Source organism: Patagioenas fasciata, chromosome 5, assembly GCF_037038585.1.
Source record: "Patagioenas fasciata isolate bPatFas1 chromosome 5, bPatFas1.hap1, whole genome shotgun sequence".
NCBI lineage: Eukaryota > Metazoa > Chordata > Aves > Columbiformes > Columbidae > Patagioenas > Patagioenas fasciata.
Window position 1 is genome coordinate 49543395 of NC_092524.1, and position 144179 is coordinate 49687573.

The following is a 144179-nucleotide window of genomic DNA, read 5'->3' on the forward strand; positions in this document are numbered from 1 at the left end:
TGTTCAAATTTCTTCCTAAATACCCTTTGAAATATTTAAAAATGTTTTTAATTAGGTCTTTTTGCCCCCATGACAATGTTCTTGCCATGAGTTGCCTGCAACACACTCCCACACTCTTCCTGTGTCCTTAGGAGTTAGCACACCTTTCAGCTGGCCTTTTGCCACACTCCTTGGTTCTGGCTTAGCCAGTCTCACACACTCAGTGTGAACTTTACATTTCTTTCCCCCTCCATGTTCCTGCCTGTTGCATGTATATCTCAAATATTTTTCTACACAGCTGCTGTGGCCACTCTTCCTCATTTGACACTGTGTAACAGGTGGTTGGTTCTGTCCTCTGCTCTCCAGATCCTCCTGGCACTGGTGGTCCTGGTGGAGGAAGAGAGCTGTGATGCCTGCAGCTCCCTTGGGAAAGCGCACACCCTCCTGCTGCATACAGCTTTGTCCTCCCCACCACAGCATGACTCCATATACAGATTTATTCCAAATGCATCACCCAGGGCGTGGAGGAACATGCCAGGAGTAAAGTAAGTCTAAATTTCAACCGAGCCCCATGCACCAGTGCATTTGGGGTGGCTGCGACTTTGGATCCTTACCCTGCAACTGCTGAGGGAAGTGTTTTATATGCCTGCAAAAATGCGCAGGCTGGAAAGCTGTGTCTCAGGATTACCTTTTGTGAAGAGTTGTTGCTCTAATAACTGCTTCTTTCTTTTACTGTCATCTTGGGATGATTCTTGTTTCTCGAGGGACTACCTGGTGTTTGGACACAAAGGTGATTTTTTGGTTTAAGTTGCCTGTTTTTCAGTGGGCATATGAGTGTGTGTAAATGTGGTGCATGTGTCTATTTATTCTCTACTTTACCAGAGTATGTGGCATTGGAAAGGGCCAGAAACATTTTTCTTCTTTTAAAAGGCAAAATGTGATAGAAAGGTCAGCACTGGAAGAATATGTTCCCTTCATTAGCCTTATTTCATGGTGTCTGCATGGTCACTTTGGGAGCCAGAATTAATTGTTGGATATTGTTCTGTGCATTTTAATATCAGGGTGAATGTTTTGATATGTGGAACTTGTAGAAATCATAAAACCTAATGATGCTAAAAAAAAAAAGCCCAATTTCCAACAACCTCATTACATACCAAGCCAACAGAATGAACAAACATATGCGTAGAATAAACATAGAATAATGCCTAGAAATGCACTGGCATTCAGAACAAAGCAGAATACAGTTCAAAGAAAGAAGATTGCTGGAGCTCTTGGAACTTACTTTAAAAATACAAAGCCAAGAAAACATACAGCTAAAAAGTAAAAAGCAGGCTAAAACCATCAGATACTTCAGAAGAAGACTATACCACTCCTTTGCTAATATTAAATACCAGGTTTGTTAGTTTGAGAATCTATATTTTCTTCATTATGCACAGAGAAGTAGCAGGTTGAACAGTGAGCAAAGACTCTTTCTTTTGTTGCAATTAGCTTTCATTTTCATGTATTCGTGCACTGCCACCATTACTTTTGGCTTTTTATGTACCAAAAATGTCTGGTAGTCAGAGAAGAATATTCCTACAAGCTCTGTGGGATCCTGTGCCTTTTACAGAATCGAGGTACAGCAGATACTGTGATCTTGGAAACCCAGGAGCAGCGATCACAGTCCTGGAGGTCACTGAGAGCTGGAAGCTGCTGCCTCTTGTGCGAGCAAGATGTGTGTGTCAGCAGCACCTTCCTCTGTGTGAGGATGCTGGTTTCTGTCAGGCTCCCAGCAGCTGCCTAGTGTGGCACTGGGAGGGCTGCAGAGGCACTGCCTTTCACAAAGGCTGGAGAGAACAAATCAGGTGATCACCGGCATTTTGCCTCTCCAAGAGGCAGGCATGTATAATCATGAAGCCCACAGGATAGTTGCAAGAGTGTAAAATCATTGGCTTGTAGCATGTATGAGAAGCAAAGTTTCCTGCTGAAGCTTTGCACCTATTCCAAGTGTGTTATTGCATTCATTTCTTAGAATTTATGCTTTTCTATTCTGACTGTTCCATAATATGCAAAGAGGCCTCTGCACTTCCACTGTCTGATTAGAAGTGAACTGAGTAGCATCAGAATTTTTAAGATGAGTAACAACATGAGAAGAACTTAAAGCCAATATCATTACTCATGTTAAATGACTGAAATACTTCTTTGGTCTTCAGGATTGTCTGCTGACTCCCCTTTGGGAATTAGTTACCTGCAGACATGGAGCAGGGACAATGCATCTGCTGCTTCAGAGAAAGGAAACAGCTTGGGATGTCCCTATTCTTGTTCTCAGCTTTGATGTCCAGATCAGAGGCATTAATGGGTTGCTATGGCCTGTAAGTAGATAAGGTCTTGGCCTTATTTGTGTCTCTTAAAAACTGTTTCAGTGGAGTATTAAGAAATAAGATTACTTTTATATGATTGGTTATTTAGAGGCACTTCTGTACATGCAAATTAAATCTATTATTTTGGCCAGTTCTCTGTGCTGTGGTTCAGTGGGTCTCACTGGAGGATGTTGCTCCTCACGGTGTGAAATAGGGCTGGTCTTTAGCAATGGTGTGATGTCTCTGGCCTCTGTGTTGTTGCTGTGATAGGTTATCGAGGGAAATCAACCTGAAGGACATACAGGAACATGAATCTGAAGTAAAGCCCAGTTTCTTTTCTGGTTTTCTCCCCCCCTCTAATTTCCCCCCCCCCTTTCCCTGAGTGCAGCTCTCCAAACCTCTACGCTTGTCAGGAGAACTGGGGCAGAGACAAACTTCTGAGTGATCTGAGTGAGGACTGAAACTAGTTTTGTTATTGATTAAATATGGTTCATATAAGAAATGATTCTTCAGCATGGATTATTTGTGTCTGGGAGAAGGTCAGTAGAGACTATAAAGCAATGCATTAAGAAGACTGTATGCCATCCTGTTTAGAAAAGCTTGGATGGCTGATGACACCATCTGGTTTTGGCTACATAAAGGAATGGAAAATTTTTCTATGGCTGTCAGCTCACACACAGACTTTTCAACATTCTTCTGCTAAAAAGAAAAAAAAAAAGCAACATTTTGGCTTTGTGATGTGTTTTTTTTTGTTTTGTTTGTTTGTTTGTTTTTGTTTTTTTGTTTAGTGTTGTGTTTTTTGCCTCCTCATTTCAGGGCAGAATGTTTTAGCATCTCCTGTTACTTGAATATACAGCATGATCTCTCATTGGGATGCCTGGTCATAGTATACCTGACCAGACACTCAGATTCAATATTTTGGTCTCACTGGCACACTCTAATAAATGTGGAAGCTGAACTGTTCCTAAGAGAGAAGTATTTCTTGAACACCTGAAGAACTGTTCTTGTTATAGAGGGATTTATTTAGTACTTCCTCTGCAACTTCTTATGTGAGCTTGGATAATTTCTTCAGCCTTTTTGCCCTTCACTTTCTGTTTATAAAATTAGCATGGCTAATTTGTCTGCTAGGATGTGGATGAGCAAATACCAGTGATGCTGCTGGGAATCTTCTGGCATTAACTGAGCTCCAAAATATGATGCTAAACAGTTTTTCCTTGCTTTTTTCCTTCCTTGTATTTTTAAATTTTAAGATCTCCCGGGATTCTCTCTTACCATATAAATACTCGATATAGTAGATCTCCAGCTTGATTAGATCCCTAGGGATTGTACTGATAACAAGACGTTAATATATTGCAAGGAAAGGAGAGGAAGATTCAAAAGTCCCTCTGTGTTTGTTTATGATGTGAGCTGTCTATTAAACTTTCCCACACACACACCCAAACCCTGACATGCACACACCTAACATTCTGCTCTTGACAAGTCTCTGGCTCTCCTGTTGCTGTCACTCAGAGTTTTGTCACTGACTCCTGGCACAGCTGGAGCAAGGTCTGCCTGGGCATGGGGAGAGGAGCGTGTGGCACCACAGACTCTGCCTCGTCTCTCATTATATTTTTTTTCACCTCAGCCCCAGAGAAAAGGTTCCCTCACAAGCCCTTTGCTCACAGGAGGCACCTCAGTTGCCAGCTCTTAACGCTTACATGAAGAGGAGATTTGTTGATGTGAAATACGTGCAAAATTCGGCAGACATTATAAAATATTGAACAAATCTACATGAGAAAGACAGGCATACAGAATTTCCCTCTATTTCTCACTTCCTTAGTTCTCCCTCTGTGTTTTTGGCTCATCTTGTTTCCGGGTAACACAATGGTATTTACTGATTTTACAACATTATTTATGTTTTCAGATCTTACTTTGGAGGAATTGCTATTGATGCTTGGATTTAATTAGCATGGGACTTGGTAACAGCTTAATAAAAATTCAATTACAAACCGTTCATTGTTCCTTGGGAAACATTAAGATCTATTATCAATATCTCCAAAAGGGATTAGTTTAAAACTGACACTTTTCAGAATTAAACTGGGAAACTGGTTTGTTTATTTTTAGGGTGTAATTATGTTGAGTAGGTTTTTAACTTGAATTCAACTGCCTCAATTCAGAGCCATATTTCCATTATATACCATTACGCATATATTGATATGCATACTCTAAAAGAAACCCAGTATTCTTTCCTGGAATCCAGTGAGTGACTGTGAATGATGAATTATGTTTCCAGAAGGGTTGTAAACAAGAAGGTAAATGGGAGCTCAAATTGATTTTTATAATCGAATTTCAGTAAAAATATGGAATGATGGTAATTCATTCTGTGCCATGGCGAATTTAATTCCTGCTGTAAGAATAGGAATTACAATAATCTTGTTTTGTTGGGAGTATCTGAAAGGATGAATTTGTTCTTATGTAAATATCATAAAACTTTCAAATTGAGGGTCATTACCTAGATGTGCTACTATGTGCCTCCTACCTGGTTACGCCTTTTCAGAGCCCTACCTTGGTTTTGACTGTACCTGGAGTCATTACTGCCTTTGTAATATCTAAAGTTGACACAGATGTTTAAAGTATATTTGCAAAACTTTCCTCAAATGTTTATCTTCCTTCTCTCATCCATGCCTTCCAGTTAGGTTTTAAAACTAGAGATTCTTTTACCTTCATCCCTGTTGTCTTTTTTTCCGTGTTTTTTGCTGGTGGAAGCAAACAACTGAATGCTTTCTGTTTATTTATTTTTTTCTTTCTTAGTGGCATTTCAAGACTTAACCCTCTGAAAAGCTTTACTATCAAATAAGGGTATAGAAAAGTGATAACAAAGCAACAAAACAAAGTCTGAATGCTATTTAATCTGTGGCATTCAGCCACAAATAGGAGTGCAAGAAAAATGTTGGATGGGGAGGAAGGATAAAAATAATGAAATTCCATTGAAGCACATTTTGTTAGTTTTTGGTGGAAAACTGGGGCAGGAAATTTTCTCTTTTGAGGACATGAGAATGTTTGGGGAATTTTTAACGTAAATACTTGGCTCTTCCCCCATCCTCTTATAATTTGGGACTCCAGGTTATGTTTTAGCCTTTTCAGAACCTCAAGGAAAGATACGACAGAGCCCTAAAGGCTTTTGTCTATTGCTTAATATATAGGAATTGCTGGTCTGCTTGCAAAACCCATCTCTTCTGTTAAACTAGTGAATCTCGTGAGCAAGGGAGTTCATATATGAAGTTTTAACACATGGGGACACAGAGAGAACTTATTTAGCTTGCCAGAGTCCAGCTCTGCTGTGTGGGATGATGTGCTCTGACAGCAGTTTGTCATTGGAAGCAACTGCTTACCATACCCACTACCACAGACAGCAAAAATATGAAGAGCAGTGCCAGCAGGTTTCTGGGCACTCTGTCTTCCTGACATTACTCATTGAATAAAGCATATTTTCTCACAATTGGTCAATTACTGCTGTTAACAAATGGATTATTATCACATTAACCTGCATTAAAAGAGAGTCTTGTCTGCTAACTGCTGGAGAGAAGCAGTTTCTCAAGCATGATAGATTTCAGTAATCATGTTAGGTAGTGACAGGTACAATTTTCTGTACTGGAAAAATGGGGAGGATTTTCAGAGATCTGATTGTGACAGGTATCTGGCAGTACTTGTGGCAGGCCCAGGCATATACATGTGGCATTATTCTTTATTCAAAGTTGTCTGTTGCTCACAGGGCTTTCTGGAGTATTGTTGGACAAAAAAATTGTTGTTAATGGACGAATGAAAAGGTTGATCTGAGAGCTTTAGGAACTGATGGCTGTTTCCTGAAGATTACACATACTCAAGTCTTCTCAAGATCCATGTTGAGAAGTTTTATCTCAGTCTGGATGGGATTTGGAGAGTGGGAGGCTATATTTGATGTCATACTTGCTGCTTAATAATAATATTTAGTATTTGGAAATGATTCAGGATTCTTGAGCAACTGCCAAGTTACAGTGCTCACTGAAGAGAATCAAGGTACCAAAACAGGGAGACAGACAAAGAACCACTTGGCCAGACACCATCCGGTACCTCAGAAGCTGTTGTTGATATTTCTAATCAAACCACATCTTCTTCATTTTCCCTGTTGACAACTCCATTAATTCTGAAGTGGGTGACAAGGCCAGTGTCTGTGAGGATGAGGTCCTAGTGTATACTTCATGGTGTGGAGAGCAAGGAGAACAAACCAAGACAATTCAAAGCTCCCCTGAATACTGTAGTGACAGACGAGGTATGGCAAGAAGAATTCCTGCCCCCAAACCATACTTGCTTTAAACACTACTTTCAGTGATGTGCCTTTGTGGTGTGGGGAGAGCCTCACACCAGACGTGCTGCTCTGCATGCACCCGTGTGGAAATGTGCACTAGCTGATATGCAAGAACAGAGAGTAGTTCTTGCAGAAGAGGAGTAAGAATGAAGTCTGTGTTTTCCATTGCCCTATCCCAGAAATACGCTTAGTTATAAAAGTCAAGCTCTACACTTCATGATGCAATGAGAATTGGGACTGTGAGTGTAGCACAGGTCACGAAAATTAGTACCCAAAGCCAGCTGAAGGTTCCCAGTTGCTTTTGCAGGGCTGGTGAGCAGTGAGTATGTTACCTCCTTTTCAGCACTCCAGAAAGAAAGTTCAAATCCATTCCCATCTAGTTGGTGAAGTAAGTAACAATAATATAAGAGAGAGAGATGATCTATAGCGTTCATTTTAATAACATTTCCCTTCTCTCAAGAGGATTTTTTGAGTCTGTGAAAGAGTCAAGATACTATGCAAATAGTTTAAAAAGTAGCATTCTCATGAATATAAAATATTTTCCTAGATGCTGAAGGGTCATTGTGAGGCCAAGGACAGTAGTCTGTGATGTTCTTCATCAGACTACACTGTGCCATTTGGGTTGCTTGGGTGCTGTGTCAAGGCTTTGATCTGCTGATTGCATCAGTACAAGGGAAGAACTCCCCATATTTTACCTCCACTTTATGCATTTATGTATTCCTGGCAGAAAATAGATTGTAGAATTTTAAGAGTGCTCAAATATCTTCAGATGACAAGCTCAAGGATTTTGCCTCCTTAATAATTCATGTGCCTTTAAAACTCCCAGAGGTATCCCCATGCCATAGGTTTCTGTAGGTAATGGTGTTTACATTAATATTTACTGAGTGGAGTATTTTTCACCTGCCTCTCTGTGTTGCTCTGGATGGTACTTAGCAACTGTTCCTCCCTAGTCTAGGCTGCTTCTCTTGTTAAACTTAATCTCAATGAAAGACAAACCCTACCTCATTAATACTAAGCATGACCTTCCTGCTAATTACAAGCCTTAGCAAAGGGTTAAGTGTCATGCTATTTTACTTCTATAGCTGGCTATAGTTTTTTTCGTTGGACTCATTAGCACTAACTGCCTTTGAAAATGCCTTTCAGTTAATATAATTTTCACATATTTTTTCACCCTCCAATTAAGTTGGAAAGGGTCATGATCAGGAAAAATTGTTGTGCAATGGGAATTGTGGAATTGGGAACCACCAAATAAATCAGCACAGCTTATTTCCCAGTAAAGACTATTTGTATTAAATTTCAATTTAATTAAATTAATTGTTCAACTAGGTAAGAATTTTACAGAGCTCAATGTTGTTATTAAGTGGTGTTTCTGCTGTATGTAGAAGGTATGGAATATGCAAACACATGGGCACTCTTTCACGTTTTAAGTGACAGCTGCAGCTGGTGCTGGGTGAAATTGTTTAGAAGGTGAGAGGACAACGGAAAATAATTTTGAAATAATTTTCAGGGGCTTCAGGACTTTGATTTTGCACATTTCTGGACCTGGAATATTCTGCCACGAACACACAATTCTAAGAACCCTCAATATGGGGATGGCCATGATGGCCTGAAACCCTTTCTGAATATGGTTATTCCAAAGAGTTTCTGCATTCCTCTCCATACTTACCTTGCATGGTTATACATCCCTGTTTTTCTCTGTGCTAACACACAGAGAAGATCGACTTACGTTGAAAAAACATTCCCTAAGAGATGACTGTAGATAGAGGGTGAATACTCTTTTTAACAGCATAGTGAAACAGTGAGAGGCCTCTCGCAGCCTTTCTGTGCAGCAACTCAACTGTGATAGGATGGAGGAAATGGAGAAACAGTATTATGTCAGTGGGTGGAGGGAGATATTAATATTAATACAGGAAAGAGGTGCCTGGATCCTGAAATAGTGGGCTGACGTGCCAGCCCCAAAATGCGAATCTTGATTTACTGCAGCAAATTAAGATTCTTAGTATCGTGAATCCTCATGGAAATTCATCTCATAAAAAACACACTGTTTTTTATTCTCTAGAAAGCCTTAGGGATTTGAGGCCTCTAGAAATTGAAGCTTTAAGAAAAGCATCAAATACCAATAGATGCATGATGCAGTAATAAGACAGTAAAAGTGCAAGATACAAAACAACTTTTCTTCCAACTGCATTACAAGCTAGTCTTATCATAACACAGATTATTTTAAATATATTTTGCTTCTTTTAAGGGGAATACTTCATTTTTTTGGGTTATCTGTCACAGTTGTATCTTTCAGGATGTCCTGATTTCAGCTGTGATAGAGTTAATTTTCTTCCTACTGTATAGTGCTGTGTTTTGGATTTCATATGAGAATAATGTTGATGACACACTGATGTTTAAGCAGTCAAGGACTTTTCAGCTTCTCATAGGGGCCTGCCAACGAGAAGGTGGGGAGTGCATAAATGGTTGGAAGGGGACACAGCCAAGACAACTGAACCCAACTGGCCAAAGGGATATTCCATACCATATGACATCATGCTCAGCATATGAAGCTGGGGAAAGAAGAAGGAAGGGAATGGACATTCAGAGTGATGGAGTTTGTCTTCCCACGTAACTCTTACATGTGATGCAGCCCTGCTGTCCTGGAGAGAGCTGAACACCTGCCTGCTGATGGGAAGTAGTGAATGAATTCTTTGTTTTGCTTTGCTTGCATATGAGACTTTTGCTTTACCTATTAAACTGTCTTCATCTCAACCCATGAGTTTTCTCATTTTTACCCTTCTCATTCTTGCTCACATCCCATGTCAGGGAGAGTGAGCAAGCAGCTGCGTGGTGCTTAGTTGCTGGGTGGGTTTAAACCACTATAAGGATTTGGGTTTCTAGCAAGAGAATAATGTTCTTGAAATCATTACAGGGAATCTCTTACCTCATTGGAAAAAAAAAGGTGAAGACAATGTATTTATACTACGGTCTAGAAAAAAATGAAGTTTTTCTTTTTCTACTTTGTGGAATTCTTGACTCATCAGAGAAAATGTTGACAGATAATGCTCTTTGATCACTTCTGGATGAGGCTCAGTATAACTTAATGCATGTATCTTGTATTGTAAATGAGATCAACACATTGAATGGGGACGAAATAAAGACTGAAACTGTTAATTTATCTGACCAGGACATCAGGCATCAAAGACTGGGACACAACTTCTAGAAAACATTTTTTGACATCATCTCACCTGTTTGAGTCAGTACATAATCCAGTGGAAAAGGATCATACACACAAGTCAGTGTCATTCGAGATCTACAGATGGCAGCTGCTGGGAGAAACTAAGCCTGGCTAAGGAAACTCTTGGAGACACTTGTGATACTGACTGGGTTTTTGTGGTTTCTGCCTTTAATCAGTTTGTTTTTCTCTTGAGGTTTGCAGTCTCCATTTCTTCCTGCAGATTACATCGTCTGAACACACTAGATTCCTATAGACCTCACTGCTAACGTGAATGTGCTTAATACTGCTTACTGAAGAGAGAAAGATCTCCCCCAGTGTTGGCTGAGGTTACTTACCCCATGCCCGCTTGGCGGGAAGGATACGTGGAACAGAAATCTGCAAGTCACGTTCTCCCAGTACTAAGGAGCCTTATTTCTAAGGAGATTTTTTTATAGAGCTGCTTAGAGATCTACAGCATTTCCCCAGCCACAGACAATGACTCAAGCAGAGCTGCCTTAACAGAAAAATATTTGTAATAATCCACATGTAGTGGTTTCCTTTCACAAGGAATAATGAGCAAGAATTCAGTGCAACTCTTTATAACAGCCATGAGAGGGGCTTCTTTGACCACTATGGCAGTTTGGGATATAAGTCAATCCAGTTAATGTTCCAGAAAACAGATAATAAGGATTTCAAGGGTGCTGTCACCGAATCATTGAAGTTAGCAGACGATCATCAGTCTCAATTTCACTGTACTCTGAGTGGTGAGTAGTGTGAAGTCTTCTAGTGGGAGGGACCCAAACTGCTCAGCTGCACACCACAGCCCCTCAGCTGCAGAAATACCCTTGCGGTTACAGGTCAGAACCTGCTCTTTGAGAACAGGTGAATTTGTGTTCTTCCAAACATTCAAATTTCATGTTTCTGTGGTGTTTGATAGAAACATCTGTCCCACCTTGGGTTCTGGTGGCTCTAATGAGGAACACAGCAAATGTAGTATTGATTCCAGTTTAGTCCTTTCCCTGCTTACACTCAAGTAAGAGAAACACTAAATCTCTAGCATATGTGCAACTGTAAACTGATTTCTATACAACAACTAGTTATTAATTCCTTATATTTGGACATATATTTTAAAATACGTCTAAGGGGGCACTGAAAGAAGGTTGTTTGCATGATGAGAGGCTCCTCATCACAGGACTGAGATGGGCAGTCACTGCATTTGGCCCAGGCTGGATGTGAGGGAGCACCTGCCCACTTGATGGTACATCAGTTGGGAAGCTGTTGAGAAGTTAGTGTGGAGCAATGTGAGAGAGGTGAGGCACACCTGAACAAGGGCAAAGAGCAGGTGCTTGGGTCTTTGAAGTCCCATCACAAAATGGTTGTCATATATTAGCTCTATTGTAAACTTAGGCATTTTTTCTGGTACTCCTATCAATTTCTAATTGTTCCAGAACCTCTCTGTTTTGAAGATAAGAATGTCTGTATTTGTTGCTGGCTTGTATGTATTTTTATTAGGTTTTTGTTTTTGTTTTTTAGCATAAATAATTAATTTCACTCCTCTTTATATTTACAGAGAGCAGTCATACCCTCCATCAGCCCACACTTTGCTTTGGCAAACAGTTACCGTTTCTTAAAATAACTGCTCATTTCCCTTCAGGAACACTCTTTGTTCCAGTTTAAATTATTTTTTCTTGAACAAGAATGAGTAGAATCACATTATTCTGCTGTTGGCTTGTACAATGCAATTGTATACCATTCAGTTTCACTGGAAATACTTTGCCTTGTACATATCCTGAAACTAAGTTTGTTATCCTCAGAGTCACATTTCTTGATATCTACAGTGATCAGTGATGAGCTAACACTTCCTGACTGTTGTACTTTTTTGTTTGTTTGTTTGTTTGTAAGTGATGATTCCCCATTTCATAGCAAATTTGTAGTTCTGGTACAGAGCCTGGAAGCACATCTCCGTTCAATGCTTTTGGAACCTAAAACCACCAAGGTTTTTCTAGGTTTAAAAAAAACCCCAACAACTTTAGTCTTACGGTTCAGAACCACATCATATCTTCTTCACGGTAAGTGCTAATTTTTCATGAGATCATATAGAATGCTTTCCTTAAGTCTGATGGATTAGATTTTACCTAATATCCCTAGAAAATCAGTCACCTTAACAAATATGATTCCACTATCCTTCACTGTGTTTTATATTTACCAGTATTCATTCTTTCATATTTTTGCTGATCGGGCCTTGTAGTTGCCAGTATCACTTTCCCCCATCTATTAAATTAAGCCACCACATTTCTGATTCTTGACTTGCATGTCTCTGCCTCTCATTTGACATGAACCGAATTTGTTTATTCATATCACTGTTTGTTGCGTTGGTGCCCTCTCCATCTTTTCTGAACAGCCCATCCTATTCACTGAAATGTCTGGTCATGCTTACTGTGCTTTTATGTTTTCCTTAATGTTTATAACCATCCAGTTTCATGTCCAACATCAGGACTTGCAGTTCTTCCTTCCCGATGTTGCCTTTATTCTTTGTGATCAATCCCACAGCTGTTTGACTTGGTTCTGCATTTTATATTGTCACACACTAATGGTGTCACCTGCCTGGGCACTGCTCCCATCTGGCATCCTTCTGGCCCTTGCTCATCTCTGTGCAAAAAGCCATTGAGCTAATTAAGGACCCAGACCTTCAACTGATCTTCTGCAGAGCCTTTCTTCTCTGCATGTTCAGTTAAAATGAATACGCTATTCAGAGAATCTCTCACCCTTTATGTTTAAAAGTTTCTGAAGTAGATAAGTTTCTCTGATTCCTTCATGGCTCATTTCTGTGAGTAATTCTTGCTCTGAAGCTTATTCACAGTCAGTGGGTTCATGTGTGTTGTGTTCAGATGCCCAAAGGATTCGTCTATGATTTAGGTGACTTTGTGTTTTTATCCCTTATATTGGTAGCAGAAACCGAATTTCAGTGCAAATACTAGTGATGGTAAATTATAATTTTAATTTGAAGTAGTTCATGATAGTGATTAGAAATAGCTGCTTTCATAACTACATCTGATAGGAAACTTATTCATGGCAATATTTCCAAATGATAGGAATGATGGAAAGAAATTAATGTAAAAATTGAAATAGTATGTCTGGATTATTTTTCTTTTGGATTTTTTTTTCTATTTCTAATTAATGAAGATAAGAGATCAGCACTGAGAACCATATACTTCTACTCTTGGCTTCAAAACCTTCTGGAAAGCAATGTGTGTGTGTGTGTGTGAAATAAATGGAAAACTACTATCTTTAAAGTAACATATGGTAATATTTTGCCAAACAAATCTATGCAAATACTACCAATCCCAGTCTACTCCAGAAATGCAGAATTGCTGACAAAACACCCTGTCTTTGGCTCAGAAAACACAGAATACTGTTCAGGAAGGTAAAGTTGATAATAATGGAAAGGGTTGTGGTAGAGAGCAAAGGGATTGTATGTACCTGCAAGAATGCTGCAAGTACATGGACAAGACAAACAGTACTGGGTCTTTCATTTTTTTGTGCTTGATGTAGCCCTGCATTTCTTTGCAGAGAGCCATTGGGCTTTGCAAGCAGTTAAGCAAATTCTGCCCTTGATTGTTTTCCTCCGTTCATTTCAGTGAGGGAGCAGTGATGGAGTCAAGTCTTAAAATCACTTCACCCGAAGTGTAGCCAAACAGCAGGCAGGACAGAATGACTGATCCACATGTGTGCTGACCAACCCTCTGCCTACCCCTAAATCTCTTAAACCACCTCTTTCATTAGGATAAAATATGGGATGATATTATAATAATATCTCGCTGGTTCTTGGCATTGTTGTTTTTTAATCTGAGTTCTTGTATTGTAAAGACCAGAATTGCAATGATTTGAACCATGTTAACTTTTTAAAAAACAAGAAGGCTGATAATACAATATAGTGGCTAAAATTTTAAAGCAAATGTGACAGGAGAAAGGCTCCTACTTTCTCAATTACTAAGTAACTGTACTTGTCTCCATGGGAACTGCATTTCAGCTCCACAGTCTAGGGTTGCTGCTGTATGTTTCTCTGCTGCTATGTGTTATTCCCTACTGTTATTCAGAACAGAAAACAGGTGATGTAGAAATCTTCCTCACTCTTCACAACCATTATTCCTTGAACAAACTTGTGCTTGAGTGTTGGTAAGCCTGTAAAACCGAAGTTGTATTTCCCTCAAACTTTCTTTCTCTCTCAACCTACACTAGTCCCCAAAATCGCCATCCATAATAATCTGAATTTCCCACAGTTCTTTTCAGCTGAAGCTTTAGGATCAGAATGAGAGCAGACTTGAGCTGAGTATAAGACTTATGTCTCCATGATATTACAGGGACCTCGGTTAACAGGTTGCACTCGTGTTGTAGCTTATTCCTCTTCTGAGAGGGGAAAACTGGGTTCAGGCAGTGTGTTTCTAGACTATTTCATTCACAAATGTTTACAGTCTTGGACAGATATTTAAATGACTAAAGTAGCAGCATACTGAAGCAAGAGCAAAGTGGACAATTCCCTAGTGCACAGAAAGCAGCTGTGCTTAAAAGCTGTCAGCCAGCAAATCCTTTTGCTTTGTGCAAAACTGTGTATTTCCATCAATTTACTCTGCCCTGGCCCACTCAAATGAAAGTTTCTCTGCCGTTCTGTTGCCATCTCGATTTTGTATCCTCAAGTGAAAGCCAGCATTGATGCGGATGTGTCCAGATAAACAGCAATTGCACCTTTATTTATGTGAAATACATCGATCTTTTGCTTTGGTGGAAATGCCTTGCAATAGAATTTGACATATGATGCCAAGCACCCTGAAAAAGTTACTGTGCTCCAATTAATTATCTTGTGTTTCTCTTGTTCAGTTTCAGCCTTTTAGCTCTGATAAAGCTATTAGTTTTGTTGCTTTATCGCTTCTATTATAGCACAAGACATTCCAGGTCATGACTTGGACCCATGAGCATATGAGGATTGCCCAGCAATTCATTTCTGATCAGATAAACACTGAAGGGTTCAAATGTGTATCCAAGTGCATCCAAAAGTCTTTGGAGGAGAAATCTCATTAGAACAGACTTTCCTTTGAGCTTCTTGTCATCCCTGGCTGGCTTTGAAACAGGAAACTGAACAGAAACAACCTCATTCATGGCTTTGTTTTCAAGTATGCTTTTTTTTCCCAATATTTCCATTTGTAGCTCAGAGTGAAACTAGGTAGCAGAATAATACAGAAGTTCATGAGAAAATAACCTAATTTTCTGGAGAAAATCAAACAGTAGAGCTAGTCCAAGCACTGATCAAAATGTTATGCTGGTGCTTGATCATTACCTGACTCAATGCATCTTTTTTCTTGTCCTGTTGTCATGGTGTTTGTAAGTGATGATTAGCCAGTGAAGAACTTGTTCTTAATGACAAACGTAGCAATTTCCAGTTTCTAAATTAATGCACCAAATGTATTTGTAATAAAAATATTTAATATTTTTCTGCTTTTATTATTTATCTATTTTAGTTTCATGAATTAGCTGTAAATTGTCAGATGATGCTTTTTAACTCCTTCAGCCCTTTGAATAGTCTGAGTGTTCACGAGTAAATGTGAAGTTTCCTCTCTGAATACTAGCAGCAAGTGATGAAATTCACTTTGCACAGTAAAAGTAGTTGCATGAATGTTTGTGGAAGCAAACCACAAAATTAAATGAGAAAAACACCTGCAGCAGCATTACAGGATTAATTCTATATTTCCTACAAGTCAACAAGTTCTTCTTGCTTATACATCCATCTTATTTTTATTTTACAGTAAACACTTAAAATGTTGCTGAAGCATAAACAGCAGGGACCACAGCCATTCCTTTTTATGCTGTTTTCAACTCAATCTGTTAACCCGTTTGTTTATTCGTCAGAATATTTACACTGATCCACATTTCTCCCAAACTTCCATTTGGAACTTGCTGTCTAAAGCTTTTTGATGAAATCTCATAAGCTTATTTAGACTTCCGTCAATTCATGTGTTCATTTCCCTTTTTAACCTCATCAGAAAAGTTGTATTTGTCATTAAATTTATGTATGAATATAACTTGCTTACTTGGTACAATTTAAAGACAAAAATCCTTGGATATCAGAAGAAATTCTTGAACCAGTTAACAATCTTAAAAGATAAATCAATATTTTTAGATACAGTTCACAAGACACTTATGCAATTTTATTTAACTTCACAATATTCTCTGAAGTTCTAGGAAAATATAGACAAAAATGGACTTTTTTTTTTTTTTAATTTTTATTTTTTGCAAGCAACAGCAAAAAAAGAAGTGTTTTGCAAGCTTTCTGGAAATGGTTTGAGGAGAGGACTTGGTCACCCATGGCTGCAAACTGGAGATTAGCTCCCTGAAATCTCATATCCAACAGCACTCGTTCTGCACAGCAAAGAGACAACCAAAGCTGAGGCCCAAAGTGCAGCTACACAAATGATTCCTAATGAAAGCCCCAGCAAAACAGACCCATCTCTGCCATCAGCCTTCTCATTTAGGAGCTGATATAATTTGTCCTCCTTCTCATCTGCTGCCCCTCATTATCTGGGTGGCCTGATGTGCCACATTACACCCTTGGCAGATGTATTCCCTTTCACTCCTCAGATCAGAGCTGTTTCTTTTGATTTGCTTTCTGACTCTCTGACATTTGCAGAGATGTGCCAGTGCATCTGAGCCCAAAAACAAGAAGGTAGAAAACACATGAAGTTCCTTTTGCCTTTAATCTCTTCAGCCTTTGTAGTCAGACAAGATTTCTATTACATTGGTCTTTCTTTTCCTCTTCTGCCTCTTTTTTTTAAAATTCTGCTTTCATTTACCTTGATGTTATTAAAGTTGCTCAGCTCTTTCTTGAGTCCTGCCAGCGGAGTTCTTAGCAAGTCTTCTCATGCTGTGATTCTCTTATGTAAAACATTCTTTAGCACTTTGTCGCTCCAGTTCCTCTGAGCTGTATTCCTGTTACATCAAGATGCACTTGATTGAAGCTGGGGATGCAATTTTAAAACACTGCTGAAAATAATTATTTTGTTCAAACCCAGGTGTGTCTTCGAAATATGTTGTAGTCTCATTACTCCATCTCAAAGTTATCTTTTGTCAGTCTATGGTACAGAGATTGCTTTCTGTCCCCTATGTTGTCGTAATGAACTAGCAGATTATGATTCCTGCCTTTTTCTGCTTTGGTCTAAAAGCTGGCTAAATAAGTCTGAGGTTATTCTGTACTTGTGGCTTGAGCCTAAAATAAAGCCTTACATTATTACGTCAAACTAACAGAGATTATCAGCAGACAATTACTCTACCAGTCATCTCTCTATGCATTAAACATCTGTGTTTATACAAAGTCCTGACTTCTGATGTTTCATCTATGTAGTTTGATCCATGATTAGTATCTGTGTAGGTGTAACCACACCTACATGCAGTTCATGCTCATAACATTTGTTTCCAGGAGGACAAGAGAGTCTAAATGGAATAATTTCATTGAGGCAGTCATGATAACAGTCCTGATAGACATGTTTTTGCTTCTACGAAAAGTCAGGCCATGAAGGGCAGGCAGCTTACAAGCTGTGACAGTGCCACCTCTCAGAGGTTTCTGGGCAGAACAAAGCAGTTAACTGAGATCCAGAGAACAGAACTACATCTCTTCCTATCCTGTCAGATGCTGTTCTTCTCAGCACTTAATACGCTGGGTAAAACACCCAGGGCAGTTGCAGCATCCGAAAATCTCCTTTTGGCCACTATAATCAGGAAATTTATGTTACGCAAATTTTAATCTGACTTTTCTTTCCCCTGCAATTACTGAATCCATGCATGTCATATACCAGGATTTTAAAGTTGTAAGTGAGTTTTATTTGTTGATAGATTGTCAATTGCATTTGGTGGGGGGTGTAAAATGAGCAACTTATATGCTGCTTACAGAGGGGTCCCAAGCATTGTTTATCGTTAACTGGATCTTACAATGCAAAGCAACTCATTTTTCAACTGTCAGTGCTTTGGTGTGTACCTTGACTCTATAGAAACTCTGTTGGGAGGTGAAGAAAATTTTCAGTAAATGCTTAAGTAAAAATGAAGTCACAAGAACCAGTGTTTGCTGAGCAGTTCTGAAAGTCATATGATTTATTTAAAGGATGCTATTAGTCTGTTAGGTTTCAGCTGGACAACCAGTCTCTTCTGTCATGATCTGGGCTTGAGCTTGGACAACAAAGAGCCTGACTAACCCAAAAAAATGAGAACTGGTCTGTAAATCTGCTGGGTGTTTTGCTGCATCCAAACAGGTGTAAGATTTAACCCATCTGTTGCTTTGGTCTGCTTATTGCTTGCATACGTGAGCTGGGCAGCCTTCTCTGATTCCTGGTTCTGACTCTTGCTCCTCTTTTTGAGCAGCCATTTGGAGTTTGCATTCTCTGCTCTTGCAGAGAGTCCTGACCAGTAAACCTGGGCTTCCTGCAAAACAGCCTTTGTGGCTATATTTGATTCCTTATTTTTCTGACTTAAAACAATGTTATCACCTTGCCTTTCAACTTCGTATCCACCGTAACTTCTCAGTTCCTCACCTTGCTTTTATACAGTGTTGATATAGCCTTGTCTCCCAGCCTGGTGGCTACAACCTGATCCCGAGCACTGGAACCCGCTCTCTGCAGGATCCCCTCAGTAGTTTGAATGATTTAAACATGTTCCTGCACACTTACAGTTCTGAGCTGCAGAGCTCAAAGATTAAAAAAAAAAAAAAAAAGAAGAAAGAAAGAAAGAGGACTATTCGATGTTGTGCAGTGATTTTTCACCACGGCCCTTGTAAGCACAATTTTCTGATTCTGCCTTTCCCAGAACAGCCAAAGTCTACTTTTCCAAGCCTGAATGACTCAGGGTGCTTAATTAAGAGGTTAGGTTTTCAAATAGGTTTAAGAAAGAGTTCTCCTTTGCCTCAACTAAAACAATCAAATAGGATAGTCACCTAGCAAAAAGCTGTTCAGAAGCATTGACAACAGAAGCTATCCACTTCACTGGGGTGGGAGGATGGGGTGGGGAGAGAAGGAATCAAAAATTCTGAATACAAGTAAAACTGTTACGCGAGAAAGGAGGCAAATTTGAAGATGAAATATTATTTCAGAAGGAGAATGTACAGCTTTCACAATAAAGGGAAGTAATTATAGTTGTCTGGCTAACTTTTCATTTCTGAGACATCATCTTGATGATATGTTTTGGTAAATGGGTTGGCATTACAAGTTGTTTTTTGATGTGAATAAATGTTTCTCTTTGCCAAGGCAACAATACAGCCCTCTTCAGTACCCTCACAAAAATAATCATCTGAAAGTCATTGGGGGCAGGTAGCTGAGTTATCTTACTGCTTTATTCTTTATATTTGGCAGTAATGACTGGAGACATGGATTTACTGGATAGTCTAGAGAATATTTTTCCTGGTTTTATGTCTGCCTGTTCATCACCTGCATTGCTTAATGTGTCACAAGACTTGTGAAGAGTAGAAAGCACCAGATTGGCATTGTCCATATAATAAAACAATGTTGTGAAGAAATTCTTGGTGCTCAGTCCTCTGAAGAGGAGATGTTATGCTAGTGTTACTTGTGGAGAGAACTGGGAGTTTAACCTGGGAACTGTTTGAACTTAAATAAAATTTTACAAAGTGTCATGGAACAACTAAAAGTTGTTCCTCGTGACCGTTTCAGTCTTGCAGGTGTTGAGGTGGCCAGACAAGGGGTGTTTCAGATCTGAAATCTTTTGCACTGGTGGAAAGATGATGAGGCAGTTAGTGAAAAAATTATTTATAATGTGTGATAGAACATTATCACTTGCCTTTGAAATTCATTGAAGATAAAAGGGATACAGAATATGAGTGTATCTGTTCCCACTAACACAATGAAGGATGATAACTTGAAAGGCGTGTTGTGTGAAAAAAGTAAAGAAATATAAGATAGTTGCATGAACTGCAAGGATGCCACTCTGAAAACGATGTGAATGCAACCAAGTGGCTGCTAATGACAGTACTTCCATGTAATTATTGAAGTCAGAATAAACTGACTAAAGGCCATGTGCACTAACTTCGTACATTTGGCAGTTTCTTCCAAAAGTATTGAAGAAAAAATGGCATGCCCGGATTTGACACAGGAAGACAACCCAGAATGTAAGATTTATAGCATCAGCCACCAAACTCTTATACCAGTACAGCTCTGTATTTCATGTTAGAGGCTTACAGAAAGGAGACAGGAGAGTGAAAAATTGAAAAATAGCTGTATTCTGGGACAAGTATTTTTAATCTTTCCTGTATTAGAAAAAGAATGGGACTATGTCCAAAATGTCTATATTTTGTATAGATTTTTAAAAAGTCCATGATAATATTTCTCGCAAGATGATCTCATGCTGTCATGAAGAAAAGTTAGATCTGTATAATGTTGTTAAGATGGTACAGCTTTATTTGTGGTTCAAGGTGTAGAGAATGACATTTCAATATGTATAGCATTAAGAGAAGTACAAACCAGGTCTAAAGTCTGAGGTTTAGGTCTAGGATCTGAGAAAACTGCCAGTGTTGTGCTTCATCTCTAGTCCACTGGAAACAATCTTCTGTAAAATAAATATATACTACAGAACTATTTAAATAAATATCTGTATTCCTTAAATGTAGAAGGTGTCACTAAAAAGGAGGAAATATGAAGTTCTATTAGAGATATGGAAATATATTAATTGAACCCTCTGCCCCCCACCCCACTCCCCATAATCCAGATAGTTTTCCTTCTGTCTTTTGAATTTAACCTTAAAAATCAACAATATCTTTGTTAATATAGTTGACTGTTCAGCATGTAGCCTGTTAAAATTAAAAAATGGGCAAACAATGCTAAACTGGCTGAACAGAAATGCAGAGAAGGAACAAATTTTATGTGAAGTTTCTCTGCTTGTTTCTGGTCATCCTTCTGTTGAGCTTTGCCTGTCTCCTCTGTGTACAGCATCATTGTGTTAAGTGATGGACATGCTCTTCCTCACAGGATTAGTACACTCTTTCCATTGTGGAATTTCTCTGATTTAACACAGTGACAGTGACAAAGTCCAGATATCTAACAACAGCCAGAACACCTTGTTTTTTTACCCCCATGTGAACCAGAAGCAGCACAGTTCTGTACTGGCAAAAAGGCGTTCAGCTTTGTACTGAACACAGACCCAATGTGATCCCCAGTCAAGTCAATGAAAAGTGGGTTGATAGCAAGTTTTTTATAGCTTGTGGAACTTTTCACTTCCAGCTTCAGTTCTTTAAGAACTCCCTGCTTGTAATTCATGAATGTCGCTGTCAGCATCCCTTTTCCTCTTTATTTCTTACAGATGTTTTTCTAGTTGTTTACACAGTGTTTGCTAGATTACTGGGAGGTGAGAGCCTGGCTTCCCATGGCAGAATTTGGCGATAAGTCATGATCAGATTTGTTGTAACACTAATAGATGCCTATCACAACTATGGTTTTAGAACCAGGAGTAAAAATACGTAGATGAAAGATCTAACTTACATAAATATCCCTTTGGCATTGTTCAGTGCTTTCAGAATAGTAGCTTCAGGTATTTTACAAGAAGTATATGAACTCTTCAAAACGTCACCTTTAAAATTTTAAATGAAGGTTTTTATCTCTGCTAGAAATCAGGACAGGTAATTGAAACTGTTTTGCTAAAGGAACATGGTGGAAAAACATGAGATGATGATAGTTTAGAACTTTTGCGTCTGCTCTTGTATTGAGATTCTAAGGCCATGCCTCTCTGGAAGTCATGGTGCTTTTGACAATGATTTGGACTGGGGAAAACAAGAGGACTGTACTCTGCAGCGAAATGCTCAGAATATCTCAGTATCAGTACACAAATCTTGAGTGAACTGCTACTGTTACTGAAAGCATTTTGTTCTGTGAGACTAGAATATTCACTCTCCCATCATTTAAGGAATCCCTTTTAAAAGTTAAAGGATCGATTGGAACTTTGATTAATTGAAACATCCAGGACACAGATGATTGTCACCTTATTGTGATACAAGCCTCCTACAGTCAAGATTTTTCCAGACTGATTTTGGATACATTACTCAAGTTTTGAGGTACCAGTTTCAGGTACCAAAGGTGGTCCAAGTTCCAGAAAAAAAAAAGCTCAACATTTTGTGATTACAAGGCCCCATTCCAGTGCCTGAACCTGAGAGGGAAAACAGTTGTGTGCATTTCGTAGAGAAATCTCCCTGGTATCTCTTAGACCTCAACAGGGACTTAATAGTCATAAATGCATTTTCCTACCATCTGTTTTGTGCAATATGAAAATGTTGATTATTATAAGAACATGTAATTAACTTCAAATGAATCTTTAAATTACATTCAACTGCAATTAACCTTAACAGAGTTAATCAGCTATGGTTACTTAACATTTATATAATTGTAGGTGTTTCTGCATTAAAATAAACAGTATATTAGTGAAGTTTTAGCTTTCTTCTATCTTTTTTTTTGAAGGTACAGTAGAGATCTAAATGATACAAGGTTATATATCTATTGTGATGATAGATGAATTAGCAACATAACATCTTCATCTTTGGTACTGAATATATTTATTTAGAGTCAATGTAATATTAGAGCAACATAAAAATTTCTCTCTGCCTGGAAATCGTGTGAAGTCTCACCCCAGTGGAGGCAGTGCCTGCTACCTGCTTCCTGGCAAGGTCTTGGGTCAGCAGCTGCTGAATAACCCAGCTGAAGTGCATTGAAGGTTGTAGGGAGTAGTCTCCATGAGAAACAACCTCCTAATAGCACTGCTGGCATGAAAGAGTAGTGTTAGAAACAACCTTCAAACTGGCAAATCTTCGTTTTGTATCCTTTCTCTGCATGTCGCCTTCAGTTTCCTCTGAAGCTAAGAAGTGGACCTAGCATCTCAGACAATGGTATGAAAAAAACTCCTTAGGGGCAATGTGTTAATGTGGTTTTTGCATAGTGCTGCTTCTAAATCTTTTAGTATAGTCCAATACAGTGCTGTTTAACTTCTGGAAAACCATTTTAGTATATCGGCTTCTTGTAGAAGATCCTACCTGGACCACTTAGTCCTTCCTAGAGCATCAAGGACACCTTAAACAGTGAAAGGCCAGTTTTTGTGGGTGTGGTATTCACTGTCATGCTTAGATTTTTAAAAAAGCCTCAACTCTCATTTAGATGACAAATAAGCAATAAAAACTCAGGTAAAACCATACTGCTTTGAATCCCTTAGAGCAAGAAGAATGCAAGCAGGAAACTGCAGTGTTTGGGTACAGAGAAAGAAGTTCTTAGGCTGGAATAGCTGTGGGCTACTTTTATTCAAGGTAGATTGTGCTGTTATGGTCTAGTCTTTAATATTTATGGAGCATTTTGAAGACGAATAGCATAATACACAGCATTGTATTGCTACAGTGATTGGGTCTACTGCTGTGAAATAGTCTTGTATTTTTTAATAAGGGTAGTAACTTGAAAATTATCCATCAGGGATGTAACCAAGCCTGAAAATGAGCAATGTGAATGGTGCTGTTTAAAAAAAGAAAGAAGTCCTCCAAGACAAATAAACACTCAGTGCCAAACCCTTATTTTATTAAATTAGCTCCCTTTGCTCTGTACTTAGTGTTTGTCTTTTTAAATGTCAGTAGTGTATATTATAACTTTAAGAGTTCCCGTTTGTGCCTTCCCTAAAGCTCAGCTGGCTTTCAGTTACTGTCTGACACAATTAAACTGTAGCAAGCATTTTTTGTAAAGTTAGAGTGCATCATTTCCTTTTTCTCAATCTGCTGCTGTCAGTGCAGTTTATAAAAACATAAGTTCTGGTAAGATTTGCATTTCAGATTTTGTGCCTGTAGTCCTTGTCAAGGAGATAGTTGCTTTATACTGGTTACTGGTGAGGCTAAGGCTCCTCACAAAGAAGGAAAAGTGATTTTAGATTCTTGTGTTGTGTATGGTTAACAGGGGGAAAAAAAAAGTGTTATAGTGTGAAAAGTGTGAAGATTACCTATACAATGGGAAAATAAATATACCCTGGAAAGAGAACCTTGAACCGGATTTCCTGCTTGTTGTCCTTTACTCAAAAATAAGCTGAAAGCTGTTGTTTGGTCTGATTTTGACCTAGGTTTCATATTGTCTTGGAGGTTAAATCATATGCAGGGTCTGGAGAGAAGGACACTTCCAATATTTTAGATTCTTTTTATACTTTTGCTTGATTCTGTTTTGTATGACTTCGGAGAAGGTTCCCCAGGCAAAGCTGTTGCCCGGAAATGCACCCTCATCCCTATTTGCAAAAAAGCTCCTCTTGCTCTGATGAAACCCGCAAAGTGATAATAGCTCCATTTAGGACAATTACAGCAAAATACCTTTTAGGAGTCATGAGTTATGTTATGAATGAGGAGGAGATGGTGCAACAAATGCAAATGGAAGACTTAATTCAAGCCAGGTCAAATCCTGCAATCCATAGTACTGTGCAGATGAGGAACAGAGGAACCAGCAAGTGGTTTTTATCACATTTTCTTGACTATTAAAGTTTAGCCTTCCAAATAAATAGCAAGGGCATCTGAAATTCTGCTGCTGGAGGTGGTATAGGCTGTATTTGTGCTTTGGGGCTGAGGTAGACCTTAACTGAGATGTTAAATCAAGGAGAGGTTCAGTCAAATGCTTGAGAATAGGTCTGGTCATTTGGATAAAATGCTTTGGTGCATGAGGAGAAAGCAGTGGGTTTGACTTGGGAGAGTTATTGGCACAGGAAGGGTAAGGAGAGACTTGTGTTCTTGCTGCGTTAAGCAAACTCGACACCAACAGTACTGAAAGAGAAGCATTGTTACACTGCATCCTCCCAGTGGAAGAAGATGTGAGGATGCAGCAGCATTTCAGAGCTGATTTAGGGACTGTGGGACAAACACACCTCAGTGAGTTTAAACAAACACATCTCTGAAGAGTCTATTTGATAGGTGTAAGCACCTTGAGTTTGGAGTGAATCCCTTGTCCACTTCAAACAGATGCTTACGTGGCACAGCTGAGAACATCTACTATTCTGGTCATAGTCAAGGTACACCATTTTGGAAAAGCTTGCCCTAAAGATAAGAGAGCTAAAGGTAGCCTAGGGCGAGAGTAGCACAACTACACAAAAAAGGCCCATTTGAAGTCAGAGACTTAACTGGAAAGTTTTTAATGTAATAAAGTTGTGTAGCATGTTCTTGACAAATATATAAGCAGATGCACAACAAATGTACTGATCTCTTCAGCTAGTTCTGAGTTGCCTTTGTTTGATACATTAAGCTATATGAGTTAGTCATTAATTTTCTAGTACAGATCAAAGTTCACATACAAAATGATGAGGCTTCACAGGAAGCTATAGACACGTGAGAAGCTGACACCCCAGGGTTTATAGGCAAGAGTAAGTCATTAGCAAAGTTTTTAGTAAGCAATATCGTCAGCTAATTAGATCTCTCCTAATTATATTTGCCTAAGAAGAGGGGGAAGGAGTAGAATAAAATAAATAAATAAACACCAATGAAAAAAGGAAGTTAGAAGAGCAATTTTTAAAAGTTGTTAATCGAACCATTAAGTAGTTCATTATCAGGCATCACTGTGATAATAAGCTGCCCTGTGCTAATTGCGTATGTTGAAGCAGCACTAAATGACTTGGAGCCAGTCGTGAACTTTGGGCTTGGGGGAGTGTTCATGGAGGTGTGGAAGTGAGTGTGCATGGAATAGTAATTAAAATTCCTGGGGCCTGGCTTCACTTTAGCCTGGCTCACTGGCTCCATTTCTTTTCTATATTTATCTGCAGAAATATTGATGTCCAACACTTGTCTGTCCATCTATCTGTTTTTGTGACCAGTGCCAGCAGTGCCCCGTGCAGGGTATGGTCACACATGGCATCTGCAGAGAGACACGCAAGCTGTGGTCTCATTTTGCTCCAGAAAGCCCTTTGGTCAGTACATTCCCAGAGCACTGCCACGGTCAGACCTGTCAGGTTTGTCAAATGCTGTTAGACCTTTGGCTGAAAAATGACAGTTCCCTTTCAAGATTATGAGTGGATACTTTCTCACTGCAGATCTTTGACAAAGTGCATGAGCAAAGCAAGGATAAGAGGTGATGCTGCCTCAAGCTGAACTCCGAGATCTGCTATTTATCTGTGTCCCTGTTGCAGGTCACAAGCAAACCTTTTTCTTGAGCACTCGATGTGTGTTGTTGATGTTGCACAGGGTCCTTGTGCTGGAGAAGGTAGAGAAATCACATTAGCTTAAACTGGATTGTTTCTGTCTTTTCTTATGAGAAACACTCATTAAGAGCTAATTGTTAGTACTGTTTTGACAATAGGCTAATGGCTCTCCTTGCTAAGTAGCTCTTCTAGAGCCCAGATATAAAAGTCAGTTGTTCAGCTAAAATGGCTGGATTTTTTCCACTGAATGAAGTGTAAAGAGAAAATTTGTTTCATGTTCGAAAAGATACAGACATAGTTTGTATTTCCTGTGGAGACTCCTTTGATACTGTTCACAGCTATTAAGTTTCTCTGTCTCTTCCCTGTATTTTTGTTATATACTCAGTATTTGTAAGGAAAGCAAGATAAGCTGCATGTCCCTCTGTGTGTGACTCTGTGTGTTAGTAATGAACAAATACAGGACCAAACCTCACGGTGGCACTGGTAGTCTCTGTCCTGCTCACTTTTCCCAATAGGGAAGATTTCTGCTAGACTAAGCCAAGAATGGTTATAGGTTGCTCTTTGACATGGATAACAGTGCCTTCTACTCCTCACCAGCCTACTCTGCTGACCTGCTAAGCTCGATCTGTTTATCTTTAAAAGAGTCCATGACTGCAAGCAGACCTGAGCCTGGCATGTACTGCCCTGAAGGGTTACGACATGGGCTCTTCTGTTAGAGAGAGCAAAACAGCATTGAAAGTTTTAAAAAGAAAAGTGGGGGCTTCATAGGGAAAAAGGTGGAACTTTGTTCTTTGAGCACTGTGTGATCCAATTTTCCATCTGAAAAAATAGGACCTGTCACAGGGCTGCTTAAAGAGTAAATTAATTTATTATAATTGCCTTCTATTCTATAGCCACAGAATTTACTTTTTGTCACACATCCATACTTTTTGGTATCAGATTTTATTAATGCAGTTATATTTCTATTACTTATTAATTGTACATCTGCAAATGAGCAAAGTGGAAATCAGTTCTGCAGAAAGTCTGAAACAGTAGTTTGGAGATATGAGAACTGACCCATTTGTCCCAGTAGGGAAGACTGTGAACTCCGTAATTGCTTTGCCACCACAATATGGTATTTTGTCAAGATCTTTCAGAGCTCAGTGCTTTTGCAGTGCACTTTACCATTTTCAGCCTTCTGGCATTCATTGCTTTAATTTCTGTGTTAGTTCCCTCCCTGTGGCTGAACTCTGACCTCACACTTTTTTCAAAAGAAGCTGAGGGCAGCAGTGTGCTGCATCAGTCTATAGCCTGCGGAGAATGGGGTAGGAATATGTGTAAAGCCCAAGAGTAGGAGAGAACCAGAAGCTCAGGTAGTGATTAGTGATGGTATAATGCCCCAAATCCTGGATTCAGTGTTGAAGATAAGCACCTGAAAATTATATACCAATAAATATGTTCACCTATAAGTGACAGTGGATGTCTTTGCTAGATGAGATGGTGATGTGGCTGAGACATAGAACAAAATTAATTTGGCAACGGAAGTTAAAGGTTTCAGTAAACACAGTTTTGTTTCTCGTTGTGTTAGTGAGTAAAAGTGCCCCAGCTGGCATTAGGAACTGAGATTTTCATTCAGTGGTAGTCTGCAGTGTCATATCTGATGGCAGCAAAAGGGCACCAAGTATGGTGTGGGTGAACAAATCATATATACGGGTATTATTCTCCTTTTTTAAAAAAAAAAGGCAAAATACAAATCAGCTACTTCTTGTTCCTCTCTCCTGTCTCCAGGCTCACTAAATATTCTGATATTTTAGCAGACTTACCCTGGCTCCTAAAATTTGTTTTTATTCTAGTAATTTAGAGTCAGCTAGGGGAGAATTAAGGCAAAATATTAGCATACGTGTTTTGGCAGCCTCTTGCAATGTTCACTGTGACCCCTTCGCCTTTTATCTGAAGTCAAAGGGTTGTTTCTTTCCGGTGAACCACTCCGGCTTTGCAAATGATCTTCCCCTTTACAGTTATCTTTCTTTGTGTATGTGTGGACACGTTGGTCTTTCCTAATGCAAAGAGCACTGAAGCAACCAGAGACTATGCATTCAAGGCTAGAGAGTGGTTGCATACTTCTAATATTAAAAATGAAATCTGTCTGAAGAGCTTGGTCCCAGCCTCCTCACTGCAAAATGGCATGCTTTCGCCTTTGGAAAGGGTAAGTGTTCAGGGGACCATGCATGCAATTAAATATTCTACTCACAGGAAAGACATTAGTAATGTCTTAAGGTCTTGTCATTAATTTGCTTATTTTATTCCCCCCATCTGAACAGGGAGACAAATGTTAAAGTCCCATTTCCCTATATGTGTCTTTCTGTTATATTAGCCTGTTTATCATCTTATTCCAGCAAGATATATATGTGCATTCCTCTCATCCCCTAAATCCAGATGCTCCTGTGAGGTAAGAGGTCAGTATGGTGGCTTTGCACACCATTGCCAGGAGAGATGGTGTCCAGTGGCATTAGTACACAGACATACCTGAACTCATGATTCAGTATGAGATCCTTTAGGTTGACCCTTTATGTTTTCCACTTGACATGCTGCCTGCGTTTTCAGCATCTGCAGCAGGGGACTGTGGATTTTCCCCACGCTCTGAGAAGCCCCTGACCAGGGGTGGCTGGGCTGTCCCCCCTACCTGGGGACCTCTGGTCACTCTGGCTCAGGCACACAGTTACAGGCTCATGGCAGCGGGAAGGTGTCCTGCCTTGTTGCAGTCCCTGAGGGGATGCGGGCTCACAGCGTGGGTGTTACTGACCTGTATTAATACTTCTGGTAGGGACTGGCATAATGACCACCAAGAAAGCGCTCAGGACTGTGCTCCGAAAAGCTCCGTTGGGAATATGGTTGTCTCAAACACAGAGCCTCAGATGGACTTTGCAGAACTACGCTTGGTTATTTGAATTTATTGAATGGTAGTATGCCTCTTGTAATTTGCAGACATGTTAAAGATTAATAAGTGCTTACTAAATACTGAGGGAAGGAAAATGTCTATCTGTTTCTCATCACTTCACCTGGTTGATTCTTTTTTATTCCCTATAACTGCTTACATCATATTTTGGTAGATGGTCCAGCCAAAATACTTTTCACCTAGGGTTAGAAGATGTCCAAAGAACATACACAAATGCAGCACACTGTTTTCAAATATTTTGTAATGCATCATCTTCTTGAAACCTTGACCCAACAATTAACTGTGTATGAAAACTCATTTGCCTATTGAACTGACTCTGTGCCCGTCTTTTTAATTTGGATGGAGTTGTTTCTCCACCCTCAGAAAATGGAAACAGTAAAAATTCTCAAATGGGTATAAATCCTTTAAGAAACTTGATTGTTGTTTTTTTCAGTACTGATGTGATCTGGGCGCTGGACTATATGGAGGAAATGAGGGATTCTGAGTGCAAGAAATCTACAGGTCTGTTCAACCTTTTCCTGGATAAAGAAATATTACACTTCGACAATCCTTTCTTCAATTGCCAGTAAACATATTTCTGTTCCTCCTCTGTAGAACAGGGAAATAGTACATACTTGGCCTGTGTTTTAAAATCAGTATTCTAGGATATACAAATGAATTTGATGCTCCTGAAAATTAAGGGACTCTCAAGATTCAGCGAGAATTTGGTTTACTGTGTAACCATATGTACATAATCCAAAATGACTGGGTTCTCAGCATAAAGCTCTGCAATTTGCCTTATCCCTATGCAATAGTAACTTCTGTGATTTTTTTTTTTTTTTTTTTTTTCATCCAGTTTACCTAAGTTTTTATAGGGTGTCTGTCCCTTTGGTACTTGGATAAGAACACAGAATTCCTGTACTGGCCAGCTGTGGGTGCCCAGGGATGACTATAAGCACTGGGTTAAGCCTGTAGTAATAACTCCCGGGTGCACTGTTCCAGCATCCAATGATATGTGGCTCAAGGACTTCATCAGCTGGAGGTAGTGTCTTTGTACTTATTAAATCATGATGTATTTTAATTCTGGGATTTAGTCCAATTGCCTTCTGAGTTCTTGTAAACACGTAGCAGCTGCCATGCCCTGTGACAGTGAGTTCAACAGCTTAATGATGTGAGGAGAAATCTCCTACTATTTCTTTTGTACCTGCGTTCCGCTTTTTTCCTTTGATTTCTCCTTGGTTTTGTATTAAAAAAGAGTGAACAATGCTTCCGTGTGCATCATCTCCAGGCCCATCAGCCTAATATTGTCAGTACATCTTTTTTCTGACCTGTAACTTCCCTGTTATGTGAGGTTTGTACTGCCTGCACCAGGCTCTCCTCTGCAGTGGGTGCAGCTTCGATGTGCAAGAAGAGTCGATGCTAGCAGAGGGCATCTTCCATGTAAGGATGCTTAGTTATAGTTTGAAATGTATCCCTAGTATATGATGACCAAGCTTCTCTCAAGTAGAACGTGCAAATCATGCCAAGTTGTGCAACTTTTTTATTTTATTGTATTTTAATCTGTGCTTGGAAGAGATATGTGAGACCATTTTGCTGTGACTTACAGCTAAATTACCTAAATGGTAAGTTTAATCTTCAGTTATTTTTATTGCATCGTGTTGTTTAAATAATGAAACTGGCTTAATGGGAGATGCGGTTAATAAACTGAACTTCAAATAAGGGTTGAAATCCTGTAGACTGGGTTTTCTCTCAGTTAATAGTAATACTAGTTCAGTTTCTGAGCTGCATCATAATACAAAGATGACATTTCTATTCAATATTGCAGTGGATATTGAAAGATGACTGATGACGCTAATTTTTCTGGTGCTTCCACTGCATGCCGACTCTTAATTTCTAATTGTTTTAAGATAGACCTCTACCTGTTTGAAATTGGGGTAGCGGGGGGATGGTTGTCCTAGAGTGGTGGGTAGTGAGTGCTGTGAAGGCGAGTGCAGGTCTTTAATTTACTAGATCAAATGAGGGCTTAGGTGTTGCTTTCTGAACTGCCGCATTTTACACTTGGTGTCCATCTGTTCCTATGGCCTGACTCAGAAAGCTTGTTAATCCTGATGACTTTCAATTTACTATTCAATAAGTAACAGGCTTAAGAAGCAAAGTCTGATGGACTTGTTTATTCAGCTCTCAGCCTCCACTGACAGTGCACTTCATTACCTTTGGACAGACCCTGCTCTCCATAGCTCAGGGCTGGCAGGGGCTCACATCGCTCTTCTTACCATTTCAGGTGTAGCACCTGGGTTCCTTAATGGGCTATCACTCAGGCTCCTTAAAGAGACGTTCGATTCTATGCATTTTTATGGCTGACAGCCCAAGACAGGCTTTGATTGCCTGCTGCCTTTCCTGTGGTTGCTTAAATTTGGGCAAACTGGCCATAAAATGCCACCAAATTAGAGAACTAGAACACAATTCTCTGTTACACCACTGCCAGCAATAACAATGCAAAACGTTGTACATCAGTTTCTGTCTGGTGTAGTTTTCATTTTATGTGCTTTTTGCATTGGATCAAAGAACAGGTGTAGAATATGTTCCAGAATCACGTCATGGATAATTCTAATTTGACTTTGTGGCCATTTCCAAAATATGGTTCGTTGGCAGTGGTTCATTAGCAGTGTATGTCCCATTACTGAGGGTGGTGGATTCTGTGTCTGTCCTGATGGGAACTCAAGAGGTCAAATCTATGCAAATTAAGAGAGTATATAAATAAGAACAGAATAATCTTTTTATGAAGTTAACTTTCAGATGTTTCTTTCTGTATTATCTTAAAATATTAAACTGATTTGCCCTGCAAAAGGATTTTTCTCACTACTGATAATTCAGTGTATAGAAAGGAAAATGTTGCATTTTACTAGTTCTAATTTGAATGATAAACAATATCATAAGATTAAAGTAAATAATTGTTTATTAATCTTGTCTACCACAGTGCAAAAATGTTACATTTTTGTTTAAACAAATAGTCTTGTTTCTCTGTTTTTGACTGGATAATAACAAAAATTACAAGGAATTCAACCAAATGCCCCACTCACTGTAGTCCCTGAATGACTGGGTGTCTGTTTAAAAACCCCAGGGTACAAGTGGTTCAGTGTTGAGATGATCATGAGTGTGGCTTCTTCCAGAAGTGCAAGGGAAAGCATGAGAGCGCCAACACATAATCTGTAGAAAAGTTGAATATTTATTGTTCAGAATCAGTGTCCTCAGTGCTGTCCAGATTTCCTCTGGGGAAAGCAGTGTGTGTGCAGAAGTTCTCTGTACTCAGTCTCACATGCTCCAGGCATCCCAGACTAACCATGTACTGGCAGACAGGCCGTATATTGCCTGGATAGATGGACTCTTCATCACAAGAGCAGTAAGTCCAGAGTGTGGTGTAGACCCCACGGCCACTTGTCAGGAAAGCCAGCACTTTGCTGAAATAGGTAAATAGCTTATTACCACTAAAAGCAGTAGTTTGGTGTTTAAAGCAGTCACACTGGCAGAAGTGTTTACCTATTGTTGCTCCTGGGGAGGTGAATGTAAACAAAATAAAATGCTACTTTTTTTTTTTTTTAAATTTTTATTTTGTTTTGTTTTCTGTATCATTTACTTTTCTTTGTGCACCAAAATTAAAGGAAAATGGTTTGTCCATTACCAAAGAAATTAGAACTCTGAATGCAGAAATGTGCAATTTGAGAACCATCCTCTGCTCTCTTTGTTTCATGGAATGACAGGTCACAAAGTTCCTGTATCTTCTTAAGAGTTTAAGAGCTGCTCTTTAGTTTCCACATCCAAAGTAGAGCCACTGAAGCCAGCAGATCAGACTGTGGTGCCATCACTGTCCTGATGACACCTTGTCTTTACATTTCTTCAGTGGCTCCAGGTGAAGTGTCTCTTTGCATCCCTCTCTGTTTTAGGAAGATAGAGGGACTGGAATGAGTGTAGTTATTTAAGACTCCATTGGCAGTGAAGGATGTACAGGATGCAATGCTCAAAAAAGTTGTCACAAGTGAGATCTGCCTTCTCCTCTGTTAGTTATTTGTAACTGTTCAGAATTTGGGGGGCAGGTGGGAGGGGGAAGCATGCCAGGTGCAAGGGCAAATATGTGGATGTGGTACCAAGAAGCCACATTGAGCACATAAGACTGGAAATTTAACTGCAGTTTTAGCTTCTCTAAATGTAGCTCCTTTAATAAGGAACCATTTGATTCTTGTAATCATAATATTTTTTCAGATTCTTTCCTCCTCAGCAGTATTTAGAACAGTCTTTGCTTTCAGTGATGAGATTTTGTTCCAAAAAAGTAGGCTGTAAAATTCTTTTTTGGGTTCTTCTCTTTGAAAGACAGCTACGTGGGATGTGTGTTAGATCACGAGGTAACTGCCAGGAAATGAGATGTTGCTTCTGCTTATTGATCAGCCAAATTGCTGCTTCCTCCCCTCAACACCACGTCCTCAAACACCCCGCACTCATCAACTATTATCATCTGAATCTTTGCACTTTGGTAGAAATATGTGGCACAAGATGTGATGGTGTCATTTACTTTATGTGCAGTAAGCCTCGTGTTATTTAGCCTGGCCTGTGTTTTTTTATGATGGAATATAAAAGACTTGTGTGTAACTTCCCACTAATCCGGTGCTGCTGTTGCCTGCAAGGTGGTATATAGGTTCCTTCAAGCAGACAATAAATACATTGCATGAAAAGAGGCTGAATTGCAGAATCCTCACCTTGCAGTTGATGGCTTGTTGAGGAAACAGGTTCAGGTAACATCCTGACTGGAACACGCAGCACACTTCTCTTGGGACACAGTATACAGCGGTGCAGCACGGTTGTTGGCTTGTCAGCAGTGTGTGTCCATGAGCTTTATTTCCTGCGCTACCCAGAGGCTTGAAGAAAGTAGCTCACTCGATCACTCTCAGTTTTCACAGGCTACACAAATCAGTTGCTTGGCAGCATGTGAAGCCTCTTATGCTGTCCTGCTGGCAGGAACTGAGAAAAAGTTCTGTCATGAAAATGAGGTCTAAAATCTTCAAGAAAAAAGGCTATTGATCTTGTAAATGATGTTTTCACTAAACGTGGCAAGGCACTTGAGCCATATGCCTCTGGTTGGAGTCTGTTTTCTCTATGATTTGTTGGCTTATGGCAGGGAGAGAAGATGGCTCCTCAGCTGCCTTAGAACTGGGGATCAGCCTGGACAGGTGGCTTCCTCAGTGCCAAACATAAGAGGCATTATATGCTGATGAGGAACCCTGTTCGTAGCAACTTGTACCCCTTTAAATAAGTGGAGTCATGTCTGTTATCCCTTCAGCATGAGGTGCAATAGGTGTGGTAGAACATTTTAGGTGATCTGAAGTCTTGCTAGAAATCCTAAAGAAAGTCCCAAAAAGGTATCTGTAGCTGATTTCTCAGATCACTAGTTTGGTAATGTAGGACTGGAGAGATGATATGGGACATCAAGCCCATCCTGTTCTATCCCAAGTAACACAGGTAATGGACATTAAGCTCTGAACAGACCAGTCTCAGATCCTCCCATCTTTTCTTAACATTTTTCATTACACGTAAAACATTCCTTTCAGCACCAAATTTCATTCATTTTTTTCCAGGCTTGAGAGTGCAGTTGAATTTGCAGGTTTGCTCTCTGGCCTGCAGAAGTAACCTTTACTCTCCAGTGACCAACTATGAGATTACAACTGTCAGTGATGCCAGGCAGCTTCCCCAGGGTGTGAAGTTTTAGACACACTGTCAATTGGTAGTAACCGTAGGTTACTATTATTCTGGCCGGGAAGTGAATCAGTGACCTGAAGAAGACAAGCCTGATGCCTTTACCATGGCCAGAAGCCATCCAGGGCTTATTTTCAAACTATGTAAGGAAATTATCTGCACAGTTATTATATTTACATATTAGTGGAGATAATGAGATGCAATGAGTCTCATTTTTTGCTCCCTATTTTCAGTAGTGCAGTTCTGTTGCCCTTGATATACTGTTATGGGAGATCAATGATTAATAGACAGACAGAAAGGGGATGGCTAAAGCTTGCCTCCCTGGGAAGACCAGGAGGTCTAGCCAGCCAACCATTATAAGCTCATTACTACGGCAATGAAAGGATTGATCCCTTAGTATAGCTCCCTCAGAACTTTAACAATTAACCCGCGTGCAATTATATGCTGGCAGTACAAAGAGGCTGCTGATAAATCACGTTTTTATTTCTAAAGGCAAGACAGAAGAGACATATTAATACACTGCAGCATATGGAATTAATATAAATTGGGACCTGATAAAACAAGCTGCTAGAAGCGGTGCTGCCATTGCAAAATTTTAGATAACTTGACAGTAGCAGCCAATTCATTGCGTCTGGGCAGGGACTGGATTCTTCCTGTATCAGGTGATTTGGCTCAGACTAAACATGCATCTTAAGCAGACTACAGAGGGCAACAGAACTGGCTGGCAAAAATGAGGTTAGTGCAGCTTGAAGCAGTGGCCCGAGTAACAAACAGACTGTTGTGAACTGTAGAGTACTAATTACTCCATTGTGTTAGATGCAAACACAAACCAAAATGTAGTTCCTACTCCCGAGTGTTAAGAGTTTATCGTTTTCTAGGCAATAATGTATGACATGATGTATAATAGATTTGGTAAAAGAGAGGTTGTGAGGCAGAAGCATACAGAGCAGGGAGATGTTGTTTCTCTGGCTTTTTTTTTCTGTGTTTCTGTGTGCTGAGCGCACGTCTGCATTGAGATGAGGAGACAAGGGCTGGCTGGCTGAGTCCCATTAATTGCGACTCTGCCTCTCTGGCCAGAGTCTTAAGAAACCTCATTAAATTAAAGGTCTTTGGCCAGAGTTGTTTGCTCCTCCCCAGGGTACTCTTGCAAGATAAACACTGCTTGTGTGAAGGAAATAAACTGCAATTGTAAATCGATACACACACACTGTCTCCAAGAAAGGGCTTTAGTGGCCCCACTCTACCTTGTATGAGGTAGATACCCAAAGCTTTTGCACATTCTTCCTCTGTGTTCTCTTTCAGATTGAGTGACTGCATCTTCTGGAGCTCTCCTCTGTGCATTTCATAGACCCCATAGGGTTCATCATAAGACTATTCAGAAATCAGCCCAGGGAAATTCTGTGTGTTAACCAATTCTTCAGCTTCCAAAAATCTTGAACACTTCCCCATGAACAGAACAACAGGGGGATGTGCACACAAATTTCACATTCCACATGGCCTGCAGGTCTGCCCATGGGGTGCTGGGTGGGTCAGCGCAGGAGTTCAGCAGTATGTGGTACATTCTTCCTTCGAGTCAGCACTGCAGTAGCGCTTCAGCATCGTGTGCAGGGGCTGTGGATTTCTGCATGCCCCTTCAGGTGATTTTAGAAGCACTAGCAACTTCAGGATGGCAAAGCAGTAATAATAGCACTTGTTACTAACTCTGTTTACTGCTAGAAGAGCAGAGTCAGAGTATGTAAGGTTTGTGCAAACCACTTTTTCCAGCTTTTATAAAGATTACTAGCTGGATTCCTAATTCTTTGATAATCCAGCTGCCACTAGATATGCTATGCTGCACTCCAGATATTCCAAACCATTTAGGATAAATGAAATGTAAATTTAGGTGATGTAACATAGGAAAATGTCAGTTTTTCATTCCCAGAATTTTTTTCTAGAACTGTAAAGAGCTGAATGAATAAACACACTGATTTCTTCTTCTTCCCCATTGACTTGTATTTATTTTCCCTTTTGGATATTACACAAAATTGCTAAAACAAACGGGCATTGACCTGTGTGCTTATTTAATTGCATAGCTGTGTGTATTCCTTTGCTTTCCTTATAATAAGCTTATGGAAACCTGGTTACTGTAACTGAATTCTTGCAGTTCATGAACATCAAAAGAACTGACAGCAAAGACTGTCAAATCATCATTTTGATTCCCATTCCCCAAATATATACATATTTTCACTAAAATTTTTAGAAGATGACTACTTAATTTGCATCATAAATGAAAAGTTTTAAAAGTCAGCAGAATCTTAGTTTTCGATGCAACAAAGATAAGTATGCTTAAGACATGAATTCATTTTATTCAGAATGAAAAAATATAGATGAATATAGGACATTTGAGAAGAAAAGTATTCTTCGCCTCACTCTAATGGTTGACCTATTAAAAAAAAGTTCATGAATTTAGGCAAGTTCGTAAGTCTAAAGGAAGTAGTCAAGAGCTGCTGTTGGCCTTTCTCACCATAAGAGTCTCTCCTAGGTTAGCATGAGAGCACGTCCTCTCCTCCTGCCTCAAAACAGCAACTCCCCTGTGCATAGATTCAAGAGCTCAGCTTGATGTTGCTGTGGCAATATGTGCATCCACTCTTAGCAACTGCTTTCTTTTCATTCTCCTTTCATGACCTGAGTTCCTCTTGTGGGAGGGATTGCATATTTTAAAGGCACAGTTTTAAAGCTACGAATTTTTGGAGCATGAGAGAGTGTTTTAGAAGGTGTTGCTATGCGCTTGCCCTAGTTTTACACTTTTCCCTATTCACTTACAGTATCCCTGGAGACATAATACTGAATTAGACTAACCTTTCGTCTGACCAGGATGACTGTTTTGTTTGTTTGTATCTTCATCAGAATATATATCCAATTTTAGGAGTTAGCAACACTCCAGAGATTTCCACAAAGAATGTCTTTTCTTCACAGGGGCTCTTCCTGAACATTCATTGCTGTGTGAAGGGTCTCTTGTGTTACTTTTGCTGTCTGCAGCATAGCAGGCAATGTGACCTCTTTTTTTTTTGATCTTACACTCAAAGGTGCAAGTCATGAGGTCTTTGGGTGCCCTTGGAGAACAGAATGTGAAAGAAGAACTTATGAACTCATTTCTCCTATGTGCACAAAGAGCAGCTCACGTAAACAGAGTCTTTCAGAGTCTGGATTTAAGTTATTGGCATCACTTGATGTTTTTAGGTGACATTTCCAAAGGAAGTGTTGTTGTGCACTTGCTTTAGCTAGTCTCTGAATATTGTTGAGTGTGCTTCTGCCAACCTGGGGATTCATAATCGTCATTCTCCAGAAAACAGCTTTGTTTCAGCCTACATGCAGCATGGTATTTAGTAGTTGCACAGGCTTAGAAAAGTGTTTCCCAAAGACAATGTGGTTTTTAGGCAGAGGAATACCCTGCTCCAGGAAATGGGAAGAACATTTCTGAAAAGAAGCAGCAGGTGCGAAGTACTGACTTAGTTGTGGTGTTTGTTGGTTCCTCAGGGGAGCAACTGAAAAGAGTTTCATAGAAAGCATTCAAAAACCTTCACTGAGGACTGAGATTAATGAGGCTGAGAAATATCAGGGACTACTGTTCCTATGACCATGTTACACCCAGACAGCAGTACCAGCTCCACAGTGTGAGCTCAGTGTGTTCAGAGCTGAGTGACTTACTATACCTTTCCTGAGCATGTGCCCTCTCTCCTGCAGCCATTCCCTGGCACAGGTCCATACAGGGCTGTGCAGATGGGAAGCATTAGGCTATTCTTCTATCCTTGCACCATCATAATTCTCTTTTCCATAGGAGTCTAGTCCAGTACCTGTGACAGAGGTCATGAAGGAGACCAGAACAGGGTGAGGAGACTACAGAGTTTGCTAAGTAGATTTAAAACTGCCCCCTAGTATTTAACAGACTTTTACAAGCTGACTAGTCAAAAAAACACTATAATGTACTGTGCATACAGTGCAGTCAAGGCATAAGCTTAGCAGAAAATTCAATATTACAATATGGTGTGTGCTAAGGGGACCTGAATTACAGGTGCTGTGGGAGCTATAACCATGACTTTCTTGGCTTTGTTTGCATTTTCAATTCTTTTTCTTCATACATCCTTTTGGGGAGAAGAGCCAAAAACCTAAAAGAAAATCTTTTTGCAAAAAAACCATACAGGTGAGAGTGAGCTCTAACAACCTGAGAAGCTGCAGAGACCAGGGAGTCCTTGGACTGAAAAGCAAGATTCCTTCTGCATTTGGGCATGAGTTTATGCTGTGGACTGCCATAATGAGCCTAAAGGCTGCATAATTGTCTAGGATAAATAAAATGCCAAGGTGGTCCTTCAGCACTATTGTTTTTATTCACAATGGAACAATATATTAAAAAAGCCATAAAACCCAATTATTTTCCTTGTCTCTGTCATCAGAGATCTGGACACAGTTGTGTGATTGCTTAAACCTTATCCACCAAAGTAATCCTTGATGAAGTGCAAACCCTCCAATGTTTTCTGCCAAATCATCTGTCTGAAGCAAAAGTGAAGTTCTTTACTCAAAATACTCCATTTCCACCAGAACAAGTTGCTTTCATCCTTTTCTCCTGTAATAGTCATCAGTGCAAGTTTCCATAAGTTTCACCAGTTTATCAATTCTGTGCTCTTCTCGCAGCCCATCAGAACTATCCCTTCTGGTGGTTTCACTTAGCTCGCAAAGAATGGACTTCATACAATGTTGCCAGAGTACCTTATTTAAGCAACTTCTTTAATAGCTGTTACAAAGGTGCCTCCCAAGTTTCCCCTTTGCTTCTGGCTGAAGGATGCTGTGTTAGATGGGAAAGGGAAAGGTGGAAAGAGGCAGGCTGGGCAAGTGCAGTGCAAAATTCCTGTTGCACCCATTGATGGGTCCACAGTGCTGACAGACACCTGTAGGGTGCAGTAAGTGCCTCAGTGATCTGATAACTTACTTCCAGGATGAAAGTGGGTTTACACCCTATAAAAACATCAGCTTAATGTTTAAGAGCTCTGAGCAGAAAATTAAAGTAATATTCAAGCAAAACAATGTTGTAGTGGGCTCCAGTTTAAAATCAGCTGTGACCAGTAGTCCTAAATTTTCAAGAAGACAGAAATTAACCCAGATTTTAAGGGCCATTCTAATATAACTTTCTGGGTTAGTGCCAGAACCTTGCCATATGCTGAAACTGAGGTCGTAGCTCTGTTTCCAGTCAAAGCCATTGATTAACATCCTGCTACATACAAGCCAGAAACCTCCTGGATTTTGTTTTGGTTTAGCATGTTGTCCTGATCACAGTTCCTTTTCCCTCAGTACCACTACCAGCAAATACTTTGCCCAGTACATTTCTGTACTGTAACTTCTTTTTGTTGCTGCTGGTCCGGCCTGGCTATGAGAGTAATTCTTTCCCTGGGCTGAGGCAGGAGTGCTCAGAAGCTGCTGTGCTGGCCCAGCAAAACGTGTGCTGGGTCTCTGCCTTTCCTTCCAGCTAGAGCTGTGGTGCCATCAATATGCTAATTCAAGGCAGCTGAGAGCAGAACTCCCTACCTGCAGCTTTTTAAACTCAAACATTTTTTAATCAGTTTCCTAATTGGGACCTCAGGGACCCCATTATGCTTTAATAATACATTGGACAAAATCTCTCTCTTTTAAAATCCTTAATTATGAGATGCATTTTAAATGAGTTTGATCATGGTGAAAATCTATGTGTTCGAGGCTTTTTTTGGTCTCTTTTTATAAGATTGGCACACAGGAATGCTCTGGAATAAAATATAAAATAATCCTTATGGATTTATTTAAGACTTCACCATTGTATGGATCCAGTCACTACACAATAATAACTTACTTTCAAATTGTTTTCTTTGTCATTGGTTTATTGCTGACTGTAGTGATTGGTACATCTTACCATGGTCAGATTGATCTATGTCCCAGAAAGTTTAAAGGAATGTGTAAGATACGATGTTGGAAGCTTGGAACTGACAATATAGACCAATAATTTGTGTGGCATATATTTAATAGACACTATAGGAGAATAAATCAGTTCATCACAATGCTTCTGTAGGGGATTTCTTCCAAACTTCATCTGGTGATTTGCACTATACTGTCCCTGAGCTTGACGACTGTGAGCTACTGCTGTTTAAGATTGTTATCACATAAAGATAAAAGCCGTTTTCCAGCACATAGGCAGACACAATTGGAAATATCCCACCTTGTAGGAGGAAGCTCATGTATACACAAAACCAAAGATCTCTCTTGTTTACTTGATACATTCCAGTTTACTGACTGTGCAGATTGTAAGTCATCTTTATATTGTTTCTTTGCTTACGAGGTGAAGACAGAATTCCATAACACTTGCGCTAACTTGTGAATTTAGTGGTTAGTCAATCTGCATGCAGTTTCTAAGATACTGATTAAACTCCAAGCTGATATAGTTTTCTTGTGAAGGCTGGGTTAGATTTTTCTAGAGACTGTCTTGTGCTACCTTTTCTTGAGTGCTGATGAGGAACTCACCAATGTTGTCCCCAAGACTTCAATGACTATCTTCATAATTTCATTTTTGGGTGCTCCTTATACCAACTCGTTAGATTGGAAATCACCGTAGTCTAAAAAGCATGTGTTTTCCTTAGTGGCTGTGCATGAGAGGCACAATAAGAGTCCGAAGAGATATCAAGACAGTGTATCTCTTCTTGGTATGTCTGTAGCCTGAGTATGTTCTGTGTTTTCCTATTAAATAATTGCATTATTTGAAAGAGACCAAAGAAAGGATAGTGTTTATCAAGAGACAGAGTGCTTATGGGAGAATTTGCTCCCACTTAGTGTTTGATCTCTGAATTTGTATTTGTTGGCAGCTTCTTGAGATTTTTGAGTTAATACTTACCTCAAAATGTCTCATTTATTAGGTGAATAATAGATATGCTGAGTGATGACAGGGAACCTGAGGTTGTTCCTGTAGAAGCTAGCTGCCAAGAGATGTAGAAAGATTTTGCTTTGGAACTTTATGTGGGACCTGGAGTTTGGTCTTGGGGCAATGTTTCGCTGATGAAGAAATCCAGCATCACTAAGTATTTACCTTTAAGACCTGCATTAAGAGACATGGTGGGAGTCTGTTTATTTCTGCTAGGGCTGCCTTTTCTCCTAGTTTTATGTAGCAACTGGTATGCTCAAATAAGACTGCTTTTGGCATTCATGGTGTTAGAAAAAAAATGCAGACACCTGCAGTAAACAATGCAGTTCTGAGATTACTTGGCTTAGGGGCGTCTCCCCACCACTTTTCTTTGAGCACAGGGGGAGCTGACCTGTGTATTTACTTGAATGTTTAGGATTAGGTGAGGCGAGCTTGGACTTCGGTCTCTGTACAAGATAATGATCTTGGTTTGAAGGAAGAAAGAAATGCACTGATAATAATTCTCCGTGGAATTACTTCTGTCATATATTTGAGCAAAAGAAATACAGTAGAAGGGTTACAGTAACTACTGGCTAGAGGCAGCTGTGCTGCCAGCTAGGACACAAGAGAGTACAGGGGCATCTAGTAAATCTGCTCCAGAAAACTACCTAAGATTGCAGGAATGGTGGCAGTCAAAATCAATATGTGCGTGGTGTTAAATAAATCAGGGCCAAAGAAGAAACGAAGGTATTTCTTCTATCCAGCCAACCCCACTATGTATGTGTGTGTTTGCTCTTTGGCTGCTAACTGGAGGGAACATGCAAAATGATTGTAACCGTGTTGTGAGACCATGGAGAAATCATGTACAGCTGAAAGGAGACCCTGCGAGATGTGTTGTGGAACATGAATATAGCCAGTGTATTTTGAGGGAAGGCAGTTCTAAACCAAGGGTGCAGAAGACTCCTGGGTCCTATTTTACAGAGTTTTAAACACATACTAGGAGGATGATGTGCTGCTGGAAGCCAAGCGAACCAAAATATTATCCAATGAAGAAAAAAGGAGGCATGAGATCTAAAAAGAGCAAGAAACAGATAGTTACAGGGGAAATGCATCACAAAAAAATTCATTTTGATATTTCCTCGCCCAGACAAGGGGATTCCCATTTTCTCTGTTGTCCTAGGACATGCAACGTATCTTGGTATGGCTGGCTTGCAAACTTTATTTTCCTGCTGCAAACACAGGCAAATCGAATATGTATCTCCCTGACACTGCTTGTTCTGCCATCATCCAAGCTGGAAAAGCAGCTTCTGCAAAAGAAGCAGCAGATGTCAAACTGCATGACATATCCTCTTAAAAGAGAAGGCAAGTCCCTCTGTGTGAATAATTGCATAATAAATAAAAGCTCTTCTTTCTCAAAACTGTTGACATTCTGGGTCAAACCTTTCCCTGGTGTAATTCCTCTGTCTTCAGTGAATTTACACGAGAAGAAAAGTGGCCCTCTCTGTTTAGAGTCAGAGGCAACTCTGCCCATGCATTTGTCTCACAGCTTGGAAAATTATTTGCAACCTTGTGTCTGTGTGTATAATATATACACCTGTGCATGTGCACATGCATGTGTGTGTATGCATTAAGAAACTAAACTTCAGTTATATTACAAATTTTAATGCTTCAATTTATCAATTTAAATGCATTCTGATAATCCACCAGGCCCATTTCACTTGCTACAATTTGCCTATTCACTTTTGATTTAAACCTTTTTGCCCCTAACTTGCAGTGAAACATGATTCTCATGGAAATTTTTAGCATTAAAGAACAAAACGCTATAGATGGGGTTTAAGTACCATAATAATAATAGAAGTGACTATAAGCAGCAGTTTCCTCGATGGCTTCTCTACTTTTTCAGTTTCTTCGAGTCATAACTGATGATTAAAATGTTTTTACTTTTCTTTTCCTGTAGCCTAAACACAGCTATGGCAGAAAGAGCTGAATCGTCGATGCCTTGCAGAGATCAGTGTGAAGATCTACTCTGTTGCAGAAAGATTATTGTGGTGATGAGGTGAGAAACAGCAAATACCAACTGGATTGCCAAATGCTGCAGTTGACTATGAAGCATCAGCAAAAGGGGAAATCATAAATTTGACCTCTGACCAGAATCAACTGTCAGCCATTAAAAAAAAAAAAAAAAAAAAAAAAGGAAAAAACCCCAAATGTTGCTTTTCTGGGCTTTTATCTCTGCAGTGGGAGAGCACAAGTATAGGTCTCCAGCACAGTTTGAATTGCCTTTCTTTTCACTAGAATGAAACAGGATGAGACACATGTAAATACACCTTTAAGAAATAAAGACCATCTTACTATTTGCATCAACGGAAAGAGATCAAAATATGTTGAGTGTGAAATAAGAGATGAGTAGGTGAAGAGCTGATGTAGGAGTCTGGGGTATCTCTTGGGTAGAATATAAGGCTGCTGAACAATCTCTCTGGGAAAAGCACATATCCAGCAAAAACATTCCTCTTCAGTGTTCTGATCCACACTTTTTTATTGCCTGAAATGTCAAATTTTACTAATATTGGAATGTTTTTATAGAAAAATGTATCTGAAAGTTTATAGAGAAATATACTGGGAAATTTAAAGCAGATATAATTGTTTTTCACGTAGGCAGTTACACCATGAAAATGACCGTAGCAGGCCATCACTGAAGGCATAAGCTTTTCAATGTATGAGAAAAGAATATTAATCTAAGGAACAAAATGACCAGAAGTTTTCGTAAATACCACCAGTCTCACTAAGTGTTTTGGGGAAGGTTCTTGAAATGTTATCCCTGGGTCCTAAACCCAACAGCCAACATTTGGAGGGGAGGCTGAGGTGAAGGGGGATGAGTAAAGAAATATGTTACTGTGTGTCTTGTTACTGTCCTGCTGTCCTTCTCAGAGCCTGGGACAGTTTTAGATTCCAGCCTTTCACCACACTTGAGGTGAATATCTCATGTGCAACCTTCCTTCAGAGCATCTGGTGCTGGTCAGTGACAGAGACAGGATTCTCAAGTAGCTGGATAAGGTTTTGACAATTTTCAGTTTCTCTGCCAGGCAACTTAAAAAACCATCATATTTGCATTTTATAAAGAAGGTATTTATGTGGGTTTTCTCTTCCGTACCTCTCTGATATCTTTCTGTGCCCTGTAGAGAAACTCTTGCTGAAAGCTATATGCTGCCATAAATGCTGATGTTTCCATAGTCTGCTTTTTACACCTACATATAATTGCAGCTGCCTAATTAGAAGCTGCATTATGGAGGAAGGAAAGTATTAAAAAAACAGCTTTATTTTATGTACTGTAACATGGAAATAAAAGTTCTGAATTTTAAATGAAACAAAATGGTTGAATTAGCACTGTTGGGTGCCACCCTAGAAGAACAGGTGTTAGATGTACTGCAGAAAGGTCTTGAGTGTTCTTCAGGACATCAAGTTCATCTCCACCACCCAATGTGTGCTGAAGCCAACAAGGTTTAGTTGGTCTTTACCGCTCAGACCACTTTTCTCATAAGAAAATGGTGAAAGATTAGAGATTTGATGCGGCAAGACCATCTGCCTTCTCTCTCCCTTCCTATTTTTCAATGGACTCAGCCTGTGATTAGTGATTGTGAATAATATGTTCAATAGGCATTTTCTGTGCTGGAAGTTATCGTGCCACAAGCTAACTTAAAGCACTTCATATGCGAAGTAGCTTTTTTCCCATTGCCATCAGAAAGGTCTGAGTGAGAGCACTGGCAGGCTCCAGGGAATGGGAAAATTTTTTGAAAAGGTTGGTGATAAAACTAGCTTTAATGTTTTTCAGCCACTTGGCTTCATGAGTATCACATCTAACTGCATAGGCTATAAAACAAGACTTAGATGGAAATGAAAGTTTCCCCCATCACTATGTATTATATTTGCTGTAGCATAGCCATTTAAACACTTCATTTAAAGAATGTATGATCTCAAGCTAAATCATAAGGCTTCTGATCTACTTTTTGAGAGTTTTCAGAGATGGCTGCACAAAGAAGGATCTGTGGTTTAGTCAGACCTTACTTTGACTGTAATGGCTATTTTGATCACGAGAAGAATGTTTGGATTTGATCCTGAGTTGGCAGGAGCTGACCCCTCCTGCTTTCCTACCTGGCACTCAATTAGGTTGTATTGTATTACTGCTATTTGAGTTACTAAATATGATCATAGATATAACAGTGGTGAGAACTGAAGCCTTTATTTGCCTTATTGGAGGAGAGATTTTGGGGTCCACTGCCCAGTAAGGCACACTAAGCACACTCTCTCCTTTCCTTGTATCAACCTTAAAAACATTGCACCATCTCCCCTAAAATGAACACACAGCTTGATATAGACAGCAAACATTTGTAAGGCTTCAACATGACAATGCTACTGCTTTAAAAATAATTAAATATTTTTATTGATTTGACAGCAGGAAGAAGCTGACAAGTGGAGGTGGAATATTATTTGTGTTGTCATATTCCATTTCCATTTGTTTGGCTGCTTTTGTGAGGTATGATACATTGGAAAATAAGATAGAGCATCTGTCATCGTTTACCTGAGTGTAAAAAGTTGCATTTACAGTCTTTACAACAAGGCAGTGAATTCTGCTCTGTTGTAATTTTGGACTAAATATAACTTCTACAAGACTCCTTGAGATGATAGTAGAGCAAGATTGCTTAACCAGTCTAAATAGAATGACATAGTGGAATTTCCTCTGCATTCAAAAGTTTATTTTAAGTCCAACACTCTGTACAAATTAGTGCTATTTGAGCATGGTTGCATCAAATACAAATTAAATTGGACAACTGTGTTAAGCTAGTGTAGTCTCATTGGAATTTTTATTGTCTGAGGTATTGGTTAAATAAGATAGCTTCCCAATGTCTGCTGCACAGGGTCATAACAAGATACTAGGGACCTACACGTGAAAAACCTTCACAAACGTGACTTAGAGAAAGTGTTTACTCAGTTGCATCCAACACTTCAGTGGTATCTGAAGATAAGGGAAAGCTCTGCCAAAAAAAAAGTCACTGACATTTTTTGTGCTTGAGTTTCAGATGTTGACTGTTTCATACTTTTAACTTCAGAGTTGTGACCTGCTTTTAACCTAATGTGACAGGAGGTCTGAGCAATGTTAATGACCAACAGAAAAGAAAGGTGAATGATGAGAATCTGAACCTGCAAACCCCTGGTACATGTTTATCTCCAGCAGTCAGAAAGCCCAATTAAAATCGGTGAAACAGAAGCAGTTGTAAACCTAAGCAGATACATGCTTGAGAACCCATGAGATTCCTCTTTCAGTGCATGGAATAATAGACTGTTTTTTGCAGTACAAGTGTTTGTGCACAGACCCAGCTCCCAGGATGAATAGGTCAGTAGTAGAACCGCAAGTCTCGAAAGAAGTGAGAATACTCCTGAAAATCTTTCTCATAATTGCAACAACGGATGCTTTTTCCTCTGAATCCATAATCAGGCTAGAATTAAGGAAATAAGTTTTAATGATTTTGGGCTTTTACATATCTTATTTTAAGGAGGCAGTTGTTCTATCTGGAGTGCATCTCACTTGCTGTGAGTCCTGAGAGCGGGGTGAAAAGTTGGACTTTTAAAAGACCTGGACTTGTTCTTCTCTAGGATGCAGGCTTGTTGGACAGCCTTCTGCAATGCACTTCATTTCCTTTCCACTCCCTCCTCTCACTCTCTTTGATTGACAAAATATAAGTATTTTTTATAAATAGCAAACTGTAGGAGCAAGGCTGCCAGTGCCTTTCAGAATGGGAGAACTCTGGAATGGTATTTCGAATGAAGTGAAGTTCAGATAGATGCTGAGAGGTAAATGGGTTAAGATCACATGACTTCTGCAGCAAAGCAAAGTAGTCACACAGGACTAATGGCCATTTTCAGGTCTGAGGAAGCCACAAATGTTTTTTGGGGAAGTGGTTTATTTAATGTTTATGTCTATTTTTGGCATTTGTTTGAACATACAGTGCACCTTACACTGAAATCATTCAAAGTTTTGGCAGTCTTTATTGACTGAAGGCAGCAATATTGGTTTATAGTATTTGTAAAAGGATCATTGTAGTCATCAATGAATTGCATCCATTTCTGGAGAGAAACACAGCAGGTGCTTCACTGAACACAGCAATTCTAAGCAATAGCATGAGATAAGATGAAGAGTCTGTCATATAGTAGAAGAGCAACAGAAACAATGGTAGTAAATAAGACTTAATATACTGGGGATAGACCTTTATATCTAAGAAAGGCATCATTGTGAAACATTTCAAGTGGTCAGTATACAGCAGCAGACTGCACCTTGTGATCAACCCACTAGTAACTTGGAAGAGTGTGACCTTTCTTGAATTTATGAATTCATAAATTCATTATTCCTGAAACCAATTTCTGTTAGAGATGGCTTTGAAAAAGTCAAAACTAGATACCAGGGGAGAGGCAGAAATAGATCTGTGCTACACCACATTAGTCTTTCTCTTTTTCTCATATTCTTTTATATGTGCATCCAGTTTTATGTAAATGCAGTGGCAAAAACAAGCTGATAAATAAAACAGCAGACACAGAGAAAAAAAAAATCCCATTTGAATATTATGACTCTGTTGGTGCCCTGAATGTTTTGATTGTAGTCCAGTGTAGCAACCGTCTCTTTCACCATGGTTTGAAGTGGAAATCCAAGGGTTTTTGATCGCCCTGAATTGCCCTGTGTGTCATGGTTCCAGAAACACCTGCGAGAATCCCTCTCTGCTGATTTGCCTTTACAATTCACAGTGTTCAATGGCCCTTGTTTTGTTTCATTTCCCATGACAGATGTGATGGTCTAGTGGTTGTACATGGGGTAACAGTGTACAGCACATAAACACAAATCACATATTTTTTCCTGCAACTGTATCTGCCAGATTTTAAGCGGATAAAAATGTCTTTTTTTTTTTTTTCCTATGTAGTGATGAGCACTAATTTCAAATCTCAGATGCAAGCAAAGACAAAAACTCAAACTGTGCAGAAAATGAAATCTACATGGATACTTCCATAGTGATGAAGAACATCTAGTAAAATGTTCAAAAGGCTTTATGTGATACATACTGTAGAGGTACACACTGACTACTCATCAGTATGAACTGGGATAATTTATAGTAGCTGCCTAATTCTGTTGGCAATTTTAACTGAGTAGATGATTCATCTTTGTTTGTTGGTTCATTGCTACATGATATTTTTGTTCTTTATTAAGCATCTGCATTAGTCCTTTGGGATTGCACATATGTAGTTTCTGTCATACAAAAAAGTTATTATCAAGGAATGGCAGAGGACCAGGTTCTGTTCCTTTCTTACCTGTAAATGGGCCTAATAGTGCTTTATCCACCTTAACAATTCAAATTGCATGGCTTCTGGGACATGGTCTCTCACCGCATTTATCGTGCCTCCTGCAATGAAACTTTGGCTCTGAGTTCATGGTCTATGTGCTTCACTAATGTGGCTGAGACACAAATTGCCAGAGGACTGCAGTGTAAGATCCCCCCACCTTCCCTTCTGTGGGCTTTGTCAGGGGACAACCATCTGTGGAGCACTGGGTTAGGAACTCTTCTCTTTTGTGTTACACTTTATTTCTAGAAAAGGCCAAAATTCACTGTTTTTGGGCAGGCTAAAACATTGCTCACTCCTCACATGAGCTGTTCGAAAACAAAGTTTTCACAGACATCTCCCTGAAACACTGTAAAACATTGTGTGCAAAAGAGGTGCAACGGCCTGCAGTCCTCCAGAAACTTTAGATGGAGTGGGCTGTCTTCTGGCCCACTCTGAAGTGGGGGAGAGGCACACTGAATCAGGAACCTAATGAGATGCAAAGCCTGAGCAAGAGACAAAGGCTCTAGGAAAATGAAAATACACTGTCAAAAATGATTTGGAACCTCAGATGACCAGTCAAATTAATTGTTGCTCTTCAAGCAGCCTTTGACAGTATCTGAACGAAGGCCACCTACTCAAGTCAGCTTCCATATCAAGAGTGGAATATTCTGTCAACTGACTTAAAAGGAAACACTCCTCTCCTGAAGGAGACCCTGAAAGAAAAAATACCATCACATACTCTAGCGATTCAATCTATGGGGAATCTGGCTGTTGAAGTGCAGAGCAAATCTGGCCTACAAAGTCTTTTTTTCTCAGGCATGTGTTGGTAGCTCAGCTCCTGGAGGAGATGAGGGAAGAGAGAGTGGCATCCTGGGAATACTTGGATGCTTTGTCAATGTGGACAGCTTTTTGGCTTCAATCACATTGCTGGGGCACAGCATCAGTGCTATTATAACTTAAAGAATCATAGAACCATATAATTGTTTAGGTTGGAAAAGACCTTTAAGGTTGAGTCCAACTGTTAACCTAGCACTGTCAAGTCCACCACTAAACCATGTCCCTAAGTGCCACATCTACACGTATTTTAAATACCTCCTAGGGATGGTGACTCAACTGCTTACCTGGTCAGCCTGTTCCAAGGCTAGATAACCCTTTTGGTGAGAAAATTTTTCTTAATATTTGATCTAAACCTCCTCTGGTGCAACTCGAGGCCATTTTCTCTTGTCCTATCACTTGTTACTGGGGAGAGGAGACCAACACCCTCCATGCTACAACCTCCTTTCAGGTAGTTGCAGAGAGTGATAAGGTCTCCCCTCAGCCTCCTTTTCTCCAGGCTAAACAGCACCAGCTCCCTCAGCTGCTCCTCATAAGTCCTTTTCTCTCTATATATATTTTAGTAGTTCTTTATATCACAGATTTTTGTGTAGAATAATGATGAAGACATGCCTAGATATGACATTCTCCTGGAGTCATAGTACCAGAAATGCTTCTTAGTCATACAGATTGGATTGTATTTTAATCCATGGAGAATGTGCCCACATGGTGTAGTGTAGCTATAGAAGATAAATGGTATAAGGAACAAAAACCTGACTTTGTCACTGTGCTTAGCTAAATCAACTTAAAATTATTCAACTGTGCATTGCAGGTCATGTAATAAAGTCAAGTTAGAGACTACTAAACTGAGCTGACTTAGAGACTGAGAACAGTCTAACGAGCTGTGCAGAGAAGGGGAAAGGCTAATTTATTTTGCTTCTCAGCCCTCTGCAATCTTTGTGTAGATTGGTATTGCTAATGAAGGCTGCTATATAACATTAACAGACATGAAATATGAAGTGGGATCAGGAAGGTCTGGGTCTGATCTTTGCTGCCACCTGCAAAGGAGTGCTGTGAAATTCAGAGGTTATAAAATGCAGCATATCTCTTCCTGGGTTGTAACAAACACAATATAGTTCCACTGCCAACATTTTTTCTCATTTTTTCCATAGCCTGTCTTCTAATACTCATTGTGAAGGTGTGCTTTCCTTCTAGATTTAATTTAGAAACACCTGCAATCATTGAAAGCTCATCTATTCTCTGAGTCTTTGCTGATCAGAATTTAAAGCTGTGATCAGGTGCAGGATTTCCATCACCAGCATTCGAAGCCCTCTGTTTCTAGAACAGGTGAAACACGGGTGAATGAGTTAGGAAACTTGGAATTACCCCCAGGGTCTTTTTCATTCCTTAGCTTTCCTACTGTGCAGGTTGTTTCATCATCCAGTGGGGGCTGAACATAGGCTGTCAGCCATGTCACTTTAATTAATAACCTTTAAGGCCTTGGGAATAGGCTTAGGCCACTGCATGACAGAAAGGTGGATGCAGGAGTGGGTTTCGTTTCCCCTTTGAAAGCAAAAGCATTTCCATTTAAGCTTCCCTCTTGAGAGCATGGACATTTTTTACATTATACCTTTAAAGGTTAAAGCTGTACATGGGTTTTTAATCTTGGCTGTGAGGCTTTCTCCTATCCCTTTCTCTCCTTGGAAATTGTTTTTCCTTTATTGTCCAAAAGTATTTCATATCCTAACACTCCGCCCCCTCCGACGGCAGTGCCATTGCCAGGATGCAGGAGGGGAGCTCAGCTCCCACAGTGCAGGTGGCAGTAGATGGCAGCAGAAATCCACGGCGTGAGCTGAGTGGCAAAATAAGCGATTGGAAACAGAGGGGCTCACAGGAGGCTGGCATTTTAAATATAATCTTTTTTCTTTTTTTTTTTATTCTTTTTTTTTTCTTTCCCTCTGGCACATCTATAGTTCTTATTTTTTCCACCAAATCACCTACATGTTCTTTAACAATTATCTAGAAGGGTTTTTAATTTTATTTGCTGTTATACTTCCACGTGTTGGTGATCAACAAAAACCTTGGCCATGCACCCCTCAAAACATAAACAAGAAGAGAATTTGTGAGGCTCAGATGATTTCTCTGCAATATACAACACTTGTATTTGTTCTTGATTTTCCTAATGCTGCATTCCCCACATACGTGATTACAAACCAAGGGTTTTTCAAATTATTTCTTTGGTTCCTTGTGCTCCTGAAGCTACTGTTCTGTATTAGAGCAGAGAAACCTAGAGGAACTGTTGTTTGTTTGCTTGTTTCCTTTTGAGCACTCCTTTTAGTTTTAATTGCTGTAACTCAGTACTATGGCTTATAATGAAGGGAAGAAGAAATTTTCTTTATTTATACCATGAAGTAGGATCCCACAGAACTAAAGGATGGCCTTTTTGTAATCTTACAAGCTAATACCAGGTTTTGAAGGATGGTCAGTTTGCCCTCTCAAGTGACCACAGTGGCAAGGGATTCAGCCTGAACATGCCAAATGGATGATGTCCTCCAGGACTAGATTAAGGCACTGCTCCAGGGTCCAGGCCTACCTGATGCCTGTGCACATCCCACCAGGCTGGAGCTCACAGTGCCTTTTTTGCCCAGAGGCAATGCAATACTGATTTCTTCACACTCTTCTGTCACTTAAAATACCTGCTCCCAAAAAACAACCTGCAGATTAACAACTTCACAAGTCAGGCATATGCAACAGCTACACAGACAGAGACATTTTCTGGGAGCAGAAGTCTAGAAAGTGTCAGTGTTTAACCTACCAAACACAACAGAAGAGAATTTATTTAGCAAACAATGAGGTAATTGCAAGGCTTGTTGGGCTCTGGGTGTTGTCTGACTCCAGGAAGGCAGGGTTCTCTCTGCTTCATCAAACCAATTCTCTTGCTATGATCACCCTCACTCCACCTGCCTTGTCCAGACAACCCCTTGAAACAGGGCAGTTCCTGGCCTCCAGATGGTGACTCCTGGATCAGTTGCCTCGTACAATCACAGAACTTTGTGGCTGACCTTGCAATCAAAAATAACCTCTCCCTTACAAACTGCCGTTTTGGGGTGTGATCCAATATGTTGTTTAGAGGTTGCATGCATAAAAAGAGAGCTGCATCAATTACTGGCACTCTCATTAAGCTTTAGAAATGTGTGTCTCAGAGAGAAGCAATGAGACTGAAGACAGCACTGATATGCAAAATGGAGACCGTGGGCTTTTAATGATACAGGTAGGGAGCTTGGTATTTCACACAGAAATCATAAATTGCATGTACAGATTTCCTATTCTAGTCATAGAAAGTCTGTGTGTTGATGTAATTTAACTCCTTGTGGATCCACCTGCCACACCACAACCCTCTAAGCACTTTATTCTCCCCTTGTTTTAACCAGTTCACCACAGGCTGCATTAAGCCTAGCACAGACAGCCCAGGCAGACACAAACATCACTAGAAGAGCCATGTAGGTGGTTTTCAAGTGATAACGTCATATGTTGTTGTAACCGGTGTGTTCCTTCTCCTTACTCATGATCAGAAAGAACACTATTTTTGGCACTGGAGGATAATTATGTGCCACCTTGGAAAGCATATTTGAATGCTGAGCTGTGATGTAGAGGAGAAAGAGGAAGCTATGTATGTTTTGCCATTTTTGTGGCATATATTGTATACAAGACCAGAAGTGTTTCCAAGAATTGGATAATAAGCTTAGTGATTGTAACAAGTTCTTAGGTGAAAACAGGCGATGATGTCTTGACTTTTGCTTGACTTCTGTAGTAAAGCAAAGCTAGAGCAAACCCCGTATTTTTACACTATTCACATGACATATAGTCTAAATACATGTAATCTAAAATGACATTAATTCTTCATTAAGATTTCTGCCATCTTGGGTGTTGGAAGTCTGACATCATGGGTTATTTCCAAAAAGTAGCCCCTTTCACAGTTTGAATTGACTGGAATCCAGAACTGAGGAAATCAGTGTCCACACTTTGAAATCTTGGCTCTGGGATAATTTCTCTTGCCTTGGAAAAAATATATAACCAATTCATGGATGGTGATAGACAGAAATGAGAAGGGTAACTCCAGATTGCATTTGATGGTTCCAAAGGTTGACAGGAACCTGGAGTTGTTCAGTCTCTGAATGTTAATGCTAGTTTTGTACTTGGTAGACATCATGGTGCTCAACTGTTACCATTAACAAAGGGTATACAACTTGTCATTTGCAAACTTACGGTGATGAATGAGGGTGCACAGCCTGGTGTAAGTTTATAACACTGTTCACAGCAACTCAGCAGCTGGAAATGCAAATCTCTAGTCTCCTGCCAAGTGGTAAAGCATGCAGGTTGCAGTTAAAAGTTTCCATATTATTAGAAACAACTTTGAAGGAGATTTGAAAGTAATATTAAAAATTAAAAGGAATCTAAAGTATTCCTTAAGGCAGAGCAACCGGCAAATCCTACTGAATTACCCTAAGCACACTGGCTGGACATCTGTCATAATTAGCCACACATCTTCATTATATGAACCATCTCTTACAGGTGAAAACCACTATTAATAGCCACTTTGAAGAAGAAGCTGTGACACATAAAAGTAATATCTGTGAAGGTTGTACTGACCGGCTTGAGTGCAAAGAATGGAATTAACCCTCCAGCAATGAATGTTTCCATCCTGAGACACTACTGCACGTAACTCATCCACAGAATTCTTCATTTACATAATTAAAAAGGTAGCAGCCCCTAGCACTGAGTTTTCTTGCTGCTTAAAAATTTAAGGGAGAAAAAAGGTTAAGAAATGTTTTAAAATACACAAAAAGCCTGGAACATTCCTTGGAGTATCTGAGGTTGGTTCATAGAGGTGTAATACAAACTTGACTATATTGGTATGTCCTAGGAGGCACCTTTAAAAATGATACACACAAGTATAAATGAGAGTGACATAGGGACAGCTGAATCTGTAAAGAAGATGGAAGATAGAGAGTCTGCTGAGATATCAAGAACTGTATAGGGGAAATCTTTGAGATCTGCAGAGGAAAGGCTGAGCTACATTCATTGCAGAAATACAAATAATAAGTTTCTTGTCATAGGTAACCTCTTCCTTTACACAAAGTAGTTGGGTAAAGAATCTCACTTTGTAGCATAGGCAATAGTGGTGCTGATTTTCAGGCATGGAAAGCAGGGCTCAGACCTCAATGTCAGCTAAAACAGTCATCAGCATGATGATTCTGTGGTCTACTTTAGAGCTGGATTTTGGATATTCTTTGTCAAGGAACTGAGAACAGATTAGGATGAGAAGAAATGCGAATATAGCTAAGTGTGCATTTGAAGTGTGTTCAAGCAAACAAGTGAAACATCTGCAAATAAGGAGAGAAAAAAGCATCCATCAGCAAAACAAGCTGGTAAGTAGAGGAAAAAGGGGGAATTGAGGAAGCCAAGCTGAGTTAGGTCTTGCACAGGGCAGCGATGAGTTCTTAAAACATTTCGAGAAAATGAGAAGACAGAAAACAAATTGTTCTTCAGTGAGGTTGAGGATGAGGTACTAGTTTAGATACATCTCAAAACAAACAGAATTATTTGCTACAGTTTTTTGGTAATAATAGTGATGGTGATGTTGATAATAAGGGTACAAAGATTAGTAAGTATGAAGAGGTGAAAGTAGAAAAAATTACAGTGAGTTAAAAACAAAATTCAAGAGCATAAAATGCTTTAGTTGGTAGATTGTAGTAATATGTGCTGAAGACTTAAAGCCTGTGTTTCAAGTTAAATACCAGAAAAGTTAAAAAATTATGTAATTATAAAGGGGGAAGGTACTGTATGAGTAATAGATACAGCCTGTTAGTAAAAATACTAATTGAAAGCATATTAAATACATGTAGAGAAGCAGGAAATGGGTTAAAAGATCTCATACTCTTCTAACCTAGAGGGTTTTTTTTATTTTTGTAACAGAGGGTATGGAGTTCTCCTTATTTTGTTTTATGATGGCAACAGAATTTTAACTGGAGAAGAACCAACATGTTGGGTGTAAATAATTAGCAGATTTCCTCAAAGACTGGTCTTGTAGCAAATCTTGTTTGATATCTAATTAGTAGCTATGGCAAAAGCGTAAGGAGTTTGCTGATGAAACAACATCTATAGGAATATATTAGAGTAACATTTTTAACTAGAATATCCCCAAGATAAGTATATGACCAAAACCAAGAAGAAACATATTGAAGTAAACTCACAGTTAAATATCAGTATCAGCTAAGTTAGCCATGATATTTCTCAGTGTATTTCCAATTGAAGAAGGAAAGCATTAGTGCCATTATAGAAGGTACTGGTGGGGATTTTTATGTGGATGACTGTATAGGTTTCTGACTCCGTCCCCACATTCAGAAAAGATTAAATCAAACTGGAGCAGGGATTGAGAAGTCTGTTATGGCTGAACCAAACAAAAAGAAAAAATATGGTAGATAACACTGGTACTAAACAGCAGATGCTGAAGGAGCCATTTAAGTTTTTGTGCGGGAAATTCAGTGGTTGAGGTTGCTTGGAGACAAATCTTATAGAATATGTGTTCATCTGTAGTCAGGACATTCAAAAGCAGCATCCATTCCTTCTACTTCAAGCTGGGAAGCAATCAGAAATAGTGTAAAACTGAAGAAAACGCTCTGTCATGGCTATGTTGCTGAATAATGGCATGTTCCAGCATGTAACACATTCTGCAGAAATAGATGGTTCAAGGGACTGAGATGCTGGTACCGGAGTTGTGGTACCCTTGACTGGATGAAGACAATTTGTCTGTGTGCAAGATGGGCCTCAACAGCCCCGGGAGGGATTGGTTGTGAACCATATTTGCTTAATAACAGAAATATGGGACTAGGTCTGGAAGCACTCCAAGCAGCTACATTGCTGTAAAAAAAAAAAAAAAAAACAACCAAAAACAAAAACAAAAACAACTGGGTTTTAATTCTTTTCATTATCTGTTATATTGAAAGGCAAAAGACCAAAATTCAGAGGGGCCATGCCAGCTTCGCTGGTTGTTCCTGCAAAGTACTCAGGATGTTTTAAGTGAGCCCACTGTTTGAATCTGGTATCTTAGAAGTATCAGATAAAGCAATGATAGAAAAACATTCATGGGAATGAGGCAAAGATATAAAAACAAGTCCAACGTGGTTCCGTGTCAACATGTGCTGCTCATTCAAACAGGTTGCAGACCATGGAAGCTGAAAATGGGGAGTCGGATGAGAGGAAAATACTATGACATTTAAACTAGATAGACAAAACTGAATTCACAGGAGAATCTTTTTCTCCTGCAGGTAATTATATTTTTCTGAAGTCTTCATTCCTCCCAATGCCTCACTTCCTTGATAATATCTTAATTAGATACAAGGGTAGTATAGCAGCAAAGTAAATTTTGGAGCAGCCAGGTGTGGAGATGGCAAATAGGTCTGCTGAGGTTGCACATGGTGCATGGTGCTCAGTTAGGTTATACCTAAAAGACTTTAAAAAACAGGAATATTCCTATTTCTGCCTTCTGATACTTAAATTTCTACAGTTAGATCCACTAGAACAGGAAGTTTTCGAATTTGCAGAGAGTATAGTATCTGCTTTGGATAGCAACACTCTAAATGGGGAAGACAGAAAAAGGGACCTGATGGGGTCAGTACATGTGAAAAGAAATATTCCTTAATGTCACACAACATAACACAGTGACAGAGTGAAGAATAGAACCCCAAATTTTCCAACCTCTCCTTAATCTCTACAGCAGAAAAGTACCTTCCAAGCTGTGGCGTTTGTCATACTGGTTGCCTGCAAGCCACTTCAGAGTCACACTCGCTAGCTGTGGAGCTGGAAATGACCATGGCTACGACTGACACAGGGAGCTGGGAGCAACCTGCAGCTACCCTGCATCAGGGCGCTTCAGGTCGTCCTATTTAAGCCTTCCTTCCCTGCAGCTCATTCTCTAGAGTGTGTGAAGACAGTAATGTGAAAAGTGAGGGCCTGTGGCTGGACAAGAGAGGTTACTGAAAGCCAAACATTAAGGCATCTTTCACTTAGTCCTATTTATTCCAGTACACTTAATATTTCCCATTAACTGCTGAACAAATGTAATGACTCAGAAATTAATGAAATCTGTGTAAAGTGCATATGGCTTAAGTGGAGGCAGCCTAAAATGCACAGCGTAAAGAGCAGTTCTGCAAGAGACAGAGTGGGATCACCTGGGTAACATTTGTGTTGGATGGCAGTAGATCAGGCACACAGAAACCTCAGGATTTGTGTGTAAAAGCAAACTGCACTTCAGCAGACTGTTCCTTCCTCTAATGTTAAGCGCTCCTCCAGTCACTGTGGGAGGATATTGCACAACAGATGAGGCTTGGAGTAAAGTTAAAAAGACTTCAATAAAATAAGCTATTCCCTTTCTTCTCTTTAAGTGTCTTTAGAGCAACCTGTGTAACTTGGTACAAATTTTCTTTCCAGAGAATTCATTCATTCCTCTAATCACTTCATGGCCAGAAATCTGCTGGTAAGGCTGTTATGAGTAAAGGAGATTCAGCCCTCGAGATCAAAGAGTTTAGTTACTGCTAAGCGAGGAAGTAAGATTGTGGATTTTGGGTTTTACATTAATGATTATTGTAGATTATGACATTACTTTCAGCTAAGTACTCCCAATCTGTATTTTTCTCAAGTGTATAACTTGTACACTGTTATCCAAGTTCAGTGAATTATCCTAGCTGTCCTGTAGTCTTTGGCTGTGTGCATGACAAAAGACCTTTTAATCAGGATCCTTTCACTGACTTGTTACAAAGCCCAGACAAGACACAAATCTGCCAAAATCTTATGAGATAGATAAATTATTGCCTGCTCAGACCAAAAATGTGTAGTCATGTGTCCTCTGTAATGAAGCCTGTGCTAAGCAAGAGATTTATTTTCCTCAGCTATGCTGAATGACTGGAAATGCAGTGCCTGCACTTGAGGCACAGTGTTGGTGTGGCATGGCTGGTTCAGGCTAAAAGCTGACTGTGGTAAATGGATGGCAGGAGCACCGTATTTCTTAACACCCCTTTAACGTAGCTACACTGACCATGGTGTGTCATTAAATCATGAGCATTAAGTAACTATTAAGTATGTTTTGCTGCAAAATGCCCTCACTACCATCCACTGTTGGAGCTGCTGGATGATTTGGGTGAAATCTGAATGATCTGTGTAGTGCAAGACCTGGGTTCATGATCCTGCTATGTTGGGTGTTTTCTGGTGCATTGAGAAGGCACTGGAGTTCTTGTAAAAGGAGATGAACAATCTCTGATTTTTGCCACCCTTCAAATTCTTGGCTGCCTGTGCCATCTTCATGTTGTGTTGTCTCCCTGTTTGATACTGGTTCATAAGGTACTGGACCATGACAGAAATAGGAATGACACAAACATCAGGATAGGATAGGTCATTTCCACTGAAATAACTCGCATTTGGCTGAGGATTTCTCCCTAGCTGAATGAGGAGGGATTAGAAGACTTGGTAACGCTCATTGTTTTCACTTCAAAACCAATGAGAAACAGGGAATTTCTAGAACTAAGGGACAATCCACTAAAAACTACCAGCTTTTTCATCAGAGTTCCCTGGGAGGAGCAGCCTCTTCTAGGAGTCAACCCTTCTTCAGCACTCATTGTCTGCAATGCAGTCTTGATGCTTCCTTTTTCTGTCTTTGAGGCTTTGTAACTGTCTGAATACATCAGTACCCAGCACTGATGCTGTGTTGTAGCATATTATGAAGTTTACTGAATGTCTCCTCCACATGTCTGTGATAAAGGGAAGCTTTATTGCTTCATCTCATGAGTAAGCAACTGAGTTATAGAGGTTAACACTATGGCTGGACTGGGAGTTGAACTTTCATCTACTGAGTTTCAGATCCAGGGAATTAAAAATTCATTCTGGCCCTGACAGTACTTTCTAGGTTAGCAGGAAGGAAAAAGAAAAAAAAAAAGCAAACCAACAACAAACCTGCACCTAAAATAGAGTAAGACTTTGCATGACAGTGTAGGTTGTGAAATTCTCTTCTCACCCTCCATGAAAAAGCTGTAGTTAGGCACTGTGCAGTGTCTAAATGCCTTTTGTTTGCCGTTTTGTGGTTACAAAAACAGATGACTTATGTCAGATCAATAATCTTATATCCTTGAGGTTTTTACATCCCATCTAATCTCCATGTAATGAATTATACACTGTACTTGCACTAGGGGTTTGAGTTTCATTATTCTTATTAAGATGTCATTTCCATAGCTGCTTCATTCATTTTCATTTTGAAAAGGTCTGTACTGAAACTTTGGTGGCTTTGCTAACCAATTACAATGATGTTTTTCAATTATGCTACAAACAGAAGACTCTAGCAGCTAATATTTAGAGTGTAAAACGTTGATCTTTCATTTGGCCTGACACTTGACATGTGCAAGCATCCTCTGGTACTATTGTTATTCTGAAACATTTATAGAGTGGGATCAAATTGCACACATTTTAGACACATAGAAAGAGACATGTTACCTGCCTCAAGGAGCTTGTATTTTAAGATAAGGCAAGACAAATATAAGATAAGACACTTAACAACAGATCAGTTCAAAAAGAGTCTGGGGAAGGAGAGAGAGAAGCAGGTTGGGAGATGAGCTCCAAAATGATGTTTTAAATGTGTGGCAGCATGTGAGAAACTCAACAGTCTCAGTGGGAAGTGAAATCAGGTGCAAGAATTAGGACTTTTGACTGGAAGCGAGTGATACACGGAGAGTTGCACTTTGCAACAAACTCATTGCAAAGCCCTTCAGATGCTACTGTCAGTATAATTTTCATGGGAAGTGACAAGTAGCTACATCTGTCTAAAGACAGGCACATTGTGGTGAAAAGCTCTTCTCTCCCCAGCCTTGCCAAGGCATTAAGCCAGAGCTTCTTTCACCATCCTTGCTTCTAAGCAAATTTTCCTCCCACTAACAGCTGCATTGGTTGTGCATCACAGGGACAAGTCCAGCAGGAGCTAAGAGAAGTCAATACTGAGCTGATTTCTGATTGCAGCTCATGACTTGATCATGTTCACATAGACCCAGAAAGTGTGGATCCCTGCAGTTAGCCCCCCTTTTTACTGGATAAAGGAAGGCAGGAGGCAAGATCAATGCTTTCTGATTCATTAGGTCTTTTGTGACAGTAGTGTTACTAGTTTGAAGAATGAAATGGAGAGACAGACAAGAGTCAGCATGAGATCCATGACCTTTGTGAGTCCTTGGGATGAATCTGTCTTCTCTTGATGCAGGTTTTTAGATGAACAGCTCACCCAGGTGAACCATCCAACCACATCTTTGTTTGAAGAGTGCCACAGATGTGACTGACAGTTAAAAGGCACAAGATGAGAACTGTATCCTCAGGAGCTTGGAAGCCATTGTTTCACTGAAGCTTTCTGCTAAGAAGTGACACATCCCTAAGGAAAATTAACTCTATTATCTTCCATTAATTTGACGTGAGAGTATGACCTTTGTCTCAATTAAATAGGATCTGGGCAAAGAGATGCTGCAGAAGACTCAGCAATGATTGCACAGTCACAGCAGCTCTGCCCTACTTATTCCACCTGCTCTCTTAAGATCTGAAACCTTCACACACCATGGAAAGAAATGCAAAGTTTGGACTTAAAGATTTCAGATAACTTTATGAACATTAGTAGTTTATGCTAAATGCCTTCTACTGCTGAAGCTTGCAGTGAGACTTATTATACATTAAAGCTTATAGTGACAGGGCAAATAGTACAATATGGCTCCATCATCTCATATTGTACTGGTCATGTAACAGTGCTTTGGTCACTGTGGAGACTGTGACTTGATGGCTCTTTCATTTGGGCCGAGACAGCCCTCAGAAATGGTGTGGCTCAAACTTATGAATTATAAACTGATTGATCAAAGCAAGGGCAAAAGCATAAGTGGATTTGTTAGCTACAAATCTGTGAAAGACAATCTGCCCTTCCATGCATTAATCATCTGCTGTTAGATTACTTTCAGTGATTATTTTGCTAACCAAAAACAGGGGAAGGAGAGGAAAGATGGGCAGCTTTCCCACAGTGAACATACAGGCAGCATGCTATACGGATGAACAAAAATACAGGTGGTAGTGACAAATGCACACACCAGATAGTTCCTTAACTAGATCCTGATTATCAGGCCAAATGAAATGGCTGGTGTCACTGTATGCCAGAGCTGCATGTTGAGTCTAGTGAGGCAGTGAAATTATAAAACCTACCATGACAGTGAGAAAGGAATTTAGATAACAGCTATGACTTAGAAGATCTGCTTTCAAGTCTCTTTTAGCAGCTTCGTTAGGCAAATTACTATATACCTTTGCACCTGGCCTACCTGTGAAGTGCAGATAAAGTTTGTAGTGATAGTAGTTGTATTAGAGATTGAGAGACCCTCAAATGCTATGTTTGCTAAAGGTTCACAAAACAGGGTCTGTTGCACCTGGGTCAGAGAACAAAAGCCATTTCAAGTACTTCAGAAGCTATAGGACATTTGCATTTCCCAGGTATAAAACCTTTTCAGAAAATAGTCATCACCTACACCTTATCTATCTCTGTTTTTATGATTGTGAGATAGATGCCATGGGCCAGTAGATTTTTGGTTGCATGACATGCACATCACCAAGAAAACCTGTAACAAAACCTGTTGTTTTCCCATGCTGAACTAGACCTCGAAGCTGTTCTTAATGTTATTTTAGCTCTGGGATAGGACTTTTTGTTTGTGACGGATTCTTTCTTTAGTTAAAAAAAACCCCTTCTGTGGTGCCTCCTTAAAGCCATGGAAGAATCTAAAGTCTTACATCATGATTTTTAATTAACATAATTGAGCAGACTGATGAACCCTTAACGCAGTATGAAGAATGAATTCTTTGTAACAGAGATTATAAACTAGTCCTTTGAAAAGCATTTATTTGAAAGAAAAACCTAGAGGTGCTAAAGACACAAATATATGGATCATGTAATGAAACTTAACTTCTGTGATAAAATAAGATGAAAACATGCATTTGTCTTTTTGTAATTGTTTCCTGTATGTGTAGGTATTAGGTACATCAAATTAAATTTAAAAAGCTGTATACTTTGTAGCCACGTAGTAGAAGCATAGAATTAAACTGTGAATGTGAATCTGCATGGAGATTATTCCCATGCCTAAAAGTCCCGTTTTAGTTCACGTTTCCACAAGCCACCGCAAGTTGACGCGTTACAACAAGTGAAAAGGGGAGAGTACGAGCACTTTTTGTTCAGACCCCAATTGAATGAAATGCTGAGCAATCTGGTCTGATTTCAGTGTTAACCTTGCCTAGATCAGGAGGCTGGACTGGAGACCTCCTGATGGCCCTTCCCACCAGGGGGATTCTGCGAGTTATGGAAGAGGGGATCTATTGTAATGATGCCTCTTCAGGCAAAGACACACACATGTGCATGCACACAAGAAATGCAGGCCATAGCTGTGTCTTAGGGCATAGTCTTGTGAGCCTGAAGTTTCAAAATGGTATAAAACAAAGAAACAGACCAAAAAAACCCACAAAAACATGCAATGTGTCACAAGAAGGAAAAAAAAAATTCTCTGTATCCGAGTTTGGAGCATGTGGAGAATCATGAGACAACAGCTTCTATCTATTAATATTAATTTTTGGGGAATGGTCAGCTATTACTACTTCTGTCACAAATATATTGAGATTACAGCTATAGATGAAGGTTTTTTCTTCTACCGGAGATTCTGCAGCCTGTGATTTTGTAAGTCTCTGTTCTCTTTTAAAATAACATTACATTTCCAGTCCTTGGCTGGAAGAAAAAAACCTAGATGATTCTTCTGCATTTTGGTACAACACAGAAATATCATTTAAATATAGGGCCGTATACTTTGAGAAATGTATTTGCTATTCCAAAGATGGAAAAAAGCTGTGAGTTTCATAATAAAATATGTTTGCAGAGCTGATGGGGAATGGTGGTCATCTCCACCATCAGTTCACATACCGTTTCTGGGACTTTTCACATTTTCACACTGCACTGTGACTTGATTGAAAGTAACCTTCCTGCTGCAGAATAGCAAAACTCTTTGAAATTTCCCTGTTTTCTTCTGTCTGAAAATCCCACAAATTGGCTTCTGCAAGCCTGGAGAACTGGTTATAACTACTTTTACAATTACATTTATATGTGTTCAGATAGAAAAATTGTACCTTCCCTAATCAGTGCTTATATCTTGCTTTAAGGCAAGATATTCTCCAACAGTAGAATACTGGAATCCTTAAGTAATTCATGAGGCAAGGTAAGATTGCCTTCAGCACTACTACACTTAATACTTTTCTCCAGAAAAGTATGCACCTTGGAAGTGTCAGCGTCATTTATTGTGTTTCTCACATATGACTCCTTGCTAACATTTTATTTGCTCATTTATCAAAAAACACAGAGGTTTTTCTGGAATGCCAGGGACCACCTGTGACTAAGAACAGAGTAGAAAAACAATTTCTAAAAACCTACAGGAGAGTCTGTGATGGAGGTTGCATGTCTGTAGCCCATGTGTTCATACAGTTTTTTTTTCTCTGCTGTTTTATCTCAGCTCTGAATGTTTTAAAAATCAATACATATTCAAGAGAAACCCTAACCACATTGTACATCTTGCATTTACAAATCTATTTTAGTTACATAATGAAAGTCTAATAATAACAGTTGTGGCAAAACCAGGCTCCCATCAGGGTTCTGAGAAGCTGGAAAGAAATGAAATGAGACCTCAGAAAGGGGAAAGTCTCAAGTCTTGTGGACAAAAGTATAAAAGAGATGAAGTAAAACATTTAAGATGTATTATACATGATTTCAGGCTTTCATTTCTAAGATACTTCAGAACTTTGTAAGAAGCAGATATTTTTGCCTGTGTGTACTTTTTTCTGGATTTTCGGTTTCTAAGCATACATTTAGGGCTGAGGATAAGATTCCCAGGATGCCCAGCTTAGCAGCTACTGCTAAATAAAAGGTTATAGACAGCATGATATTTGCTGTAATATTTGTTGAGACATACCCTGATAAGAATTTGAAGAAAAAAGAAGAAACAATCAGGGCCATTGAACCTTGTTCATAATAGCAGTAAAGCCTCTGCAAACCAGACTGTACAGCTTGTGCTTTGTGTAAAAGATACTCCAAGGATTGGCAAAGGACAGGAAACGAAAAAGAAAATTCTGGGTGAAATACTAACTTCAGGCACATATAGAACTAAATGTGTTAAACACCAGCAAGTCTAGAAACTTCAAATTGACATGATTCATCTTTTAAACAGAGTAAATATTGTGTTGAGGGCCTCAGGAGGCAAACTCTTTTCTAGTAAAAATGAAAGAGTAGGAGCTTGTCTGAAAGGGTGAGAAAAGCTAGGAGGTATTTGTTAACAAAACACCCACCCCCCCCCCCAAAAAAAAACCAAAACAACAAAACCAACCCAAAAAACCCCCGCAAAAAACCCAATTCAATAAGAACAGCTCTGAAGATGACATGTTAGCATAACATGTCCTGGGGGAAGCTGAGGAGAGAATGCTCTGACAATCCCGCTGGAAAATAGTGTCTCCCTACTTGCTAATAATGACAGAAAGCCTGCTGAAGAGGGTGGGGATGGAGAGTGGTCTTTTCGTGGGGGAAGATCTGACTCCTAATGGCAACAGAAGAGCTTGGTGAGGTTGAAGGTGAAGAGTGGCCGTACTATGGGTGCTGGTGGAGAAGACCTGGAGGGGTTGAGCACACTGTGTTTGGAGCCGGGAACTGGGATCTATTTGGAAGGATTTGGCTGTGTCTGTATGAGACACGTACTGAGCCAACTGCTTTTTCAAACCCCAGATATAATGGTACAGCAATTTGTTAGTGAAATGAATGATAGCAAGGGTGTTTTCTATAGTGATATCTACTGTTTGATAATTTGACCTTTTCATTGAAAATAAATCAGAGGATTTTTTTGACATGGACTTCTTCAACTAGATCAGTAAGTTACTTTAAAAGAATAAAGGAATTCAACTCAATCTAAAGTTATGTGTGTTTGTAGCTGAAGTTGCATAGATATAAATCTTGTCCCCTCCCGCATATTCATCCACAAAAAGAAGTAGCATACAGGAGATCCAAATAACATTTTTAGTGACCTGTTCTTTCTCTGCTGTCCTGTCTCTTTCTGTTGGGGGTCCCTGTGGATGCAAAAATAACAGCAGCAGCAGAAAAGCCTACAGGAGACAGTGAATTAGTGAGACAAAAAAAGAAAGCAAACAGCACTACACCTGCGTTTAGAAAATATTCTTGGATCAAACACTATGATGTTTCTGTAAAAGGGGAATCTTTTTATACCCCAAGACTTGTTTCAGTCAGTTAGGTACAAGATAAAATTAATTCTAGAGATCCAGATGTGACAAAAATTGTCTGGAGTAAAATGAGCTCAGAAGTCATGCCAGACACACAAACCTGTGTAGCCGTAACTGCATGTGCAGACCAATGTCATCTGTTTGAACACAGCACATCGATGCTCCAAGAACTGCTTCAGATGTGCCCTGTCTGTAGCTTGTTTATGTTACACATGGGAGTTTAAGTGTCTGATAACCAGATTAAAAGGTTTGCCATTTTTCTTACGGAGCAAGCAGCCATACCTGTGAAGGAAAGCATTATGAGCACTGATCGCTCATAGGAAGGGATTCTTCTATTCACTTCAATAGAAAAGAATATTCTTCATGTCTTGATTGTGTGCAGAAGACGGGCAACACATTTTGGCCTTTATGAAGACTTTTATGCAGCTCAAGAGGTGTACACCTTTGTACTGTCATAGTTCACCTGGCTACTTCATTGCTGGAAATCTGCTGAAGGATTTCACTTGTCAGAAGATCTACCATACACAGAAGTGCAGCTTCTAAGTGCTTTGTTTGGAATCTGTGAATTCCACCCATGAACTTTTGCTGAGGTTTCACTGATGAAATTTCAGAGGTAAATGGGTTGTTACTGTGTATGAAAGACTGAAAGGAAAAAAAAAAAAATATCAGTGTTAGGTTGATCCTTTACCCAGTCCGAGGTACTGTGGCCCTCATGTCCGTGTGCTTGGAAAGAATCTGAGGTGCCACAGAGTTAACATCAATGTGGTGGGGAGAAAAAGTGGAATTTCTTGAATGTATTGAAACAATACTTTCGACTTATACAAAGAACGGGACTTTTAGTATATAAGTACGTCGTAAAAAGATGGGTCTGTAAAATGTATTTTGTTAAGATGACATCATAATCCTCAGTGCATGACCCAGGCGTCTGTCTTCACAGCTATTTACAGCTTTATGCTCTTAGAGCATTGCAGTACTTCCTCCTCAAAGCAGGAATGACAGGTATTCATCTCCATCTATTCAGTATCTATTTATTCAGTGTATTGCAGACAAAAAAAAAAAAAAAAAATTAAGATATTTGATGAGTTTCAGGGTGAGAAATTGAAAGCAAGTCCTTCTTGTTAGATGGTCACAGTGTAAACAGACAGGAAATCCACAGAATTTCAGTTTATTTTTTCCGTGATTGTGTCTCCTCTTACTCTAAAAGACAGCAAAACTTTAAATGGATGTGGGATAATAGTTTTCTTTATTACAAGATACAGAAAAAGGCCAATTATGGCAAAAGATGAGAATGTGCCAGTAGAACCCACTGGGAGCACAAGCAGAGCAGCATGGCTTGAATTGGGGTGGGAGACTGGGGATTTCTCTAAAAAAAACCTTGGCTGTCACAACCCTTAGTGCCCGGTTATGTATGATCTGAAAAGAGGAGTAATTATATTCTTCTGTGCTACAGAGTTTAAGCTGGTGATGACCTCTATTTCTATTTTTTGATACTTCATTCCTTTCTGTAAGCAAAAGCAGGGAATATTACATTGGACAGTCCAAAACTTTTTATGACATATTCTCTTTCCTCAATTATTTCAGGAGTTGACAACATTAACATGTGTGGCATCTCTTTCCACTTGCGTGGTCAGAATGGCAGATGAATTTAATCAAACAATTTAATCAGTGAGCTCCACTAAATGCCAGATTACTAAATTGCTCTAAAATTCTTCATGTAGTAAATGTGGCCAAAGAATAAGCCTTTTCTCTTTTAGGACTGTCATTGATCCCAGTAAATGCCTTTAGTGTTCTCTCTCCCAGTAATTACCAGGGATCATTATGGAATTGTAGATGTGATGAAATGGTTTGCCTGCCTTTGAAGCATGCCAAAGACAGTTACACATTAATAATAAAAACATTTTCATAGCCCATTTCACCCCTGCTTACAATCACTTGGCACTTTTTTATAGAAATGCAAGATCGTTGCTAATACCTTGACATGTAATGTGATATTCATGAATCATAAGGGAGACTTGAACCATCCAGCAGGTGATTATTTAAAGGAACTCATAAATGAGATCCCAGAAAATCAACACATAGTCTTCTGTGTGTCAGCAGGACTGAAAACGTATGGGTAAATGACAGGTAAGAGAGGTGTGTATAAAAAGCAAAGGGCTTACCCTGAATCAGTAAAAATCAATTTTGACAGTTTTGAACAATTCAGTCTCAGATTATGGTGCAGCTCTAGAGGGAAACAAACTTCCAAAAAGCTAGAAGGCCACTGCAGATGCCAATTGTTAAGAACAACACTACCAGGCAATAGAAAAAAAACCAACAAACAATGTGAGAAAAATCCTTAGCTCAGCAGTATTCACTATTAGAGGCTTGAACCTCAAAAGATAAATTGTAGTCTGATGGCTTTCAGAAATTATGTAAAAATGGAAATACACCTTTTCCTGAAATTTTACAGGGACCACTGACTTCAGTAAAAGTTATTCTATGAAAAAAGTACTGAACAATGCCAAGTGAACATTGTTTGTTAGGTCTGAGAACAGAATAGATATTATAGTAGTTGGCAACCTCTTTGTATAGACTTAATTAATAAATTCCTTTTTATTAATACTGTAGAGAGCTTATCTTTTCTTTTGAACATAGTCCAGAACATAGTCCCAGGGAGAAAAAATAAGAAAGAAAAATAGAAATTATTTTTTAACATCAATTTAAACACAAACTATAGCTCTCTTTTTAAAACCCCTTGGGGTAACCTGCAAGTTACAGCTACAAGGAAACTGATATACACTGATAGCATTTAATTATTTCTAGAAAATGTTGAAGATGTTACCAAAAATACATTGTGGTTAATTGCTGATGGATTTAGATGTTCTTGTACCAGGTTTTAGATTAAGAGTAGAGCTCTTCCATTAGATTGGCTAGTGGTTTTTGTATTGAAAAGAGCTACTGCTGGGTGTAAAATGAAGATGTAGGAACAGCCTGTTTTAAAGCTTGAATCTACTGAAGGAAAACGTGTCCAGCTGTGTGAAGAGAAACAAAACCCTTCTAAAGCTACTCATCCAGTCTTTTCCCTCCAACAGAGAAAGCTACGTGCACTTTGCTCTTACGTGGTTGAATAGCAACCATTTCAGAAACATCCTGTAACATCTTAAAAGGAATCATTCTTTGGATGGGAAAAATTGAGAGTCCTTAAAAAGGGGTAAAAACCCCATTGAAAGTCTGAGGAATAGAAAGGTCTCTCCTAAAAGATGCAATGGCAGCCAAACTGTTGGGAAAGGGCTATAAATCAGACTGTTACTAGATTTTACTGTATTTTCTGCTTATTGGTTTTAATCTTAGATAGTAAAATGAGTGCACAGCCAAAACCAGAGCTTATGTTCAGTCACAAGAGAGGGAATAAGTGGCTCTTCTTGCAAGGGGGGAAAAGAGAAGTATTGCAGCAGATCAGGTCCAGGCCATGGACGTGAAGGCTATTTTCTGAAGACTATGTTTAAATGCATTTGAGAAAGCAGCAGCTTGCTTCTTTATGCTTCAGAGATGTCTGACATTTGAAGCAGGATGATGCAGGTAAAGGAAAAGTCAATATATTTCTTCTAAAACAGGCAGCAAATAGACAAATTCAGTACCTACTTTCTAAGTCAGAAAGCCTTGTATTTTATGAAACACATTTTAGGAAGAAATGTCTGTTCAGGAGGATGCACCAGCAGACATATTTAATCTCTGGATAATAAAGGCCTCTCTTGTAAATGGTTATAATATGCACAATTTAGTTTGTTTTGCCCTCCAGACTCTAGCCTGGGTCATTAAAACCCACCCAATGTTAGGGATGCTTTTATAAAGCATGAGGGTATTTGTGTGGAAGAACTGGTCTGGCTGAAGAACTCATCTTCCACTACGTGCAGATACACTGTCATATCAGAACACCTGAAATGTCAACTGCGTACTAAAATTCTCATATATAAGAACTAAAAAGTGTAAATTGGTTAAAGTAATTGTATTTTTTCCTTTTAATTTTATAATTATTTTAGTATTTATATAAACCTCTCCATGTTTTCTTAGCATATTTTCTGTTGTTACAGAGGATCTCTGTAAGCATCTAAACAAAAAAAGACTGCAGCAGTGTGTTTTTTATGAAGAAATGTGGTACTTACAAGGCATGGGTGGATTTCTTTAAATCGGTTTTGAAATGACCCATACTGTCAAAACTTCTCTGTCTGAGTCAGACGCAGGTCTAGGAGATCTGCCGAAGAGATGAAGACAAACATCACTGGGATTGAAGAAGGAGACTTCAGGGAATATGATGTTTGCAAAGAAAATGTTGAGGGTCAGTGAAGATTTATGTAATCATTTCAAAACCCATGTAATTCAAAAAAGTCAGGTTTTGTTCGATTTGAGAAAGGGCCGATGAGGGACATTTTAGTTTCTTGAGAATTGTTCTCTCTTCATGCCCCCTTCTTGATCAAATCCCTTGCCTGAATGGGAGATAAGTTCCTTTTAACTTATGTGAGGTCAGGACATCTCTTATGATTGCCAAGTTTTACGTAAATGCTAGTTCTCAGATGAGAGGCTAGGGATTTTCTCTGATTGTAGGTGAATACTAGAATAGCCACAAATAAAAGAAGGAAAACTATCCCACTTATGTGCAGACATCAGCTCTTCTCTCTGAAAACAGCCATTTTTTCTAGCCTGACATAGAAATCCCTCAGTCCTTCTGCAGACTACACCAACTGAAAACACGTTCATCTTTCCACACCATTTAGGCCATTGCCTACTTAATGGAACATATAATGGGATGAAATTGCCACCTGGTGGCTGAGATACAGGATGGCTCCCAAGGGTATAATTATATAGCCTGCTTTTTAATATTCCAGCAATACTGACTGTAGAGATGTATCCCTGCCTCTGGATTTAGTTCATATTATGGCTTGCAGAAGTCAGTGGCATTATTTTCCTTTGTGTTTTCCCTAATTGCTGAAAAAGTCTATTTCAAATATGAATTAACTGTATGTGTGAGCTGAGGGCTATGGAACTTGGAATGAAGTGTGGTTGAAGGAGTAGAGGACAGAAAGGGTGATAATGAAGAGTAATGTAGTAAGTTGGAAAGAGGTAGTGTCAAGTGAAGTGTTGCACTAACTTGGTTTTACATGAGACATACATTTCTGATCTAAGAAGTGGAATAAAACAGCTTTTAATTGAAATTTGCAAGTGCTGCCAACACAGAAAATTAAAATAAGTCCAGATATTGACAGTCAAAAAGACCATACCTATGTATTTTTTGAGACACTACTAAGGCAAGAAAGGAAAAATCTCAGGGTGAAGGAAAAAGGAGAGGTAGCATGTAGAACACGGTCATTGCTTTCAGTTCTCTTGAACTACAAGAGCAAGATTTGCCAGGGAGGTAAGATGAGCAAACTCAAAGGCATTTACTAAACAAGAGAGGGCAGGTCAATTTAAAAGGAGTCTTCAGAGAGACCATCACTTGGAGATGCCTGAGTCGCTGCCATGTGAGTGGAAACATGCACAGAGTTATCCTGTAAGAAGGAAAAGAATCTGACATGTATAGTAGGAAGGAATCAGACACATTCTCCGGAGATGCAAATCCATGCAAAAGTGTAATGCCAAAAAGATACAGCTAGTAGTAAGTTGCATCTGAAATTCCATCTGAATGCGATATTGTAGAAAGACGTGGAAATGTACATCCTGAGCCATATTGTCAATGAACAGAGGGGACACCTGTAACCTAGATTTTGTTTAAGCACTTTTCTGAGAACTTGGGTTGGTTTTAAGTGGTGCAGTAGCTATTTGAACAGGGACAAACTGCCTATGGCATAGAAGTGATTGCAATGAAGTACTATATTTCCTTTTTGTTATCAGGAAGATACGATCAAATCTGAAGAAGTTAAGAAGGAAAGATGAATGTTTGTAGGTAAGGATGCTTTGGGGCTTTTCAACATGTCAGTAAAACTAAGTTGTGCCTCCCAGAAGGATGAAGGATTGACATAAAGTTGTGGTTGAATTGCTCCTACCATGAAAAAAAGAGGGAGAAAGAAATGAAACTGCTGTGCTTCAAAGACAGCTGTGAAGAGTCAGGTTTGCTGTTCCTAGGAGTGATTGATGGCGGGAATCAATCTTGTATTGACTGCTGCTCCAAAACTATTGTTCCTATATCCTTAAATTTTCCTAATTGGTGGTGGCAGCAGCAGCAGCAACCAGCCTGGGCAAAATAAGCAGAATGGCTCTTTGACCCTCTGCTGCTTTGTGACTACTCTGGACAATAATTTACTTTGCTTGGTTCTTAGGCAATGCTGTAATTAAATTGTATGCACAGGCTTTTAAAAAGGGTTTAGAGTCTTAATGCAAGGCTGTGACAGAAACTGATCCAGTGTAATAAAGGATAGCCCTTCTGGAGCTTTTTCCATGCCAGCATGGAAATATCCTCCTAGAACTAAACAGCATCTTTGCCACATCAGATTCAACAGGCTCTGCTCTTCAGTACTGTGTCTCCAGCGCTACTACCTTACTGCTTTTCCTCACCTCCCGTTCCTTCCCATTTCCATTTCTCCTTGAAATTGCTGGGTTACAGAGAAACCTTAGAGCTTATATTTTTGTAACGTTCATGATACAGTGGGAGTGTTTACAAAATAGGTAATGTCAATAAGAATCATTCTTGTGGCAAATGCCTGAAACTGTGAACACCAGCAAGGATAAGAAAGTAGTGACTTTGAGTGGTCCAATGAAGTGGATCTTAGGGGAATAATGATACCATGAAAACTCAGAAAATATTAAATTGAATAGTACTGAGAGTTAAAAACCCATGTTGTTACCGGCAGTGGAGTCTGCTAAGCTCTGGAATAGTCTGCTGAGGAATTGCTCTAGTCACTTTAAAGTGTACTGAACACAGCCCTAAAAAAATACAGTGTTTTGTACTAGTCTCCAGGGAGATGGGCTAAGTGTAATCTAACAGGCCATTTTTATCTCTTCTTATGTGTCTCCAGGAGTTTCAGCCATGTGCGTCATTACTTCAGCAGCTGAGTTCACAGAGTGCGATCAGCTATCAGCATTTCTTCTACCCATCTGTGGATTGTTCACCAATATGTTCCCTCCTTTCTGAGGAGAAGTGTGAGGAAGGAGGAGGGTAACAGGGCAGGGAAGCTGCTGAGTTTAAGACTCATGGTTAGTATGCTGTACAGACAGACAAATCAATCGGCCCCTGCCCGGGCATCTTAATCAGAAGCGTGTGGTTCACTGCAGTGGTTAAGTGCTACCGTGCTGGTGATGGCATCTTCTTCAGAGACACTATTGATTGGTCTTCTCTCTCTTCTGAGATTCCAGCTGTGTAGACGGCATCAGGGAGAGTGCTGGTGGAGAAGTGCCCTCTTACAGTTCTGCAGGATTAGGATCGACAGTTTAATTTCCCCGGGGGCAGGCAAGCTGCCATTCTAGTTCAGCCAGACTGGTGTGGGAAAGAGGAAGGAGATGACTGTTTGAAAGGTCCATTGATTATCTGAATAAGCCTGGTGTAAGGCCAAAGATGATGCAGTGCAAGGACCATGCAAACTGAGGTGAGGGAGCATGTGTTTGGGAAATCTCTTTTAAGGGAAAACCACTTTCAGAGTTAAATAGAAGAGAGCAGCATATTGCAGAGTGACTTTTTAGAGTGGACGAGAATCCCAGAGCTCGGTGATATCAGGGGGCGATGCTGTAGTCCTCTTGCACTGCTAAAATACCAGACTGTTAAAAAAAAGACATGAAAGAGAGTATGTGAATAAACATATGATATTCAGTGTAGGAGTATCTTTTGGTGACTGCATGTTTGACTATATGTGGAAGCATCTGCTCTCCATTGGTAGCCCTGTGACTTTTAAAATGCAAGTGTGTTATAAAAAAACAGGTCATGCAACATAGTCAGAGTATATTTTTAAGAATGGAGGAGATGCAATGTGACCACACATGTCATTATGCTTTCATGAGAAATTCCTTTAGACATTAAGCAAAACTTTAAAACTTTAATTCCTTCTCCCTAAAACAAAAAGAAACAGAAATACTTGTATAAAATATAGGATGCTGACAACAGATGAAGTCTGTCCAGTTACCTGTTTAATGTAGGCTGCCCAATGTGCCTTCCACATCAGTGTCTCAAATGCAAATTTTCTGGGAACAGAAATATGAAGTCTTGTCTGGTGTGTTTCATTGTATTGTATCATCAAGAAGAAGACAGCCAGGTCTAAAGCAGCTTTATAGTTTCCTTTTTGAGGAGACTGCTCATAAATGTACCAATTAGTTGCCAGTTTTATGCATATTTAGACATCCATTTTTGTTGGTAGTTGCATTGCCATGCTGACCTTGTTATAATGTTAAACCCTGTCCCTGATTTGTTTAGTTATAAAATATTTGTTTTTTTAATTTGAGAGCTATTGAGAGTTGGTAAGGGAGCTACATCTTTCCTGGGAATGGAAATTTTACCAGAGATAGATCCTGAAAAATGCATCTGATGCTTCTAACCTTGTGCCCTCATCCCCCAAAGAAACTAGCGTGGAGTGTCATGTCATATAAAAGCAGGAGAAGATAAGGTTTTAGCTGGAGGGCGGCTTTGATATGTTGCACGAACGATTGTCAGGATGCAAGAGAATCAAGAAGGCTGACTGGATTTAAGTGAGTAGAATCTCTTCACCAAATAGATTACAGATCGAGTTGAATACATATCAGGAAATATATATTTATCTTGACTACAGGTAATTCTACAAAGAACCAAATTATACTCACATTTATAAAAACACTTCCTCAAAAGTGTTGCTGATTTGCACTAATGCAAAGAGCGGCAATGTGTTCAGTGTGGATTTGTGTGTAAGTATGTATATCTAAGGAGAAGGGAGTGCTGTTTTCTTTCCGTTCACCACTTTCCTAGATTGTGTTCCTTTCTTTACACCAATAAACCAACTACCAATGCCATTTTTTGATTTCTGGGCCCCTGTCGCCTCTGTATTGACTGGTGTGCAGGAGATATGTGTCTATGGGAGCCCACTGCTAATGAGGGGTATAAACAAAAGTGCAGCACTGAGGGTGATCTACCTAAGCAACAACTTTTTGGGGAAGGTCTTACTGTTCTTTATGTGTTTGTAGAGCATTGGGGAGGCTGAAAAAGAGAACTCCTTTTTGAGAACAGATGTTTCTTTGAATAACAGATTGGATGGATGTGGATCCAAAGAGCAGCTCTTAGATAATCCTGATTATGCTATGGTTGGACTCGATGATCCTAAGGGTCTCTTCCACCTGAAATGATTCTATGAATTAACCTGTTAAAGCTTACCCAGGTCAACCTAGTAGTTTGTGTTAAATTAACCATTTCAGCATTCAGAAGGTAAAGGAAAGTTTTCATGCAAGCACAGACTGCAGTTTATTGTAGCTTTTCAGTCCATCTAAAATTTTAGTTACAGCTGTGGTTGCAGCTTGTAGTGTTGCTGGCAAGGCCCAATGACTGGAGCGGAACCAAAGGGTGGGACATTTGGCTCATGCACAGTCCTTCTCTGTGCTCTTGCAGAGCAGCAGACGTATTTTCTGAGTGTCAGTAATTGCAAGGTAGTGGTACTGTCATGCCATTTTTGAGCTAGATTGGGCTGTTGGGCTCTGAAAAAGTGAAAATGCTTCAGGTTCTTGAACATTAGAGTGAGGAATTTACGTATTTCTTGCACAGACGTGGTAGCTTTTTGGAGAACACACAGAAGTTAAGCAGAATCTAATGTTTTATTCAACCACGTATTCCAGGAGGAAAAAAGTGATAGGTGTTGGGCTATACAAATAGGTGGACCACAGGGTGATACCTCTGTCATGACCTTGTCTAGCATGCTCTGCGAGACAAACTAAACCCCTTGAATGAAAATCTTTGCAGAGCTCTGAGGATGAACTATGTGTATTTCTGCAATGCACTGACAAAATAGATCTATATATTTTTATGTCATTGTTCTTAACAAAGGAACTTGGGAGAAAGCTATCTCTGTACTACAGTATTATTCAATTAATTCTGGCCTCTTTTTTTGACCACTTTTTTTTTTTTTTAATAAAATACAGGAACTCAATTGTGCAGCAGGATGAAGTCTGATGAAGACTGAATCAGTTTAAATGCATAGTACAAAAGAGATTATTTCTATATAGACAAGGTGGAAATAAGAGCCAACCCTGCTGTGGGACATCTTTGTAAGCAGAAGAGTCTGCAGTGTGTTTCAATGTGACCTCCCATTCCACCTCATTATCTTCCACTTATTAACCCTGATCTAACTGTTATTGATAGCTTCATTACTCTGCTTGGGACAGCTGTGGCGGTCTCACTGACCTTGCCCTGGGTGATCAGAAACTCATTTAATACTCAACGTACTCCTTGCAAAAGTATGCTAAGGGAATAATATATTCAGCATGAGAAGCAGACATGTTTTTACAAGGATTTCTTGTGGTGCAATTAATTATCTCAAGAGGTGCATTGTACTCCACTAAATATGTTGAAAACTTGTCTAAAATGCTCTTTGAGATAAAGGTTGTAATAAGAACAAGAGGATAAGCATTGCTAATCCTTGATGCTACATAGTGTTATATTGTGGGAAAGTGGCCCAGGAATGCAAGACTAAATGAAAAACTAAGGATCTAAGATTTTACTTGCTTGTATGGATCTCTCTTTCTAGCCTACCTACCTCTCGGACAGTATCTTTAGCTGCTTTCGGAACACACATTGTCACAGAGCATAAAATTTCACCTCCCACCCTCAAACATAGCTGATTTATTGACAATGTGACAGCACTTCTGTTCTATAAGGACTATATAATGACAAGGATTGCACTCTATCAGGACCAGATCCTGAGCACTTCATGTATGTGGAGAATAATTAATGCTCTTAGAAAAAATGAATGAGAATCGTGACTGTCTCGTTCTTCACTGAAGACTGCAATTTTATGGTACTCTGGCTTGTGCCGTTGAGGCTTAGATTTTTACATGGGAAGGTGGAACACTTAGGTTATAAGAAATATTTCTGTAAGTTTATATTGATCTATTCAAACTTGTATAGATATATTCATGTGTTATAAAGTTATATCTTTTTGTGATGAAATGAGTTCAAAAGTTAATTTTCTGTAGTATTTCCATCTTTTATATCTCTCAGTTTCAGCAATCGAAATACTCAGCTTGTTTATTAATCACTGGTTTTAATTCCCAGTTTCAGTGCACTTGCATGTAGCTCCACTACTTATATCGTATGTACAATACAGGAATATTTAATTGCTTTAAAATGAGGTCATTGATGGAACTAAAACAGATGTGTTTTCCACCTGCTGACACAAACATGCATGAGTGTTTTTGTTTTAGAAAAATAATACTTTTTTGAAAATCTAGTTTCACAGTCAAATTAGGCTTTTTATTCTTAACAGAGATAATACTCTTGGTGTGCTTGCTAATTGGATATAAGAAGGCTGAGGTTTTCTGAAAACACATACTAAATTGCATATGGCCACATGAAAAATCGAGCACATGTTCTTTGTTTCACTCCTTGTGTGGACAGAAAATTTATTAAAAATAAGTCATCTGTTTAATAAATATAGAATGCAGGAGGTTACTAAATAATACTTGGTTAAAATGTCAGGACCTCAGTTTTTCAGAAAAAGGTGTCCAAATAGTCTATCCAAAATGTGTGCCTATGTCATACGGAAAATCTCTGTTGTTCATTCCCCTTGGATAAAGAAAAACCAGGATCGCACAAGATGGATCAGCATTGGAAACAATCCTGTGTTCCCTATGGAAGTGTTCTTTAATGGATTTCTGATTCTTTGGGTTTGGTTTGTTTTGTTTTGACCTTCAGGTTTCATGTCATTGGCTACTGATGCTCTATTTCTTTCTAACTTTTCTGTGTTTTCAGTAGTATCTCTGTTGTAACAGATTAGCAGCTACTGAATAACTGAAGGTAGAAAAGTCAAAACATGTTCTTCCTAGCACTGAAATTTCTTTGAGGCCTTTACTTTCAGAGATTTCTGTGTTTTAGAGACTGATCTGAGGTAGAAATAGCCAGATTTAGGTGAAACCATATTTATAGTGGTAAGACGTTACAGTCAGGCAGAGTTCAGTAGGTGCTGTCCCTATTTATACTGGGACTGAATTTGTCCTTGAGAATTCTCCTAGGAAGTAAGAGAGGAAAGGACGGTTATCCCACAGATGGGGAGGAATAAATTCAAATGTGAATTGTGTGTTTGCCCTTTGGAAACATTGAAAAGACCCAACTATGATTTCCTATAGGTGTTACACTGAGATGTCCCAAGGTTGCTGTAGAGAAGAAAATCATAGGGTCGTGCAATCATTTAGTTTGAAAAGACCCTTAAGATCACTGAGTCAAACCATTAACATAACACTGCAGAGTCCACCACTAAACCATGTCCCTAAGCACCATGTCTATACATCTTTTGAATATCTCCAGGTATGGTGGCTCCACCACTTCCCTGAGCAGCCTGTTCCAATACCTGATAACCTTTTCAGTAAAGGAATTTTTCCTACTATCAAGTCTAAACCTCCCTGGTGCAACTTGAGGATGTTTCCACTCGTCATCACTTGCTACTCAGGAGAAGAGACCAACATCCATCTTGCTACAACCTCCTTTCAGGTAGTTGCAGAGGTCTCCCCTGAACCTCTTTTTCTCCAGGCTAAGCAACCTGAGTTCCCTAAGCTCTTCGTAAGGTTTGTGATTCAGGTCCCTCAACAGCTTAGTCACCCTTCTCTGAACTCTCTCTAGTACCTCAGTGTCTTTCCTGTAGTGAGAGGCCCCAAACTGAACACTGGATTCAAGGTGGGGCCTCACCAGTACTGAGTACAGGGAGACAATCACTTCCCTAGTCCTGCTGGCCACACTGTTTCTGATACAAGCCAAGATGCTGTTGGTCTTCTTGGCCACCTGGGCACATTGCTGGCTCATATTTAGCTGGCTGTTGATCATCACCCCTAGATCCTTTCTGCCAGCCAGCTTTCCAGCCACTCTTCCTTGAGCTTGTAGTGCTGCCTGAGGTTGTTGTGACCCAAGTCCAAGACCCAGCACTTGACCATGTTGAACTTCATACAACTGGCCTCAGCCCGTTGATCCAGCCAGTCCAGAGCCCTCTGTAGAGCCTTCCTACCCTCAAGAAGATCAATACTCCCACCCAACTTGGTGTCATCTGCAAACTTACTAAGGGTGCACTCAATCCCTTCATCCAGATCATTGACAAACATATTAACAGAACTGGCCCCAATACTGAGCCTTGGGGAACACCGCTCGTAACTGGCCACCAGCTGCATTTAACTGTATTCACCACAAGTCTTTGGCCCTGGTCATCCAGCCAGTTCTTTACCCAACAAAGAGTATGTTCATCCAATCCATGAGCTGCCAGTTTCTCCAGGAGAATGCTGTGGGATACGGTGTCAAAAGCTTTACTGATGTCTAGGTACACAACATCCACCACCTTTCCCTTATCCACTAAGCAGATCACCTTGTCACAGAAGGAGATCAGGTTGGTTGAGCAGGAGCTGCCTTTGATAAAGCCTTGTTGACTGGGCCTGAGCACTTGGTTATCTTCTATGTGCTGTGTGTTAAATGCAAAGAGAAGAAATCTGAATGCAGACATTCTCACACAAGAGAAATTGACCAATTAATCCAGGATCCTGGCTTCTTTAATCCAACTTTCTATCCTTTCTTCTTTATGAAAATAAAAATGGATTATTGGATGCTAAATGACTTCAGAACTTATCATCTCTGACTTGTCAAAAGGTTTTGCTGGAAATTTTATTCTTATGTAATGATCTATGCTATTAAGTCTAGCCTGAAATATTGCTAAGATAATTTTTCTCCGGAATATCCTGGCACTTATATTCTGATCTGAATCCCACATTGATTCTGGAAAATGTTATAGCTTTCATAGAGATTTGTTTTCTCTGTAGTGGATAAAGAATTTCCAGGAAGTGAAGGCTTTTCTGAAACAATTAATTTATTTGTGTTTTTTGTGGCTAAACTTTTTTTTTTTTTCTGAAAAACTTGGTTTTTATGCTTGCATTTGTTTGCATGGGGTGATTATAAGGTTAACACATCAGTTTGGAGAGTCAAAACCCCTAGGCTAGGTGTTGCCCTGTTCTGAGTCTAATCTAGTTCATCTTCCCACCTTCCTTAATGTTACCTCTGAATGCTTTGTAAACACTACTGTATTGTTTCCACTGCTTGTGAATGTCCCAGCTGACTTTTATACACTTGAATGAAAGCAGAGCTGCAATGATTTGCGTGAGGTGTGACTGCAGACATTTCTCAGGTCTCCTTCTGGCTCTGCACCTGGGAAAATCTCAACGCTATGAGAATGAAGCTTTGTGAGGGGCTGTGATCACTTGTCCTCTTGTAGGTTCACTGTTATCTCTCCAGCAATTGTCTCTGGGGAAGTGTATTATGAGTTATTTTTTTCTTTGTTGCCTAAACCAAGGTAGTATGAATTTCCGTAACCAGGTCCCAAATTCATTATCTTCCAGTAGCTGTTTGCAATAAAGTTGATTGTTACTCTATCATATTTTTTCTCCCTCCCTCCTCCAGGTCCTCTTCCTCCCCTCTGATCACCATTCACTGCTCAGGATGGCACCGTTCCAGTCCTTTTGCTATTCAACCTCCAGCTCAGTTGTATAGAGTGTTCCTGTCTTACTTTTGGTACCACAGAACCCTGAAATCTGAGTGTTTTCTTTTTGGGCTTGATTCTCTGCGGTACCAGTTTACTGGTCTCGATGAAAGACCTGTAAGGCATAACTAGTAGGAATGAGTGGAATTTATCATGCTGGGTGAATCTTCAACAGATTAGCAGAAATGCTACCTTCAAAAAGACTGCAGAATTCACCTTCTATAGAAGCGGTTTGGTTCATAATATGTCACATATGTAGTCTCCGACAAGACAAAAGAAGGGTGATTACAAAAAACCTACATCTGTACACACCTGTAACTTTATTAAAAATCTAAGTGTGAGTCGGGAACTGGATTTGAATGTAAAATGTACTGTCCCCAAACAGACAATCTCAGTTGTCTGAGTTGTACTGAATGTTGCCATTCCTTTGACCACCATAAAAATTACCCAGGGAACTGATTTTACTGTGTCTCCGAGGATTAAGATACATGCTTAATTTTCCTCTGTATACCAGAAGCCTGGAATGTGTCTAAGGTGAGTCTGTGACACTGTTTTGAGTGCAGTGAAATAATTTTACGAGTGCCAAAATACTTTCACTTCCATTGCTGAAACTCAGGCAATATCAGATCTCAGAAACCAAGCTGTTCTGGTTTGACCATTTAAAGACATAAACCTAGAAGCAGAGGAGAAGGGTAAAGAAAGGAAAATAATAGAGAAAAACATTCTTAGAAACAATATCTGGAGTTACCTGTAGCTGCTGAAAATGGTTCATTTAATGAGAAGGTAAATAAGTTATTGTCATATTTATTTTTTCAATTCAGTGGTTCTTCAAGTGTCCCTAAACTCCTCTTCTTCTTCCTTATTCCAGAGATAACTAACTGTGGGAATATTAAGATTTTAGGTTGCTTAATTTGTTAACCATTTTCTAAATTAAGATTTTTTTATCTTCCAGGAACTCCGGATGTTTCTGGCACTAAGGACCATCTTATTTCACCAGTGCAACTAGAGGAAAAAGGAACAGAATCTAAATCTGTCCAAACACATCACTGAAAGATTACAAAGGCAGTAGAGAACAAACACCTGGAAGTGCCCTCATCAGGTATATTCTGGTGTGTGTGTAGTCTAAACACTCCTTCTTGAAAAATCACTAAGAACCAGTGTTGATGTGTGTGAACAGACTCTTAGCACGAGAGCTTCCAAGAGGATGAAAAATTGTCATTAGAGCTGGGGCCTTTGGAACTTTCAGGTTGCTAGAATATGTCCCTGTTGAGCATAAGAACTGCCATTTTTCAAAGACTTATTGGTTAAATCAGAAGTTTTTGTAAGGTACATCAAGGCCACCTCTCTGGTTGCAAAAGAAATCCCCTGGTTTCCCTGCAAGATTTCAATGTCTGATTCAAAGCAGGAAGGCAATAATACATTTCAAGTAGAACGAAGTCTCAATAATATCTTAATACAACTAAATATTTCCTTGTAGATATATTACCAGAAACAGCCTTTGATTAACTTTTCATTTGTTGAACAGTAGCAATGGTGATCAGCCTGGCAGATACTTGGCATACAAACGTAAATTCAGACTATGTAAATGGCATGGCTTTAAGGCTACCAGACAATTTTCATTATCATAGACAGCACTGTCAACTTGACTGATAACAAATCCAGTTTATCCAGTGCAACCTGCTGTTTCAGGAAAGAAATGTAGATGTTCAGATGTTCACAAAATGGCCATGCACCATTTTCCCTGCACAGGCCTTATTCCATGAGAACAGCTGGACTTTTGCCTGAGCAAGGATTGCATCATGACATTGACAGCATGGAAACAGGAGATGGCCTTTTTCCAGGGATGCTCCAGAATCTGTGGAATCACAATCCAGTCATTTAAGTGGTCTGTCATTGTGAAAATCTGTGTTAAATCTTTTATGAGTTAAGAATTTCATTAAAAGACAAAGGAGCATGTCTTCTTACGTGAGATTTTTAGCAAGGATGTTGCCATGGAATCCATGTGTAATGCTGGAGATCAGGAGTATACATTATTTGCTTTGGCTGGGAAGAATCATTCAGTACAGCCTTGTGTATATCATGATCAAATTAGACTCACACAGTTTTTCTTTTATTGAATCTAGCACCTTATGCTGGACTGAAGTTTATCAACTCAAAATGTTCATCAAGAAACTAGTAATCTGGTAGTTTTTGGGTAGTTAATTTGAAGGTTTTTTTCATCCTCACTGTTTAAAAATGGTTGTTATTGTGTTAATTTTAGTTTGATTTTAATTTCCAGGAATTGCTTCTTCATTTGTCTTTCTGAATTAGACTGAAAGAGTCCTATAGGAGAAAGTACTGTCTTCCTTGAGAAATCTGTGTGAAACTCTTAATATTTTAGTGATAAAAGTGGTTAATACATTTAGTTTCATTTAGAATTGCACTGAAAACCTTTTTTCCTTGATCTTTCATAATTCTTGTCTGTGTCCTTAGCTTCTCAGGGAAACCTATCTTCAGCTTTTTTACAAATACTGTGGAACAATGGACAAGTATTGTTGCATTGAAAAGGAAATAAAGACTCCAACTTTGTTTAGAGAAAACCACACTATTCCAAAAATGTTTAAGGCTGGCTTACACTTAGAGGTTCAGTGAGGGAAAGAAAACCACTACAGTCTGTACATCTTAAAGGATATCTGGAAGTGCAGTGTACATTTCTTCTGTGTAATAGCAAACTACTGACCGAAGTATTTTGAATGCCTTGCACTTGAAGATCCCAAGTGATTTACCTATACTATTCAGTAGTATTTGCAGCACTGTGTTGACAAAGATAAAGTAGTGTCCTCTTTCTGCAGAGGAGAAAAGAGGCAAAGCCCTAGTGACATGAAGATGCTGAAATGAGTCTGAAGATAAACTGAACCCAGAAGACCCGAAGCTCAGTTTCTTGAGTTTCCTGGTTGATGCCGAGTAAAAATTAACTGATCGTGAGTTTGAAGAATGCTGCATGACATTTTTTCTTGGAAAAATCATAGTCATTTAATTTGGAAAAGACCCTTAAGATCATCAAGTCCAACCATAAACCCAAAAAATGTTGCTTTGTGTTAAATATAGAATTATCATACTAGCTGCAAGATCTTCTCATATAAGTGAAAAGAGGTGCAAAAGTGCTATAGTTCTATTCAGCATGATTTCAAGTTTAAATCCTATTACTTTTCCTAGCACAAGTTGTAGGTGTAATTGATCATTAATGCAAGACACACTGCTGTTAGGCAGAAGGGCAATTCATCTCAGGTTAGCTTCTGTATTTCAAAGCTATAAAATACTTCAAGTAAGATGAAAATGATGTGTTTAAAAATCCCACACTGTGAATCACTGATCATTGCCATACTTTCTCCATTTGCAAGGGTGAAGGAGATTATTTACTTTTAAGAACATTCAAAGATATCAGCTGTGATGAAATAGCCACCTTGTGCTTTGAAAGGAAACGTGGGACAGCTGATGTTCTATCACATCTGAAAGGTACCGAGGTGCCAAGTCAGAAGACCAGTAATTAGCATTTATACACACAGCAGGGTGGCAGATAGGAGAGGAGTAGTGGCTGATGAGAAAATGGTGGTTTGAGAAAGTGTCCAGATTAACTGAATTGTTCACACAATGATAAGTATCAACAAACCACATAGGTACAGTAGGGATGTGCACGTCACAGAGAATTTATACCAATGCATACAAGCTCTTCTGCACTGATAAAGCAAATGTTCAACAGGTTTTAGTAGAGTGACATTTATTTTGATAATTAATTGTTACAGTAGGATTCCTCAAAGCATCCCCTATGCTGATAAATCTGTGCAACGTACAGAGTCACAACTATTATTTTTATTTCGGAAACAAAGAAATGGAAATACAGGGTAAAATTCTCTGTCCCAAATTGTAAGAAAAGATCTGGAATGGAATTTAAGCTCTTATCCTACACTTCCTCTCCTGATGTGTTAGAGGAATGGAATTGTTTCATTTCCTGAAGAAGCAGCAGTCAAACCATTCTTAATATTATTAAAAGGAAGAAATAAAGTATGAATTGATTCTCAATGGATTAATCTGATGCTAGAATTTAAATTGTGCTTGATGTTACCAGAAGTTACTGGAGACTTCTACCTTTTATTTGAATCTGCCCAGATTCCCATTAATTTAGACTAAGAAAGCAAAATATGAAATTATGAACAGCTAGCTTTAAGCAGATTTCAAAAGAAAACTGCATATCTGGGCAGAAGTTCTAAGAACCTTAGTAAACTCAGTGGAAAAATGTTCTTTGTTTGTGTGTTTGGAAGTTAGACAAGTACTGTAGCTTCGAGTTCACCATTGCTGCTTCTCTGGCTTTGTGAACAGGATTGACATAACAACCAAATGAGGGATACTTCTTGCAGTGGGAGACATGTCCTGGAGGGTTTTTTTTAATAGCTAAATTAGTTATTGAAGTTACTAGGTATATGGCAAGGATTCCTGGTCTCATTTTCACTCTATAGCTCTCTCGTATTCAGAGTTAGGATGTGATTGTTTGCTGGACTTGATTATCACAGTGATTTTAGTAAGTAAACAGGTACCTTACAGTATGGATCTAAACAGCAGAGCAAATGGTACAAGTAATTGGTAGTTTTCATGCTGCAAATTTTCCTGTTGAAAATAAGTTTGTAACTGAATCAAATTTTTCATACAAAAGCAATTTCTGAGAGATACTGAGGGGTTTTTGGGTAGGAAATGTAAAAATGTTGAAACTTATGTATCAGGTATGATTTTAATTAAAAAATGCTTGTTATTTTGATTCAGTAGAAAAAACAGCTTGATTTCTTTGATTTAAACCCCCACAAAACAAGAATAAAAGTGACCAAATAAATCCATCTTCTACATATAAATGTAAATATGAAGTTAAAGTTTTCATTTAGTTTTACTGAATGCCTATGAATTCTTTGATATTTCTTTTCTCACAAATTTATGTTGTTTTTCTTTTTGCTTAAAACTATGAACACATTTTTTTCTTAATTGAATAGTCTGCATGGTATGAAAAAGCTAAAGTATCTAGTGCTACCTTTCTGCAAGTGCTGGTGAGCTCGGAGAAAGGGAACTGAGATTTGGGGGTTATGTATTCAGGTAATTTTGAAACTTGTGCCGCTTTGGAGAAATCACCTTCGTTTCTTGTTCTTTAGCTCCCCAAACACAAAAGGGGAATAAATGCTTCCCTCCCTCAAGCAAATGCAGAGAGCCTCAGATGGAAAGTACTGGAGAAGGACGACACACTGTGTAAAATTATTAGCTTTGTTAATCCAGGCCAGACCATTTGTTTCTCACAGAGACTGTAACAAAACTGAATTGCCTCTGTCTGCTATTAGTATTTCCTCAGTGTTCTCCATTCTGCCTCCAAACTGAACAATTTTAGTTGTTGCTAAAGGGTTTAAAACCCTTGATTTGTGGCAGCAACTCCCACAAAGTTGCATTATGGCCACTGGAGTGATTATCTTGAATGACCAGAAAAAGGCAACCTAACTGGCACTTGCATTCCACTGTCTGCCCCTCAGCCCGGCACCTGCTCTACTGACACACCGCTCCATCCCAGAGAGCTGTATTCCTTAGTAAGGACCATTGAAGAATTTAATGGAGCTCTTTACATTGAAACAGCTTTGTCTGCTCCTATCTATCCTTTAGGCTTCTTTTGCTGAAGACAAGTCCTTTGAAAGGTTGTAATTTTGCGATGACTCCACTCAGTGAAACTCTCTTTGCTTCCCTGGGTAGCTTTGCTGCCGCTCACTTGCAGAATGGAAAAGTATCCAATAAAGCAATTTTGTATCTTTTTTTCCTCTTAAATAAAAACATTAAGAAAGTTCAGCTAGCGGTTGCATATACTGACTAATATTAAAAGTAACCAATTATTTTGGCTTTAATAGATTTTAAAAACTGTCATAAATGCAACCCCTGAACATGGAGAATAAGATCGTTAGCAAATCTCAGGAAACACATGAATTTGGAATTAAACCCAAGTCACAGTGCAAATAACACATGGGTAAGAACAATGGCAATAATATACTCAAATGAAGCATAAGCCATTTCATTAAAAAAAGATAAAATTGAAGCATTAATTATTGAAGATCCACATATCAGTTCACCGCTTTTCAGACTTCTGGGCAGCATGATTAAGCTAAGAGCTGAATCTTGTTGTGGGAAAAAAATGAGCCCATGCTATCAAGAAAGCAGGAACCTTCTCATTTAACTCTTTCTACCTCAAGGACCCGGTTGAGTTAGTAAAGAAGCTTAACTTCTCTGGACCTAGAGATTGTAGCCCATAGGGTGTAAAACTCCCAGTGGCAAAGTCCTATAGAGTCAAACTCCTTTTTCTGTTCAAGGCTACGAATATTTTTCCACTGAATTTTAGCTTTTGGAATTTCTTTCAACCTATATAAATAACAATCCACTTTTATTTCTCACTGTTTAGCTTCTGAACATCACCAGTCTCTGAATCCTGGCTGCACCAAACTTTCTCTTCCTGTTGTGATACACAGAACTCTTTCGGGCTTCCAAATTATTGATTCTAGACTTAGAAGGCTCAGTCCTGATCCTTTTAAAATTGACTTAATCACATTGTCACTGAGGGCTTACTCTAAGTTGGAGGAAATATCCTATTACATATGCAGGAGTAAACCACCTCTGTATTTCTTTCCTTTTAGGCTTGAGTCTTATTTCTTTAAAAGACTGCTGGCTGTTAAACTGTATTCAGTAGTACTGTTTTTACACGGGTAAGGGTAGGATATAGTTTCAGCCCAAGTCTTCCAGTCAAGGAAGTTCAGAACCTGACTAGCATACTCCATTTTTTTTTTTTTGTTTGTTTTGTTTTGTTTTGTTTTGTTCTGTTTTGTTACATCTTCTGCTGTTGTGCAAAGTGTTAGTGTCTGCTTTACATAGAAGAAAGACATCCTGTCCAAAACATTCTGAGAACATCTATGGAATTTTATTTACTATGTAATAAATGCTGGTTTTACTATTTATCATTGCTGAGTGGTGCTAATACACATAATCCAAACAAAAAAAAATTCTTTTTGACATCTATGTTTCCTTGTGCTTCTTGAATGAGGAATTCTTTTTAAAAATTTTCATTTAAAAATATGTGCCAAAGTGGATATACAGGGTCATAACAGTCTGTTAGCTTTTGCATCAATATCATAGTTTTCCAACTGGACTGAAATTCAATTTATATTTAAGACACTAAACAAATTATATAGTATGGTGATAGGCCAATTTTTTCCTTAATACAATGTTTACAAAGTCCGTGATGTTACTCAGGGGATAAATTTAGGGGATAAAGCCAGTTCTTTCTCTGGTATAAATCAGCCTGCCACTTCTAGTGGCAAATAAAAGCAGGTTTTGCTTTATCATCATTTATGGAAATAACCAGGGAGATAGTATAGAGGGAGAAAGATCTCTCTTTTTATGGGATTTAAGTCTTTAAAAACACATAATGAGCCCATTACATGCTTGAAATAGCTGAAGATACCGGTCAGCTCTTACTTGTCTCAGATATGTGTAGCAGCCAACTCCTTCTGCTTAAACCCTTACCAAAAAACCAATGGGAACCTGCATATTTTCTCTCCATTTAAACTAATTGATTTTCGCATTTGGATCTAATTGCAAGCCATAAAACCCATAGATAACATGGAAACATTATTCTATGATTCTATGGCCAGTTTTGGCTTTAAGGAAACAACTGGGGCTTCCACTTACTGCATAGACGCAGAGGCAATTATTTTTCCATTCTCCTTCCAGTAGTCACTTATCTCTACTAACTGCTTAAAACTCAAGAATGCCGCAATGTTTGCTAGTAATGTTTAAGCCAGCCTATAGTAAACATGGACTTGAATTTACACTCTGAAGCCTAGGAGATCAGATCAACCAGGGAAAATCTGAAAACTTCATTTAATTCTGTAGCTTTAACTTGTCCTAAATTCATAACAAGAGCTGGGCTATGTTTCTGACTGTGATTCATGTTTTGCCAGATGGGTACAAGCCATCATGTGCCAAGAGAGACAGAGCATGTTTCGTCGTGAAATACAGAAAAACACTCCATGCTAATATGTCAGAGTGCTTCCAACTGAAAAATAGACAGGTTTGTGTCTGAGATTTATGCAACATTTCCCCTTTGGGTTGTCTGTTTAGATCAATAGAAGTGCTAGGAGAGATCAAGTGGATCATTTCCATTTGAGTATTATGAAATAAATGTTTAGATTATCCTCAAGAGATTATTCAGTTTATTGACATGTAATGTTATCTCCACGTAGGAATCTGTGCATGCTCACAGGCCAGGAAAGAGATTCCCTTCACATTGCATTTGGCTGGTGACACTTGTTCTACAGTATACAAAAGCTGTTGCTTTCTAGAGTTGTTAATCTATGGAACTAAATAATTCACAGATAAAAGGATTGAAAAAGTTATTTTTGGCACTGTCTCTATAGTGGCCCAGAGAATGGAACTCGCTGTTGTCCTGTGTATTTTTACAGAACAATGCAAAATAGTTTAGATAACAAACTTGGCTCAGATTTGTGCCTCTCTATAAGTTTTAGTCGTTCTATGCTGCTTGTTCAGCAGTTGCCTTTCTTTATAACTGGGTTTTGGCAAGGAAATTGCATCAAGTTCATACATGGTAAAAAAAAGCTCAGAAAAAAAACCCAACAAAACAAAAACAATATCTTTGCATTTCAGTTTTGTGAATCGAAATCTGATCATAAAGAAGTCTATTCCTTGAACCAATGAGGCCTCACAGTAACTTAGAAGAAGCTCTTGGATATGTCTATATGCAGTCTCTCCCTTGTGGAGCTTTGCATGAAAGCATTTGTCATTTCATTTCACATAATTATACATCAATGAAATGTGAAAATGCCAACAGTTGTTCCATATTTTTTGGCACCTCAGCTGATTCACAAGGCGCTGCTTTCCTTTGATATCATTATTAGGAAAAAAGAAATGTGAGAAATGAAGTAGAACCTCAGCATTAGAATTTCAGATGTTGGATTTTCAATGTTTGCTCAGAAAAGCAATGTTAGTTAAGAAGATTTATAGCAACACTGAATCCTAAACACATAACTGTGGAGAGTTTTTGGAAGAAGGAGGACATGGGCTGTGTGCTGTGAACAAGCCAGAGCTTGATGTGGCTGTGGTGCAGGCTAGGACCTGCATGGAAGGTTTTTCCTGGAGACACCAAAGACAGAAGGGAAGTAAACAGAAGCTGGTCTGCCCTCGACCCAGGCTGCAGGAGGGGCGCTGTCGCCGCTGTGCATGAACAGTTTGTGGAGAGTGCCCTGCAGCCAATCACCATAGCGGGGCAGAAGAGTGACCGCAGAGCATAACCAATCATAGCCTGTGCTTGCCGCGTGGCCTTTGGGTAAAGAGTATATAAGGGTTGTAAAAACGTGCACTGGCAGACATTGATATTCAGTGTTGTTTAACGTTCATTAAAGGGCATTGGTGTTAAACTCATATTGAGCCCGATTCTTTGTCCTCGACCGATCCGCACGTCGCACTCATAGAGTTCTACCCTGCAAAGTTTTTCATTCTCCCACACATAACTGTGTATTTTTTCCCTTTTTGTCCTTCTCTGATTCTATTGGGGCCTAGCCACCATAATGTATATTTTCACGATTTTCAGGAAAACCCAATGAGTGATCATTTTTGGCACATGGAATTGACAGTAAAGACACTTTCACTGTGATTTGGAAGAGCCAGGAGCTGCAAATTGACTGGGACATTGCAGTTTTCCATAGTCTCTCACATTGGAACAACTACTATCCTAAACACCATCCTTTCTGCTTCTCTTTGTGCTTCATCCAAGAAACAAAAATATAGAGTGAACAACCCACTTATGGGAAACGCTTAGATGGAATGTAAAGTCCAAGCAGAGGTTCCTGTCCCTTCAGTGCTTTATCACGTTTTTGTTCACTGTAATTTCTTTTCTGAATGCCTGACTAGACTTCTGTCCTCTGTACAGTAAGGTTTGGATTATAATGGAACAACTCCTTTACCTCATAAGTTTTGGTCTCCACCTGAAGGATACTGCATGGCTTTCCAAATTGTGTGGAATAATGGGAGAAGATTTAGGTTTCATTTGAACTTGTTTACTGTCCGATGCTGCGGAAAAATGGAATGGCACAAAGCGTCTATTGTCAGGAAGAGGTAAAACGTGCTGTGATTTAAAGAGAGATTTCTCAGAGGTACTTAGGCCAGAAGGTGCCTGGGAGACATGGCAGTTACTTTGGGCCTTGATTCCTTATTATTTTTATAGTGCTAGTGACTGTTATTGACATGTGGCCATGATGGTGCTGAATTAAGCAAGCAGCAGCTTTCTTCAGGCCCAAGCAGCTGCCAGTTTTTCTAGTTTAATATGCATTCATCTTTGCTATATTCAGAGGAACATGTAATGAAAATCACCATATTAGTTATGAGCTGTCTGCAGTGAAGAATTTCAATTACTGTCAATTACTGTGGTAGAGTGTCGGTTTCCTGCAGAGAAGGGGTACAGCATGACACGTCAGAATAACAAATATGTGACAGATCCATTTTAATTGTCTTTCTTATCTGTACTTAACCTCTATTATTGTAACAAAAAAAAGAGAAGAGAAGGGAAGAGAGAATCTGACCTTTTCTTACAGATGATGGTGGAAGGTAAAGCAGAGGATGGAAAAACAGCCGGCAACTATCAGCTTATGAAACAAAGTCAGGGAGTCCCTCCATGGACACCAGCTGGTGTGTGTTTGCTGTCTTGATGAGAACAGTTTCCATCTAATAATCTGATTGGATATTTCCGCTGCTTACCACTGCATTATTCATCAGATAAAGAGGACCAGATGGTGATCTTTTGTCATAAGCAGGATTTTGAATGAGGTAGTTATAGAAGTTCGGCCAGTGATTTCCTGGACCCATACAGGGGTGCCTCTAAGTTGCTCCCTCTAGAGCAGTAAGGACTGGTTTTTGTCGTGTTGATCTGTCTCAACATTTTTCATCTTCTCTGCTCCAGAATTATCTTTACCAGGTAGGGTGAAAGGGTTTGTTTGTTAAATGTTGTCAGTGGGGTTATCTCCAGATTTGCAGTCTATCCAGCTCAATTCCCTGCAGCTGTGCATTGCTGCAGAAGTGTCTTTCTTGCCAAGTATCTCTGGGGCAATGGCACAAGTCCTGAGCATTTTTTTGTAACACCTTCCATACCTCAGTACTCAAGATCAAAACCCTGCTGAATATACAGAAATGTGCTTGGTTTTGTTGGATGCTATAAAACAGGGTAAGTAAAGGTGGAAGTGTTTGAGAAATCACAAAGTCATTGAGTGGGGATTATTTTCCCTTAGAAATAAAAATGGCTATGAAAGCAGTAGACTTTTCTAGCATGTCAGAATTATAATTACTGCAGCAAAAGGAGGCCCTAATCACCTCTAATCCATCCCATATCTACCAAATGTAATTTGAATTTTAGGTGTTGATTCTGGCCCTCTGTACTCTGGGCAGATGTATTGGGTTTGCATGGCAAGGTTTTGGTAACAGCAGTTGCTACAGGGGTAACTTCTGTGAGAAGCTGCTAGAACAGGACAGACCTGCTGCTGGCCAAGGCCAGGCCCATCAGCAATGGTGGCAGTGCCTCTGGGATAACATATTTAAGAAGGGGGAAAATACGGTGAAAAGAGCAGCCAGAGAGAGTAGTGAGAATATGTGAAACATCTCTGCAGACACCAAGGTCAGTGAAGGAGGAGGGCAGGAGGTGCTTCAGGCACTGGAGCAGAGATTTCCCTGCAGCCTGTGGTGCAGCCCATGGTGAGGCCGGCTGTCCCCTGCAGCCCATGGAGGTCCATGGTGGAGCAGAGATCCACCTGCAGCCTGGGGAGGACCACACACCAGAGCAGATGGGTGCCCAAGGGAGGCTACAACCACATGGGAAGCCTGTGCTGGAACAGGGTCCTGGCAGGACCTGTGACCCCATGGAGAGGAGCCCAGGCTGGAGCAGGTTTGCTGGAAGGACTTGTGACCCCATGGGGAACCAAGGCTGGAGCAGTCTGTTCCTGAAGGACTGCACCTCGCTGGAAAGAACCCACACTGGACCAGTTCATGAAGAACTGCAGCCTGTGGGAAGGACTCATGCTGGAGAAATTCATGGAGGACTGTCTCCCATGGGAGAGACCCCATGCTGGAGCAGGGGAAGAGTGTGAGGAGTCCTCCTCCTGAGGAGGAAGGAACAACAGAGACAACATGTGATGAATTGACCACAACCCCCACTCCCCACCCCCCTGCACCTCAGTGGGAGGAGGCAGAGAATTTGGGAGTGAAGTTGAGCCTGGGAAGAAGGGAGGGACGGGAGAAGGTGTTTTTAAGATCTCATTTTATTTCTCATTACTCTCCTCTGATTTGATTAATAATAAATTAAACAAGTCAGTCTGTTTTGCTCATGATGGTAATTGGTGAATGATCTCTCCCTGTCCTTATCTTGACCTGTGAGCCTTTCATTATATTTTCTCTCCTCTGCCCCATTGAGAAGGGGAGTGATAGAGGAACTTGTTGGGCACCTGTTGTCAAGCCAAGGTCAACGCACCTTAGCAGAGCAAGATGAACCTAGTGCTGTATTTTGAGACGACTGAAAGGTGCCAAAATGAAAAAGGAGCATGGAACTTTGAATGGTCTCTTGGGATCTGACTCATAATTTCTGCTTGACAGTGGTCTTTCACGGTAGTCTAAATATGTAACATAAATATTCATGAGCAATCCTGATGAAACTTGCCACACAATTTTTCAGCTGTGTTTGTAAACTCTTCACCTGATTCCTTAAAGATGCGACTGGTATTCTGTTAACTTACAGGTCATTTTATTCAATATGATGGATTGGATGTAACGTTTCAAGATGTAACAATCAAGTGGTGGTTTGTTTGTTTTTTTTTTTTTTTTTTTTTTTTAATGCATCTGCATTTGCCTCCAAGATATCACTCCTTTAAAGCCTTAGAGAATTTCAGGGAGATTTTTAACAAGAGCTTGATTTTCAAGCACAGGAAAAAATACTAATTCTTTAACAAAAGCTGGATTAGGTAAGTCTACTTATGTTTCATGGAAACATCTGGAGACTTTTTCTTAATTGCTTTGGATTACTACTTTCGAGTGAGATGGACAATTTCACAGTCTTTCAAATCCAAAGGGGTTGTTCTTTTCTCTGAAGGAAAAAAAAAAGCCTTGGCCTTTGCAAGTAATGTGTGCAGCTCATTGTGCTGTGCTTCCTCGGCTTCTCAGTTGGTCTCTCTTTCAAAGTTCTTGTCATGTCTACATTACCAGAATGCTACTGTACCATAGAACACTTTATTATGGGACTGGGTGGCTGTCTGTGCTAGATAAATTCCAATTTCTCTGTCCACAGTTGGTTGTGCCTTATTTGGGATGGTGTCTGTGTGTGATCACTATTATGAGCTGATTTTTCCTTAGTGATGTATCCCAGAAATAACAAGATCTGTTCCTTGGCTTCCTCTCAGTTGCAAATCTCCTGTACTCTCATGCTGGTTTTGTAGCCTCTGTTTTTCATTTTGCCTGGAATTCATGTTTCTGGTTTAGGATTTCATAAATTGCCTACTTAACTTGAGTTAACTGAAGCTGCTAAACCACATCAAATGACTCAAAGATCACTCATTGTCAAGTACAGGATATGTAGAATGTTGTTTTTATTATCATGTATTCCTCTCAGGTGCAGCACTCAAAGCTGCTTGGATATTTTCCAGTTTTCTGCACTTCTGGAGAATTTAAGCCGTTACAGAGCTTGGAGCTGTTCCTTGGTTCCTTCACACAGTTCGTCTAGCTCCTGGCAACATGCGCTGTTCAGAATGATATCTGAACAGAGAATCTGATGTCTTCAAAGTATCTCAGTAGTTTGACTTCAGTTCTGTTACAAGTGAGACTTAAAGCTCCCACTACCTGTGTACTTTGTCAACTGCAATTTCATCATCATTTTGAAGAAGACTGTTATTAAGAGCACTAATGCTAGGTACAGAAGTGACTAACCAAGCCTGGCACTTACCTAGATGCTGGAACTGTTCCTTGGTTTTCACATCCAAATTTAACCTTCTTTTAACTTTGGATTAATTAAGATACATTTCCACTTCTGACAAGTATGAGTCTACAGAGTTTCTAGGTTTAGTTACAATTAAAGAAAATCCAGACATATATTTCTATCTGGCTATCTCCCATCCAATCTGAAGTTAAACCAAGTAGTGTAGTTTCGATCGAAAAAAAAAAAAAGAAGTGGGGGGGGAAGGGAAAGAGGGATAAAAAAATGCTTCAGCAATGATATTCTGTGGAAATATCAGATTATAAAGTAATACGGTTCTGATTTGTATGCTTCACTGAAGTGCAGAAAACTACCATCTAGAAATTTAAATGATTAAAGTTAGTGCGAGGGTATAGGCCACAGGCCACACAAGAACCAACGACTCCACTTTTCAGAGCAGTGTAGCTCCTGGACTATTTTTGACCCACAAGGCAGGCGTGGAATTCAATCCAAATGAATAAAAAAACTATGTGGAAAACACAGTCCTGTGTTAGCATTTAGCTGACATTTGTGACTATCTGCTTTAGAATAATAAAAAAAAATTCCCTGTATATGCGTCCAAAGCTTTAAAGTGTGACTCTGTGCTGAAGAATGATGGTACCACTCTAAGAGGTCTGGTCTTTGTGTGTGTTCCGAGTCAGACTGACTTCTGAGATGACTTATTAATGAGTTTTGATGGTATCCACAAAGCAGTTAGAGGATGTGATTAATTTAATAATGGCAACTAAAAGACAGAGGTGTGGGGGGAGTAGGAGAAAAGAGTATCATGTATTTAAAAAAATTAGTTGTAATTGTCTGTATTTTATTAGACAATTACTTTTGTGGGGAGAGAGATGGAGCAACTCTGTGCTGAGACTTGGACTTTAAATCAACTCAATTACCAAGTTGCTTTGGCAGATATGGTCCGTACATCTTTTAAAAAGATTTAAATGGGCTTGCTGGTATCCTAAAAATCAGCTCCAGCAGTTTATTCTCTAGAATGGAGACTTTCAAGTAAAGCACTTGAAGGAGATTATGGCAGAACTAAACAAGCAGCTCTACTTACAGAGTGGTGGGAGTAACAGAGGAGAACAGACCAGGTCATGAGTATGTTGTAACAGAAAATGTGAATGTGCAGCTCTTATGGAGACAAAGTATATGAAGGAAACTTGAGTTTGGATCTCTTTTAATGGATTTTACATCGAGTTTTCTGCCAGCTTTCACTCAGCTGCCTGCAATCCCTCAGACAATGACAAAGCAACGCATCACCTAGATCGTAACCATGGGTTTTACAACTGTGTTACTCAAATAACAGGTGAGATGAAAAAGGTAGCCTAGCAACTATTGATGGGGATGGCATCCCATTAGAAAGAACAAACAAACATCACCAAAAACTTAGTTTAAATCTACAGTTCTGCCCTGGATTTGCTGGGATCCCAAAAGTTCATGCCAACAACCAAGTGTCACCTAGTCACTGGAAGACTATGAATGGAAAAACCTGCATAGACTCATTAAAGGAGAAACACCCTGAATTGTTATAAAACTGGATTATGAAGTCTGAGTGTATCACCAGTGCCCCCTAATTTGACTGTGTCCAGATATCACCCTGCCACTTTACCACATGCACATCCCTGACACACGAAAAGACATCCTAGCAGGTGTCTCGGGCTGCTGCTCTGCACCCCGCTGTGGCAGGATGTGGGCTGTATGCACTGCAAGCTCACGAAGCCTTTGTGGAGAAACCATCATCCCACTCTGCCAGGACAGTTGGGCTCCATCCTGGGCAAGCTGGAGTTGCCCTGATCAGCTGTAACTCTGAAGGAACCTGGTTCAGCTTTGGCACCACACTGGTTATTAGGCAGCAGCCCAGAGTCCAGGTCATCATGGAAGTCCGTGGTGAGGAGACAAGTCCAGGGTTGAGCTGGGAATGCAAATTAGCAAATGAGGATCAGACTCAGCAAGCACAACAGGGGGCAGAAACAGCCCCAGGATAACAGGACCATGTGGATGGGCCCAGAAGACCAGCCAGGGGCAGTAAGGACCACTGTGGGCTGAACTGTCCTGTGGAAGTATCACTTCTTCCCTTTGAGATCAAAGCTGTACTTGGTGCTGGAATGTGTATTTGTTTTGAATTTATTGGCTAAATTCAGTCATAATATGTGTCTGCACAAATCTGAGCCAAGTTCTTACCCCCCCAGAATACTTCCCCTCACAAGACTGGAAGCAGCTAAGGTGAATGCAGTCCTGGTTTGACTGGGCAGCCGTGACCATGCAATGCAGTAATGTGCTGTGTTTACACTATAATTTAGCTTTAACTGCCTCATATTTAACTTGAATCTCCAGATTGCTTTTGTTTGCTTTGTGCTGTTTTGGCTCCCACTGTAATTCTGTTATTGGAGAAATGAAGTAAAGTGATTAATGACATCTAAATTAATTTAAAAATCAATTAATTAAATTAATTGATTTACATTAATTAAGTTGATTAGTGAAATGAATTCCAGTGACTCAGATCCTGCTGCCTGCGCATTGTGGTAGACTGGCTGATGGGCACTGAGAGGAAGTCCCCTAAGGCCCTGGTGCAATGTGTTAATCACCAGAAGCCTCAAGAGCTAAAGAGGCCCTGGTTTTACTTTTTTTGAATACTGACATGTACTGTCAAGAAGTCACTAATGCAGGGGGAAAGCATAGTGACAGAGGATGAGGGAAATGCTGAGGTACTAAATGTCTACTTTGCCTTAGTCTTTAATAATAAGAACAGTAGTGCTCCAGACAGACAGGCATCTGAGCTGGAAGACAAGGATGAGGAGCAGAATGAAGCCCAAATAATCCAAGCAGAAATGGTTAGCGATCTGCTACATCACTTAGAGACACATAAGTCTATGGGGCCAGGTGGGATCCATCCAAGGGTACTGAGGGAGTTTGTGGAGATACTCACCAAGCCACTCTCCATCATTTATAAGCAGCCCTGGCTAAACAGGGAGGTCCCAGTTGACTGGAAGCTGGTAAATGTGATGCCCATCTACAAGGGCTGGAAGGAGGATCGGCGTAACTACAGGCCTGTCAGTCTGACCTCAGTGCTGAGGAAGGTCATGGAACAGATCATCCTGAGTGCCATCATGTGGCACATACAGGACAACCAAGCCATCAGGCTCAGTCAGCATGGGTTTTCATATGAAAGGCAGGTCCTGCTTGAGCAACCTGATCTTCTATGACAAAATGACCTGCTTAGTGGATGGGGGAAAGGCTGTGGATGTTGTGGACTTAGACTTTAGTAAAGCCTTTGACACTGTTTCCCACAGCATTCTGTAATAGTAACTGGCAGCTCATGGCTTGGACGAGCATACTCTTCGCTGGTAAAGAACTATCTGGATGCCCAGGCCCAAAGAGTTGTGGTGAATGGAAGCTAATCCAGTTCACAACTGGTCATGAGTGGTGTTCCGCAGGGCTCAATATTGGGGCCAGTTCTGTTTAATATCTTTATCAATGATCTGGATGAGAGGATTGAGTGCACCCACAGTAAGTTTGCAGATGACACCAAATTGGGTGGGAGTGTTGATCTGTTCAAGGGTAGGAAGGCTCTACAGAGGGCTCTGGACTGTCTGGATCAACAGGCTGAGGCCAGTTGTATGACGTTCAATAAGGCCAAGTGCTAGATCTTGGACTTGGGTCACAACAACCCCATGCAATGCTACAGGCTTGGAGAAGAGTGGCTGGAAAGGACGTGGGGGTGTTGATCAACAGCCGACTGAACATGAGGCAGCAGTGTGCACAGTTGGCCAAAAAGGCCAACAGCATCCTGCCTTGTATCGGGAATAGTGTGGCCAGCAGGACTAGAGAAGTGATCGTCCCCCTGTAATTGGTGCTGGTGAGGCCCCGCCTTGAATCCTGTGTTCAGTTTTGGGTCCTCACTACAGGAAAGACATTGAGGTGCTGGAGAGAGTTCAGAGAAGGGCAACAAAGCTGGTGAAGGATTTGGAGCACAAGTCTGATGAGGAGTGGTTGAGGGAACTGGGGCTGTTTAGCCTGGAGAAAAGGAGGCTGAGGGGAGACCTTATCGCTCTCTGCAACTACCCAAAAGGAGGTTGTAGCATGGAGGTTGTTGGTCTCTTCTCATAAGTAGCAAGTGATAAGACAAGAGGAAATGTCTTCAAGTTGTGTCAGGAAAGGTTTAGATAGGATGTTAGGAAAAATTTACTCATGGAACGGACTGCCAAGGGAAGTAGTTGAGTCAATATCCCTGGAGGTATTTAAAAGATGTATAGATGAGGTTCTTAGGGACATAGTTTAGTGCCAGAGTTAGGTTATGATTGAACTTGATGATTTAAGGTCTCTTCCAACCAAAATGATTCTGTGATTCTATGATTTGCTGTTTGAGTGTCTCCTGCCATGTCAATGTCATGGAGCCTGTCCAGGGTGGTCTGTATTTGTTACTGAGACTCTTTTTAGACTGCAAGTGATTCTCTAATCGTGTTTTGTGAATCTGAATAATACACTGTACAAGTGTAAGAAAAACTCCTAAGAGATGCCATAGAGTGGCTACTAAAGACCCCAAGTAGTCAACTGATGTCAACTGAGAAGGCTGTAATAGGGGCCTAATTTTATAGATTGATTTTACTTGCAGGGTGAATTGAAAGCATTTTGGGATTGCATCACCCTAGCACTGGAGAAATTTTTAAAAGAAAAGTTTTCCTGATACTTCTGTTTAAACAAAGGCAAAGAATCTTTGTAACAAATAAACTGCTTAATGTAAAAGTCTGTAAGTTTGTACTGAACATATTGAAAGGTGAAAGTCACTTGGATTTTTTCATACTGAAACTAGTCACTGAATTTGTGCAGAATATTTGAACATTTTGCGTCATCCTAATTACTGTTACTTGCATGTATACCCCACTTGTTGCTTCATTAAGCATTTTGTGCCCAGAGCAAGCTATAATCTCAGTAGCTAAGATTAAGAACAGAAGACAAAGACATGTTGAAGTCAAGGAACAAAGATAAAAAGACAACAATGATATAATTACACCCCTGGGTTAAGGAAGGTCTAACAGGCTGCAAGTACAGATTGCAAACTTGCAAATGCAGATTATATGTAGATCTAGGCTATGCTTTCTGAAACACAGAAGGACTAAAGTGTTCAAACACCTGGGTGTTCAAATATCCTACCAATACATTAACACCCTAGGGCATACAGAGTCTTTCCCATTCATCTCCACGGTGATGATTTGAAGAGGGAATTGGTGGAGGCAGAAGTTCCTCATCCCTTTAAAGGCTTCTGTCTTGCAATATTATAGCTGTAGCTGATGATCACATGCAGAATTTGTGAGTCAAGAAGTAATCCTGGATCTTCTAAATCCCAGTCCAGAGTCCTGATCTTTTCTTATATAGGAAATTTTTATTGTGTTTAGCTTCTTGTACTCTTAATTCAAGTGTGTATCTTATAAACCTGAGGGATTTCAAAGTACAAGGTAAATATATTCCAGACAAATTCTTGAAGCATATAGCACAAAACTGCAGAATTAAGGGTTACTTATTTCCAAGGGATATGCAGTATTCATATAGCATCATGGACAAGCTTGGAAAACATCAAGGGACTTAACAGAATACAGGAGCTGCCAAAAGCAAGAAACAAAATAAAGCAGAAGACAGGATGATGTATTCTGGAGAGGACTGATTACTGAGTCTGTAAAGAGAAACAGCATAACTTCTGACACAGTTTGTGTAGAAATTAAAGGCACTGAAAGGAGCTGGATGATGTCTCCCCTGAGACCTTTAGAGCAATTAGAGAGGAGAGGATCAGGAGATGTGTTTACAGATAAAAGACAGCAAGGAGGACTGAGACTTTGATTATAGGATTAATTACTTGGATATTGATTTAGGTGACAAGTATGCACAAGCTAAGGAGGATGTATGTTTGCAAAAATACTTCAAAGGGTTGCTGCCTTAAAGAAATACATTGAAAAGTATGTAATATGAGTCATTTTGGGGATACTAACGTGTGAAATGAATGACAAGATAATACCCAGTATTTCTCAATGATCTTTGCTTCTCATGGATCTTGACAGAACTTCATACGTTGTGAACCAGATCTGCCATTATTTCTGCATTCAGAGTCCTGTATTCTTGTACCCTTGAGTAACAGCTCAGAATAAATGAAACTATTGGCAGAGTCAAGTGCTGCACTGGGTGAATGAAGCAGACTTTAATCCTCAGTTTTTACTCCCACACTGGCCAAATTCCCTTACATTTGTGTGTGAGTGATCAGAACAAACATCTCAAGTTTTGGCAGAGTTATTTCTTAAACACGAAATTAACCTCCATGTTTGTACTGCAGTGAGGCATATATTTCTGTTAAGTATACTGAGACAGAGAAAGCAGTAAATGCTTTTGTTTTAATTCAATCACTGCAATTAAACAAAATATAAACATGGAAGAGCTAAGACATCTGGAAAGAGGTGAGGTAATGACAAGGATGTGCTGTGGAGTCTGAAGAAGTAGTGCAGAGGATTTTTTGGTAAGAGCACTCTGATAGCTGCCAAAGAGATGCCTTCTGGGGCAGGAAAGGAGGAAAATACCTGGAGGCATAGCCGTGATGAAGACTGTGGAGATGGAAAATGAAGTCTCATGCTGTGTCTAAAGTGAAGACTGCATATGGACACTTTGGATCCAGCCATATGTTTGAAGCAGAGGCAACACTTGTTAAGTGGCAGGTCCAGTACAGCTTTCTCATGACAAAGGGCTTCTGTTCTGAAGAGCTTTTATGTACAACTTGTACTTTCAGGTGAGAGTGTTTATGCTTTTTTTCTTAAGAGCTTGCTTGGTACTGACATTCTCATTGATCTACTTTTATTACTACTGAACTCTGTCTTGTGTAACCACCATATCATGCTCCACAGGTGTGCTAGTGTGTATTGACAATCTTTCCATCAATGATATGCTTTTGCTGTTGGGGTGGTGTTCATCACCTACCAGTAATGCCAATTCATTTCTACTTTAATTTCCTTGCTTTCAAAAAGAAGCCAGCTTTGACACTGTTACTATGTAATATTTTCTTATGTTTTACCTGTGTTACAAATAATTGCCTCTTGTGGAGTCTGTGTAGTCCACTTTGATGAAAATTCCCCATATACTTTTAGTATCCCAAGCAACAAACCCTTGGGAAAGTGATAACTGATCAAAATACACTTTGAATCGCAATAACTAGTCATTGACTAGTTTCCAGGTAAGTGTAGAGTTCTACAAAACACTGACTGCAAGCACTGAAAATGGCTTAAGGATCTCTTGCTCTCCATTATTTGTTAGTGCTCTCATCCAACACTGGCTTGTCCCTTCTTTGTTCCACTACAACTGTTAGTGGCATTGCACCGTGATGTTCTGGATTCAGCCACTCTTCAGCAGAAAAGAGAAGGGTTATCTTTAAGCTGAATTATTATGAAGAATCATTTTGTATTGTGGTTTCACAAATAGCTCTATAATGAAAACTGAAGAGAAGGAAGGAATAGGAGCCCTTTTACCCATCTTCACCATAAAAGTCAGAGTTTAAGCATATCCTGACACGGTGAAGTTTCTAGTTTGTAATATATATGCCCTACTAAAGCTTTTGCAGTTTCAAATGTTGCATTGCCTGAAAGTTCCAAATGGGCTATTTCACAAAAGTGATTTCAGTGAAAATAGCATTTGCTGTTAAATGTTCATACAGCATTACCACATATTGCTTCTTCTATGAAATCCAAGACAGAATATTTAAAATGAGATTGATGTTAGAGGAATAGAAGGAGAGATGATGCACCTGAAAGAAAACGAATATACTAGTATGTATATGGTTATATAAGGTTGTTTTATCTTAACATATGCCTTTCCCTCCTAATATGGCACTGAATACTGTCTTCCCATACAGGAGAAAGAGATTAAGACTTCACATGAAATCTCAGGCATTTTCCAACAGAGAAATGGAGTCATGGAGCAAACAGTCAACCTAGTTCCCACACACAATAAAATACAAAGATTGTGGGGCCTGGAGATCTTTGTATTCTAGCAAGTCCCCTACTTTCACATAAAGGATGTTCTCTAATGCAGAAGGGCATTATAGCAAAAGGTAGGCATATGTTCACTGGGGAGTGGGAGAGAAATGAAGGGTTGTGGTGGTTTCTGTACATTAATATCTGCTAATGTGGCTGTACATGCTATTACAGTATAATAGGGCTGTAAACTGTCTCCCTGCCCCAAACTTTGCCTTAAATTTTTTTCAGTAGTGAGAGAGGTCAGAAGAGAGGGTGAGAAGTGAAAGTGCACATGTGCAGGATGAGATCCAAGACTGACCCATATCAATTAGGTTGAACTGTAGACCTTGGAGTAGTGCCGATTTACCCCAGGTTCAGGCAGAGAGAAAGCTTGTAAGCGTTGATGCAGAAGTTCGTCAGGCACAGTGGATTGGGAGTGCCTCCTATGTGCAACACCACATTCGCATGTTGAATTAACAAGACACATCAGGGCAACTAAATAAACATAATCTGTGACCTGCTCCCTTTAACTCGTGCTTCAATGTGATGAGCTCATTAAGGGTAAATCTGCTAGCACTCATTTCATGTTGGCAGAAGACCGGTGCATGGTGCATGCTGTCATCTCAATGGGAGATCAAGAGATATCCAGCTCTGACACGACCCATTATTGCTAAATAGCAAATTTCTGTAGTTACTTGTGTTTCATGAAAATGCTTGATGCACATTAAAGGAAACCTTTTGAACCCAAAGCTCATTAATTTTTTTTTAGTTCATCAAATTTGCAGGCAGGCTGCTGTACAGTCCAGTTCTCAGCACTCTCCTGTCAGCTGTCTAATGAATATGAATGTTATTTGTACTGCTCTTTTGGGGCAAAGGACCAAATCCTGATGCTTGTGTTTCCCCCCTTGGCATTAACAGAATTTGCAGCAATTAGGACCCAATCTTTTGAAGTGTTGAGAGCCCTTAACTCTGCTGATCATAGCAGACTTGGCATGCTGACCAGAAAGGCCATTATGTCAGTGGAAATAAGCAGAAGATCTTGGCATGGAACGTGTGCCATGGAGTCATTTTTCCAGCTGTCTGTGTACAGTTTCTGTTCCTAAATGAAAAATGGTTGATGTGTTTCACTCAACAGCAGATCCACAATAATGGTTAAATTTTGCTTGGGACCAATTTACTTTCGTGATAGGCATAGACTTTTTTTATTATTATTGAGGTCTTAGTATGGAGAATTGATCAACTTCTGTAGCTGGATATATGCTTGGGTGTAGCCCAAGTGCTTGCTACTTTGAGTTACATATTTCGATGTTTCCTGCTTAAATGTATCCAGCCTCAGCAGTGCCCAGCAGTTCACCACCAAGGAGTAATCAAATGGTAGCAAAGTTGAATGGAGTAAGAAGGACCTAGTAATAGATCAGTGTTCCCATCATTATGTCTGGTCATCAGTAGAACCCACTTTTCTTCTAAGACTACCAGGTAGTCTAGAAGAACTAGTCTTGAGTGATCTCAACTACTAAACAAAAGCTTGAATGTGAACTGGAACTGCACTCTGTTATACTAGTTTCTTCAGGATGAAGTTGTAAAGGGGTAACATAAATGAAATGTGGGCTGCCACTGCTTCTGATCAGTTCTAAGTAGGTCATACTATGTTTGCATTAAATGTTATATTCCATGAAATATTTGTCCAATAAATTTTTGCTGCTGGTACTATGGAGAGGAAAGCAACAGACTTTCCCCAATAGTGAGCTAATAGTCCAGGTTGAACTAGAATCTCTGAGACACAGATACACCTTGTGTCATAACACTTCTGCAGAGTGCTTTCCTCCAGCTCATGGAAGAGGTGGGTATTCAGTGGCGACGTATTATGATTTATCAAATTTCAGCAGTTAGAGCCCTTTAAAGGAATAAAAAGGGTAGCTGAAAGACGTGACATTGGGCCACAGCATTTACCACACATTTTGGTAGGCTTCAAAATTGTCAGTAAGTGATACCAGACTTGGGACAGACATTTGTGATAGGCAGCAGTTAATGCTTTTGAAACTGAAAATACAACGGTTACAGAGTGAAATTATATTGGCAGGGATGATATATAAATACATATATATACATATATATATATATATATATATATATATATATATATACAAGACAGGCAAGACTGGTTTTCAACTGGATTAGTGTAAGGGAGTCATCAGGAGTCACAGGCAGTGGGTGAAATGGGTCAGGATCAAGAAACTGTGTAGAGGATTCACCACCAAAACATCATGGAGTTCTGACATACTTCATCTGAATACATTGACAGAGGTGTCAGTTAAAGGAAATGTAGTGAAATTTGTTTATCCGACTGGTCTAGCCTATGCTAGTCTATCTTTCTCAAATATTTTACTGACTTGCAAGTTTAAATAAATAAATCCTTTCAGTCTTAGGTGATATTGGCTTTTACCTTTTCCTGAGTGAACAGAAGCCAAAGCTTGCCATTCACTGCTTCTTAGATTTCAGTGGGCTTAGTGTTGTAGATACTGCTAATCATGAGTCTTATTAAAACAACTTAAGAAGTTGGACTGAGGAATAAAGATATGAGTTTTTAGAGAGAGAAATATGTAGTGAAAATACGTTCATATGCAAAAATTAAATACCTAAACCTATAATCAAAAACTTCTTGTCCTTTATAGACTCTTTTTTTCCTATTATTTTTAAGACGTGATATCTCATAATATAATCCAGAATATGAGGGTTTGTTTTACATTTATTTTTAGATGGCAGTTCTGTGATAGATGCATTAATAGGACAGACTATGGGAAAGATAGCCATAAAACCTTTCCTAGGGAAGGAAGTTCAGAGTCTTTGCAAAATAAGTTACAAATTGGAGGTGCACTGACTATTAGAGACAAACAGCAAGCCCTTAGCATTCTTGCATGCAGCAGAGCTGTGTACAGTGTAGGGAGGACTTTTATGTAGTGGCTGTAATAAGCAGGATTCTACAGAAACCTGTTACAGCTTAGGCACATAAACTGTGATAGCTGACCTTTGGTTATTCACCCTGTTCCTTCTCATGAGATCCATCTTGTGTTCTTAAGTGTGGAGTGGATTTACCCTTTCCTGCCCTGACCAACTTGACCAAAAGCTTCTAGTCAGAGAGAAAGCACACTTGGGAAAATTAAAAACAGTCAGCTGGTGACCAGCTACATTTATGGTGAGAAGGGACGAAAAATTTAGGCAGTAGGAGAGCCTTTTTATTTGTAAGAGTAATGGAACGTGAAGCACTGGAAAAACTACTGTGAAATCTTTATAATTGGAAACATGACGTCGTCCTGCCTTGGATTAGATCCCTTTTTGGCGTCCCTTCCAGACGTATTTTCTGCCATTATGATAATTTCATCCACCTACATGACAGCCCAGGAGATTTCAGCAAGTCCGAAACTGCTGGGAGAATGGGAGAATGGGAGAATATGGTGTGCCTTCTCTGCAGCCTGAGTCACTGCATTTACACTTTTCTGGCCTGAAGGCCAAACACACAGTCATATCGATCAACCATCCATATAATTTGTTGCTGAATTTGTTGCTGGGTGTGCTGCCAGGGCTGCCTCTTGAGCAGGCCAGAACAAACTCCCAGGGCACACTGCTTAAGGGTGCACTTGGCTGTTGTACACAAAAGCTCCAGGACTCTGCCTAGATGAGCAGCTTCCGTCTTATCCATCTGCTCTCATCGAGGTGTTACATGGCTGATGGCCAGCGGACCAGATGGCACTGAGTGCTTTCCTAGAAAAGTCCCAAGCATCAGCTGCTACAAGGATAGGAGGAGTTTCTAAGCACTCTGAGCACAAGCCAGGTTTAAGTAGCCTCTAAGACAATAGAGATATAAAATGCCTGATCTGGGGAGTTCACAGGGACAAGTCAGGTCTAATAAGTGTCAGGACCATCGTGTACTGGTACAAAGTCAATTTGCCTACATTCAGTTTTTCTTTACATTAAAGAGCCTTCCTCTATACAGGGAAAAGATTCCTCATAATGTCTTGGAGATGATTCAGTCAATATTTGATCTGTATTTTGTTAACCAAGACAGACTGACTTTCACTGACCTCAAATGTCCTCCAGCAAAAACTGGCAATTCTTTCAGTTGTTGTTTCTGGGATAAACATTCAGTCAGGTCAAAGAACACTGAGGTTTTTACTAAAATGAGAAGAAAAAGAAAATCCCTTCTCCATCTTTGCAGTTCAACTTGTTGTTCTAGTTGACACTGGAACCTTATGTCAGTCTGTGCTTTGGCAAATTTCAAGTTCAATAAACGCATCCTCAACACACCATTTGGGCTAGACTAGATACAGACGTAGTCAACACTCTCTTTTCCATACATGGCATCCAGGGTGATTTCAAAAGCCTAGATCCACATTTAATGTTCTATAGACTATTGCTAAAGCCTTTTATTTTTAGATTAAAAGTAAATCTGAAAGGAGAGGATAATCATTCCATCTGAGACTGCAGATGTCATGAAATAACGGCATAGATTTGCAGAAGCGTAAAAAAATGAATGCACATCAGAGGCTACTAGAATTAATGAATTAAGATTATTTTATTTAAAATAGACCAAAGCAATGATAATAAAATTAAGGACCAATCCTAAAGATTTCTACCTGGTCATTAACATGTAAATCACTGTTTTAATTAGAATTCTACTTAATGAAATATTTTTCAGTCCTTATTCCTAAGTGTTTTCAGTATTATTGAAATAGTCAATTAGATTTGTTTTCATGCTTTTAGTTGCTGGAGAAAGACTGAGTTGGCTTTTAATGTTTTTTAATGCTGCGAATGGCAAAAAGGGATGGAGAACTGAGATAAGATCAAATGTTCCCGGTGCTTAACCTATAAAAACTAACAGGAACTATCAATGACTTTGTGCATGGTATTGAAATCATGATCTAGGGGAGCAGTGTTTTACAGCTTGACAGACAGAGTAATGACCAAAGGAAAAAGAGCATTTCGTCTGCTCCTTTTTCAGAACAGACCTGTCAGGTCTCATGCTGTTCACAAGCAGCTGCAGTCTCCTGTAGAATCCCAAATCAGGGTTGGAGGAGTAGCTCCTGGGCACGCTTTGTGCCCTGGTAGGCTGTTAACTCTTGTCAGCGCAGCTTCTCCTTGTGTGTCCTCTCTTCATTGTGTCTCCTATTGTGGTGCAGAAAGCCTGGGTAACATGAAACAAGCATTGATTTTGCAGGATTCAGACTTGTTACAGATGTGCGGAGACACAAAATCCAGTTTTCAAAGCATTATATCCCTCTAGCAGGTCCTATTTCTATTTAGGTTGCATCTGTGTTACCACAGCAGGCAGGGTTACTGTGATCAGTTTTCTTTGTGCTAACTGATAGTGGATACAATCAGGAGTCAAGTGTGCTGAGGAAGCACAATGAACAATACACTAACTGAACAGAAATTGTGGTCATTCATTGAGAACTGAAGACCACAGATGCCAACCTCCACTACTCAACCTGAAAAATTTTCCATGTTGGATTTACCAGCATGTTATCAGCCCTAGCCAGTCATTTGTGTGAGATAATTGCGTACCCTGATCTTGCAATAGTTCCTGTCCTTCATCATCTTTTTCAACCTGACCAGCACAGGCCTAGCAAACCCTTACCTTGAAGTGACAGCCTCTAATAATCCTTCTGAAGCCACTGTCCTCATGCTGAATTGTGTCTCTTGCATGGTAGCAGTGTGGTTGCTGAACCTGTGATTTCTAAATATGCAATAGAGGCACTTTCTGCACAGATTGTGTATTTTATTACGTCAGTGATGAGGCTGGGAAAAGCAGAGAGAGCTCCCAGTCCCTTCCTTGAATCAATAGAAGTGTATCTTGTTCATCCAGGATGCACTCACTCCCTTCTTTTCCTGACAAGTGCTCTTCGCAAGCTATGTAAACTCCTCCTTCGCTGTAGAGTTTTTCCTTTATAGTTTCTGAAGGTATCATTGTCTGCCACTGACAGCCTCTTTTCAACTGACATTCAAAAGACTTTCTGCAATCTGTTCCAGACCTTTCTGCTTTGGACCGAATTTGCATTTGAATTTTTGCATTCAGAATGAGCACATGTGAAGAAAGTGCAATTTATCATTTTTTTTTCCTCTGAATTAAAAATTACAAGGGATCAAATTCACTTAGAAACAAGACAGTTTTCTTTTTCCAAGGGAAATGATAGACCTCTAGGCTTGTTCCACCTCTGCCCTAAATATCATTATCAAAAAATCAAAAATTCATGTATTTTAAAAAGCCACCTACACTTAAAAGTTTTTCTATGTCTCTATTGAAAACTTTGTTTTTTCCCTTCTGCTTCCAAAAACGTTAGCACAGAGCAATCAAATATCTCTCTATTTATACATTTTATCTCAGCATTTTCAACACAATCGAACTGATCTATAAAAGGGACTTGAATGAACACTTTCAGTCCTTTTTCTTTAGAATTTTAAAAATAATTTTGAAAGTTAGGTGTCTGTTTAAAATTGGCTTGTCTTTGAGTTATGCTAAAATTACCTCTGAAGACTGTTTTTTTTCATTTGTTCACAGGAATGCAATTTAGTTAGCAAGGACAAGTGTTTTTCTCATTATCAATTCTGTGCTGAAGTACTAACACCTTGGAAACTCACAAATGAAAGCTCTTCAAGTAGCACAGCAGAAGACTGGGAGCTGCCTTTTTATAGTATTTGTTCCCTTCAGTCTTGGGTGAGTGAGAGAAGTTTGTGATCAAAATGATAACATTATTACTATAAAAAGGAGACTCAGAAATGCTACAGATACTGTTATCTGCTACTCAGTCTTATGGAGGCTTTAGTGCTGCTCAAAATACAAGAAGACCAGTTTATCACCTTACATGTATGACATTGGTCTTTGGAAACAGTGGAGGTGATCACTACTAGGAAATGGCATCTGGCAGCATCTTATTCATAAAGCTGACTTATGCTGACAGCTCAGTGGGACACTACAATCATATTATTCCTTCTCTTTTGGGCTCCCAGAGATGGCTTGTGATATTTCTCAAGAAGCTCAAGTTGTTATTTCCATTCTGGTTGTTACAGCCTGAAAAACGTTTAGAGTGCAAGCTTAGGAGCAGTAGAAAGGAGAAGATGGGGAGCTGGGCACAGATGGCATTGATAATAAAGCAAAGCAGCTGTCAATATTATCTCAGAAGGAGTTATTAATGATTAGCACTCTAGTTTGATATGTTGACAAGACCAAGCTTGCAGTTTAGAGTGTGCTAACTTGTGTGCCAAGAGCAATATGGCTAAAAGCAGAGAAGAGGGACTCGCCTTGAAGAGTTTCCGATTGCTAATGCTCATCGCTTTTTTCAGTAGGAGCTGCAGTCATTTGCTGCAATGCCTCATATAATGAGCTCATATAATAAGTGTATGAAAAACGATAAAAAGAGAAAGCAGGCAGTAGAATGATGGCATTTCGTTGGAACAAGTAACTCTTGAAGCATTTTGAACCTTGCCCTGCACTCATGCTGAGATCAGCATGCATCTGTAAGTACGTTGTTTATACAGGTCTTACAAAAATCTTCTGTCATATAATGATGGGCTCTGTCAAAAGCTTTTCATTCTTTTAAAGTACTAAGTGTGGACTCTTTCCAGAAGCAAGATATTGAACTAGGTAGACCACCGGTGAGACACAGCTTAAGTCCCCGGCATGACCTCATTCATTGATTGAATGGGCATGGCTTTTTATTTACCTCTTTCTCACTCAACAGTACTATCCATTGCCTACTCTTGAAATGTGTTTACTGCAAAATATTTACTGCAACTGCTCTTACTTGCTTGAATACTAGCCTCCCTGAGCGGTAGGATATGCACAGAATACATTATGATATTGTACTGTACATGGTTGTAGTCTGAATGTCTCAAAGTAGTGCTCTGAAAAGGAATGTCTCTATTGCATCCCTGTGATGAGCACCTGCCAGACTGTAGATTATGTTAAAATAAGGAAGAGTGAGACTGAGGTGACTGTATCATATATCCATCTGAAAACCTGTGAAATAAATGAAAGTGAAAAAGGAAAATGCATTGTCTTTCAAAAAGAAGGCAAATATTTCCTTTTTTAGTTTTAACCAAAGAGCTTTAGTTGAGGGGCTTAATCTCTTCTCTGCTAGGTGCATTTTTGCATTTCTTTCTCTTAAAGGTATCAAAGGTAAATTGGGGGTAAGATTTTTTGCTAATATTTGTTTCTTTAAGATTACTGAAGTGCACATGCAAGACTTTAAAATGTTAAGTTTGCTTCTGAAAGGGAGGTTAGAAAATAACAGTAACAATAAATCAAAATTTCTGACTATGCTAAATCAAGTGTTGTGGAAAACTTTAAATATACTACATCAATTCATTTGTCTTTAAACAACCAACCTAGTGAAACTTACAGGAAGCAGTTTTATCTAACAAATACTGTCAGTCTTCCCTGAAACACTCCACATTTCTGTTCAGAAATTTTTACATCACAGTGTTCTAGTGTTTCGCTGAGGATGTTTGAGGCTTCCCGCTCAAGATTTCCCTTTCTGATTATTGAGTTTTTAGTTGAAGTTCTCCATCCTCTGACATTTCTCCAAGTCTCAGAAATCATTGCCAATTGGCATTAACAGTTTAGAAAGCACTTCACACTGACTCTGGTAAGACTTGTCAGCTGCTGGAGAGTGTCTTCCTTCCAGTTCAGCTGGTGAAGGTACGGAGCTCAGTTGGCTGAGTCCAAGATCAGCTTCTTTGCTGATAAGAGCTGTTGTGAATAGACCTAGAAGTGAGGGCCTGCCTCACCTTTCCCTTGGATCCTGCTTTTAGCTGAGACTTTAGTGCTGCCCCTGCTCATGCCACACCACAGCTGCGTAGCAGCTATGTCTGTGCCCAGTCTCCCACCTCCCTGAGTCTGACTTGGACCTGCTGGTTTGATTTCCTGGCTTGTCCTCAGACTTGCCTCACTGCTGCTGATTTATTGGGTGGTCACTTCACTGTGCCTGACCTGATCAATGTCTCTGTCACTGTCTCTTCTGACCTGAAATTGCTGCTCTGCATCCCGCCTCCTCACTGGTTAGGCCAGGGCTCCTGCATGCTGTACAGTCCTGCTGGGCTGCTGGCTCACCTTCCCTTGCGGAGCAGCTGGACCTTGCTGCTCCCTGAAAGCTGTTGGGTACTGAAAGCTGTCTAGGTCAGTCAATTTAGGAATGTTTTGTTTGAGATGATGATGCCTTTGTTGTAGATGATAAACATGATATCCTGTCACTCTAGTATCAGGATGGAACTAGTTCAGTTTTCCACATCAGTATGTTCAGTATCACCTGCATCTGGGAATGGACTCAAACAGAGGGTTTAAAACCATGACTGAAAACCATGGTATGTGTATACCAGTAGTCATGGATTATTGTACCCAGACTTGTCTTTTGAGAGTTTTTTGTAGATTTCTGTTATAGATCTGGGCTGAAAGGTCAGAGATTGACAGGTCAGATGAGATGAATGGTTTGTGAAGAATATTTTCCTCCTTGTAAATGGGTATTTCTGACTTACTGATTGCTCTGAGAAAGTCTGCTTTGTAAGCAGTTGTTTGATTTCATTCAGAGAGCTTCTATGGTGGCATATAATGCACTGAAAGAAGTAAATTACATCCTGGAAGAGCTGTGTGATGGGGGTGAGGTGAACATACTTTGTTGTGGGTATGAGCAATGCATTGGAAGTTGTTGCATTTGCTGCTTAGACACACAGTCTGACTCTATTCATTGTATATGGATGTACAGCTTTTTTTTTTTTTTTTAATCATTTTGAAAAGGAGGAACTTTATTTGATGAGGAGAAAAGGAAATTTAAAAGAAGGATTCAAGCTATGACCTTCTTCCAGGATAGTTTCTAGTTTGAGGGTTGACTTTCTATTTATATTCCAGCATAGCATAGTATCTGGCTTGTATCTAGGGGATGGTTTTATCCTGTGGTTAGATGGCAGTGCAAGCACTAAGTCTAAAATCCCTTATAAGTCTCTCAAGTTTCTCCTCTTGAATCTTCAAGGACTGAAAAAACTTGACTTATTTAATTTCATCAAGTCAGATTCAATATATAATTAAATTTTCTCTGGATCTGTACTAGAATTTAAGTATTTGGTCCCAAAATATAAAAAATTAAGAGCTGAATTAAACATATGCAAAGTTTGGATGTTGATTGGTCTGATCCATATGTCCAGTCTAACTATTAACTTCTTATTTCCACTGTGTAATGTTTGTCTTGTCACATTCTTTTGCATTGTTACTTAATGTCATAGAACATTTTAGCTCTAAAAAAAATTCCTGTGTCCTACACTCTGGCATATAGGACAGAAGATCATGCTTCTTTCTTAGTGTCATTTGTTTTGTTTCTATGGTTATTTATCGGTTCTTCACCTTCTCTCTAGCAAATACAGGAGTTTCAGAGAAATCTCAATGATGTCCAAAATTGTGATATGTCTTGGAACTGAAAAAAGACTCCCCAAGATTCACTTAGTTTTTTGCTGGAAACCAAACTACTTGGAACCCCATGACAGAATGCAATAAGCCTCAGAAGCTGCTAAATATCTCTGTATCCCTGGTAGTATCTGAAGTCAATGGGATTTTCTATTAATCATGTAGTGACACTATCTGGTTTAGCTACCCGAAATTCATTGTAGGGGTGGTTCTGGAAAGACTCAGAAACTACTGTATTCTACATAAGTGTGCAATTTGAATTAATGTCTCCAGGTAAGGAGCTGTCACCTAATAAACTTCAAGTTTCTTTAATTCTTTCTGTAACCTAAGGGGTAATCCTTAGGTCTTTGTTTCTGTTGCCACACTCAGCAGCAGAGCCAGAAACAGAAAAAAGAACATGAGTGGGGAAGTGCCCCTTGTCCCTAGTATGAGCAGATTGAGGGAGAAGCATGAAGCAGAGATGCTGATCCCACTGGAGGATTCTTTTAGAGGCCCCTTTGGGAGGCAGGTAGGATTTTTACACGTTTCTACTAAACTGATTTACTTCCAATGTACCCTTGTCTGTGTTGCTATTTTCTTTTTGATTTTTAAACTTCTTTTTTCTGCATAGAGAACAAATTTCACCTTACTTTGACTGTGTATTCCTGAGAACATCAGCCCAGAGCTGGTCTGGCTAGTTAGAACAGATAGACAGTTCTCTGTACCTTAAAACTTTAAAAACTGTCTTTTTTTTTTTTTTTTTTAAACAAACAGAAAAATACGGCACAGTACTAAAATGTAGTAAAAAGAAAAGTACTGCCAAAAGTTGCTGAATTAAAAAACTCAGGAAGGTTCTTTCTTTTGGATGACAGTGGTTCTGATGGTTTGGGGAAGACATATTTAAAGTTTGATAACTGCTCATAACACACAGATGCAATGGAGTTCAAGATGCTTTTGATGAAACATTATAATCGAAGAAATGTTCTTCGGTAAAAACATGCATTTTCACTTAGAAACTTAAATGGCTGGATAAAAATTAAATGAGGAAAAGTGTTCCTGAGTACAGGGTGAATTTTTGTTGGAAACAGAAAAAAGGAAATAATGTTCAAGCATCATCTCTACTTGTTTCAGACCAATAATTTCATTCATTCTGTTACTTAGTGATGTCCTAAAACATCAGTTTACTTTATGCTGAGCCTTCAGCACATTATTGTGTTCTACACAGTGGAAAAAGTATAAAAAAGGAGAGATGAACATCAATATTATGGCTTAGTAATGAGGGAATTAACCAGAGCTAAACAGTAGAGCTTGAGGGAGGTCAGTTTCAAATTAATAATTAATCAGAATGTGAACAAATAGCTGAAATTGTGTTTCTCAGCTCAGCAAATCTTAGCTTTTCTTTCTGGAGAGAATTTTGAAGATCCCCATGATATCACAATATGGAATTAGGAGTTTACTTGAAAAATTCTAATGAAATTTTGTGATTGTTAAACCGCTTTATTTCCATTGGAGGCCAAATAGTGACCATGACAGGATTCTTCTTGTTGTTACGAATAGACTGGCTGGCCCCTGGAGCTTTCTTTCAACTTTTTTTTTTCTTTTTTTTTTTTTCCTATAATAATCTCTTAGACCCTATTGAATATGTTAATTTGGTGCCGAATCCCATATTCATACCATTAGCTGCTCTTTATTATTAATGAGTTTATATATCTCAATATTGACATTGATTGCACTCTTAATTATGTATTACCTGCTGATGCAGAATTGAATCAAATTCTGAGAGTAAAATCAAATCATTTGGCAGGTAAACTGGGGAGAGAAACTTGAAACTGGGAGATGCTAGACATGGGACTTTTCTCATAACAGTTGCAAATTCAGTGTGTTTTGAGGTCACCTCTACAGGTTACCATCGGCTAAACTTTTTCAGAACCAGACTTCTGGTTTTTTTTAAATTTGCTTTAGTTGTCCTACTCTAGCTTTAAGAGTTCAGTTTACATTTGCATCTCCCATCTGACAATTAGGCTTGTTTGTTAAGGTCAGGACATTCTATCCATCATTGTGACTCTCCAGCATTTGATACATTATTTTTCCTTTTGCTACCCCACTCTCTTTCTGACTACATCCTTTTCTACCATAGCCATAAGAGGAAAATGTCACAGGATATTTCCTGCCAATATTCCATGACATTTCAAATGCACTTACTTTTCACATGCTCACATACCACTTGCATAGCTTTCTGAGAATATTGTAGAGATTCAGCTGACTGGTATAAAGGTACTGTTGTATTACATGCAAAAGCTTTAGAAGAAAATGAATGTTAAATTTGTTAATGCAAGTCTTTGATCTGGAATTATATAAACATTTATCCAGTCTGGGAATAAAGATCTCATGTAGCTTATCAGAACAATTAGCTAGCCAGCAATTCAGTAAACCCCAGCTTAAAGACCTTGCACATGTGAATAACCCCAAATCCCAAAATCTATCAAACTACCATGGTACTTTTCTGATTTGCAGCTATAGCAAATACCAGACCACTCACAGACAACTACTCAGCCCAGTTTAAGAAGCTCGAAAGTTCTGCAGTTATTGATTACACAAATGTTTTTTTAACAGATTCAATAGAGCTGTGACTTCGTGGTCACTGCTGTTCTTTTAGCAAGGGAGGTTACAGTAGTAAAGCACTCATTTCCATGTATTTTTTTTACTTGTCTTTGTATTGGCCCAACTGCTCAGCAGTACAAAAGGCAGCATAAAGAAATGTATTTCACTATTATCGGAATAGGTGGAGGAAAGAAGACTAAATCCAGGAAGGTTCACACTGAGGCAGCCGCACACAAAATGGAGAAAAACGATATTCCAGGGTTTTAGTCAAGACAGTAGAGTAAGTGGCAGAAAAGGTGAAGAACATTTTTCTTAGGCTTGGGTCATTAGCAGAGAACTATTTTGTACTGTGCAGTTTTTATAAATGAGTTTTGCTGATTCTGGTTCTGCAAGAGATGGACTCGCTAATACCAGCTGAAGATGATCTGCTTAAAAAAGGAATGGCAGAGACCTCAGGACTTATCTTTATGTTAAAATAGAATCCTGGTTTCCTATAAATGCATAGCATGTTCTCTATCGGCATGGGTTCATTCAAGCATGAGCCCATGTGGAGGATGACTGTTGCTTTCCCATCCTCATTAATACTGCTCAGAGCATTGTGCTACACGCTCTGTACTGAGAAGAGATGCCCAGATAATCCCCTTGCTGCAATCAGCCTTGAACTCAAAATGTAACTGACTCCAAATACAGGAAGGACAGTGATTCATCAAGCAGATGCACTATGTGAGAAGTTTCATACTGCTCCCCGAAGGATCCAATAACAGAATGAGGAATTAATGAGAACTATTGACCTATCTTGCATGAATGTCCTAATTTTCACTTATTTTTTCCCCTCAGGAACTGACAGATGCAGTAACACTAGATACCACAATAAATGAGACAGGCTTCTGATCTTTCTTTATACCGTAGTCCCTGCTTTTTGAGTTCATTCATCGGTAGGAAAAGGCTATTGTGACATTGTTCTGAAACCAGGTCACCTAACCTGTTGTAAAAAATTAGTTGCCTAAGTCTTTGTGACAGTAGTAAATATTCATTTTAATTTGTCTGATTCTGATGCACATGTAGTTTTATATTTTATTTGATTATTTATAGGGTTATAGTATTAATCAATATGACATATTACTAGATTCTTATAAATAATGTATAGAAGGATTACACAGAAGGATAAAATTAGAGTGATTTATTTCCTGCAACTTCATAAATATCATGCAACTGCCAGGAGGTGAGAGAACATAAGGTATGCTATGGTGGACTCCACTCTTATGTATTTATCTTTACAATCCTCCTGTGAACTAATTCAATATTTTTGTATGTATTTTAGAGATAAGTAAGAGAGAAAATCAAATGAAGAGAGCAATAAAGTCAGTATACAAAATGGGGGCATTGGCTTCCCACATTAAGCCTTTAACTTTCTTATGTAACTAGGCAAATTAATATTTCATCAGCTTCAGGACAGGTTAGTTACTGAGTAACTGGTGAAAAGTTTTATTATCGTTTAATTAAATTATGGTCTAATTAATGCAACCTGGAGTTTACTTGATATCAAGATAAATTGTCTACTCTAACATCAAAGCTGATTTTAAGAACACCAGTGCTTGGGGCTTTATTAGATTAAAATAACTCTCTTTTGCTTCACCTGCACTTTTTTAAAGTCCATAGAAACTTACTTTCTCCAGGGACATGAGTCCCCTAGCTGTGAGGCAGATTACATTTGTTCTTCATAGTATTTTTCAAGAGCTTACTTTATTAGTTTGGTTTTCTGCGAGATCACTGTTAATTATCTCTGGAGGTAATGATTTGGCAAAGGTTAATGACTTTCCTCATATAGGAAAATTTGCAGTTTAGTTCTACTTTTAAATGAAGGTGCTGATTCCTGTGGGCAAAAAAGCTTTATGGCTTGACTAAACTTTAAATGGAGTCTTGTAAAGACTGACAGATCTACACTGCATTTAGAATATTTTGAACCTAAACACAAGTGAGAATCTCCTTTTTTCTATGTTACACAATACTGTTATTTAACACTGGCAGCACAGAGACGGTGTTATATATTTACCATGATACTGCAAGATAGTTATGAATACATCTTACGTTGATATATAGCTCATATAAAAAAATAGCTGAAAGAATCTAAAGTAAGGAGAGTTTTAAAAAATGTAAAAAAACCCCCACCAAAATACTGCTTACTTTGCGTGAGGTAGGTGGCTCACAGAATTTCACTTGTTATCCATGGGCATAATTGCTTCTCATTCCCTCCTGTGATGTTCTGGTTTCCAGTACTACAGAGGAAGTCAACATTAAAGAAAACAAAAGACCTTTCCTAAAGCTTTATTGTAAATAATGAAAAAAGAAACAGCACATAACATATGAAAACTTCAGTTTTTCAACAAAACTTAGGCACCTGCCTTTCTTTTCCCTGATGTTCTGATGTAAATATCCTGATTCTTCTTTGCCTTTTTGCTTTGTTGCCTATATCCTCTCTCCCTTTGACATCCTGAAGGGGAAAATAACACAAACAGGCAGAAAAAGCCAAGAGGTCACAGTATGTTCCTTTCAGTTGTGCTTCATACACAATTCTTGATGACCATTTTACATGTATTACCCGATACCGAAGACAGCCAGAGGTCAAATCAGTATTTAAACAGACATTCTAAATGGAAATGAGTTGCAAGTTGTTTAGATGTACTCACTGCATGCAGATTCCACTCTCTCGATAACAAGGGTGGAGAAGGGTCCTGAGAACAAAACCTCTAAATATCGATTCTTCTGTATACTTGAATACAAATATGGCACAAAGAGATTTCATTATCTTTTGCCCATCTCTCTTAAAATGATGAAAACAGGAGTATTTCCTTGCAGTATGTGTATCCACTCTTAGCTTTTGAAGTGATGGCACTTCCACCTTTTTTCCTCAAAATGCTAATTCCATCACCCAATACACAGCAAGTTTGTACATTCTTCCTGCTATCTCATTTAGTTTTCCTTTGCTTAATTTCACTTTTTATTTCTATTCTTCAAATGAGTCCTTATCCCAAAACTTTTAGTGTTTATTATTGATTCTCATGTACTGTCTCTCATCAACTTCAGTTACCATATGGCTTATAACTCCATGACCTGTACCTGTTACACTTTACATCATGGCCATATGGGCCTTTCTCCTGTTAGCAGGTTCGTGTTCAGATCCTTCTGTTCTTCGTGTGCTGGCTGGCTGACACTCGCCTGACCTAAAAGATGTTTTTTTCTTGAAGATAGGGTCCTGAAATAGAACCATCCCCTGAAAACATGTCCTGCATGCCTGAACACTATGTTCTCTCACTGTTATCGCCCCTTTTGTGCCTGCCTTCCAGAAATACTCTAGTAGGCAAGCTTTGCCAGCAGAGATGTTAAACGTGTCCTCCCGGGAACAAACATGCCATGTGTTTGCTGTAGCATATAAAATCTGAACAGCACAGCTGGAATTTCAAATAGCAAATCCTGAGAGCTAAGTACTTGTGGATGAGCCACTAAATTTATTTAGAAAATAAGTCTGAACAGCAAATTAATTCAACAAACTCATGATCTGCCTGTCAAGTCAGAAATGAGGAAAAAAAGGAGTACTTGTCAGCATATTCTTTGGAGCATTTTTGCCTGCGACTGATAGATAATTAAGTAGTTCCAAAAACTGTAACATCAGTAGTAGTCAATTCATCATATCATTGTCTTTAAATCAGTCTCCATATATTTAATTTTCATCTTTTCTCAGGTTCTTTTTGTTCTTTCAGTTGTGTTAGTAAACAGCCCAGGAGTAAATACTGTATCCTCAATATAATTTTACTGAAATGGCAAAGAAGCCGTTAACTCCTTGCTCTACAATACAAAACTTCTGCCTATGTATCCTTTCCTTTCCTACATTCCTGTTTTTCATTTCATCTGTCACAACTCCAGATTGTATTCAGTGGCAGCAAATAAACCCAGAACCTACTATGGGAAAATACATTTCCAAATCATTAGGAGCTCATTTTCAGCTGCTCCATGAAATTTATTGCAACTTACCACCTTCAAAATGTAGTTTAGGAACTGTTTTGAAGACTCTCTCATTAGTCAGTAGTATAATGAGGAGGCTTCTCAGCCAGAGACCAGAAAAAAAGGTTTGAACAAAAAGGCTAGGAATTTTCATTGCTGTTGAATGTGCCTGATATTCTAAACTCCCTTTGTTGAGGATATTTTCTAAAGGCACAACTGGAGAGAATGTGTACATTTAAATGCAAGACCATCACCATCATTGGTTTGATTTGATCAATAAAGCTGTGCATTTCCTAAATCCCTGTTAGACAGGAAGCAGAATTTGAGTTCAAGCGATATGGAATTGATTTGTCGAAGCAGGCGGAACTCTACTAAACATGTCATTTTGCAGCAAGAAATTACTACCATGTTACTCAATACCAACCAGATAGCCATGGATTTGTTGCATATAAGAGAATAAATGGAGCAATCTGTAAAAATTATGAATTATTGCCTGTTAACCTAGAACTTCTGCTCGTCTATCAAAAAAATAGGTACAGAGTAGGCAATAAGACTAGAAGGAGAACAAGGTAAAAGAACAAACAAAACCCAAGCCAAACAACGAAAAAAATCGTGATAGGACAAGGGGAAATGGCCTCCAGTTGTGCCAGGGGAGGTTTAGGTTAGATATTAGGAAAAGGTTATTCCTGGAAAGGGTTGTCAGGCATTGGAAGAGGCTGCCCAGTGAAGTGGTGGAGTCACCATCCCTGGAGGTGTTTAAAAGGCATTTAGACGAGGTTCTTAGGGACATGGCTTAGTGCTAGAGTTAGGTCATGGTTGGACTTGACGATCCTGAGGGTCTCTTCCCATTGAAACGATTCTGTGATTCTAACTGAGAGCTATCACACAGATCAAGAAAAGGATTTTGCTGTAGTCCTTTCAGTGTGCAGCATTTTTCACAGGTGGAAATACTTGGAATAGTACGGAATTCAGATTCCTTTCATTATTGTCCTGATTAAATTGTCCATGATCTTTTATTTTACTCATAAAATCGTTGTTACAAACCTTATTTAAACAAGATACTGATACAACTTGCATTACCTTATTTTCATCTCATCCCTCTATATAATTCACTAATGAGCAGCCTATGGAATGCTGACTGGCCAGGTGTGGAGTTCCTAGTAAAATATTAAAACGTTAATTTTCATTTACTGAAAAAGCACTAACTATGTGGCAAGTGAAACTAAAATTCACTTTCAAGTGACAGCTCATTTTACGGACTGATGAGACCGTTTTATCCAGAGATGAGAACCCCGTAAAGAAGCCTGGATGTTCATAAAAGCCACAAGAAAACCTTAGGATTTTCAAATGGTTTTTGTTGAGAAAATTTATTTTCTCTAGAACAGTTTAGAATAAAATCAATTTTATAGTGAATTAGCGTCAACAATTTGACAGATCTGGACAAAGATCTCTTTCTTCCCTAGGAGACATAATTCAGTATTTTTCACTTATTGGTTGTATTACTAACTCAACTCCTTACTAAAATCACTGAAAATGCTGCATTGAAATAAATCAATGAGGATACACACAAACTTTCTAATTATTGGTGAAGACTTTTCCTAAGATCTGTCAGAAAAATCATCCAGGTGAATCTTTGAACAGTTTCAGTGGTTTTAGAACATTCATAAATTTTGTAAAAATGCTTCTTTTTACTACTGCCATCCCTTCCAAAATCCATCATACAGAGTGATTAAATCTGCATCAGTTATGTAGTGTAATTAATCAATATGGCATAGAGAACTGTGGTGCAGTGCTGATTAATTTGTATTTTAGGTGCATACATTTCTTGCTTCCAGCTCACCTGAGAAATACATTAATCAGTTTGGCTGTACAGGCGTAAATGGTTTTAAACAAAGATATCATAGCTACTTCTGTTCCTTCCCCCATTTACTAAATTTAGTGCTGTCATCCTTATAGTGTCTGGTTGCTAGCCACTATTTTGTGGACAGAAAATTTTGTTTTCAGATGTCAAAACCCAGAGTAGGATATAGACATCAAAGTGAAATTTAAGATCTTACACTGAAGCTCAGCCTTGCAATCCTGAAAACCTCATTCAATTGTCATTTAATTTCAGAAGTCTCTGAACTCCCTAAATATTCTGCTTCTCAATTCCAAAGGCAACTGATGTTCTTCTTTTCATGCATAAAAAGTGCAGTGTTCATGAGTAAAATGAACAGATTGAAACTAAGTTTGATGAGTTTCAAAGTAGGTAGGCACCACTTCAGTGTTTGAGTTTGGTGGGCATTCTGAGGCATGCTTAGTGCAAACAGAGAGAACAGGAATCCTCAGAATTCCAGTTTTCATGTAAAATGGGAGAAGAGCTGATTCTTGAATGGCTGCTGTGTCTGGCATGTGTTTGACCACACTGAGCACCCAGGGCCCTAAAATATAATGTTTAGAGAGCTCTGGATTCCCAATGGGAACTAGACTTCTAAAAAAGAAATAACTGGAATGACTTTAACACCACTGTCCCATTTTTGGATCTGTCAGAAAAACGAACAAACACAGGTATTCAAGAAAGCAAAGATAAATACCTGAACTACTAGGCAATATCTTCTTGAACAAATAAATGCAAAAATTACAGGGTAAATATAGGAGTTTCATCCTCATGTTTCATCAGACTTCCCTTCAATTTTTGATTCCTAAGTTATTCAGTTACATTTTTTTCCCCCAGTGCTGCTCATAATTCTTATTTCCCAGCTTAGTTTAGATTTCTAAGTGTTTCATCAGGAACACTTCCAAATTTGGGGAAAAACGGTATGATTACAAGAGAGTAGGAGGAAGGTAGGGAGCTTTCCTTTGTAGCCACACAACTTTATTTTTACATATGATAGACTACTGCAAGTCTAGAACAGGCTGAAAAATAGCCAGTTATTACTTTCTCCTCTGCCCTGGTGCTGTATCCCTTTCAGTTCCTGTTAAGAGAAGTCATAAGCTGATGCTTGTGCTCCTCAGTGATTGCTGTATTTCAAAGCTAAATGTACAACAGGTAGTTGGTCTGGGAGGGTGGACTGAAGACAGCAGTAAGGAGAAAGAAGAACTTCAAAGCTTTTCGTATCATTAAAGCATCACAGTGCTGTAGCTTTCTACAGCTTTAATAATACCAATGTGCTGTGAATGGATTAAATTAGCCAAAGGTGAAGCCTGAATGATTTGGAACTTTGATTCAGGAAAGCATCTGAAAGTCTGAACTTCTTAGAGACAGCATAATTGGACAAAAGGCTGGTTTATTATAGAAGTTACCGGAGCAGCATGACTTAAGAACTGACACACCTCTGCTTCCAGATGTAGTGGCCAGGGGAATTAAAAAACATCTGAAATGAAAAAAGAGTTTTCAGTAGTCCAGCAGGTCCTCTTCACCAAGAGTCTTTGCTTCATCTTCCCTTTTGCTGCTGTCTGTGAACTGGAGACATCAGACTCTTTAATCCCACCAGGGGAAACAGAATCCGATTCATCTCTGTAGATTGCTCCACAGGGAACAGGGGAATGAAGACGAAGTAATCACATAGCTTCTTAGGGCTACAAAAATATAGCAAGAGGATAAAAAAGGTAATTAGCTGTTGAGCCCCGCAAGGTACAGACTGAGCCTATAGCAACACCAGTATCTGACATTGACCTCAAAATGGCAGTGTGCTCAAGGAAGGAAAAAACCTCCTGTGTATGCTCTTTGACTCCTTGTGGGTAGGCATGTATCATCAAGATGGGTTTTGAAAATGTTTTCATGAGATGGTGTGAAGTCTTCAGCTGTCTATTCATACTTCTGCCCTGTATCTCTAAGAGTGGAGACATTCTTAAAACAGCGGTTTATTGAGACTGAAAAGGAGGAAATTGTCTGTTCTGGTTCCTTTGTTTCAAAAAATAGGTATTAAAAACTTTAAATACCTCAGTATTTTCAGATTTAAAGGTTTCCATTTTACTTTTTAAATGCTTATTCCACTTGTAAATTTCAATCATAATTATAGTAAAGTACCAGAAAAAGACAACTTGCAATTAGCAAACTGAAATATTTTGGAAATATTTTATAATATCAGCATTTTTTCTGGGTTGCAGTCCCTCTCCGTACTCACTTCTGATTATATGTATAATAAAAAGTAATTACTCTCATAAACGGGGAAAAGGTATTTAGTCTAACTTATACATAAGTTCATTTTTCATCAGAGTTCTGCAGCCTGGCTGCATCCTTCATCCCAAACTGCCACTTACAGTAAGACATCAAGGACAGCCTGACACGGCTTCTTTCTTGCACACAGTGAAGCTGTAAGCAAGGTTCTTCCCTCAAAGGAGGGAACACAAACATGTGCCAATGAAAATTTTCCTCAGTGAATGTGGTGCATTGGTCATACCTCTTCTAGTCAGGTTTATTCCTTTATTACTCTAATGTCATTCCTTTTGAGAAGTGCCTTTCATAATGTAAACAGTACCTGCTGCACACAGAACTTTTTCGCTCTTTCTCCATGAATACTTAATGATTCAGATTTTTCCATGAGCTGCCATTTTAGATTGATAAATGGTCTGCACTGACCCATAGGTTATTCATCCTCCCATTCTCTCTAACCCCAGGACTGTCATCTCAGAGCCATGCCTTGTGGGCTGAACAGCTTTAAAAAACACAAGAGAGGAAGCATGGAAGAGGAAAGGGGAGACTTTGAAGACCTCCTTACTCCCTTCCCTACCATGCCTTTTTTGACTTTGTATTTGAACAACTGTCACAGAACATTAATTCAACAGCTCTTTCAGTGATCTCATATGATCAAATAAGCCAAAGAAGATATATATGTGCTGCAAAGAAACAGCCACCTGACCTCCCCTTTGGTCCTGAAGTCCCAGCTTTCCTTGTAATAAATTATCACTCTTAATAGTGAATGACTTTTGCAAACAGTCTGTATCAGCAGTCATTAACTGGTTTGTGTACTCAGACACCTCTTCCCAAGACCCCCAGCTGGCCAAAGGAGAAGGCTTGATGCTTTTTATTGCTAACATAGTGATAAAGTAGAGCTTACGGTAAGGGGAGCTAGAGCTTAGAGCAGCCAAAAGCCTAATTCCTGTTGCTACAGCAAGTGTAATTATGAATGCGTACTTAAAATAGCGACTGAAAGGTTCTTGTAGCTTAAAGAAACATTGATTTGGTATTTGAGTTGCAAGCTGTGTTCCTCACAACACAGTCTTTGGCTGACAACCCTTACCACACAGTGACTGTCTGAAATTAATTGCTGGTTAGTCTATCTCCTAATAGCCAGGTGTGTATGAAACCATGGAGTCATTAATACCCCAACCTTAGCAGGGAAGCTTGGAAGTGGCAGGGCCATGTCTAAACACGGAAATGGTTTGCATCCCTAGAAAAGTGTAAAATAATGGTGGTAAAGCGGATTAGAGTTTACACACATCCTGCTCTGCCACTTACCCAGCAATTCACTGAGAACTTAACTGCTAGAGAAATGACCAGGTTTGATGAACTCGAGTCTTGCTCATTTCTATCAGCCATTCCCTGCAGGAGACAAAACTCTTGCTTCCAAAATTAGATTTTAAGAGCTTATTAGAAATGCAGCAAAACTGATAATTAGACTGAGTAGCTCCACCGCTGTCATTCATTTCCTACTAATCAGAGACCAGGGTATGCTAAGGGATATTTATGCTCTACAACTCCGGATTTCCTGTGACTATGCTGTAGTGTTCGGCAAAATAAAGTGCTTTGCGGTTGCACTCTCCTCTTTGGACTTGTCCCAGGATGCCCTTGTAATGAAAGACACTTAATAGGTTTTGTGGCTGTGAATTATTTCTGTGAATGCTTGGGTACATAACATTATGTTCACTAGAACTGCTCAGTCTATTCAGCTAATCAGTGCAAGCACATATAGCTTATTAAATAATTTGTTCAGCTTTGCAATATTTCTGTCTCTTCTTGTTTGAACTCAATATCTCTGAATCTAGAAGCTTTGTAACACCACAGGCTTTCAAACCTATGCAATTTTTACCCTCAACATCCTAACATCAGTAAAGGGTGAACTTTCCAACACCTCTGTCATGGGGAATTTTCGCTGTTTGTTCTTAACTGAATGATTACTCCATACAGAAGGGCAGAGTTAAAATGTTTGAACATGCAATTAGAAAGACTGCTCTTTAGTTTTGCCAGACAGGCTGCTTTCCAGATGCTGGCACAGCAGAAGTGTCATTTTTTTCCCCTCAAAATCACTGTGGATAATATGATGTGACTTGAATGAGAGGGAGTTTTCTATAACTTGACTCAAAAATTACATCCCTTTGAGGAGACAGTGAAGGAAGCAAGTTTAGCATATTGAGAGTTGGGAACATTTGGGCACACATCAGATAAGCTTGACTTCTTTTGTATGCTCAGCTTTGAAATCCCAGTTACAAAACACTGTACATATGTGCTGATAAGTCTTGTAATTCTCAGTGACAAATGGGATAAGATAGCTGCAGCAATAATGCTCAAACCACAAAGCATCCTTTGTAGTCCTCTTAAATGCATATAACTCTTAGAGGAAAGCCATTTCTTTTTAAGATTTTTCAAAACTTCAGGCTTCACTTCGACCAAGGATTTCACTCAAGTAGGTCTTTCTGTCCTAGCAAAGTTCTCTTAAAACCAATAAGGCTTTGGAACATTGCTTTATTATATTGCTGCAAGGGAGGACTCCAATGATTTTGGTGAAGCATTTAATTGTGAAAAAATAGTACATATTTTTAAAATGAAGTACTGGTATCTGGCAGTACACAGGCAAACTTTTGTGATGGCAGAACTCCAGTCAGCACAGAATTTGAAGTCTTATTTGAGGTATACAGGGACCAAACACCCTCTTTGCACAAAATTGATTAGGGTTTTGAACATTTTCATGTGTAAAGAAGGGTAAAACAGTTTACACAGTTATACAAATACTAGGATCTAAGCAGGCTTCTTCTATAGGACTGTAATGGACTATCTGAAGAGCTGATACCAGTGCACTTTGATGGACAGAGTCCTTAAACTGTACTTCGTCGAGATTTCTTTGATTAACTGAGATTGCCAACTGGTTCTAAGAAAACACTAGAATCATAGAATAATTTTGGTTGGTAGAGACCCTTGAGATCATTGAGTCCAGCCATTAACCTAGCATGGGCATTAAACCATGTCCCTAAGAACATCATCTACGTGTCTTTTAAACACCTCCAAGGATAGCGACTCAACCACTTCCCTGGGCAGCCTGTTCCAATGCTTCACAACCCTTTCTGTGAAGAATTTTTTCCTATTATAATATCCAATCTGAACCTTCCCTGGCAGAACTTGAGGTTATTTCCTCTTGTCTTGTCACATGCTACTTGGGACAAGAAACCAATGCCCTCCATGCTACAATCTCCTTTCAGGTTGTTTCAGATAGATACTGCAGTTCTGAAGTTTTTATTTTTTTCAAGTTTTTATTTTTTAGCTGTATAGAACTAATAGAGCTGTTTCAATATATAGTGAACAGGTTACAAAATATGTATTCTCTCCTATATATTCACCTGTCTGTCATCCCGTATACATTTGTAAGTCTTCATAACTGTACTTTCTACCATTACATGTTCTAAATCTAAAATGCACCTAGAAAAACTGCATAACTATCTCAACATCTTCGGCATAACCATTGCCTGTAACTACCCCAATAACATATTGTGGTTTTGTTCTAAATAGACTAGATGGGGCTAAAAGGAAGCCCTTTAAAAGGAGAAGGAGGTCAGGTGTAATTGAAAGATACTGATGATTAACAGGTGTGTCAGTTTGGCTTATTTTGAAAGCTGAAATAGGGACTTTTTATGTTAAGAAAATACAGAAGTAGTATTAAGGAGTATGGTTTCAGGGCAGAATTAATAAGGTGGTGATTCGGCTATACTAGATTTAAGCTATTGCACTTTTCAAAGCCGTATGCAGATTTTGTGAGACAGATTCAAAGACTCCAGCTCTGAAACTCAGTGTGCTGGACAGTCACTGCAGGGTTGAGCAGAGCAGGAGAGCTTAGACATGGAGAAGTACCTTTGTTCTCTCACTGATTATGGGTGTCATTTCATAAATTGCACCCCGAACCTGTAAGTTTGTGAACTCTGACTGAAGCCTGGTTTGGGAGCCTGGATTCTTTGCAGGGTCTTGAAGAGAGTTAGGCACCTTGGAGCACCATCTGGATTATGGAGCATAGTCCAGAGTGAATAGGTAGGAAACACAAAATATAATGGTGTACCTGAAAGGTGAGGGCTGATCATCGGGGCTTCTGCTTTAGAATTCTTGCTTGGGAAGAGGGGCCTATTATGCTTCCCTTCTCAAAAATAAAACATAATTTTTGTTTCATGCACCTGCCTTTTCTTTAAACTAGTCTAGTGAAGGGGGTGTGGGGGACAAAAACTAGTGTAGGAGGTAACAATGTGAGAAGACACCACAGGTGCTTCTGTTAGTGACACATTGTGGAAGAAAGAAGGTGTGATTTGCTGGGCCAGAGGTGGGTGGGTTGGTGATTTTTTCTATCTTCACAGTTACAGAACTGATCTAGTGTTGTGAAATATAGGCACTGAGTTAAATGTGGGAGCGGTACTTTATTCTGTTATGTGGGTGTGCAATACCTTCATTTATCTGGTACCTGAACATGAGTCCCACAATAAAGTGATGGATAGTAGCACTTCAGTCTTGACAGTGTGAAAGTGTGGAGACTACCCTTAATTTCTCTTAGCCCGAGTTTTGCATTTGCTTGTTTTAAGGCCATTTCAGGAGTTACCAGTGGTTGTAGAGTTAACAGAAATGTTATTCTGTTAAGCGGTTACAGGCTTTTCATTTTTAGTGAGGAGACAGGGTTTTTTTGAGACTGTTTAAGCCTTTACGTTTACATCCACTTTTAAACTAGTATATGTATGCCACTGATAATATATATTGCTAATATTCTCTGATGTTGTCTCTGCAGTGCAAGGATCAGCCTTTTGTCAGCCCTTGGAACAAACCAGAAGTTTTAAGTCAAAGAAACACAGTAGTGTTATTAGACCTTGTCAGAGGCTCAGGTGCAATATAAAGTGGAATTTATTTGCTTTCCTAATACAAATAAGTCAAAAAGCCAGTTTTACCTGTACCACTGTTTTCGCTAACAAGTACAAAGCAAATCTGAAAACAATTGTCTGCTGAGAAGTTCTGTTAGGTTTAGCAATGGTCACAAACCCACTTGAATCGAGAAAAGAAACAAGACTTACTGACACCTGAAAGTAGAGGCATGGTTGTCCCTCCATATCTGCCTCTTTCAGTGACTTTTTCTTCTCCCAGCTTTGTGCTGCTTGTTCAGATGTCAGGCTTTGCCCGCTGATCTGAGTATGTCTAGCACAATGGAAATGGAGGCCTTGTCTGGGTTGTGATCTTTCTCTGACACAATTAATAAATATCACAATCACTCAGCATCCATATGTTGTGATACAGCTTGAATGCCTTCGCTTTCCTGCATGGGGGCAGCCATTTCTCTTCTGCTTTCCTTCACCTCCCAGCAGGTTGTCTACAGTCATATGTGTGGAATGTGTGTACAGGAGAATATTGTCTTCTCTGGAGGCTGCTTCTCTGTTTGTTCAAGAGGAGAAGGCATAAACGGAACCATTAGTGGGAGAAATAGAGCCTAAGCACACAGCAGCGACTGTTTTTTAATGAGTCTATTTGTACTGGACCAGTGGGTAGCCCTGACATTGAGTCAAGCCTGAGACTGGATCTGGCAGCCAGCCAGCATTCTGCTGAGAAGCAGCTAAATTATACATCTTATTTAGTACATTTATTAAAAGGTCTTCTAACATTTCCAGGTGAATGTCCCAAATCAAATGCTACTATCATTTAAGAGCCTCACACTCTTGAGCTACGTTTAATGCATTACAATTCCCTAACACAATAGCTATCTGGTGCTTTCTGAGCTTCATCTCCTGATGGTTTTTTATAAACTGTAATGGGAGAGGGATGACAATGGGAAGGAACTCTCCCTGGGCTAGAGGTGTGGAGAAAGATGATTAGTGCCTGTGGAAGTGGGATGGGTCACACTGCCTCCCCAACATCTCTGGGTTCAGACATCAGATTCTTGACCTGACTTTTCAGGTTGGGGGATGCCCAGCTCGGTCCTGACTTGCAGCAGAGCCTGACGCTGCAGCCGTGGCTGCTCTGTAGAAAAGCTGCTGCCACTCTGGTCAAGCAGAGAGGTGACTTCTGCTAATAAAGCTAACACACACGTTGATAGATTTCTGGGGCACTGTGGGGTTATTTGCACTTTTGAAACTTTTCTTGAAACTCTCTTCCCTGCACCCCCCCCCCACACGCCCCCCCCCTTTTTTTTTCTTCTTTTTACTTCATTGGTTGTGAGGAGATCAGAAAAAAATACCTCCTGGAGAACAACTTGCTCCTCTGCAGGCTTTATAGTACTGCTTTGTAAGTGTGGAGTTTCTGCTTAGGAAACAAGCTTTTGTCCAAGCCTAATCCTAACATGGTCTGTTACGGTGTTTTAATAGGACACCAAGCAGCTGTACTACAGAAATCTTTCTCTGACTGGAAATACAGATACATGGAACCCTTCACGCTGTGCAGAACCTTTTTACAGGTTAAAATAATCAGATCAGAGCTGAGAATCTCTGCTTATGACTAGAGCTTAGCTTCCGTACTAAATGCTCAGTAAACTCCATTCCCTAGAAAACATTGCATCCTTCTGCCCAACTCTTTCTCTTTCATTATGCCCTACAGCTATATTTTGCTTCCCAGTAAAGTGTGTTGCTCCCTTAGCAGGTGAGCAGCTCCCACAGGTGCTACTGGCTGGCCTTTCACCATGGGAACTGCTGTATGCATGTTTCAGCAATGCTCAGGTGTAAGTCTGAATCCTAACAGGGTCTGGGTATAAGTCCTGGCTTGAATTTCCAGCCCTTTTAAAACCCTTTTTAAACCAACTTGCTGTCTGTATTTTTTCCTTCATCCAAATGATCTCTCTAGAAGGGCATATTAAGGTAATGTTCCTTAGAGATGGAAAGAAATCACAAGATAACATTTTAAAAATTGCCTCAAAACTCAGAAATTATCCAAATGTACTGGAAAGCTCACACTATGTAATTGTTTAAATGTGGTATAAAAAGTATGGCATCACCCTGTGGAGTAGCAATAATTTGTAGTCAGCAGCATGTTACTTGCTCATCAGATCATCAGTCTTCCTATGTAGAGGCTGGTACAGGTAGCCTAGGGACAAACTGACCTTTTGCAATAGTGTACATGTGACATATGGACTTCATGTCTTGGATTCCTATTTCACTTTCCTACTGATGCTTATTGTTCAAGTTTAATCATTTTTTTTTAATATTCAAACAATCGCAGTTTAAAGCAAAGTGACATAGAAAGCAAGGAAAAGAATTAACTGTTACCACTTTACATTACACGTTAGCACTCCAGCTATTGTAGAAGGGCCTGATTAGACTGCCAATTGTAGTGCCTCCACAACAGTTAATGTTGAGAACCTTTTATTACTTAAAGGTCAGTTGCTTTCAATTATCCAGTTTTTCAGTTGCCAGACTTAACAATGTGGCCCAAACAATTCCCATGCTGAATGTCATCTTGATGCAGATATTCTTTTTGAATACACTGTCCCAAATAACTGTTTTTTAGAATAAGAAAAGGAAAAATGTAGTTTGGTTGGTTGTTTTAAATGCCATCCTGCTTTAGAGGAAGAAATTAACATTTGTCTTCATGATAAAGTCTTTGCAAACAAGTTTACGTATCTTCTGCAGATTCTGCCTAGGAATTTGCAGTTAAGTTCTGTGTCCACAGTAAGAGGACCTGTGTGAGAGATATCAGAACCTCATCTATGACTGTAACTTTGAAATGCTGCAAACAATGTCTGCTCTAGGTGCAAACACCTGAAGAAGCCTTGCAGTCAATAAGCAACCAGGGAGTGAGGCAATTAAAGTTGTCTATGAAATTCATTCCCTTTGGTTAGAGACCTTTTAGTACCAGAAAAATTAACCAAAACACTTTTTTTTTTTTTTTTGTAGTAAGGTTTCTGTCTCATTCAGAACACAACATTGTGTACAAGGGGTTTTCTTTGTAAAACCTTGAAGATACTGGTAAGTGCCAGGCAAATGAGAGAGGAGAGAGCAGGAAAAGTAAGTATGATTTTTTTGGTTATGGCAGCTGAATTCTACCTGAGCAAGCAGTTCTATCTTTCTAGCTGATGTGAAGCAAATTACTTACACCTAATTAATGAAAAAATGGGTTTATTTTACTTTCAGAATGCCTTGATTGAACACTCTCAGTAATTTCACAGAAGAGTTGTTGAATGACAGGTTTCAAGGAAGGACTATGGAAATGGTATGAGGAGAATATTCACAACTGAATATTGAATAAGCACTGAATAAGCACGCTAGCAAATCAGAGGCAAGAGCCATGAAATGCATTAGATACCTGGATACCGCTTACTGTCCATGCTCACATTTTAGTTAGTAATTTATGAGCCACAGGATTATTCTAACCACACTGTGTCTCCCAGTCTTTGTTCCTAGTGCTACCTCTTTAAGTGTTGATATTTGTTCATTCACAAGTGGGAATAGGTAGGTAGTTAGGCAGTTCTTCATTTCGGGAACCCGGCTAAATGATTCTCTCTTACTTGCTTTGGGCACTCCTCTCACTGCTTAGTTTTAGTGATTTTAAAAGGACTTTTTTTAGTGTCAAGGTGTTTTTAATTCTTGCCTAATTTAGGTTACCTGGAGGCTAAAGATAACTTCAAACAGTTTAAAATACAAACAAGACATACGTACAAGGATCCCCTAAAAGAAAGCTACTGAGTGTATGGGCTCAGGACTGCTAGAATTTCAGTGGGAATATTATTTTCTCTTTTCAAGGCTCCACTTTTGATGGACTCAATTGTTCATAAAAACAAGTGGTGAAGATGGTGAATTCTCAGAGGCTGCCACTGACCCTAGGCCAACTTGGGAAGCTCAGGTAACACCAGCAGCATTATAGGAGCCAGTCTTCTCCACCCAGACCTGTGCTGTTGCACATAGATGGATTTGGCTCTCCTCAGGGAGGTCTGGAAGGAAAGCAGCACACCCTGTACCTGTATTCCTCATGATTTCTTAACACCTGTTTATTGGACTTCTCAGCGCACCACTAGCTGTGTGCACCACAAGGGCTGTGAAGATGGTATTACAGGATGAACATGTCCTTTTAGATGTGTTTCTTTCTGCCATACTAGGTATCAAGGTCTTTCATGATTATTTAAATTATCAGTAAATCAAACAAATTAATATACTCTGTCAACTATTACAATATTCCAGTGATGAGTCTTAGGAGAATGGCTGTGTGTGTATGTGCAGCTCTTTGTGACAGTATTGATACAACTTACCCTACAACTTTAATGATGATTTAACTTGGTTTCCACATGAATTATGTATGTTATTAGATGATATTTGAATTCTACAAATTGTTTTTCAAATTTTGTCTGACTTTTATCTGATTACACCCTGTGTAGACTGTAGTAAAAATTCAGACAAAATGGTAGACAACACAAAGGCAATTAAGTACTTATTTAAAGTTCTTATTCCTGGACCAAAACTTTTTTTTTTAGTTGATTATATTAATTAAAAGCATTAAAGAGTGCTTCATCCTGTATGAACACAAGAAATCAGTATAGAGCCAGATCTGGCAAGTGCCTAAGCATCTAAATAGCAGTTAAGTTTCTAATTCCTAATCTGAGCCAGAATTTCTTTGTCTAGAACTTCTATTAACAACTCCTTTCAACTGCAAAATAATTAAGCCTTATAATAACTGTTTTACAGTGGGGAAACCAAAGGAAAGTCCTTTTCTTTAAAGAATTACTTCCCTGGAGACATTTAAAAGTGATGTGTTATTACATGTGGGGGCCGCATATCCTGGCTGGCAATCTCCTAAAGCCACAATGTTAAATCACTCACTTTGCCAAAGCAGTCAGTTTTGGACAGGAAAAAAGCTGCCATTCACTTGTGACACCTCTTGTTATTCAGTCCCCTAGGATAACACCGTTTCTGGTACTAACTCTTAAGCTATCTCTAACTCTTAAACTATGATTTTTATCTAATTGTCCAGAAGAAAGAGGATACTGTTGCAAGAGATTGTTAAAGACCTTCCTCTGAATTGAAAAGTAGAGTGAAATATCTGACTTGTAAAAGGAAAATAAGAACTGAGAGTAAACAAGGTAATTCCTACCTGTTGTAACCTTGGTTCCTGAAGGCCAAGAATTGTGTTGTTCCTTTAAATAATATTCATTTGCCATCATATGAATTCCACATGAAGATTTTAAATAAAATGCCAATATCTGGGGACAAGTTTTTCCAGGAGTGGTGAATATGCCAATTTGAATGAATAAATAAAGCAAAGATTGCAATCGGGAAAGAACATAAACTGGAAAGGTGCGGATGGAGACTATACTACTGGGAGTTGAATATGCATCCAGATTAATGGATGAACCAGTGTCAGAGGTCTTTCTACTGCCTTCCACTCTCAAAACATAGATATACAGGTATGATTTATGCTGTGTCCCTATTGCTCTCAGGAAGACACAGGATATATCTCATCTGAGATTTGCTCTGTCACTTTTCTCCAAATTGAAGAGGAATATAATTCTGTGTTGCACCAAGAAGTCTTGGATTATCTTAATCTGACTGTGGAATAACAAAGCGGAGATTTATTCCAAGATAGAAGTGTTATAACAGTACAATTTAGTTTAAAATCCATCTGTATCTTTTGAGTGAATACATGCAGGGGTATGAAGGTTGATGAAGGAAAAGGTGCAGGGCTTCATAGCTTCTTCCTGAAGTGAGACTGTCACATCTTTGGTGCTTCGGAAAGCTAAAGCCTCTGGAAAGGCTTACTAAAGTAATTTCTTTCAGAATTTTTGTTCTGTGTGATTCTATTTCTCTTCAGGAGCTATTTGAGCTAGGATATAGATCATGGGATGCAGCTATCCAGGTTCAATGCTGACATATAGTAGTACTCTTTATTGCTTCTTATGATTCTAGGGCTATCGTGTACTGCAGGTGCTTGCATTCACAGCATTTTTTTTCTCTCATGTTATGTGAGTCAGAGAGACATTTCACATGCTAAAGATGGAATCTCTGTGACAGCACAATCATCCGCCTTCTCCAAGTGCTGCAGAGTGGCTGTGCCATGCATTAAATAAATGACTAGGTCTTTGTAATGCCAATGCAACTTTATGGGTGAGGGTTATTTGTATTTATGGCATCCATAAAGCAATTTATAGTCCTTCTGCTGCCTGTTATTTTGTGCTTCTGAGCAGAAAGAGTGGACTGCAATGACTTAAAATGCAACTCAAGGGTGTTTCAAAGATTGAAAGACTTTCTGGGTCAAAGGCAGTGAATGTGAATAGCAGCAATAACTATGCTGTTTTGTTACCTTGTACTTAGAGCTTTGCCTTTGGGCTGCTCCTCTGCTTGGGGAGAGCAGATGTTAAGCATGCCTTGCAGCATGTGTGTTTTGTAAGTCTGCAAATCAGGAAATGGTGGTCTGAGGTGACAGACTGTATCCCCTGCCACACTGTGGTGTTTAAAGCAGAACTGGAGTCCCCAAATCTGTTTGAAGATGCTGCTCAAATAGTTCTGTTTTAATCTTTGTAATCTGGAGGTACTAGAAGACTGTTACTCAGAACTAAATTTGGAGCTTAGCGGTTAGTCAGACAGGGAAGTCTGAGAACAAATGCACGATCTGTTAAAAAAGGGACAGGATGGTTCTTGGTATTTGACCCTGACTCAATCCGAGGAGATTGTGCCTTAACCTCTGTACAGAGGTTCATGATGCCTTCTCATAGTGGTGGTGTGCATAGGTCTTCACATACGTTCAGGGGAAGAAGGACTGAAGAAAGCCAGTGAATGGTATATTACAAGCCAGAAAACGATTGTGTATTGATTTAACAGGAGCCTTTCCAGTTTTGCTTATTATGTTAGCTAAAATGATACTATGCCTCTGTAAACAAACAAAGATTAGCACCTGATACCAAGAAGTTAAATAATCTTCTCAATTTGGCATCACTGAAGTCCCAGAGGGCACATTAATCAAAGAAGGTAGGAGATATAAGAATAAGACTATAGCATCATTGAACCTAAACCAAAGTGCCTTAAAAGCATATGTTTTTCTCCAGCTAGCAGTACTAATCCAGTCACTGAGCTATATTACTGAGTCACGCTTGGATTTGTTTTCTGAACTGTTGGAAATTTTGAGAGGTGTCCATTCAATAACTGAAAAACTGCTACAATAAATGAAATCTAGGTGAGTGACTCTGGCAAATTAAAAAAATAAACAAAAACAAAAACAAAGAGACAAAAACCCACCACCACCACCAACTCCCCCCTAAACTTTAAGATTACTAGGATTGTCTGTCTCTTGGCATACTATGTTCTGTCTGTTGTTAGCCAGGGATGGTCCATTATGGAAACAGTCTCTTAGGTATTCTCTGAAGAAGTATACATACTTTGAAATCCAGTAGGCTATTTTGCTGTAAATTTTTTCTTCTTCATTTGTTGTGAGTAGAGAGAAAAGCAGGCATTTCTATCTGCTGCCTGTGCCTGCTACAACTAATTTTTCAATTTACATAAATAAATAACCTGCCAAAACTAATTACTTCTCGTCAGGTTCTAAATACATTATTTCTCCTTTTCCTCCCCCACATCTGTCTTGGTTTAATTATTTTTACATCAGTTGTCATTTTAGGAGCTGGTTTGGTCTAAAAAGGGGTGATCCTATGTGTCTTGCTATTTTAATTTAACTAATTAAGATTACCATTTTTGTCTTGGTATCTGGAGGCAGACATGGAATGGATGCTCATATACTGACACTCTTGATTTGATGCATAAGGAAATTATTGTGATCCAACATTGCCTAGTAAAAGACTCCAGCAGAAAAACTCAGGCCAGGGTTTGCAAAACTGGTGGGTTGATTTTCAAAACTGCTCATGAGAATTAGCTTCCTAAATCCCATTTCAGTATGTGGGACTTGCCGTTTATAATCTCTGATGCACGATTAGTCTGCAGAGGAGTTGATTCACAAATTGGTTGTCTGGCACTGTTGGTTAACAGTGCAAAATGTAAGTATCAGAAATATCAGTGACCTTCTACCTAACCTTGACTGTAACTTTGTAGATTTCTTGAAAGTATTTATGTTTTAACAGAACTCCTCATGGCATGAAGCATCCTAGTCATGAAAAGACTGTACAGATTTCTTTCTTCTTTCTTTCCTTCTTTGAGGTTCCTCAGATTAGAGTTTCTTCTATCTCACTTCACTGCCTAGCTGGGAGCATATCTATGATCAAGTACTGCTCTCTAATATGTAATTTCCCAACCTACACTGGAACCTGGGATTGTTCCTACCCAGATGCAGGAACACTGCACTTTCTCTTGTTAAATTTCATCAGGTTATTCCCCGCCCAACTCTCCAGCCTGTCAGCCACTCCTCCCAGCTTAGTGTCATCAGCAAACTTGCTGATAGTACACTCAATTCCCTCGTCCAAATTGTTAATGAATATATTGAATAATATTGGCCCCAGTACTGATACTTCCAAATAGATGCAAAGGTAGCAGGTCCACAGTTGCTGTGACTGCAAGAGCAGGTTCAGTTTGCAGTTGCACTGTATGCAGAAAAAGTAGGTATTGGTGCCAGGCTTGCATGGCCTAGTCAGACACCGGTGACATCGGTTTCCTACAGATGTGCTCTGAAATGAGGGAATGAGGATTACTCTCTTCTGGGCCATTGTTCCAGGAGACATTCAGGCTCTTCCACACCCATCTGTCTGCTTTCCTTGCATGTTCTTACGCACCTCACTTCTCACTCATCTTACTTCTTTCTCTTCAAGGGTGCTCCCAGACTAAAACAAACACTTCTATGCTAGGCTTGTTGGTCTTTGTTTTGTAAAATATCACTGAGACATACTTGACACTGGTAGATGGACCTTTGTTTTGTGTTGCAATTGGTCACACAATCTTAATTATATTCTTCTTGTCTAATTTCAGAAAAAAACTCTTCCAGTCTCATTCTGTGTCACTGAGATATCTTTGATCATCCTGACTGAGGGACACTTAGGGTGGTGAAAACTTACTTCACCACAAGTCAATTGAAATTCTCGAGATAAGGCTTTACTTTGACATTTTGACACTAAGTAACATTCTTCCTTTTCACAAGTCTGACAAGAACACAGATTTTGTTTTGTGCTCTAAATGCTGAAGTCTTAGCTGTAGTTTTGCTACCAAATAATTTAGTCTTTCATGTACCCAGTGGGAACACTCCAACTGCAGCATCTGGAACTTCCATTTCCCAATGCTTCCTGAGATGATGCTCAAAATGCATCTTAATTGTAATTCAGTTTATCTTTGAAGCATGTTCATTAATCCATTTATATTTAAAGGCACATCAGTAAATATATTTGCTAAGGCACCTTTTAACTTGCATCATTTGTTTTAAACCAAGATCTGTGTTACTCTACTTCATACAAACAAGCATACATAATTCATCTTTCACATATATATTGTAAACAGACACATTAATAATCCTGTCACATACTCTGGTATTTCCCATGTGAACAGAAGTGATTTGCTATGGCCTGAGTTGGTCATGAAGTTAAAATCATATACATTTAAAATTTGTTTCCTTAGGCTATACATACAGTCTCTCAGATTATTATTTTCAGTTTTATAATCTAATTTGGATTTTACCAATAGAAATAGTCTGTTTAATTTTAGAGTATTCCATTTGATCAGCTGAAGCAGAAATTCCAGTTTTCATTAGGTTTTCCTATTCTTTTATTACCTTTTATTCTTGGTATTAAGTTAGGGCCTGTGAGAAGCTGGAGACACTGACCAGAATTATAATATATGTAGTACTGTACACAGGACAAAATAACTTTTAGATTTTTCACTGTAATCTTCTTCAGTTATCAACCTATTGCTGCAATGCTTTAGTTGAAAGCACAGCGCTGAGAAAAAAAAATCCAAAATCAAACAATCAACCAAAACTGTTTCAACAATATTTAAGAATAGATATTTTCCATGGATTGTTTGAAAATTTCCATACTGAACTAAGCTTTTGGCAAAACATGCAGTTTGGTCTTTCATCATGGATGTCATCATGGATAGTTTCACAACAGCAAGGAATGTTTTAAGAACCTTGTGACTGAAACTATACTCATTTTCCTGGCAGCCCTTATAGGCATGCAGTGTATTCAACAAGCATTAAACGTGGCCTTCGCTGGTGAGCTGAAGCAGAAACGTGGCTGTGCCAGGAACCTGCCCCACTGGTACTGTATTCCAGCAGTGGAACAATCAGTTTTGTAGCAATTCCTTCAGGTAGAGTGCTTCCTCAGACTGGATACTCATTTTGAGGTCTGTCCTTGCTGATCTTGTTGTCTGTATCAGTTCACTGTTGCATCAGCCTGGTAGAAGGACTTGCCTTTCTGTGTTTTGGGACCTAGAAGAGAACAGTGTGTCTCTAGTCACAAGAATCCGCTCACAGTCTTGCAGTTTCCTTTGTACAGTGCGGCAGAAGTAAATTGACAAATATGAAAAAGTCTGAAGGGTATTGGAAGCCAGAAGTGCAGTCTGCAATGCCTGGAATGATCAAAATAAAGAGACATCAGTGATGAGAGGGAATTGTTGGCTGACACTGTCATACTATGTAGAAACTTTGCTTCTCTGAATTCTAGTGATTTAGTTCATGTATTTCTTACGTAGTTACGGTGCATCAAATTCTACTCTCTCCGTTTCTCTCAGCCCTCACTGAGACAGGATATTAAGAATGAACTTTAGAATTTGGCCCTTGATCAATGTGGTGGCTTGGTTGGGATTTGAATTACCATATCTCCTTGCCAATTCAAAATGTGCCTAGAATACATTTGAAGGAGAAATACTCCTGCTGTTACCTCATTCTGAAGCACAGTTCTGCTTTTTTTCTAACAATTTGATAGTATGCATGTGCTTGCTTCAAGATCTACCCTGTAGTTTCCTGTAATGTGAGCTTAAGAACCCATTTACTTTTACCATGTTTATCCTGGTGTATCCTGCATGGGACAGGAGCCTGGTGCTTAGGAAATTCTAAAATAAATGGGAATTTATGGTACTTCCTGCTTTCCACAGATTCAGAAAATCTTACGGAATCAGGTCCTTTGATACTTATTTAGATACTCCTTGTGGTCTCATACTGCATTCCAACCAGATGGGTAGATAATGTCCTTATCTTTTGACTGACTGGAGGCATCATGAATAACCTAAATTTGGATATTGGCGGCAGTCTCTGTGCCCCACTGGAAGAGGGTACAAACTCATGATCATCATAAAGCTGAGGGCTGCAAACCAGGAAGGATACAAAGCCCATGATAAGATAATCTTTCACTGTCTATAAAAATTCTGTCATATTAATACACGATGCATAATTCCAAAGGGCTTGTCAGACTTCCAAAGGGCTTGTCAGTCTTCCCAAGGCCAGGCATATCCAACACTGAGGATCAAAACAGGCCTCAGATATTCTCACTACATTTCACAATAGGCATCTGATGTGTCTGAAACCCGACAGATGTCAGGGTCTCATTGCTAGAACCAGGACAGATCATTAATAACTGTGGGTTTATTACTGTACCCCTCAGGCTCATATTATATGTTCTACGTTCTTTATTGATCCAGTCAACAACAAAAAAGAAAATAAACAAAAACTGACAGAATGAATCCAAGGGAAAAACATGTTATGGTACAGTTATCCATTACTTTTTCCACACACATTGCAATGTCTCACTTGTGCTGTCCTTGGCTGAAAGGACACTTGCTGTCTTCCTTGTCTTTTTTCAAATTTAGGGTGCAGTGACAGCCCTCTGATTTTGATCAGCTCACCAGGCAACAATGTAATATCTTTTACTTGTGACTCAGTGGTGAGGGCCATAGGCCAAGGAATTGTTTTTTTCCTTAATAAACATTTCTTATGTGATAGCCTAGGAAGGGGAAATGTGATGGGTATCTTGAGGTATGTTTGTGTTAAACTCACTTCAGTTGTACACAACTAGATGTATTTCCTCTGGCAAATGCCAATTCATCAACATCGTCCAGTGTTTCATACTGAAGGAATAGAAATAAAAAATTCAGTAATGTCAAAACTTTCTTCTCTGAAATGGAACATTTATTTCCATTTCAGCTGAAAACTGAAAAATACTGCTATTTTTTATTGATAACTAGTCTTTAAGGCAATTGATCAGATTGTGCACCCGTGGCCAAACTGGCAACGTTTGCTAAGATTTGAAAGCCTCCAGAGGAGATTCATGGTCAACTCCCCAGGACATGTGTAGGTTGGCAATACTGAAAGCATCCACACTACTAGTCTGAAAACCCCGGTTTTCATGTATGAGGCCGGAGGTGCAACCTCCTCCCACTGGTGCACATCAGTCTGTGTGAGCTTTGAATGTCATCACTGTGCATTGCGCCGCATACCCAGTGTGGTCCTAAATTATATGGCTGTTTGCAGCAACTGTGCTGCTCCATGTAGTCCCTGCATTCCTGACGGGTCTGAGAGTGCTATGAGTTGCCTGACTGCAAGGGGAGATAACCATGAGGGACAGACTGGGTGTTGTAATGATCAGTTCTGAATTTTTGTGTGATTTAGGTGCCATTGTCAAAGGCTGCATAGTTTCACTTGGTCTGAATATATGTCTGTGTGCCCACTCTCCTTCCTGTTTCTAAAAGTCAAATGTTGGAGCCACTAGAGTTCATTGCAGTTGCCTTCCGCTCTGGAGTCTACTACAGGCCTTGTGGCAAAAATCATAACAGGACAGTACTGAAAAAGGACCTTTTTAGTGATTTCCATTTCTCTGTGCTAGGCACAGTTCGACCGGGGAAGACGGCATGTCTTAAATTACAGACCTGGAATATCTCAGCTGAGTCCTGGCTGTTGAGTGTCAATTTGTCATGACAAAGAGAACTTTGCTTAACAGCCTTGGACCAGTATTTTCAATCATGAGACCTTAAATTCAATCTGTGACCATGTACACTAGCCCACCACTAGCTCCTCTTCTTGATTGTCCTTGCTTTCACCTCATTTATGTTCAGAGATTCTAGGTAGAGCCACATTTTCACTGGTCCTGAACTGCTTTCTTATGGATGTCTATGAGGATTGTCTTTCATTTCCCTATGGCCTTTTTTTCTGTTTCATACGTTTGTTTCTTTTTTTTTTTTTTTTGCCTCCTAATGCCTTGAGAGAAAGAAGTGTCAGGGTCCTGAGTGCACTGGGTCTTAACCGCTCGATTCAGCCTCACTTGAGACTCCCCCATATCCCCTGCCATGCCTTCTGCTCTTTGTACTGGGGACTCAGGCCTAGGCACCCACTTCTTTTGAAACTATGTTGTAGGTATGTCTGTCTCCAGTCCTATTCCTGAATTGCTGTCTTAATTTTCTGTATTGATCTTGGCGTAGACTCACTACCTTGTCTTTGCCTGATGGTGGTTGGACTCCAGATGACAGAGCTGTGTTCCATCCCACTCGGTGAGATGAGGGCAGAGTTAACCTTTGAATACTCTGTATGGTAACCAGGAGTAAGAACAGTTACTCAACAGGTTCAATTAAATCACAAATTTACTAAAAACTCAGCAGAATTACAGCTAATAGTAGCTTGGCAAAAGTTTGTAACTATATCACAAAACTTAACAAGACTTCAACAACAAAACTCATGATGATGTTACCCTTATCTGCCCAGAATAAAGTGAGAGAGAAAGAGAGAAAAGAAAGAGATAGGTGAGATCTCAGAAGAGAGGTAAGATTTTACCACTCCAAGGGTCAGTCGATACAGCAACGATCACTGCAGTTTTTGAGGTGGTGGATGTGATGAAACTTTATACAGTGTCACATGATACTGTCCTGAGTTTTTATACTTTAGTCCATTTGGATGCAAGATGAGAGAGGGTGGCTCATCTCCTCCCTCTACTTGCTCCTCGTGCTAATTAAGGAGATTTTTCTAGAAATGAGTTGATGGTCCCAGAAATGAGTCAGTTGGTCCTCCAGGGGTAGCTGGTGATTCATTATTTCCCCTAGCTGGTCAGCGATGGCTGAATGACCCTGCCTTTGTTCAAACCCAATTAATGAGGCCTCAAGGAAGAGATACCGTTAATGAGGCCTTTGCTGTGGAAAGAATAAGTTGGCATCAAGGAAGAGAAACTGTTAATGAGGCTTCAAGGAAGAGACACTGTTAATGCCTTTATCTCAAAGACTGATGCCTTCCTTTTGCAAAGAATAGATAGGCCTCAAGGAAGTGTTATGTCCTGCCTCTGCAGCACTTACCTCTTCCTTCCTGCCAGAAGTTGCAAGATCAGCTGTTTAAGGTGCATTCAATGTCCATCACAAGCTGGAACATGTTGCAGTTACCACTCCCTGCTTAGGACGGGGGACTGTGCCTTGCTGTCATATTGCTGCCCAGTTTGTGCTGTGGTCACCTTCAGAGCCCAGCACTGCTTCTTTTCAGGAGCTGCCCTGCTATGCTCTTGCTTTGCAGCTCGTGAGACTAAACGTGGAGAGGCGTGTGTGTTAAGACGTGGTTACGCATATATGGAGACCCTCCACAGAACTGCTGCAGGACCATGCCTCTGCCAGGATGTGAAAGGGTGAGGCCTTATCTGCACTAGTTAATCTGAAAGTTTTTGTGGCCTGTCCTAGCTTCTGAGCTGTGCTTCCAGTCATTCTAACAGTACAGGTGATAATTTGTTCCCTGTCACAATTCTTAGTTGCAAGTTTACAGTTAGTCAGATAGTGCACATTTGTTCTCCTTACTGAGCATCAACTGATTGCATTGTGTGAGGTGGCTCTTCACCACACAGCACCTAGTTTAGAGTTCCCTGCATAATTTGCTCTATTATCCACTTACAAAATAGGTTTGTTCCTTCAGACTTCAGAGTATCATGTGGATAAAGTCCAGTAATTACTGTAAGGATTGCTTGGACATAACTATAAATAATAACATTTTTGTTTTTTCTTTCATATTTTGTCCTCCTTTCTCTAAGGAAACATCTGCTATTTTTCAACTTGGTTTTGACTACCATCAGTTCATATTGAAGTCATGGTAACTCAAGTGATGAGGAGCAGCCATGAAAAGATATGAAAGATGAAACCTGAATTCTGACATGTATCCTTTTCTCTACCTATTTTCAAGTAGCATGTTGTATATGTTTTTCAACTGCTGACTCACACCAAGATGTGCATCACCTCTGTGCATCCTGCTGCTTCCTGTTGTGTTGTACTCAACCATTCCCTCTGCTGTCTCCTTTCAGTCTGAGCTGGTATTTGTAGCAACAATCAGCTTATGTAGTGAAATGCAGAATGATTCCGGTAGCCCCAAAGGAGCA

The 144179-nt window shown here is 39.4% G+C and overlaps 1 long non-coding RNA gene across 2 annotated transcripts; it reads left to right on the plus strand.

Annotated features, from left to right (window-relative positions):
• Positions 1–371: 371 nt before the first annotated feature.
• LOC139828018 (uncharacterized) lies at positions 372–86150 on the plus strand. 2 transcript variants are annotated; one of them, XR_011739183.1, is made up of 3 exons: positions 372–524; positions 81685–81831; positions 83564–86150. It is a non-coding gene; the product is annotated as an uncharacterized lncRNA (long non-coding RNA). The 2 variants fall into 2 exon arrangements; XR_011739182.1 differs by lacking the exon at positions 372–524 and adding an exon at positions 43516–43606.
• The last annotated feature ends 58029 nt before the right edge of the window (positions 86151–144179 follow it).